The sequence below is a fragment of the Oreochromis niloticus genome, linkage group LG3, assembly GCF_001858045.2.
Source record: "Oreochromis niloticus isolate F11D_XX linkage group LG3, O_niloticus_UMD_NMBU, whole genome shotgun sequence".
Classification (NCBI taxonomy): domain Eukaryota; kingdom Metazoa; phylum Chordata; class Actinopteri; order Cichliformes; family Cichlidae; genus Oreochromis; species Oreochromis niloticus.
This window is the reverse complement of record NC_031967.2, coordinates 55,448,486-55,592,664: the sequence shown is the minus strand read 5'-3', so window position 1 is coordinate 55,592,664 and position 144,179 is coordinate 55,448,486. Positions and strand designations below refer to the sequence as shown.

The following is a 144,179-nucleotide window of genomic DNA, read 5'->3' as shown; positions in this document are numbered from 1 at the left end:
AAACGACTGGAGAACTGGGCAGGTCTTTCAGGAACTGTACTAAACTGGTTCAAAACATACTTAGAAAACAGGAAATACTTTGTATCAATAGGTAACTTCACATCTGAGCAGACAAGTATCAAGTATCACAGACAAGTATTCTTTGCAATGATGGTTAGCATGAAGGTAATGAATGAATTAGAAATTTTTGTGACGTTCCAATAAAAAGACGAATTGTAAAACAGATGATCAAATAGCATCTCAATTACAACAAATATCGTCCTTGTGAAGGACAAAAACACTTGTTCTGAACCACGATGGAGACAAAGAAGAGCAGCTGTACCTCTGCTCTTTGATCTGTTTTCCTTGTCTTTGATGGTGATTTGTTCATAACTGACGTCTCCAGTTTGCTCTAATGAGTAGACTGCAGCTGGATCACACTCTGCACAATAAAACACACAAAGAAGACATCAGTGCAGTTCTACAGTCATACTGGCACTTACCAGTACATTTAATGTGACACAAAAAGTATTTCAATTATTTACACTTCTTTCTTATGTTGCATGAACAGTAATAAGACAGAGAAACATCTGTTTAATGCTGCTGCAGCAAACATCAAACAAAATGTTAAATATTTGTCTGAAACCATTGGAATTTATAGGTATATTATAATTTACATAGTATTTGACCGTTTTTTACTGTCATGAAAGAAGAAAACAGAACAGAAACTGAAGGCTGTGTTTAAAACAAACAACTGATCACAGCACTCTTTTCTTGAAAACATGCTAAAATCATGGGATGCTTGTACGTTACCCTAACTGCAAAATTTTTACCTGAGCTGCACTTCTTCTTTGCAGATATTTACATGTCTTATAACTGTTGGTGCAAATAGTGATTTTCTATGCAAATGGAATAATGTAATGTCTACACCCAAACATGATGAACGATATTAGTCAAGACTTCTGCCATAACTTCACATGATGCATCTTCCATGATGCACAGAAAAGATGAAAAGTCTGAAGGCGATGGCCTTACAAGCATGAACGAACAAATAACTTGGTGTCTCTGCTTCAAGTGTTGCAGGAGCTTTCAGTTCTATAGATGAGAGTGGAAATGTAATTAAAGCCGAGGCATGAATGCACACAGCTTTATGAATCTGATGAAAGAAACGTGTCTGCATCCCGTGAAAAAACTGTGATGATCTCACACTGACTTCAGCCCTGTTTAAATAAAGATGCTTTGCTCAACAGTAATTATTAAACAGTGTCACACTCATGCAGACAGCAATCTCAACACCTCCTGGACTCTCTTTCTCATTTTTTTATCTATGATGAAAACAAAGAAGCGCAGCTGTACCTCTTTTCTTTGATTTTCTTTTCTTCTCTATGATGATAATTTGTCCATAACTGACGTCTTCAGTTCTCACTGCTGAGTAGACTGCAGCAGGTTCAGTCTCTGCACAATAAAACACACACAGAGGACATCACTGCAGACAGTGCAGTCATTTAAGTACTGCTGTTAATATTTTGATTATGATGCAAAATTATTTGATCCCCTTCTTTTGTCTCCAGTATTCAAATTTAAATTGGACATAATGAAAAACTAAATTTCTTATATCAGCAACTAGCAGTGAAACAGCTGCTTTAGGGAGGACCTAACTGTGCAGATGATGCAGGCACCTTACCCCAGGTACAAATAAGACAGGATACAAGAACCGAACAGTTTTTTTCATACAGAAATGTCTTGTTTTGAAACTGAAGACAGAGCTGAACCCCCCGCCCCCCAAAGGATTAAAAGTAGGCCATTTGGGTAGTGCAAGCATGCAGCTTCTGCAATCTATGGCCCACAATCATCAAAACAGGTCTGTGGTCCCTACAATAACCAGAACACTTTGTGATGTTACGCCTCTGGTAATGTTGTGTTGATCTTTGTCTTGTAATAGCAGGTCCTGTCTCCTTATCTCTGCCTTCCTGTCAGTGACCTGAAAAACAATCAGTTTATCATCTAGAAGTATGTCTCAACTCTTTGAAAGCATCTCAAGGACAAATAATGTTGTAGGATAAGCTACTACTGACAAAGCCAGGCAAAAAATGTCTTATTTGGACAGCATAGGCTAGAGTCTTCCACTGAACTGGAGGTTTTATCAATCACTGTTGGCATACGGCTTGATGCCATTCATATAGAAGAGGTAGTTCAGATTTGCTCCTTTCCTTAGTCAGGATCTGTGGCCAGTCTTGTTGATAATCACACAAAGTTATAACAGCAGTGTGGACAGGGCACCTTGGGAAATCCCGCATTTGATGGTGACTGATATTGGCTTGATTTCGGCTCCATTGTTGTTTGTCACTGAAAGTAAAGGGCAGTATATGACTCCAGTTATTGCTATTGCTTGCTCATGTTCAAGGTAGGCTGGGCTTGATTAGCCTGGGGACCCTTACTGGATCTAGACATCCTGGGGGGGAGTCAAACCCCTGACCTGAAGTTCCAAAGGTGAATATGGTATCCAACTGCTATATATGCTTACTCTGTGAATGAAGTAAGACTAAAATTTTAAGCTGAAAAGAGAGAAACCCTGAAATCTCCTCACCTTTAAGTTTCCTGTTAACAAGTCGTCTCACCAGCAGAACCAGTACCACCAGTAAAGTCACAATACAGACTGATCCAACAAATGACAACGCAAATAGAACTGGAGGAGAGAATGATGGAAGAAGAGAAGTAGAAAGAGGAGGAGGTGTGGATGTAGGTGGAGGTGTGGATGTAGGTGGAGGTGTGGTGGTGGGTTTGTCTAAAATAAAGCAAACACAGTCATTAAGTTGTCGTCACATTGTGAATGTTGAAACCTGCAGAAACACAGACAGGTGAGTGTGTCACCTGTGACAGTGATCCAGCTGGATGGAGACTCTCCATGACCGCTGATGTCACACTTGTAGAGGCCTTCATCAGACCTGGAAACATGCTGGATGGTCATGTGACCTGTAGGCTGCTTCCTGATGAGGGAGCCATCTTTATAGAAAGCAGCTGGGAGGTTGGAGGGAGTGGTCTTTGTTTTACAGAGCAGAGTGACGTCATCTCCCTCCATCACAGGGAGGACAGGACTCTGCAGGATCACTGATCCACCTCAACACAGAGACAAACTACAGCATTTCATCCATTTACACACAGCTTCATCAACACTAACTCCACACACTCAGCTTACCAGTGACTGTCAGGTTAACCATGTTACTGATGGGACCCTCTCTGGACTCACACCAGTAAACTCCACTGTCAACTGTGTCAGTGTAACTGATGTTACAGAAAGAACCAGCTGGTTTTCCCCAACCAGGTCCACACTCAGTACTGATGTCTTGACTTGTGTTTCTCCTCAGAGTCCATCCAGCAGAGCTTTGAACGTCTTCACAGCTCAGAGACACAAACCCGTTTTCAAACAACTGAGAGCTGCTGGGACTCACAGTCAGATGAGCTGTGAGAGAATTTATTACACTCACTGTTATTGTATCATGTGTAGAATGTTCACATTCTTGTACTTCGTGTGAATATTTCATTAGTAATATAGCAAAAAAATATAGAAACACACACGCACTGAAAATGTTACTGTTTTCCAAGAGGTTTACTTACCTTGTGTTGATCTGCTGATGAGCAAAGATGTCTGCACTGCAGAGAAATGAGTCTGTTAGTTTTAACTCTGGTTAAGATCAGATACCATATTTTAAAAAGGAAGTAGCTACTATGACAGCTTGTGCAGAACAAATTAGACCATATTTGGCAAATTTGGACAAGCAGGTAGAACCAATGAGTTTTTCTGGGATTTGCTAGGTAGCTCAGTTAACAAGATGCATTCATAATTCACAATAGCTATTTCCCCCTTGGATGTCAGTTAATCGTTTTAATCTTTTTTTTTCCTCCTTTCTGAAATGTGTGGGTTCTGTTATATTTCAGGCGATTCATTTTCCATTAAAGCTGCTTTCTTGTCGGATATTGTTGTGACTAATAAGAATAAGAATAAGAATAAGAACAACTTTATTTATCCAGAGGGAAATTCTTTTGTCATGTACATGCTCAAAGCAGCAGGAGAGACAGAGGAACAGATGAAATAGATATAAGATATACAATATATACAATAAGAATAGTGTACAGTAATATACAGTAGGATAGAGTTATCCGATACTATGTCTTGCACTAACAAAGTAATATACATAACTATATCCTGGTGAATAAATAACTTAACTATCAGTGCAGGCGATTCTAGAAAGTGACAAAGTATTGTGCAATAGAATAAAGGGAGTAGTAGCGTATGATGGGGGATGAAACAAATATTCAATAAGTACTGTTGGGTAATATTACACGGTCTGGGAGGGAACAGAATAACACTGGTAATAGTCTCAGGAGAATCACCTACAGAGTGAGGAAGAGTTAAACAGTCTTATTGCCACCGGTACAAAGGATTTACTGTGGCGGTCAGTTCTGCATTTCGGGGCAATGAGTCTTTTGCTGCGTTTGCTCCAATGGTCCATCATGGGGGCGTGCATGGGGTGGGAGGGGTTGTCCATGATAGAAAGAAGCTTTTTTAGCATTCTCCTCTCGGACACCTCCAGGTTCTCAAGTCTGACACCCAGAACAGAACCAGCCTTTCTAATCAGTGTGTTCAGCCTGTTGGCATCAGCTGTCTTCACCCCACTTCCCCAGCACACAGCTGCAAAGAACACGACGCTCTCCAACACCGAGTGATAGAACATGGTCAGCATTTTCCTACCAACATTGAAGGACCTGAGTCGCCTCAGTAGGAAAAGCCGACTCTGTCCTTTTTTGAAGATAGCATTGGTGTTCTTGGTCCAGTCCAGTTTACAGTCCAGGAGTGTGGGTTAAATAAAATAGATATCAGGCCAATAGCCACAACCCCTGAATCCTGTTCAAAATCTTTAACTCTGTGATCAATCCTTGTCCTGGAATGTCGGTTTTGGCCTCCCCAGCTCTCTATGAGCAAGTTTTAAATCATTTTACAAGAAAAATTTTATTGTCAAGGGCATCACTTTTACACCCTTCTGTGGTGAACCTTCTTCCTACTTTAGGATGAATGTCGACTTTTTATCAGTTTGAGCCAATTTCACTGTCCACCCTCAAGAGAGTAATTGAACAGCTGAGAAGTTCGAATTCTGTACATGACATTCTCCCTTCCTGCATTTTAAGGATGGTTTTGATGGAATTGGGCCTTACATTCTATCTTGGATGAACCTATCATTACTAGTGGGCTATATCCCGACTGCCTTTAAACATGCAATAGTGCAACCTGTTCCAAAAAAGAGCAGCCAGAATGATCCTGCAAACTATAGACTGATCTCCAAACTCCTGTTCTTATCTAAAGTATTAGAGAAAATTGTCTTATTGCAACTACAGGCCTACTTAAGCACAAATAGTATTAGTGACAAATTTCAGTCTGGCTTTAAACCACGCCACAGTACTGAAACGGCTCTGCAGAGGGTCTTTAACGATCTTCTTTTAATTGCTGACTCAGGTCACCCCGCTGTTTTAATTTTATTGGATTTGTCCTCAGCTTTCGATATGGTGGACCATGATATTATTTTAAAGAGGCTGTAACATGCTGTAGGCATTAAGGGTTCTGTCTTTAACTAGTTTAAATCCTCTCTCTCTTTTTCTGTGATGATGGGATGTTACTCGTCCACCGTGGCCCCTCTTTGTTGTGGTGTGCCCCACCTTCTCTGAACAGAGGCCTGATATCTATTTTATTTAACCCACACTCCTGGTTTAATTAGTGCTTCCCATCTGACAGTACGAGTACTAATGCTTGTTTTTGTACTTTGTTAATGTTTTATAACAATCACTATTGCATTACTGTGAAGCACTTTGGTGTGCTTTTGGTTTTAAATGTACTATGTAAATAAAATTGTATTGTATTGTATCTTAACCCAAAGGAAGGCATCTGTGCATCCTGCTTAAATCCATGAAAACATCTCTGTGCAGTTTGGACATCCTCCAAATGTTTCCAGGGTTTGGCTTATAGTTCTTCTACAGATCATCACATTCAAAAGAAAAGTTTTAACCAGTTTAATGTTTAGTGTTTTGTTTTACAGGTGACCTTTTCTGGTCATTTCCACTTTAATTTCATCCTGAGAGCTCTTTTCTTCTTTCTTGAGGTTTATGCCTTTCATACCTCAAATGTGTGAAAAAGATATAATAACAGCAACAAAAAACCCACAAAAGAACATGTTATTCATCTGTAGCTACAAAGTTTATACACCAGCTTTTAAACTACTCAATATTTTCTTTGCACATTTGATCTTAATGTGATGACAGAAACTTTTGGAACTTTTGTTGAGATAAGCTTCTTGCTCAGATTTGTTTCATCAGATTTGGACTTTTGTTTTAACATTGAATTAACAATTAAACTGGTAAAAATGTATTTCCATTCAAGTTTGGTCATCACAATTGTTTTCCTTATGTTGAAACTCACATTTTATAGTTTAATTTGTCTTGCAAAATTAAAGTCTACAACTTTGAAAGTAAAAGGTTACTGTCCTTTTTGTACAACTTCGACATTAGTAATGTAATTTTTATAATATAGACAAAAGTCTGTACTTACAAAGCAGGAAAAGCAGAGTGGTTTGTCCCATCGTATCATTAAGTCACATGAGGTTCAGACTGCTTCTTACAACAGTTTAGCCCACCTCCTTCCTCTTTGAGCGTTACAGTGTAGTGTGGTTTTCTCTCACCACTACTTGAGGTGCACAGCGGAAAAATGATAAGAAAATTGGTACAGTTTTTAAGAATGTCGATAATTTATAGGAAAGACTAAGAATCTGAACCACTGAGAGAAAAGGAGAAAAGAGGGAGATGCAATTAATGAAAGCAAGTAAGTGAAAGTCTAAGTGATTTAGCAGATTCAGCTGTCATTTAGGCCCTTAAGTCGGGTTGTTAGTCAGGCAGCACTTCTTGAAAACCTAGTGGATCCACACTAAGCAATATTCTTGACTACTCTTTGAGTCCTGTATTCCAGTTTCCTGCTTTCAGACTCTGCCTAAACTCGGAACTTAAAAAAGAAAATGTATTTTACATGCTAAAAAACATTTGTTTTAAGGCTCCTTCCTTCAGTTTTACTTCTTGTTTACATCTTTGAAATACCTTTAGTAAAAAGTCTGCCAGAAACAGTTTTATGTACCTTTTGCCACCATGTATGGAACAGTTTAAGATCAAATTGTAGTGCATTTAGGCAAATATATTTGTTATGGCTGTCACGGGGTAACTGTGCCCTCTAGAGGACTAATACTGCACATGGCCCAAAACATGCTAGAATGTCATTTTCTATTTCCATTTTCGTTTTATTGTATTATTTAGCCACCAAAATAGAGTTGTTGATTTAGTTCTGAGAGTCAGGCTAATGCTGCTGTACCTGCACCATTCCTTCATCAGTTTTACAAGTCACAAGCAGGTTAAATAAGTCCATATTTCTGGTCATTCTCCTAAGCACTTTCTAAGTAATCATTTTGACACTCTAAAATAATTAAACTAATGATGGCCGATATGACACAGATACAAGCTTCAAGCTCAAAGTAAAACTTTCCCTGAACCATTCAAACCTTGCTTCAGTGAGAAACACACACACACATGACCAATAACGTCACTTCGGTTCCTCCCCTGCCTGCATGTTGTTGTTATGTAGTGTCAAAGTCTGTTCTCTGTGCCATGGACTTAACATCTCTTCTCTGCTTTTCCTTTACGACATATCTTTTTGGATTTGCTTCTGCTCTCGATGGTAAGCTGAACAGCACAAATATGTAAATAAGTTTAAAAAAATTATATAGAAAGATGTTAAGACCAGTAAAACCAAAGGTCAAATAATTGCTTGAGGAAAAGTCTTTGAATAAGTTATTTGTGCTTCTTTCCTCTCTCCTTTTGTAATGTATCTTTGCTTGATGACGTGAAATGCTTTTTTTTACAGCTGATATTGTTTTCTATTTTATTAAGTGCTAGTAGTGTCTGCCCATTATTGTCATGATTTTTTACCTCTGCTACTTTCGACTTCTTCTACTGGATTGACAGAAATAACAAGTCTTTCCTGTTTGGGTTTCCCCCTTCTGTAAACAAGAAACCTGTGTTTTGTTAGTGCACGCTAAGCAAGCATTTTGATCCGCTCCAAAGTAGACTTGGCAACTGATATGATAATAATGTAATTTTAAAGGATTGTGTCAAAGGCTCAAGTGACAATAATGCACTTTGCATATACTTTTTCTTTCTTTTCTGTTTGACGTAGAACGAAAACAAGTAGTAGAAGCTGGAGATAATGCACTACTGAAGTGTCGTGATTCCAGTATTGGCAAAGTGGAAAAGTTATCATGGATCAGGAGAGATCTGGGAACAAATATGCATGTGTTCTTTTACCGAGAGAATCGCCTCTATGAAAACATCCAGCATCCATCCTTTCGTGGCCGAGTGAAGCTGAGTGACCCACAAATTAAACATGGAAACGTGTCCCTTATTCTCTACAACACCACCACTAATGACACTGGAACATATGAGTGTTATGTGATAGGCAGTCACGCTGAACGCCGTAAGAGAGCAGTTTCTGAAGCCCAGCATGTAGTGCAGCTGAAAGTTAAATCTATAAGTACGTTTGCAGAGTTCTTGATCTTCTTTTTGTATCTCAAAGGCATCTTAAGCCTATGTTAGATAAAATCTACAAAATGAACCTTGTTTAATTTTGTTTGCTTTAAATAAAGCAAAACCCCCAAAATTGTCATATCTTGGAATCCCATTGAGAGAACCCACATTGTAAGAAAAACAGAAGCTTCTGTTTATATGATTTTAAATTGTTCCTTTTTTTTTTAAAGTATCTTGTGAAGTGTTTTTAATGTAAATTCAGTGATAATGTTACAATTTACAAACAAAATAGAAACAAAGTGCAAAGGTATCTAATTATCTTTCACTACTTCTCTTATTAATTGATAATGATAGTAGATAATGTCTGACAGCAGTTTGAAGAGGAAATGGATTCTGTTCTGTTCTTCACTCATCACCTACCTGACAGCTGACACCTCACACCTGTTTCTCACCTGCAGGTCAGACAGGAGGACACACAGAGGATGGATCTGTTGGACTGATCATTGGTGTGGTAGTTGCTGTTGTCCTTATTGTTGTTGGTGTTGTTTTTTTGATCTACAGAAAACGTAAACAAGAAAATGTTGGTTCATACTAGCTTCCACTTGAACTGCAGAATGTTTGAAATGTGAGTCTCCCGCTGTTTCCACTTTTCAGTTTTGGCAATCAGTGCTGGAACAGACACTGAATGGCATTATTATGAAATGTTTCTTCTTTTTTTTTCTTGAAGGACTAAACAAAACTGGAAACATCACAGTGAAGATGACAGAGGAGCAGTTTGAAGAGGAAATGGATTCTGTTCTGTTCTTCACTCATCACCTACCTGACAGCTGACACCTCACACCTGTTTCTCAAGTGTGCTAATGTGCACTGATGTTCTTACAGCCAACTAAGAGGAAAAAGCAAATCTTTATTGTCTCGGTTATCACCAACAGTACTTAGTGGTGGAATAAGTTTCTCCCTGGCTGTCATTCTTCCCCTGATGTGACTGTCTTTCTGCATGATGTGTAAGTAATGTTGTCTTGTAAGCTTTTCATTCTGAGAAATTAAAAGCTAATAACAGTTTTGTACATTGGATTGTGGTGTACTATGACTTTCTTGCTGCTATCAATGAAACAAAAAATGAATCCTGCAACAACCTATTTTATGTGGATTATGTGTTTTTATTGTTTACTAGCCATGGTTATTTTCTACAGAAGTGAATATAAAAGCCTTTGTTCCTCTTGGCTCATTTATTCTCTCTGGTCTGCTGTTGGAGAGTTCATGTTAATGCAGATCTAATTCCACTGGAATCTTGAAGTTCCAGTCCCAGAGAAACCACAAGCACTGAATAGGTTCCTATAATTAAGAATGGGGAAACATCCATTGCTCGAAGAGGTTGGATGTTTCCAATCACTGATTGATTGGAATTTCAAATGCATTTTTAAAAGTTCCACTATTATCTACTTTCATGTCCTCATTCCTTTATGAGTCTTATTGAATGCAAAGTTAAAGTCATTTGTTGGATTGTAACTTTAATTGACAGTGGGTAAATCCAGGGAATATCCTTGGTTACTGTTAACAACTTATTATAAATTAAAAGAAGGAGGGAAAATAAAATGGACAACTTTTATGACATTTTTCTGCTCTTACGTTGAGTTCGATGAGGCAAAAATGTTGACTGACAGGAGGAGTGACAGGGAATGTTGGCAAGTCTAAAGAAAAAAACACAAACATTCATTAGCAGTAAAACAGACACACACACCTGACTATGACTGGAACTTAGTCTTAGTCACATCTTTTACATTACTAAAGGTAAAGTCACCTTTTTTGTCTCTATGTCTTGCAATGGGAATAGAGAGAGTCCAGAGGAGTACAGAGCTGCTCAGATTTACCAGGACTGTTTAACACTTTATAGACATTACATTGCATAAAGAAAACACTTTACTTTGCTTAACCTGTAAAACATGTGCCAAGTCAGATCTATCCATCTTTGATGTTTTTATAGAAGATGTTGAAATGTCAGCACTTCTCATTTATGTCCCTTTATTTGTATGATTTGCGGTGCTCAGACTTAACATGTAATGCGTAGGCGTGCTCCTACTGCCCTCCTCTCTCACTGGGTCAGCAAATATCAGCTGTTATATATATTATAGCAGTAAAGTAACACAGAGATTCAAATGTCACTATCACAGGGGTCACAGGGACACAAAACCAAAACAAAACAACACACAGGGAGCATGAGTCCAAACAGAGTCCAGAAACATAGGAAAATAGTTCAAAACAAAAACGCTGGAGTCCAGGAAAGCAGTCCAAAGAAATCAAAATTCCAGCAGCAGGAGCCCAAAACTCAAACTGAGGAGCTCGGTAAACCATGAGTCCAGAAACAGTTTAGGGGGCGGCATAACAGTCCATAGTTCAATATTTCGGGGGCTGACCACATGAAAAGTAGCAGCGGGGCCGACTCAACAAGTCCAGAAGCCGGACGCGCGCAAGACAGTGGCGGTGACTGACGGGCGCCGGGTGTACTGGTCGAGGCTTGTTGGGTGTAGGACCAGACGGGGCAGGACCAGATGGTGGCGTAGCAGCAGCAGGCGACGCAGCGGATGGTGGAACAGGTGGCGGCTGAATCTCCTGAGCCGTGAGCGGAGACGACCAGGTGCTGGCCGGGCTCGGCAGCGGAGATGAGCAGGTCCAGACACTTTTTTCCCCCCAAGCTACTAAGACCATATGCACAGAGCATGCGCTGGAATTTGAATTTGCAATGCTCCCATGGCCCTCAGTGTATGAACAACAATGAAGAACTTAAAGATAAAAAGATCAAAATAAATGGTTTGGTATGGCTGTGGGGCAGGGGGCTCAGAGGGAAGAGGTGAATGCAGGTCTGGAGTTTGTGTGTGTGTGACAGTCGAGAGGGACAGAGCAGGGATAGCCTAAAGACAGGAGAGGGGAGGTGCACCATAGGCCTTGAACGCAGCTATGGACGTGTGCGCTGGAGAGCAGCAGCATGTGGAGCAACTTTAAAGGTATGAAAAGTGATTACATTTTTTTTAAGTTTCTTATATCTTATGTCTTAAGGTTTTTGTTGAATAGGAAAAGTCCACCAAAAATCTAAGTTTCAGCATTTTCTGTCTGAATGTAAGTTAGTTATTTCACAATGAATGCTAATATTGGTTAGCTAGTTGATAATTTGGAAATATGTTTTAGCCAAGTATAGCCGAATAAGCCAACAACATATAAATTAGACCATTAGAACTGACTTAGCTTAAAAATCAAGGTACGTTTGATCAAACTTGTTCTTTGACAACCAAAGTTTCAATATTTTAGGGGATTTCAACTTTCTATGCTTTTATGATTCTAAAATTAAAAAAACTTTATTAGCAGCCTCAGGTTTTTCATGTGCAAGCTAGGAATGAGGATTAGTTTGTTAATTAAGAGGTGCTAGTCAAACAGAAAAAATTAGCTTGACTTCATATACAGGTCTATTATGATATTTGTTTTATTTATTTATTATGTCACGCATATGTCACAAAAATTTGATCTGCAAAATACAGATTCCTCAAGCGATGAGAGTGAGTCAGCGGCTGTTTAATATGGACATTAAACAATAAGAGATCCAACATGTCCTCTGATCTGGACTGACAGCACTGATCACAGTGAGGATTACAGAGTCTGTTACACGTACTACTCGTTCTGTGGTGAAGGAAATGCGTCTATATTAGAAGGACCAGACCTGATACTTCCATTCTTCTAGTTATCTCCAAACACCTTCTTGTCCCATTTACGTCTCTGTTCTAGTGTCCATGTCCCACCCTCTCTCTCTTTGCTCGTTTGTCACTTCCTCTCATTGTAACCAGGGAGATCTGCCTGACCCAGGATCAGACACTGAACCTCAGCCTGAGGTGTAGATAGTTGATTACCATTCGTTCAATTGAATTTGATTTATAGAGCACCAAATCATCACAGCTGTTGCCTCGTCTTCTATCCATAAAGTTACATTGTATATTCACTCTTGTGTCATTTACTTTTTACATTAGAGCAACTAATCTATTTAAAAATACTGCAAACTTACTGAAGCTGCATGTATGACCATGTGCTTCTGCGCTTGTGCACGATGGTACCTCTCTCTCTCTCTTGCTCTCTCTCACAAACAAGAACACACACACGCACACACAGCGTTTATCTTAAACGGTGCAATATAGTAAATCTAATTATAACATGTTTATTCATTACCACAAACCTTAATTATTTTTTCCTTTAATCGGAGGATCAATCAGCGAAAGAGATGCGCTACCGTAAACCTCAGTGTAGAAGCGCAAGGAAAATTAACCCGCGGCTGCCGTCACCTGACCACATGTCCGGGTAAGTCACGTGTGTGGAGGCTCAAATGCAGCAATGCGTAGCTGTAGTGTCTCTGTGATTTACGAACATATATAAAGAGGATTGGATCCCCGCAAAATGCGCATGTCAGTGTTCGTGTTGAAGTTTAACCTGTGACGTAGAGGAGCTCGTTACCATGGAGCCTGGCGACAGACGAAGGGGTTCCCCTCTATGGCAGCACTTTGAGCTGATCTCTCCCAGTAAGGTACTGCACACAATATACCTCCATCCTTCCTCCATCCTTCATCCATCCTTTATCCATCTATACTCTTTCTATCCTCCATCTGTCTGTTCTGCTGATCTGTATCAGCATGTGATGTGTGACCACAGTCTTCGCTCCATGTTACAAACACTGGAGCAGAGTCACCATAAACTCATTTCCTGCTGGATTTATTTAAATGTTTATTGAAACCATAGTGACACTTTTTTGATCTCAGCATCTCTCACCCTTTAAACACATTACAGTGACTGAATCACACAAAATGACATGTAGCCGTTTCTGTTTCCATGGCAACAGCTGAGCGGCATCACCACCACCAGGTGGAGCACCAGTCTGATCACAGGCTGGAGGAAACATGGTGGATGATCACCTGAGCTGTACTCAGCTTCTCATAAACAATCAAATCAGATACAGAAAACAGGATTAATCTTCATGAATGATAACAAGGGAAGTTATGACATCATAACAGAAACACAAACAAGACGTGCATGAGTATAAAACATGCCAGACTGAAGATGAGATGCCAACAGCATCGCAAACATTAATGTTTAAAGCTTCCATGTGGTTTTACATTTCTTCCATGGAAACAGGAGGTGCCGCTTTTCATTTGAAGACTCACATTTATGGACGTGGACGTGGAAAAGTATAAATCTGGGAGCTTTTTTTGGACATGAAGTTGGTAATGTGTCTTTGTGACAGCTGTGTGGAAGCACGAGAGCAACGTTTGTGGGAAAGTCCACAGACTGTACCACTCTGACATGTTTGAAGGAGGTTTTTCACACTAAAGTCAAAGAATCGGTCTAAATAAAACCTCCTTCACCTTGTAAGGAAACATTTTGTGTACACGATTTCTTTCCATTTAACAAAGTTAGTTCAGTGAGAGATGGCAGGAGGAGCAGAGGTCAGCTCATGGTGACAGAGGTCAAACAGATGTGAGGGGGAACAGCACACACAGCACTGGTGTGTTTCATCTCCACACACAGACAAACCACAGCAACACTGACTCCACTCTCAGCCTCCCAGTGACCATGAGCTTACCTGTGTCACCGGTGCCACCCTCTGTGGACCCCACTGTGTCATGTGATGATGATACAGGATATTTTCCACACCCAGCTCCACACTGAGTCCTGACTTCAGTGGGTGAATCCATCCAGCAGAGACGTGGAGACACAAAGACTGAGAGCTGCTGGACAGTTTCAGGTGTTACATATCAGTTCAGGGCAGGAGAAACGCAGGTACATGGTTGTGCACTAGAACCTGATGTAGAAGTTACAGCATGCAAGCACATGATGATGGGGCAGGGGAGCAGCTCTTTACTGACATCTAGTGGTTCTACGTCTTTTTCCTGCTTAATAAAGTTCAGCTTTCTTCTTCTGCAGATCCTTTGACAAGTCTTTTGCTGCCCCCATGACTCGGGACCGAACAACGTCGGTGCAGCACTGGACCTGCAGCGTCAGTCTGAAGGCCTGAAACTCCTCCCACGCTGATCACAGGTGAGCATGGTGACCTTCAGTGAGGTAAACATGTGATTGTTTCTGTCCAACACAGCTGTTGGACAGTAAAGAACTTCAACCCACCTCCACCAGAGAGAAAGAAAAATGTCTGTATCATGATTCATATTCTGTGAGAGTAATCACAGATCCCTGCAGGGTGAGTGAATACTCGTACACACTTCCAGCTGCACTGTGGAGGTGCAGTGATGGGAGTGTACCCGTGGGGATCTGTGATTTTGAATGCTAGGACGTGTTTCAGCCTCTGCTGGCATTGATGTCACAGAAGAGTTAAATCCTTCCTGTTTCATGGGATCGTCCTCGTCTTCTGACAGTAAGCAGAAATGTGTCTGTGATAGCGTTTGGTCATGTTGATGAACAGTCCTGATGGATTGTGATTGGTGAAACTGGAGACTTGCTCCGCCTCCCACCTCTCCCATCATCTTCCTGTGTGTTATCCCAGTGTGTGTGTGCTATGGTGCGGATATAATGCCAAAGTGTCCTTTAACGATGCAGACACCTCCTGACTGTGTGGCTGCTGCTGCTCTGTCTCTCGTTTCTCTGGATCAGCTTTGTTTTCTCAGTCTGGAGGAAATGGCTGTAATACTCATACCTACTCTAGGCCCCTCCCACAGGGTAGACAGAGAGACTGTGATCATGTGATAAAACCTATTCTGTTAAATTTTTCTGTACTTCCTGTTTAGTGACCTCATCATTTAGCACAGCCTCAATAAATCTGCAGTATTTAGATAGTTTACTCGGTCCTGTCCTCACTGCCAAAGATATTGGTTTGTGTCCTCACACAGTGATGGGTTCTTTATTACAGTCACTGGTCCTATATAGTTCTTTACCAGGTGGTGTTGAAGAGCTCCCACTGACCCTCGGACATGAAGGTGACGTAAGTGGCCCACTTCTGCTGGGAGCCGCTCCACAGTCTGTCTGAGAGCACAGCTGAAGTTAAATATACACAATATAAAAGTTTAAGACGTTTTTGTTTAAGCTCCCTTGTTGGCCTCTGGGACACAGTATCTTTTCACGTGTTCTGTCTTTGCATCCAGCTGTTGGGTCCGTGTCTCGGTGCAGGAGATATCTGATCGTGCTTTCGTCTTTGTTGTTGACTTTGTTGTTGGTCTGTTCGTGCCCCTCTCAGCTTTCTGTCCTTATCTTTTCTAGTTTCTGGATTCTGTGTGGACTGTTGTCCTTTTTCTCTAGAGTTGGGCGTCAAACTGACTTTCCACATATGCAGCCCGTTATGATCCAAAGCTGTGCAGTGAGCCAAATCACAGTCCTTGGCAGGCCGATTCTGGCCCCCGGGCCTTATGTTTGACAGCCCTGCTCTAGAGGATGCTGACACTGTAAAAACATTTAGTGTTGCAGAGTTTTCACTGAAGGCCAGCATATCAGGAATGGAGCTGGGCTTTTGTTGGCTCCTGAGAAGAAGAGCAAAGACAAACACATCTTCTCTTCCTCCTGAATAAATCCCAGACGCAGCAGGAAACAGCTGCTCAACCTGCTCAGGGTCAAAATGTCAGCAGGTGACCAGAGAGCAGTAACCAGATGTGGTCTGGTGTCCTCACATATCACACGTGAGTGTATGTAATAATAAAATAACAGTGTTACAGTTTAATGAGATGATTAAAATCAGCTCCAGTGAGATTGTTGGATCCCACACAGTCTCAGTCAGTTTCTTTTATTTTCAATTTCTTTCTCTTCTACTCGTAGTTTTACGGTAGCTTGTCTCCTTTTGACAGTATTGTTCAGCTCGCTCAGTTCACAGTAGTGACCGTGATGTTAAACCCTATCACATATCACACTTTGATTTATTATGTTGGACATTTTGAGACAAAATTGGTGTGTGTATGCTGCAACACGTTCTCACTCCCAAAGCGTAATATTTGACGCTAGGTGACAAATCGTCAAATTATTACACTTCCGGGCACCCAACATGTCCCTAAATGACGAGATCCCCCCAAAAAATGAAGAAACATGAGAACCGTTTGGAGTCCACAGCCTGACAGCCTGAGTAAATAAGTGTGTTATTGTAAGAGCAGTGATTGGTGTGATTCTGTGGACAGGTGTGCTTCATCCACCAAAGAGCTGAGATCAGGAGTATCTGTACTTGGTTTGACACTGTGGGAGATCCATGCATCTTCTTCTGCTTATCCAGCTCAGGGTTACGGGGGGCTGGAGCCAGAGTACGCCCTGGCCAGGTCACCAGCCTATCACAGGGTAACACTCGCAGTGACACCTGCAGAATCACCGGGTGACCTAACCCCACTAACTGCATGTCTGTGGACTGTGGGAGGAAGCCTCCAAACACAGAAAACCCAGAGAGAACATGCAGACTCCACACAGGAAGGCAGGTGGGGGATTCAAACCCTGCTGTGAGGCAACAGAGCTAACCACTGCACCACCGTGCTGCCTCTGGCTGGGTTGTAGCACATCTAATACTTACCTCACTCAGGGACATGAAAACACTTCATACACAGCCTTCATGCTTTTGTTGATATTCTGTCTCCATTACAATGAAAATACATAAAACAAAAGACTTCATTGTGTGTAACTGATCAGATAATTATTCCCCCTTCTGTAATTTAAGCTGCTACTACTTCTGCTGCTGGTTTTATAAACAAAGCAAATCAGACTTGGAGGAAAAAAACAAAACAGAAGCATAAGTGGGCTACCAGCATTAGTGTCTCCATTAAAACATGAATTCACCATGGCAACAGAGTCATCTTGACTCAGAAGATACTGAAATATTCTTAGTTTTTAATGGATTTATTTCTGGTTTATTTGAGATGGTCTGTGTGTGGGATGGATGATATTTATAAGTGCTTTATGAAAACCGTCATCATCATAGCAATCATACCTTTCCATCATCATGATGGCACGTTGGTTTAGAGCACAGTCAGCACGTGGCCCGTTGGCTCATATTCCACATCATTGTGTGTCGCTGTGATTGTCACATTCATATGATACGACTTCCACCTGCTGGCAGTTAGAACAAATACTCACTGACTTCATAAAGGAAGCAGGTGTCAGATATTGTGTGTAAAACAAGTGAGGTGTTCATGGACAGCCCCTCCCACCTCCTGCAGAAGGCTGTGGAGGCCCTGAGAGCTCCTTCAGCAGAGACTGTTACAGCCACAGGGGAGCTCCTTCATCCCCACAGTCACACTGTGCAGTGCACACACACACAGACACACACACAGACACACACACATACACACACACAGACACACACACATACACACACACAGACATGTGTTTACATGATTACTTAGCCCTTGAGCTCAGCTCATGATCATTAACATGAACTGTCATGATCGCTGATCAAAGACCAGAATCAGAATCAGAATCGTGTTTATTGGACATGTATATGTGCAGACACATACAAGGATGACGGTGACTCTCAAGCACAGCAATGTAAATCTCAACAATATAAGCAACGCAATACACCCACCCTCCCACCCACACACAGACACACACACACACAGACACACACACAGACACACACACATGGATCCTCCATTCAGAGATGGTATTTCCCTTTTTAAATGGCCTTCTTGTTTGTTCTCAGTAAGAGATTTAAACTGTATCCTCTCAAATCCATTAAGGTCTGTAACAATGCTCACACAAAGACCGTCTCAAACAGACCAAAAATAAATCCATTTAAAAAAATGTAAAAAACAAAATATTTCAGTATCTTCTGAGTCAAGAGGACTCTGTTGCCATGGTGAATTCATGTTTTAATGGATGCACTGATGCAGGTAGCTCATATATGCGTCTGTTTTTTGTTTGGGTTTTTTTCTGAATTCCTCCAACGATGATTTGCTTACTAAAGGAGTAACAGCTTAAATTACGGGCTGGGTATGGTCACTGATTTCTAGAATCGATTTGATTCCAATTCACAAGGTCCCGATTTGATTCGATTCAATTCGGGGAAATTTTGCCTCAGACAGTCAGAAATATTATAATTCTGATCATTTGTCAGCACTGACACTTGTGAGACTTCATCGGAGGTTTACACATCACAGCAGATGCCTTTGTGCCAAAGTAACTGAGGATAAAACACAGAAAAACATGAAGGAGATTTTCCTGGCCTGGGATTTTATAGCAGATAACCTTAAAAATATTCTGCAGTAGTTTAAAAACTGAAAAAATCATGAATCAACATATGAACATTACCTGATGCTGCTGAATTGAAGCAGAGCAAAGTTACAGAGATGTTATTAGAAACACAGCTAAGCATTTTGCAATTTGGCATCATTTTAAAAAGTTTCAATTTCTTCAGTATTAAACAGCAGAAATTAGACTTTCTTGTTGGAGGTCATTAAAAAAAACAGTGGCCGACAGCACTCTACACAGCGGTAGAATGGTGCGCAGTAAGCAAGCGAATAATGCAGAAAACAGATTTTTAGATGGGTTCTTAAAGCACACTGAGAGAGAGAGAGCTGTACATGAAGTGTGATTTTATTGTGTTGGAGGCAAAACAGCAAAAGTAAGACGAGGAAATTATTGATGATGTTTATGTGAAGCAAAATGTGAAGCGTAGTTTGGATGGTTTTTTGCTGCTGGTTCAGTCAATTTTGGTTTGAGAGTGATGAAACCTGCAGATTCAGAATCTAGCACAAAAAAAAAAAAAGATAAACACAAAGCGCGGACCCGCCGACACATCAGAAACAGTGAGCTGTCGGCTTTCAGCTGTTGGCATGCAAATCTACTGGTCTGGACGGGATCCCCGGCTGTGTCCTCAAGTCATACACGGCTCAGCTGGCTGGAGTGTTAACACACATCTCCAAACTTTCCCTCTCTCTGTCTGTAGTCCCAGCCTGCTTCAAAATGGCCACCATCATCCCAGTACCCAAATCCTCCACCATCTCATCACTGAATGACTGGTGACCTGTAGCCCTGACCCCCATCGTGAGCAAATGCTTTGAGAGGTCAGAGACTTCATCTGCTCTGCACTACCCAACTCACTGGACCCTCTACAATTTGCATACTGTCACAACAGGTCCACTGATGACACATAGCCCTGACACTCCATACTGCCCTGTCATACCTGGAGAAGAGAGACACATATGTTAGAATGCTGTTTGTAGATTACAGCTCAGCATTCAACACCATCATTCCCTTGAAGCTGGACAGGAAACTGCAGGATCTAGGACTGAGCAGCTCCCTCTGCAGTTAGATCCTTAACTTCATCTCAGAAAGACACCAAATGGTCAGACTGGGCAGCATCACCTCATCCCCCGTCATAAAGAACACTGATATCAGAACTGTCACGTGATATCAAACTGAAGCTGTCAGCTCAGCCGTGCAGAGTGGGCAACCATAATGGTAATATGTAGATTCAAAAGTATGCTCTTCATACTTTTGGCCACCAGATGTCACTGTAGAGGAGCTTCGAGTCAGGAAGCTTTATTTGCACATCACTGCTGAATACTGTTATCATGTTTAGTGCAGGACGACACAGTAAAACCTGCATTTTCTGAGGACACAAAAAACAAACATTTCAACACTTTCCTATTGATGGAAAAAATCTACCATGGTAACCAATCGAAAAATTATATAGCAACATGTGGCATTTGGTTGTTTAGGAAGAGGGGAGAGTTTTAGGAGTGATGACAGAGAGAGAGAGATATTTGTCACATTCAGCATCTTTGGAGTGTGTTGCATTGTGTAGTTAGTGTGTATTTTGTGTAGTTTGTAGTGTTGTGCAGTTTGTAGTCATTTATTTTGTTGTGTGTTTGTTGTGTCAGAAAAAGGAGGGCACCACTGAATGTCACTTGATTTTCAGTAAGATTGTATGGTGGTTGTTGTATGATGAACCGGCAAATCACAGTGCACACACACCTGTGGTGTGCACATTCAGCCCACTAGTTTCTCTGTGTAAACATTTCCTTACATGGGAAGTATTTCCTTATGTGTCACTAGGGCCAGGGAGTAAGTGTATGAAAAGCAATGGACAGTTTCCACATAGTCCAGTTTTGCTGTTACTCCTCTTGCAAGATGGAGTAAACCTTTGCACCTCTGCTTGGTCTGCGGCTGTCACTTGGTATTTCTCCTACAGTCACAGCTGCTGCCAGGAAGCCACCAAAGGCAGAATGCTGTGTAAATGCTGTCTGCAGGTGGGAAACAGGAGGAGTGTTACAGCTCCTGCTGTCAGGCCTGTGATGTTCTCCTCTGTCTTGTGGGGGGCAGGAACTATTTTTTGGCATCTTATTGTGACACCTGACTGTTCTGTAAATACTTTAAATGGTTGTACCAAAAATGCCTGAGGCCTTGACTGCATTACTATACTATAACTGGGTATTCGACTAAAGTTCAAAGAGGTCCAGTTAGAGAAAGACTCTTGTTGCAAAGGTTGAGATGATCATAATGTCCAATACTTTAGTGTGACATAATTATCCATTTATGGATAATTTAGTAATTTATTTGTTTAATTTTATTTATTTAGCTCCAAATCACAACAGCAGTCTCCTCCAGGTGTTTTCTGCTGAAGGTCAAGACTCTACAATGATACAGAGAAATCAGTGGAGCATTGCTGCAGTTAGAACTGCTTCATTTCTGCTCAGGAAGGTCAACAGATGTGGTGATGGAGCAGCTGATTACTGGCTGGATCTATAATAAGCACTGTTTGAATCAGACCCACAGCTGGACTGTGAACACCACACTGCTGAGTGCCTCACATGAACAGTGGGCATTCATTTAAAAGGAGCTCTATGAGCAAATATAAAAGGAGGAAAGCAGGAGTGAGAGTTTGTCAGTGTGGTGTGTGTGTTCTAGTTCACATCACAGTGAGACACTTACTGACAAACTGCTGCTGCTGAAGACGCTGCAGCCCAGATGCTGCACACGAGCTAATGTGCAAGAATAAGGCAGCTTTTTAAAAAGGTTTTCCTAAAGTAAAGAACAGACGATGACTTACACAGAGGGACATCATCATTAGACCTGCTGCTGAATTTTTAAGTTTGTGAGTCTCACCTACAAAGAAGTGAACAGTTTGTCATTTTTATGGTAGTTTCATTTTAATGACAAAATCAGAACCAATAATCCAGATAAATAACATCAAAGTGAGTGTTGTGATGAGGGATCTGGTCTCTTAGTACTTGGTGGAGAAACTCTTGGCCAGCACATGTGTTGTTGTTGGTCACCAGGGTTGTTCACCTCTCTGCAGGGACTTTGGTTCTCTCCTCTTTACAGAAACTCTTTAAATCCTTTCAGATGTTTCTCAGCTGCTGCTGTGCACCTCCCAGCTTCAACTCCCTGCACTGGTTTTCTATGACTGAGGTCTGGAGACTGATCCACGACTCATGTTCAGTGTTCTAGCTGAGAGAACAAGGTTCTTGTCTCAGGTTTCACACTGCATGTTCCTGTCCACTGACCTCTCAGTGCGTGATGCTGGCCTCCACCCTAAACAGAACGACAGCCCAGAGCATCATGTTACCTCCTCCCTGCCTGACTGTGGGGACACTGCTCTGTGGGTCACATCAGCATTTCTCGAGTTGATGTCAGAGATCTTGATTTTGGTTTCATGTGACCACAGTACACTTTGTACTCTGAATGATTTAGATTAGGGTTCTCAAACTCCTTACCCGGGGCCAATTGAGGCCCACGTCACCCCTACTTGGTATATTGATGTGAAGAAATATAATGCATTTTGTTTGTTATTGATTGCAATGTTAAAATAAGTTCTTTATAAAGCAAAACATGCTTTAATAAGAAGACAACATGAGCAGAGAGCACAGACATGTGGAGGGATTGGATGTGTTAGTTCAGTGAGAGAGTCAAAAACTAGCGTGTACACTTATGTCTGCACGTTTATTTTGTTAAATACGAACAAAATGATAGCAGAAGTGGTCCAACATGTCTGGACAGAAACAGAGTACCAATATGTTTATTATGTAGTTCAATGAAAGGCCTCAGTTAAGAGTAAGAAAAAAAATGCGTGCAGTTTTGTTATACAATATTTGAAATGTAAAAAATCAAACACTACATTTTCTGAGTTATTTGTGGGTGTTTTCTTGTTAGTTTTTGTTTTTTTTTTGTAGTACTTGAACACTAAAGTGGCCTTCAATGAGATGACAGAGCCAGCAGTGGCTCACAGCATTTAAGTTTGACACTCCTGCTTTAGATATTCACTGGCAAACTTAAAGGATCTGGAGCCAGAGTACGCCCTGGCCATGTCACCAGCCTATCACAGGGTTACACTGACTGTCACACCTGCAGAATCACCACGTGACCTAACCCCACTAACTGCATGTCTGTGGACTGTGGGAGGAAGCCTCCAAACACAGAGAACCCAGAGAGAACATGCAGACTCCACACAGGAAGGCAGGTGGGGGATTCAAACCCTGCTGTGAAGCAACAGAGCTAACCACTGCACCACCATGCTGCCTCTGGCTGGGTTGTAGTGCATCTAATACTTACCTCACTCAGGGACATGAAAACACTTCATACACAGCCTTCATGCTTTTGTTGATATTCTGTCTCCATTAAAATGAAACAGCATAAAGCAAAATACTTCATTTTTTCTGCTGCTTTTATAAACCAACCAAGTCAGAGTTAGAAAAAAAACTTCTACCAGCATCGGTACATCCATTAAAACACGAATTCACCATGGTAACAGAGTCATCTTCACTCAGAAGATACTGAAATATTTTTTTGCTTTTTTAATGGATTTATTTCTGGTTTATTTGAGACGGTCTGTCTGTGTATGTGTGTTTGTGTGTGTCAGCACTGATACAGACACTAATGGGTTTGAGTGGATACCGTTTAAATCACTTACTGAGAACAAACAGTCTTTTCTTTGAAAGTTTTGAAGCTAAATTCAAACAGAGGGACGGAGGATATTTATAAGTGGTTTATGAAAACCGTCATCATCATAAAAATCAAGTGTATCCATGTTTCATGATGGCACGTTGTTTTAGAGCACAGTCAGCACGTGGCCTGTTGGCTCGTATTCTACATCATTGTGTGTCGCTGTGATTGTCATGTTCATATGACACAACTTTTACCTGCTGGCAGGTAGAACAAATACTCACTGACTTCTTAAAGGAAGCAGGTGTCAGATATGAGTGGGTTTGTTTTTGTTTTGTTTTTTTTCTTTTTTTCACAGAAAGTAGGGAGAAACAAGTCTGGGCATGCATGACGCTGTTTGTGCCTGTTCAGCCATGACTTAGCATCTAAAGCAGGGATGTCCAACATATGGCCAGCGGGCCACATCAGGCCCTGATACACTTTTATATGTCAGTTATTAATGACCTGAGCAAATGTGGGAGCTGAATCTTCAGCTCTGCTGATCTCCATGCAAACAGGGGTGGGACGATACAGCCAATCACATGCAAAGAGCGACTGGGTCATACCATTGTGTCAAATAATAACAGTAAGTGTAATGGTACAGGCCAGGTACACAGACAGAGGGAAGCCGATTTAAATACAAGAGTGTCAGGAAAATGTCAAATGAGCAGCGTTTGAATAATAATTGAATATTAGATCAAATTAAGTGAATACAAAGTGTGTTTGAATGGCAGAGATGCAGAAATGTGAGCATGTAACACAGAGCAACAGCATACATGCCAACCCTCCCGATTTTTCGGGAGAATCCCGAATTTCAGTGCCCCTCCCGAAAATCTCCTGGAGCCACAATTCTCCCGAATGTCTCCTGATATTCTACTCAGACAACAAAAATGAAAAACCATATCCCAGAATTCATAGCGCGCCCCAGCAAATTCCAGTTTCCAACAATGGCGGCAGCTACTTAGTTTTAAGATTACTCTTGCTACTCTTTCTGGGTTGCAAAATAAACTTTTAGCATATTTTCAGGCGAGAATGTGTAAACTTCAAATATCTGAGCCGGCGAGAACAGCGGACTCCCGGCACATCGTTTTCAAACCCCTGTGGTCTTTTGCTACTCAGGTTAAACATGAGATTTAAATAAGTTAGATAACCTAGCTGAGATTAAAGTTATTAGATTAGATGAGATTAAATAAAACTTTATTAATCCCTCGAGAGGATTCCTCCAGGGTTTTGACACAGCTGAAAAAAACGTCAAACAGAAAACTGATTAAACAGAAGTGTGAGATGGTCGAGAATTTACGCCATCGTCCGGTTATATTTAGATAGCAAGGAGCAGACGGCAGAGTTTCACTCCACTGAGAGAGCTCGTGATGTAATTCTGAACGCTGGACCACCACAGTCGCTCACTTACGGCCAACCCGCCTTTTGGAGGACCCGGCCCACTTAGACCACGAAGGCCGGGTCCTTAGGTGGATGCAGCCTCTGAATTTGGACAGTAATAAGAGTGACATTTAACTTACTTTAAATAAAGTATTGTAAATAAATAAACACTGTAAAATTCAATTTTTTGTATATGTGTATGTATTCCTAGCCCCCCCCCCCGTCTTCCTAATTCTGAGGTCTCAAGGTTGGCAAGTGTGAGCAACAGCTCAGTCTGAGTCTAAACAAGTCTCACAGGCTTACTGTGCGTTTAAAGCTGTTTCTAAGAATTACAAATTACAATTATAATTTGTGTCACGGGTTCAAAATATTGGGGATGGATACAGGAGGAAACCCAAAATAACAACACTGGTCCGGCCGGGTCAAGTCAAACGATGATTTTAATGCACACGTGTGGGAGATGGGACACTGTACGCAGACAGCACCAGATCTCTCACCAAAAACCACACAATAATAGTTTTTATGAAAATCAGGGTATTAGAACGCCCCCTCATGTGTAAAGTAGGTACAATACAATCAATGTCGACAACTTTTAACACATTAAAAGAACATCTTCTTCTTCCCGAGGCCAGATCCTTCCCAGTAATCAACTAACTCTGCTTATCCCCTGGAACAAACCGTCTCTCCTGCAAGCATAATCAAACAGCTACAAGGCCTTGCAAACTATTATTTAAATATTTGAACTCTCCCCTCTACATGAGTTTAACTGCTGCTTGTGTGTGTGCGTGTGTGCCTCGACCTCAGCGTTCACTCTGTCTATAAGGACATAGGCCAACTCTGCATGTGTGCAATAACCTAACTGAAACCATACATGTAGTCTGTTGAATAAATGTTCTAATCAAATGCCACTACTCAAAGCTTAATAAAAGAATATAAATGAATAAAGGATCATGATGAATAACATGATATCTGTGTTTTGTAAGCGTGTTCTTTCTATAGCTCAAGATCCTTAACACAATAGATTGTTCAGTCCTCGCGCCGAACAAAGTTTCCGACCCTCCACTGGTTGACCGAGCCCCCCTCATTGGAAAGCACAAAAATACAATGCATGTGTATACAAAAGGATTATCACTGCACCTGTAATAGAAAATGTTAATATGGAATCATGACAATACCTGTAATACAAGTTGTAACATAAGGCCGACAGCCTAAAGAAATTCTCTAATGAAGTAACACTTAATGATGATAATGATGCATAAATGAACTAATGAGTAATTATTGCCAATACACACTACTTAAAGGTTAACCAAAGATATATCTAAATAAAGGATCATAAAATAACATGATGTAAGTGTCTTGTAAGCATGTGCGGCCTTCTACGCTCTACGTCACTTCCCTCAATAGAGCAGCCAGACATCCCGCTGACTGTAGCTTTTAACCCTTACTGACATGAGCACAACTCCATAATAAGCACCAAGCGGCAATATGTATAAAGATGATCATGGTTACACCTGCAATGAAAGATTATATGATTATACCAACACCTGTAAATAGAAGATTAACATGAGGTTATAACAATCACTGTAATACAAATGTTAATGTAATGTCAATAGCTTCAATAAATGCTTTAATGCAATGCTTATTATCTGATTCTGATGCAATGATAAAATAACAGTAAAATATCCCTTCTCATTTGTCATTCTTAACTTGTTTGACCTGCTGGTCACCACAAACAAACACAAGCAGACATTTTGGATTTTTTACTGTATTATCATAGTTTTAAAGCTTTTCCTGCAGATACAAACCTCCCTTATGAACATTTATACTACACAAAGTCATTCAGCAATAAACCATTGAAGACAGAAAGGTTTGCTTTTCACTTTCTACTATAGAAATTTCAGTTTTTTGTGACGACTGACGAGCTATCAGAACTTTTTTTCATAATTTTATTTCTTACAGTTTAAAGAGTCGTGCTGACAGGTTTCTGTTGTTGTCACAGAGCTTTTTCTTCATCATGTAGAAAAACAACAAATATGTGACTCCTTCACAGTGACAGGAAGTTTCAGAGGTGCGGCCCAACTAAAGTCATGTGGTCCCCCATGTAAATTCAGGCCGTTTCTCAATCCTGTCTTAAAGTGATGATGTATGAACCCTGCTTCCGGGTCCAAATTACTCTGCGTTTAATAAGGCTGTTGTGTTTTTAACATTTTTTAATGCTCTGTATCTTGTTCTATTTAATCTCAACAAGTCCCTAAAAACAGTCAGTGACCACTGTCGGCCTCTCTCAGTTTTTATGATCACTACTCATTATAAAGCTTGGTTTTTAAAACCTTACGATGTATCTATATGCAGTAGTATATTAATAACTAATCTCATATCATGGATGCATTATCTCAGTGTTTCTCGTGTACTTGTGATACGTCATCAGTCGCAGACCAAGTACTGTTCCAATTCAAAGTATGCATCAAGCCAAGCCCAAGTACGCTCAAAATTCCCAGATGTGTTCTCGCTCCACTTTATCAAGCATGCATCGGTGGTGACTTGTGTGGACTTGGTGCAGCTAAATATCCCAGACTGCATTTCTTCCAAAACTCAAAAGTGGCAATGGCAATTTTATTTGTTCCTGAGTAAATCGGTTTGGCGAAGATTAAAGTTAAGCTTGAATTCTTACTTGGAGAGTGGTCACTGTATTTTGAGTTACACCCGTCATATCCCCTGATGTAAAATGTTTTGTTCTTATTTAAACAGCTGGATCTGAATTACATCTAAGATGACAAATATTTAAATTCAGGAGGAAACGTTTTGACCGGGAGCAAAAACAGCATGTTAATGCATGGAGATCCTGAAGGCTGCTCCAAAAATGATCCGATTATATTTTAAATATTTGTTCAATTCTCTTCCAAACCCCAGCAGCTGTCTATTGCAAGTTTTTAGTGTCTACTAAAATAAAAACAAGTGTTCTAACATCTCACCTGTTTGTTTTTATTCAGGCATACATGTGTACTATTTTATTAATAGAGAGATTAAGCTTGTTTGTGTCATGTAGTGATTGTGCTGAAGCTTATTAGACATTATGAAACTGATGATATGTAAAAGCGATTTTTGCCAAAGTGCTTAAGATACTTTTTAATTATATATTTTTTAATCTACTACATCATGTGTAATTTCTATTGCAAATATTAATCACAGTTAAATTAAGAGGGGATGGCAGTAAAACCTCTGGAGCTGTGATATCATCAGGTACACTGCCATTGCAATTGTGGAATGATCGTGCTGCTTTCTCTGGAATTCTGGACTTCCGTGTGAACTTACAAAGTCCGTACTCGCGTACTTGAGTATTGAGGAACAGCACAGGCTGGTGGGTGAGGCTGCTGCAGTGACCTCATTCACCCCTTCACTGTTACCTACAAGTTACACATTGAAGGTCTTGGGGGGTGGGGAAAGGAGTTGATCACTTAAGGGTGCCCCCCCTCAATTTTAACAGCATTCCAATTTTGTTCGCATCATATTTTAGTATAGTTCCTGAGTTAAGGAGAATAAAAAGATATTTAAGATTCGATGTAGCCTCATTGTTGTGTAGAAAGCACAGATTAAATAAAGGCGTTTAAATTTAAGAATATCTGAGCAGATGGTACAAACAGCAAACACCTGCTGCTGAAGATGCTGCAGTCCACAGGTTGGAGGAACAGACAGTGACACACAGACAGGTCGGCTGCAGTAACACTTTAATACAGGACACCATCAACAGTAAATCCATCACATGGTCACAGAGTTATCACAGTACAGTCACAGGAACACGGTTACAACATGACAGTAGCTCCTGAGCCAGGCTCCCTGCATCATCTTGAGAAATAAAAGCAAACCATAAAATGATGCTGGGACAGACAGCAGTGCTGATAAATCAGGATGTTTAAGGAGCTGAAGTCAGCGGCAGCAGAAACAGATGGAGCAGCTCGGTCTCACTGCTACAGTCACTTTGTCACAATATTCAACTTTAAGGACACTTTCTGCAGACCTGAGGGAAATCCCAGAGATAACACTGTGTCAGGCTGCACACAAGCGAATGTGCATGAATAAGGCAGCTTTTTAAAAAGGCTTTTTTACAGTAAAGAACAGACGGTGACTCACACAGAGGGACATCATCATTAGACCTGCTCAGTCTGCAGGTTTGCTTACAAACATGTCAACACTTTAGAACTTTCTGGGGTGTTGGTTGATTTTCTTTCTCTCTCTATTAAAACCAAACTGCCATAAAATTAGAGACAGTTTATTTGCTAATACATGATGGTAATTATGTCCTTGTGTGTAGTTTTCAGAGTTGGGAAAATTATGATGCAGTTAGAGAAAAAAAATAAGAGAAAAACGAGGCTAAAAACATCAATTCATGCAGGGATTACCATAGCAACAGAGTTCTTCTTCAGACAACACTCATGTGTTAAGTATCAGCAGTGACACACAGACAGAAAGTATAAACACTTGAGTTTGAAAATACATTCTTTGGTTTGTTTTTTTGTGTATGTGTGCGTGTGTGTTGGTTGTAGAGAGTACTGTTTAAATGACTTACTGAGAACAAACAGTGTTTCTTGGCGAAGCTGCTCAGCAAAAAAGGAGTTGTAAAGTTAAACACAGGGACGGCTAAGTGTTTGAGTGTTTCGTACGGCGCTTGCTGTTTCATGGTTCATCACAGGATAGTTATCGTACAGTCACGACGCTACAAATAGAGACACAAAGCAAAGGAAACATGAAGCAGCTTTCGAGCTATGTCACAAAGAAATATCAGGCACGCTGCTGCTGAGTCAGTGTTAAAGCTGCCTGCTCTGGCTCTGGATCAGCTCTAATGGCACTTTGTTTTAGAGCACAGTCAGCACGTGGCCTGTTGGCTCATATTCTACATTCTGTGTCGCTGTGATTGTAAAGTGCATATGATACGACTTTCACAGATATTGTGTGTATAGCAAGTGAGGTGTTCAATTCTAAAGCTTTATTTGTCCCCCATGATGGACAGCACCTCCACCCCCTACAGGAGGCTGTGGAGGCGCTGAGAGCTCCTTTAGCAGTGACTGTTACAGCCACGGAGCAGCTCCTTCATCCCCACAGTAACACTGTGACACAGATGTACAATCTGAAGCTCATGGGTGGCTTTGTTTGTTTGTTTTCTTTTTCCAAAAAAAAGTAGTGAGAAACAAGTCTGGGCATGCATGACGCTGTTTGTGCCTGTTCAGCCATGACTTAGCGTATAATACAGGAGTGTCCAACATACAGCCAGCGGGCCACATCAGGCCCTTAATACACTTTCATATGTCAGTTATTAATGGCCCGAATGTATGTGGGAGCTGAATCTTCAGTCCTGTTGATCTCCATGCAAACAGGGGTGGGACAATACAGCCAATCACATGCAAAGACAGACTGGGTCATACCATTGTGTCAAAGAATAACAGTAAGTGTAATGGTACCATTTATAGTTATAATTGTGGTTCAACATCTAAAGTCAGTGTGCCACCCCTGCTCTACATGATGAACTACAGGAACTGTTAACGCTCTAGCATAGCATCAGTATATAGCAAGCATGTCCAGTCAATGGTGACACGCACAAGCAGTGCCTTCTTTAGCAGCTAACGTTAGCCATGCTACCTGCCTGTTACTGACAGTGTTCATGTGTAACACGCTGATTGTCGCTGCAGTGATATTTGATGCTCCACAAACAGTGATTTGATTGGCTAACGTTGATTTGTACTGTTAGTGGAGTAAATTCAGTCTGTTCGTCAACGTGTGGAGAGTCTTTTGACAACAGCATCTTTTAGTTTTGGTCATAGTCGATGAGAATCAGTTTCACTGTTTGCTAAAAGAGGTGGACCGTTTGGTGGGAGCAGATCAAACGTGTGCTTTGAACCTACTGCACTTCTGATTGGATCTTGTTCACTGACAGAGGTGTTTAGTTATTGTCTTGTTTTCATCATAAAAGTCAGTGAAACTAATGTGACTCCTGCCTGTGAGTACAAACATGCTAAACAAGTATCTTCCTTAAAGCAATACCCATGAAAACTGTAGATTATAAGAGGAAAACTGCGGTGAAATCAAAACCTGTGATTATCTTTAAAAACAAACCACAAAAAGAATACATACATATGAGTTTCCACCCTTTACATGTAATCTCAGCATTATCATGTAACAGCTGTTATATGAAAAAAACCAAAGCAAAAAAAAAAAAAAAAACCCAAAGAAATGAAAAAAAAGTTTTCTGTTTAAACTCAGAGGCAGGACTTTTAGGTCAGAGGTTTGTGTGAACAGCATCATCAAGATTAAACAGAGAAACAGAAATATGAGAGAAGACCCAAAGTCAAAAGCAGATCACATGTAGGTGGAGCAAACTGCCTTTTGCCAGCATTCAGTGGTGGAGCTGCAGGTGAGAAACAGAAGACAGGTGTGAGACATGATCTACTTCCTGCTTTCTACAAAGTCTCATCAACAATATCTGCATAAAAGGAATGCAGCCTGTTCCAGCTGCTGCTCTGGGCACATTTTCATGGCACACTTTGGACCCCTCAGTACCATCTGAGCATTGTGTGAACATCACAGCATACGTGAGCATTGCTGCTGACCATGTCCATCATATTTTGGTTACAGTGCACCATCTTCCAGCAGGACAACACACTGTGAAACTAATTGGTGAACAGGACAGTGACTCAGTTCTCGGTCCAGTGGAGAATTCTTGGGATGGAACAAGAGATTCACATCGTGGATGTGCAGGAACTGTGCAACGCTTTCATGTTAATATGGAGCAAAATGAGGGTTTCCAGCTCCATGTTGCATTCATGCCTTGAAGGATTAAGGCAGTTCTGAAGGGAAAAGGGGGCCAACCCAGTGCTAACAAGGTATACCTAACAACATGAGCAGTGAGTGTAGATTGATGAAAACAACTTCATCATGTTTATTGTAAGTCATGATTAAACTAATTGTGCTATAACTCCTAGAAACTCGGCCTCATGTGTGCAGACGTTTTATGAAAGGGGCTCAAAGGCTGATCTTGATACTGCTTTAAATTCTCTTTAATATTTATTCCTTACTTCATCTAATTACATAACACAAGGGGCTGTAACTGAAAGAACAATGCTTCGGGTGTCCTGCAGTGCACCCCCACCCACTTAAGCAAGCAGTTTGGTGACAGTGGGAAGGAAAAACTCCCTTTTAACAGGAAGAAATCCTCCAGCAGAACCAGGCGCAGAGAGGGGCAGCTATCTGAGAGCCCGGCTCAGGTGAGCTGACGTGGACAGGAGAAAAGACACGCTGTGGAAGAGAGCCAGAGATTAATAATTACTAATGATTCAGTGTAGAGAGTTGTCTAAACACATAGTGAGTGAATAAGATACACTCAGTGCATCATGGGAATCCCCCCAGCAGCCTAGACTGCAGCGTAACCAAGGCAACCGTAGTTGTGATTTGAGGCTACATAAGGCTCAGAGAGAACAGATTGTTGACGACTCTACAAACTCACCCACTGAAACAATTATCAGCTGGATGGTGTTGATGGTATCAGTGTTCTCAATGTGAGTCTTCCATTGGTGTCTTTCTTTGTCGATGGCCAGACACTCATATGTTCCACTCTCAGCCTGCGTCACATCCTGCAGAGCCAAGGACAAATTTCCACTGTCCATCCATCCATCCATCAGATGCAAGCGGCTACTTGAAGATGGATACTTGTTGGCTTGATGAGACGTCTTGCTCTGGTACAAAAGTACTTTTTCTGGCTTTAGGTCAGTTCTCCTCCACAATACAGCCGCAGTGGGATAATCTTTATGAACTTGACACGGCAGAACGACATCCTGTCCACACCCAGCTCTGATGATTGTCAGGTCTGTAGGAGAGAGGAGACAACACAGGACAGAATCATTGTTTTCAAGAACCTTTCATGGCAAATGCTCACTCTCACACACACATGCACACAAACCCATGCCTGCACACACACACACACTTCCTGTAACGAACCCAGGAAGATAAGAACTGTGTCACCAACTCATCACTCGCATGATCCTGAATCTGAAAATAGAATAACAGTGATTCTACTAACAGGCCCTACTGAGAGCTGTGTGTGTGTGTGTGAGAGAGAGAGAGAGAGAGGGAGAGAGAGAGAGAGAGAGAGAGAGTGTTCACCCTGATGCGTGTTTGTGAGGACCAAAAATTTGATAATTAATATACTTGTGGAGACCAACAGACCTTATGGGGACAAATTCTTGGCACCATGATTTTGAAGACATTTGTTGAGACTCAAAATGTGGAGTTAGTGTCAGAGTTACAGTTAAGTTAGGGTTAGGCATTCAAACTCACATTCGCACCTATGGGCAGTTTATTGTTACCAGTTAATCTGACTGTGTTGGAAACAAACATGGGGAGACAAGCACAGAAAGACCCCAGCCTGATGGTGGAATTAATGAAGGAACTTCAAAGTTTAAATCATGTAAGTCTTAGAGAGAGCGATAAGGTGTGGTTGGACATCAGATGATTAAATATCGACAGCTTGATTGTGACCAAAGTGTGAAGATGTGAAGTCCGGTTCTTCCATTTTGTCTTCTATGTTTTTGGTGGTGTTGTCACTTGTTTTTTGCTCTCTTTGTGGCAGAGTATCACTTCCGGTTCCTGTTACAACACACAAGCTCGTATTGAAAAAGGGTACAGTCCTCTTTGGTGACATCTAGTGGCCAAACATATGAAGGGAGGCTTGAATCTACAACTTATAATGAAGTTCTTCAATATGATTGTCCACTTAACAGAACTGAGCTGACAGCTTCTGTTTAACATCATGTGAAAGTTCTGTCACTGTACATTTCAGACCTGGGGGCAGAATTGCTCATGGCAATAAAAAACTTATAGAAAAACTTATTTCATAGTTTAATCTTGACGTGCTTCTGGAGCACACTCTCTGTGTATTCACTTGCTAATTATTGTCAGTAATGACTTATTGTGTCTTTAGGGTTTCGCTAGCTTAGCATAGCTCTTAGCCAACTCGCTAGCAGCATGGACTCTTCACCTGTCCCTCCTGCACTTTCCTGCTCATTGTGTCAGATGTTTAGTTACTCCTCTGCCTCCTTTAGCAGTAATGATCATTCTATTAAATGTAGCCTATTTGCAGCTCTGGAAGCCGGGATCACTGAATTGTAGACCCAGCTTCGCACTCTTGATACACCCGTAGCTAGCCAGGCCCCTGTAGCTGGTGCAGCCGAAGGTAGTGTAGGCCCCGCTAGCTGTCACCTGACAGACTGTCAAGAGCAGCCGAGGAAACAGGAAGGCTGGGTGACGGTGAGGAGGAAGCATAGTCTTAAACAGAAGCCCCAGGTACACCACCAATCTGTTCATGTCTCTAACCGTTTTTCCCCACTCGGCGACACACCCGCCGGGGATCTAACTCTGGTAATTGCCGATTCTGTTCTGAGACATGTAAATGGACTGGTTCTTATATGGCGCTTTTTCTACTCTATCTGAACATTGATGTGCTTTACTCAACTTTCCTCATTCACCTATTAACACTCTTTCGCACAAGTACTTTTTTCTAAGCTCTTTGTCTATAAGTGCTTTTTATCTAATATATACACACATTCATTCTCCAATAGATGCATCAGAGAGCAACTTGGGGTTACTATCTTGCCCAAGGATATCTGGCACACAGACCAATCTTCTGATTGGTAGGTGACCTGTTCTCCGACCTGAGCTACAGCCGCCGTATGAAGCTAGAGACCTCAGCAACCATAGTCAATTGTCTTCCAGGGACCAGAGCAGGCGTCACTGAGGGAAATTTAAAACTGCTGGCTAAGGGTAAACGTAAATTCAGTAAAATCATAATTCACGTCGGCAGTAATGACACCCGGTTACGCCAATCGGAGGTCACTAAAATCAATATTGAATCGGTGTGCAACTTTGCCAAAACAATGTCGGACTCTGTAGTTTTCTCTGGTCCCCTCCCCAATCAGACCAGGAGTGACATGTTTAGCCGCATGTTCTCCTTAAATTGCTGGCTGTCTGAGTGGTTTCCCAAAAACAATGTGGGCTTCATAGATAATTGGGAAACTTTCTGGAGGAAACCTGGTCTTGTTAGGAGACACGACATCCATCCCACTTTGGATGGAGCAGCTCTCATTTCTAGAAATGTGGCAAAATTTATTAAATCCCCCAAAATATGACTATCCAGAGTTGGGACCAGGAAGCAGAGTTGCAGTCTTACACGCCTCTCTGCAGCTTCTCTCCTCCTGCTACCCCCCCCCCCAAAAAAAAAACAAAAACAAAAATGTGACTCCGTGGTATAATTCTCAAACACGTAGCCTAAAGCAGATAACTCGTAAGCTGGAGAGGAAATGGCGTGTCACAAATTTAGAGGATCATCATTTAGCCTGGAGAAATAGTTTGCTGCTTTATAAGAAAGCCCTCCGCAAAGCCAGAACATCTTACTATTCGTCACTGATTGAAGAAAATAAGAACAACCCCAGGTTTCTCTTCAGCACTGTAGCCAGGCTGACAAAAAGTCAGAGCTCTACTGAGCCAACAATCCCTTTAACGTTAACTAGTAATGACTTCATGAACTTCTTCACAAATAAAATTTTAACCATTAGAGAAAAAATGACTCATAATCATCTCACAGATGTAATATTATCTACAGCTACTTTCAGGATCATTGATATTCATTTAGATTTTTTTTCTCCACTTGATCTTTCTGAGTTAACTTCAATAATTAATTCCTCCAAACCATCAACATGTCTTTTAGACCCCATTCCCACAAAACTGCTCAATAATTAATTCTTCAATCTTAAATATGATCAACCTATCTCTAATAATCGGCCATGTACCACAGGCCTTCAAGCTGGCTGTAGTTAAACCTTTACTCAAAAAGCCATCTCTAGACCCAGCTGTCTTAGTTATTTATAGGCCAATCTCCAACCTTCCTTTCATATCAAAAGTTCTTGAAAGAGTAGTTGTCAAACAGCTAACAGATCATCTGACCATAATATCCTATTAGAGCGATGGATGAAACTCCCGCATTGAAACTGTTTACATCATCAATGTTCCCTCTAAGCTGCGCGCGTGCGCAATCATGCACTGCTGGCACGGTCTCCGCGCACAGAAAATCTGCATTGCTTACAAAAAAAATCTAACCTGAATTGAAATTAAAATAAAAACGTTAACAATTCATTCTGTTTTGCAGTGTGAGTCAGTAAGTGACCGGTGACTGGCTGCTCCAGCCAATTATGCGATTCACATTTGTATATACGCAGCTAATCAACGTCGTTGACTAGTTTAGGAGTGACGGCGTTTGAGACGTTTAGCGTGTTTGGAGTCTAAAGTCAGTGTGTTGTCTTGTGTATTTAGTGTGTAGTGTAGTCAATAGTTTTGTTGGTGTGTCAGAACAATGAGGCGACTGTTGAATGTTACAGGTGTTACAGGAGTGATACATCTCCTGTTGTCAGGCCTGCAGGTATCAGGCTGTGATGTTCTCATTTATCTCATAGTGGACAGAAATTATTTTTTGGAGTGGCACAAATAATTTCTGTGGCATCAGATTTGATGCAGAACAGCTGATTGTTCTGTAAATAGTTTGAAATGTTTATTTAAAAAATGGCCTTGGCTGCATTTTTAGGTAAACAGCTGCAAAAAACTTTGTTTGCATAACTCACACTGTAAAATCTAATTAGTTCCCAGAACTCAAAAAAATTATGGAAACTCGTTGCCTCAAAAAAACTAAGTAAAGCTTACTTAAGATGACTGTTAGGAGAACTTATACATTGCAAGTCTGCAGTATTAACAATAACTTGATATTTCTGACTGTACAATACTAATTGTTTACCTACTGACAAACATTTCAAGTTCAACTAAATGAAAAAACAATTTGTGGTAACCTGAATATGATTAAAAATAATTAACAACAATTTTTGTAATGATGTTAAAATGAGCCCAACTTTTATTTTCAAACACAACAAAGTATAACAGCCAACATACTGGACATGTTCTGGTGAACAACAAACAATTATATTGCCATCACTGTAATAATCTTACAATGAAACAAAGTCTCAGATGTAATTATTCTGAAAATAAGTTTAGGTCTACCACAAGTTTGTTTTGTACTTACATTACTTATATAATCAAAATAAAATATTAATTGTTCTGTCACAAGTGCAGTCTCTAATTTAAACAACATTTGTTTTTCATTCCAACACATGAGCTGGAATGTTGTATTATTTTAAGGATGCTTGTTTCCAGTCCAGGCATTACTGCCTGAATGACTATCATGGATCGAGGTGATCCAAATGTAAGTGCAGAAGAAAGTCTTTAACTTCCCTTAAGTACAGTGGCAGTGGATGTGGGTTGGAGATGGAATGAGCTTGAACCTGCAGGCGACCATCTTCACTGACCACACCATCTGTGACGGAGGACTCATCTCTCCTGGTGTCCTGCAAGCAAACAATCATATTTTTTGGAACATGAACTTAATTGCTTTCTTAAAACATTTTTTTCTGCATTTGGTATAGAACAGACTCCAATTTAGACGATCTCAGGCTCCCTCCCCACCGGAGAGGTGACATTCAATGTCCCAAATTGTCAGTCTGGATAGCCCTGACCACCACCCAACACACAATAATGTCATGAAAGCATCATTTTAAAAAGAGCTATGCAAACATGGCCAATAATTTTCATTCTAATGATGTGCAAAATGATTTGTGGCACAAAACAGATTTTGCTGTTAGAAAACTTGCAGACTTCACTATATACAGTGTAGACCCTCTAAACTAAGTTTGGGGGATGTGATCTTTCAAGAAATGCAGACCAAACTGTTGTTGTTTGTTTACTTACACAGCGTGTCTTGTAGAATTAACTGTGGTCACCAGCAACAGCATAGTGCAGTCATATCTCAAGTCTAATAACAGAAGACAGGAAAAGATCAGTAAAGAAACAACTTCCCCAAACCAAAGCACAAACAAAACAATAAGTAAAACAGGCTGATCTAAAGTATGATTAAAGTTCAGCCTGATTAATATAAATATCACTGACAGTTGCTAATATATTGGAAAACCAAAATACTTACCACTGAGTTGATGTCTTTCTGTCCAACAACAGGAGTGCTGGTCCGAGCCTCAAAGACAGTAAGAAGCAAGCAGAGGGAGAAAAAACAGAACATTTTTCAGAAACTGATTTGATCCTTAATGGCTGTGCAATCATTGTAACATAGAGTTTGCTTTTGTTGTTAAATAAAGGCTAGATTTGACATTAATAGATGCCACAGATGTTCTAAAGCTGCCACAAAGCATGAAAAAAAAAAAAAAAATAGACGTCTCCGAAAACGTCGGAGCATTTTTGCAAATATGTGATGTCTTGATAAATCGAGCAGATACTTGAACTTTACACAGCTACATTCTCGCCTGAAAATATCTTAAAAGTTTATTTTGTGACCCAGAAAAAGTAATAAGTTTCTTAGCCGCGCTCCTCCGCCATTGCCGCGCTTACAAGTACGCACAGGCCGACAAATGCGATCCTCCTTTTCCCCAGACTACCCTTTCTGGGTCACAAAATAACCTTTTAAGATATTTTCAGGCGACAATGTAACTGTCTAATGCTCAGATATCTGCTTAATTTATCAAAATATCACATATTTGCAGAAGTGCTTCCACGTTTTCGGAGAGCTCTGTTATCCACCCCCCACACCTACCCCACCCCTAACGGCTACACCTCCCGAAGAATTTTGTCTGGGCTCTTATCTCACTTATTTATTTCAAACAATCAACAGAAAATTTCACAGACATATTTTTATATAAGGTTTTTAAGGCTGTGCTGTTAATTTTTAAGTAACATGAGCCCAGCGGCAGCAGCAACGCTAGGCTAACACTAACTAGCTAGCAAGATTTTAAACCTGGTGCTAAACTAAGAGAAGCCACAAAATCAGTTTGAATAAGAGTAAACATTTACTCACCAAGTCAGTGTATCAGGTAAAGATCCACAGCAATGACAACAATAATATCTTGAGCTGACGCTTCTCCAGGTTTGCTCAACATATTCCATAAAGAATGCAGCGTGAACATGCGGACTGATCCGGGAGGGAGGAGGACGGTAGTCACGTGGCATTTTCAAAACACATCTTTCATCCTTCCGCACAGAGAAGCAAAACTTCCAGCTTACTTAGTTTTTCTAAGTTAAGACAACTTAAATAAATGGAGTTTATCAGCGTTTTTGCATAAAAAGTACTGGTAACTTATTTAAATTGAGTTCTAATAACAAATTGATAAAAATTGAGTTCAGCCTATTTAATATTTTTAATTAAACACAATATTACATTTTACAGTGCAGTTACTTTTTTGAAGAAGTAACTATATAATTAATTGCCCAACATTGGCCATTATATTCTGTATTTTGCAGACAGAGAGTTACAGGACTCTCTCCCAGACCACAGACTCATAATACAAGTCAGAACTTTATAAAAAAAAAAAAAATAAATAAAAAATGCTGTGTTCTCAAAATTGGAGTTCAAGTTATTTTTACTTCCAATAGTGTTAACACAGGTCATTAACAAGATTTTTTTTTTTTTTAAATTTCCATCGTAAGTGGGCTAAAGCAGTTAATTAAAAGTAGTCTAACATAAATGTAAATGCTGTAATTTGATTATTTTACTTAACCATGTAACTTGGACAGATTTGATGCTGGTGTGCCCACAGTGCACACGTCTGCTGTTGCTCACAGTGGACCAAGGGATCGCTCAGGGAGTTTGTGTGTTCGCTCAGACACATGAAAAATTAGAGGGAACATTGCACATCATCATGAACATTAAACTATAGTGTATATATTGTATAATATGAGTGAAAAGTAAACCATGTGACATGTAAACTTGGGTTACTAGGAAAGACCAAAATAATTTCTGTGATGTTATAATCGATCGAGCATGTTGAATCTGACCAGAAAAGCCCCGAAAATCTCCAGAATTATACAGTGGATTGAGATGAAACTGTGAGCACATGTGGTGTGGGTGTCCCAGAAGAGGAGTCTGTTGAGAAATTCACGTCAACTATCACAGATTATTTTTATTAAATGTTTAACATAACATTATCACATTCCTTTAAAGTTCTTAAGTTGTTTTTAAGTTTAAAGTTTGCTTCGTCCTTTAATTTCTCGGTAGTATGAAAGCAGGTTGAGATGAAACTCGGTACAGGTGTAGAGTAGGTGGAGCAGAGGAAGAATGTGTTGAAAGTTTCACGTCAACTATCAAAGATGATTTTTAATGATTTTTTTAATATACAATCAGGTTGCTTGTACGTGTGCGCGCGCCCGTATGTTTGGTACGTGAGCGCGCGTCCACTTTTGTGATCAGCGCAGGAGAAAAGGCGCTGCCGTAAAGCGTAGTGTAGAAGCGCAAGAAATTTGTGCGGCGGACGAGATGTGGCTGTTTCCACCGCGGCTCACAATGACGGCTCACTGTCCCGCGGTCCCGTGAAGCTGAAGAGACGATGATGAATTAATTTCTTATGCTGATTTGAGCTGTTACGGAAACTGGAACTAGTGTTCTAGTTTGTGTCCAACGCGGACTCTTTATAGCGCTGCACGCTCGCTCTCTCAGCCCGCGGGTTTCGGAACAAGAAGCAAGAAGCGCGAATCGTTAAAAATCCAGTCCGTACAGGGTCAGGGACAGACTTCATCGTTTCATTTTAAGCACTCGTGAAAAATGAAGCTTTCGCTCATAATGAGACAGGAGGACGGCTTTCAGTGTCACAGCTGGGAACAACATCAGCTGACGTGAAAGAAAAACAGACATTCGTTCCCTGTTAACAAGATGAAGATGGAGAGTGTGAGGGAGCCACAGAGAGGATGAGGAGGAGGACACGGGCTGTGAGGGTCACACAGTGGAACAGCCCTCAGACCTCACACTGTGTCTCACACTGCCCTGTGATTACACTCCATACACTCAGTTTCATTAACACTAATGAATAATAATGAAAAGATAAAGTAATGAGTTACTATAGTTCTCAGTTACAGTCTCATGTTTACTCCATATTCATCTCTTTTCAGACATCAGCAGGATCGAGGATGACCCCCCCCCAAGTCTGAGGACGTTCCCCGCCACATGAATGGGGGACAGGAGGCGCAGCTTCCAGCCCAGCTGGTGGGAAAGTCCTCCGTGGGTGGACTTCTCTGTAACTATGGACTCTGCCTGTTGTCATGCGTGCAGACGTTTCAGTCCATAGACATTTCAGCCAGTGCTTTTTAAACATTAACTGTGCACATGTGCGGGATGTGAAATCTTCTGTTTCATTGTTAAATGTTCATTCACTTTGTTTGTGCTCCAAATAAATTCCCTTCATAGATGAAACAGTTCAATTTTGTCCTCTTGGTTTGGTTCAATGCCCCCATGAAAAAACACCCTGAACCCACCCTGGTAAATCTGGTGTGGAACTGCCACTGCTGTTAAACTTCATCTTCATGTATCAAATTTTGTACATAAAAATGCCCCTTCCACTCATTTTCATGTCCTTTTCCTGCACAATGAAACCTGAGGCAATGCTTAAACATGAGTCTGTCAACACCTATAAACACAAGAGCCTTGAATCACTGCTTTTTTTTTTCATGTGCATGAATCAGGGTCTAACATTTAGCACAGAGACTTCAAACACTAGTACAAAACAATCAAGCGGTCATTCCAAAACTCATATTTGAGCGCACGGTACTAAAAACACTTAACATGTAAAAGATAATCAGTGCCCGTGTCTGAATCTTGACAGATGCAAAAATAAACACGTAGAATAGAAAACAAAACAGTAGATTTTTAGTCAGAGAAGTGAAGAAAATTCTGTTTTCATTTTCCTTCCAACATTAGAAGAGTCTAACATGATGCACACGTGTAAAAACAGACACATATACCTGTGCATGAACACTGCTGTGCAGAAAAAACACACGATTTCCATCTTTCTCATGCAAAAACTCACCTACAGATGTTGTAAACAGGCAGAGAAGAATCAAAGCCAGCACAGCTTTCCTGGACATGCTTGTATTCTCAGCAGTGGAGGTGCAATGCTCAGAGCTCCTTCGTCCTCTTGGGTTTGGGGGATGTGAGCGCTCATAGCAAGAGGACTACAAGGGTACAGACCTTTATACACTTGAGTGTGCTGACAGCAGTCATGTGCTCATGTTGCGTCTGGCCCTCACTGCCACACTCACTGTTTCCACCAGCACATCCACCCAGCTGAGCAGCTGCATGCATGTGTCTACACTCATACATGCAGCTGCTCAGAGTGATGTCAGGCTGCAGGTCAGTAACCATGGTTTCAGGCGACGCTCTGAAACTGATGATTCCAGTCAAAGATGTCAGGCTATTGTTTCCATGCAGAATCAAGACTGAAGTCAAATAAATCCACTGTCTGTTTACATAGTGTTTTACTGTCATTTCCATGGTAACACTGACTTATAAAAACAAAGGCGATCCATCAGTCCAGATGAATAATGTGAGCTCATTTAAGCGCACATTTGTGTATTCAGAGCCATGAATGTTGATGTACTCTGTCCACTGATGACTAGTGACAACTAGTGGACATTTGATGACATTACATCAATAGTTTGTGTGAAATGAATAAAATACTGTAAAAATAAAATACTGCAGAACAAAATAGAAAACATTAATTCACACAAGCAGAAGTCATGTGACTGTGACGACAGATGTCATTGGGTGGAAAGATCAGCGCCATCAGAACGCCGACTGATCTGCAGCCTGATGGCATGAAACGGTGCATTCATCATTTAGCTCTCTGTAACCTGATGGAGTCAGTGTGTAAAATAAGGTGAAGCAAAGATCTGGATGGAGTAGATGGAGCAGAGCAGACACAGAGTTTCAAATGCACCATCATGGCTCAATAAGAGCTTATCAAAATAATACAAATACTAAAAAAAAAAAGGACCTCAGGTGGTTCTGATGGTTCTGTTCAGCTTTTGGTTTAATGATTTATATTTATATTACTTTTACTGTGAAATACAATAAATAAGTTTTAAGAGGTGCTGTTATCCAGTGAAACTCCAGAGCCTCAGGGCTGGGCTTGGGCCCCAGTGTTTCAAGATACAAACATACGCATACGTTTGTTCCAACATACACAGAGTGGTGAGAACAAAATAGGCACGTTCAATAAATCTGATGGTAATTTTGTGTCAAAACTCTAAGAAGTTTGAACTTTTCCATACAAACATTATTAAATAAGAAAATAATGTCCATAAATCAAAGAGGGGAAATGCACAAGTGATGACTTCATGCTTGTTGAGCTCTAATCTGGACCTCAACCTGCTCCAGAGCAGATGGGGGAGAAATAAAGAAGAAGAGTTAGACGGAGCCGTGTGTGCAGCGGTGAGACGAGCGCTGTGTGACTGTTTCCTGCCATACCTGCCAAGCTTGTGTGATTTATCTGTGCAGATCTTTAAACTCACACTCTCATGTCTTCTTGTCACACAAGCTGAGTTAAATAAAGTTTTTTTGTCCTCATGTGAACAAAGTGAGTGTGCGTGCTGAAAGCAGCTGGTGTGGACGTGTGTGTCTTTCACTTATTATTGCATACTAAAACACACACTCTCTTTCAGTTCAGTTTAGTGTGTGCAGCCAAACATCACAGCAGACTGCCACAGAAGAGGGTTCAGTTTCCTCATAGTTTCACACCTCGTAAGCCTTCACATCACAGGAAACTCTAAACACAGATGGAGGAGATACTCTGTCTCTCACAGCAAAGAACGGAGCGTTTTGTAATGGGAAAAATTCAAGTTTTCACCTTGTCATACGTTTAGATGTAGAGGATTTTTGTATAACCTTTGCGTGCTTAGATGAAGTATGTGTATGTGTCAGCATGACCTTGTGAAAACTGCTTAGCTTTGCTTAACGATGTTTCACTATGTTATCTGCTAACTGTTAGGGCGTAGAAGTACAAAACTCCCAAGATGACCAGTGCCAGGAGCTTCCTGGGAAAAGATAGTGAAAAATGCTCTCTCCTCAGCCACAGCCCGTGGGACAGAAACCTGTTGTAACTAAAAAATAAAGAGAGTTGTGTTGGGGTATAAAAGAGGAGCTGAGACATCACAAGGGCAAAGCTAGCATGACTGTGAACTGTGATGTTTGATGTGTGTGTCTTTGCGTGCAGTAATAAATAGTTTGACCAAAGGTCACGTGAATGAAGAAATGCTGTTCACACTTTTGTTATTTTTCACTGTCTGAACTGGCAGGAAGTCCTTTGTGAGGAGCAGGAAGTTCCACTTTGTTGTTTTTGGTGACTTTCAGAAATCTTCCAGCCACTATAAAATAAATTTTTATTGCTATGGCAGAGGGAGGGTTCAGCTTTCAGAATAACATGACATCAAATATGAAAAAAAAAGGATGTAAAACATGAATAAAGATCTGCAGGGACCTACTGTTATGTGAATATGTCCAGTTAAGAGGAGCTAATATGGGATAAATGTCCTCTTTCTTTATAGTTCTTGTTAAAAATCTATTGATATTTATTAGTAATTATTTTAAATGATTGAATATTTTAAATAAGAGTACAGTTATGAATCAGTTAAACAGCTAAGAGAGCTGGGTGAAATAAAGGCTTTAAATCTGAGGCACCATGAAAGCGAGTTAATCGAGAAAGTTTAAACTCATGATTAAAGCTGGAGCTGTGTGTTAGCACACCTGCAGGGACGGGGCTGCTTGCTGGAAGTAATTACTGAGGTTGGGTCATAGAGATCAATCAGAGAGACAGTCTGAATAAACATCAGCACTTATTCATTCAGTTTTATTCACATGGCATCAAATCAAATCAACAGTTCATGCACTTCATATTGCAAAGACAATTACATTCTTACAGTTAAAACTGCTGTACCTAATGATCTGTCTGAGTTGTCACTTTTTTGCTATCTGCATGGAAACACATCTATGGAGAGGAAATCCACATGCTGAGAGTCACATCTGTATCATTGTAGCTACACTGGACTGAAGGTGGAGCTTTGTGTGTTTCAGGGTGAGCCCACAGCAGCCGCCTCCAACCGAGGAAAAAGGTTTAGGCTCAGCAGCTCTGAGCTTCATTGGAGTCAGCATAGAGTGTGAAGACACCTAGTGGTACTGGATGAGTACTGGATCCAAATTTGAGGTTCTTTTGTCTGATGAAAGAAATCTGACTTGGAATTTGGGGAAAAATCCAGGAAAGCTGTTTTCCAGCATTAATGATTCTGCTCACACCCTTTGACCTTTGACCCTTTACCCTGAGCTTTGTTTTGAGCTACAAAGTTCATACCCTGCCCCTTTTTCCAGTTAAAAATATTGTGAAAGTTCATTTCTTTCCACAGCAGAATCTGAAACAGTGCTCCACGCCTTCACCTCATCACATTTGTGCTCCCTGACGCCCATCTGCTTCCTAAACTTCCAACTTAAATTCAAAGAAAGGAGATCGTTCCACTGCACTGAATACAGAATTGATTTAAGACTTTAATTAATTACTTCTATCAAATCAAATCAAATCAAAACATATTTTTATATCACATTTAAAAACAGCAATGTCAATCAAAGTGCTTCACAAATTAGGAACAAAATAAAATAAGACAGATTTACCAACAGCAAGACAAGACGAACTTAGAAGCCAGCCAAATGATAGTCAAACTAACTTAGATCTGAGCCAGGTAGACCTGATGTGGCTTTGCTTCCAGCTACATGACAGATTTATTCACACCTTATGAACCAATCAGGAGCCTCCTAACTGTTCTCACACCCGCCTCATTAATAAAAGCAAATCTATGTTTTTGTGAGTAGCTGAGCTGAACTCTTATTTCACGTCTTATTTCTTCCTTTACTTTATTTATTTATTTTACCTTCATACAGTTTATTCAGGTATAACAGTGATTTTATTTCTGTATGTGGATATTTTGTATTCTGTAACTGAAACTGTATCCACGTTTGATCTTTACCTCAAAGTGACACATGGACTCTCTCCATGTCCTCAGTTTCCCAGCATGCCTCAGCTGTGGAGCTGTATGAGGGAGAGCTGTTTGTCCTGCTGCCTTGTGAGTTTCCCACTTTTGAACTGGACAGGCCCACGGTGGTGTGGAGATGCTCCGACCAGTATCAGCTTCAAGGAGACCAACTGAAAGATCAAACCCAGCGTTACAGCAGCCCAACATCCATGACTGACACTCTGGAAACTGGAGACCTCAGCCTGAACCTGACCAACCTCCAACTATCTGACAGCGCCACCTACACCTACTCCATCAGATCATTTAGAGGAGACTGAGAGACGTACCAGTGCAGGTCAAAGGTCAACATCAAACCAAAACCCTGCCTTAGACAATCACACTCACTCAAAATGAACTTCTAATATTGTCCCAATAAGCATGCTTACTTACTTACTTACCGTCTTAAAACTAACAAATTCTTTCATGACTTAATCAGTCAGAGGTCAAGGGTCAAATGCTTCTTTGTCTTTCTTCACAGAACCATTGCCATCCTGGACCACAGCTCTCCTGGTTTTTCCTGTTGTTTCTGGAGGTCTTTTATTTTATTTCTGGCAGTATTTCATGTCAGGTGACTTTACTACACTACCCATAATGCAGGTGATGCAATGTAAGCTGGGTTTTCTGAGCTTTTGTTCCACAATGGCATGTTTAAAAAAGCTGTGAACACTCTAGTCTGAAGAAAAGCATTAAAAAGGTTTACAATCCAAGGACCAATAGAGTCAAAGGCTTTGATAAAAAGCTTTGTGGGGAGAATATCTGAGGGACCTAAGGACGTCTTCTTTTCATCTACCAGGGTGGCCCTGGTAGATATTATCAAATGTCACAGGTGTAAAAGTAGACCAGGAGTGAGATGCCACAACAAGAAAGCTTTGGGGGGATTTGTCATTGATTTGTCATTCTTTCATCTTATCAAAAGAAAACCTTATCAAAAGACTTTTGTTGCTGTCTGCTTTAGAGTGCACATTTATAGGTGAGGCAGCTTGAGACACAACAGCACTGATTTTGTCAAAAAAAACCTTTTTAATATGCTGGCTTAATATGTAAAATGACCTGATGCGCAAAAAATCATTATTAATATTCAAAATGGGTCGCCTGAAGGAATTGTTGAGTCTGGATGTTCTGGATTTCGCACTTCTGAACCTCCGTCCCGAGGGCAGAAGTGTGAACAGTCTGTGTTGGGGGTGTGTGTGTGGTCTTTAAGGATGGAGGCAGCTCTCTTCTGGACTCTGTGATGGTCGATGCTCTGCAGAGAGGGCAGCGGAGTCCTGATGATCTTCTCCACAGTTGTTATTACTCTCTGCAGGTGTTTGCGGTCCATAGCAGTAATGCTGCCATAACATGCAGTGATGCAGCTGGTCAGTGTGCTCTCTACAATGCAGCTGTAGAACCTACTGTAGTCCTTGTGGGTGTTTTTGACCAGTCAAATCTTTGTATTTCACTATCTTCTCATTGTGTTTGCTGTTCTCTCATAGTGTCGGGTGGAGGTGGAGGAGGGGGCGGAGTCTGTCTGGCTGCCCTTTAAAACCACAGCTCAGCTGCCTGAAGACACTCGGGTAGAGTGGTGGCACCATCCTCAGAAGCCTGACAAACAGGAGCGGGATTATAGAGACTGAGTGAAGATGAAAGACGAGCGTCTGAAAAGCAGACGGTTCAGCCTGACCTTTAAACGCTCCACAGAGAGAGACAGTGGCAGATACAGCTGTGTGGCCTGGAGCCACGGACACGTAATCGGATGAAGAATCGTGCTGCTCACAATTACTGGTGTTTGTTCACTTTCACTTGGTTCTCTCTGCTTTCACTTATTATTTTATTGTATTTGTGTGTGTAGGTGTCGTGTCTCCTCTGCAGGGAGAGATCAGCACATCAGGAAAAGAAGCAGCTCCACTGATCTGACTCCTCTGATGGCTGATCGATCAGTTTGATCTGTGTGTTCTTTGATTATTGATCAGTGATGTCAGAGTGGAGTCAGCGTGATGTTATGAATTATACTGTAAACACTTTGTTTTCCTTCATTTTTTCCTACTGATCACTTTATGTCTTCACTCTGTTGTCATGTCCTGTTTAAAGCTTTGTGAGTGTCGGGTAAGCAGTAAGCAATCTGCATGAGTGGGAGACGTGGACGCTGTTGCAGGAACGCCATATTTCATTTATGTGAGTTTAATCCATTAAATTAATAAAGAGCCACTATGATGTTGTTCGTGAGTCTTTCAGGTGATTCTGTTTTCACAGGTATCAACAAGTCTCACTTGTGAGGTGGACTGTTAACACCTCCTCCTCCTCCTAATCTTTCCTGCACCTCCTCCTGGACTTCAAGGAGAAATGGAGAATCCTAATGATCCTACATTACAAAATGATTTTAACAATGAATGCAGTGGTGAATATGTGTTTAACCTTCCTGTCACGAATCTGATTGATTTGCAACTTAAAACACTCATAAATATTGTGTTTTGCATCCGATTGCCTCGAGGCCTTATGACATCCTCCATACTATATGCTATGCACTTGAACACATAAGAGTGATTATCACCTCTTTAATTGAAAGCTTGTAGACAAACAGCTTTTTACAGCTACAGTGTAATTACCTGTTTTGGTTCGGTGAGGGTTAAGGATATGCTCACCTGGTGGTGAGTGAGAGAAACCACAGCAGAGACCTCTGTGTTTAAGAAGTGGACGGTTGTGGTCGCTGATGCTCTCAGCTGGTTCAGTTTCACACACAAGTACAAGAGCATAAGCCTCCACTGTGGAGTAGATACTACAGGGACTACATCTGAATGCCTGTGGAGCAGTGTGTAGTCACAGGAAGCTGCAGGCAGGTCGCAGCACATCACCCCAGCGTCATCCTCCAACTAAAACCTCTGCAGAGACTCTGGCAGGTGTCTGCAGGTTCAAACAGTCAGCAAGTTTTACATAAAAGCTGATTTGTCGTCTGATTCAGAATCAAACTCATCAGGATGCGATAGGATAATAAGATTATTCCTTTATGACATCATAATTAAACGTGACTTAACATAAGAAATGCTTTATTTATCTCACAAGTTTGAAAATTAGGCAAAATAATATGAAAAACATCTCAGTATAAAATAAAATGTCAGAGGAAATGGCTTGGATAATTAAAAATAATTAAAATACTAACAACAAAATCCATTCATCTGTGCATGTGAGTATATCTGCTGGTTCATGTGTCGGTCTGGGTATATTTAGATCACGGTGAATAAATATTGAAAATAAATAAGTGGCATCATATTCAGTACTTACTTTTGACAGTTCACTCTTCGGCCGCTCCCTTCTGCCGTATTTTGCGGCAAAATTATCCAAAACCCACGCGCTATGAATTGTGGGATATATGTGACCACGAAGCGTGCACCGGATCACGCTTGAAATTTGGGGAAATCGACGGCGCATTTGGAGTATGCATTTGCAGTACACTTCGAAATGGGACATCCGTCATCACGTGGCGGTGACGTAGTTGCACTCAAAATGCGTACTTCAAGCGTGAGGTCTCTAAATTGAGACACAGCCAACATGTCTTGCAGTTCTCCAAAGACTTGGTAATGAACTAATCATGTGATTCAGGTGTGTTGACCCAGGGTGAGATCTAAAACCTGCAGGGACACCGGCCCTCGTGGACTGAGATTGGGGACCCCTGGTTTAAAAGACTGGAATGTTCTTTGTTACAACTCTCAGTGCCTCCCAGACTGACGTTACTCCTCATACATGAGACTGAAGCTTTCAGCCCCGACTGTGTCCGTGCCATTGGGAGAGAAAGGCGACATCTCACTGATTCTGATGCGTCGGCGGGTCGCGCTTTGTGTTTACGTGTTTGTGCAGAATCCGTGTACCTGCTCTCATTTACTGTTTTAGCTGTTTTGTGGTTGTTGAAATTTTGTGAGGTTTAACATGAGATTCTGGCATTTAGCAAATAAATGCAAGTGAAACACAGCAGAAAATAAATAAAATCAAAGACTCAGCGTTCCTGTTGCTCTATTTTCACCTGTATAGCAGGAGTGGAGCAGGCTGAGGTTTGCCCTGGTGCAGGTGTGTCATAGCGGTCAGTGGAAGGATACGGCAGTTTCACATTCCCGTGGCAGCGCACTCGGTGCTTGCTCGGAAGTTTAGGGGTTTTTTTCGCTGTAAAAAGAAGTTTTCTTCTCACGCAGTGAACAGCAGACACTAATGTTTTTGTCACTTTTTACGGAATCAGACTTAAAGTAAGGTCAGTACTTCCACGCTTTAAACGCTGCACGCTCATACTCTCTCCCGCACTCGATATATTATCCATTGTTGATCTGCACTCAGCTGTTGCCACGAACGTCGACCTCGTCTACATCATTGTCATGAGACACTCTTGCAAACAAAAATCAAGGTTTTAGTAACACAATAACGCAGCGTGCTCACGGGAAAGTAACAGTAATCTAATTACCTTTTTTGCAATAGTAATCCCTTACTTTACTCGTTACTTGAAAAAAGTAATCGGATAATGCGTTACTGCCCATCTCTGGTTACAACTCACGTGGTCTGCAGGCTTTGCTAGTAAATTTCCACAAACTACCACAGACTGAATGAGGATGGATGGCACAGATGTCCTCACTATGTGTCCTGTTCAAGCACAACCACAGATATCAACAACAAAGTAACTAAGAAGCACATGCGCAAACTCTTATCTACTGATTGAGACGTCTTTAGTTTAAACAGCATCTAAAGTTTCATATATTTCATTTCCTTAAGTCAAAACTCATTAAACACACAGCTTTTTTCTTTTAACAAAAAAAACATCCATACTCTTTGAGTTTTTAGTCGGTCAGCAGGTGTGTAATTGAATTTCATGACAAGATTAAAGAAAATATATACAGATCAGATTCATGATGAATATGCTCAGGTCAGAATGAACAGCAGCTGGATTCCAGCAGTTGGACTGGTAGATACCTTTGGCGAGGACTAGGCGACGAACTCTAAAAAGTTCAAACAGCATGGGACCAGTCACAGTTAAAATAATGCACCAATTCACTACAACTAAATCTACATCATCTGCATCACAACATCCTCCATTTGTTTCATATTAAAAGTCTTACAACCAAACTGTCACAAATAAGCTTTTAATGTGAAAGAGACCAACCAGGAAGTGTTCAGTTTGGAAGTTTTAGCAGAAAAGTCTCATCTATAACATTTCTGGGTCATTTATTCACTGGCTGTTCAATGCAAACTCCAAGAAATTAAATAGAAAAAAAATGAAAATACTTTCAACTGGGCAGCTCAAAAATCTTGAAATGTTACATCGATAAAAAAATTCCGACAGACCAAAGAGTGAAAAAAAGGAGGTAGTGAACTCTGGTCTCCTTCCTGAGCTTTTAGAGTTTCACGCCACTTCCTGTGCTCACACTGTTAACGTTGGCCTAAGATCCCGCTCAGCTTCATTGTGTAACTCAAATGGTATTTACTGGCATACTTTAACATTATCCTTCAGCAAAGTGAATTACCCATTGCCCACAGCAAAAAAGCTCCGTTACTTGTAACGCCGTTATTCCCATCACTGGTTTTAACTGCTCTTAAATTAGCACAAAAAACAGTTTTTTCACCAACAAATTTTTTATTCAACATTCTTTAGCTGTGAACAATGTGTCAAAGTAGTGTTTAACATGAATGAACAGAATTAGACATTAAATAACTGCAGTGAATACACAAATAAGCACTAAAAATTGTATTACAAAATGAACATGCAATGTAAAAATACATGGAAAACCAAAGACCAAACTCAACATGAAGCCTTGTGTGTGTGCGTATCATGCACATGAGTGGCATGTGACAGTCAGGTGAGAGTGGGCCTTGCAAACAGAGGCATCACATTTGCAGCATCTCAGGCTTGTTTTGTTGTCTCTCGGGGCACAGAGCCCGCAGCGCTTCCTTTTCTGCCCGTGTCTTTGTTGGGGGAGAGCAGCCAGGGCAGCGGCTGGGACTGGGGCTTGCACACTCTTCACCAGACTGGCAGAGGCTGGTGTGCGGGGAATGTGTTGGCGCCGTTGAATAAGAGGAGTCACCAAAGCTTTCCCCAGCTCTGCTAGGAAAAGTCTCCTCTTGAAACTCTTCCCCTGATTCCAGGTTGGGTCGATGGCTGTCCACACCACATATGCGTTGAAAGCAGACACATCAAGGATCTTGTGGAACAGTGCCACAGGCCAGCGGGCTGTCATTAGCTTGCAGGTGTATGTGCCAGTAAGCTGCAATAAAAGGAACAATAAATAAGAGATTGGGAACATATTGAATCTGTCGTACACAAAATGCTATGATTCACATAAATGAAAATTAAAAACATGCAGGATCGATGAAACTTTACATTACCTTATCAAGGCAGTCAACACCTCCTTTGTTCTTCTTGTAGTCCTGGATTATAAGGGGCTTCCTGTCCTCTGTGGTGCTGACCGCGGCGTCTTTGTGTAGCGTGCTCATCGGGATGACATTTCTATTCTCCGTGGGAACATTCAACACATGTGTGTGTGCGTCAGTGAATGCACATGTTGATGAGAGTGCCTCTCTTCCTCTGGTTGATACTTGTGCAGGGGAAAGTTCAGGCTTGTTGTCACATGTGGTATTATGCCGTTGGAGACTGGTTGTCTTGTCAACACGCACACCCTGGTTTTCTTCGGCCCCTCCACTACTGGGGTTCCCCGTGTATACCTGCATATTCCAGGCATAGCTGCTCCTGGCATCACATGCTACCCAAACCTTTATTCCACATTTCCCTGGATTGCTTGAAAGGTACACCTTCAAGGGACAGCGACCTCTGAAAGGAAGCAGGCACTCATCAACCGTCACCTCAGGGCCTGGATTGTACATAAGAGGTAGGCGCTCCACCCACCTGTCCCAAATGTTCCTGATGGCAGCCAGCTTGTCATTTTGCCGTGTATCTCTGTTATCAAATCGAATAATTCTTGAAAGGACACAAAATTGTTCTAAGGACATGGTTGCCCGGAATATAGGCCTGCCAGACTCTGCATCCCACAGACCTTTTGTAGCCTCATTGTTTGAGCGATATACTCCTGCTAAAATCAACAGACCTATGTAGGCTTGGAGGTCTACCAGGTCAATTTCTCTCCAGGTGTCTCCAAACACACGCTTCCCCTCCAGGTTTGTCATCTCCAGTATAATTCCCTCAATGGACTCTGGTAAAAAGAGTTGGAAGCTGGATTTGATGTCATCCACATGAGATATGGCATACTGTGTTGGTCCTGGGCTACCTCCTCTGTCCTGGAGGGATGAAGACCAGAGCAAGTATCCACTCTTGGACTGCAATGTTTCCTCAGGCGCCCTTTCTTCGGGAGCCTCTCCCTCTCCAGCTGTTGACTGGTCAGTCTCCTCAAAGTCTGGATCAAAATCTGTGTTGTCTTCCACTTCCGAGACATCCTCGTCTATCTCCTGTTTAATTTCATATCCAGAAACCTGGACCAGAACCTCTTTGACAGAGAACTGCTTGGTCAGTCGCCTCCTCATTGTGCTCGGAGTAAAATGAGTGCAAGGCAAACATCAAGCTATATATATGGGGTCTGTGAGAAGATGATACACTGATTAGTCTGGAAGGTGTGGTTCACGTGGAGGATCGGCACATAAAGAGATTTTTACCAGTGTTTGTTCATTCAGTGGGGGTCGTTAAGTGTATCGTTCAATGGGTCGTTCAATGGGTCGTTCAATGGGTGTTGTTCAGTAGGTCATTCAGTGGGCCATTCAGTGGGTGTAGTTCAGTGGATCATTCACTGTTTTACTGATGTAAAACACAATATTTATGATTGTTTTTATTGTAAATCGGTCAGATGTGACCTGAACGTGACAAGAAGATCTTGTATGTCTTCCATTTTCGAATAATTGCTCCCACAGTTGATTTCTTCACACCAAGCTGCTTACCTATTGTAGATTCAGTCTTCCCAGCCTGGTGAACGTCTACAATTTTCTTTCTGGTGTCCTTTGGCAGCTTTTTGGTCTTGGCCATAGTGGAGTTTGGAGTGTCACTGTTTGAGGTTGTGGATAGCTGGACTGATTACAAGTTCCCCAACGTGCTTGCTCAAAGGGTGATATGATTGTTGGGTTTTTCTCTGTTTCTATTATTGTACGATCTACTGTACATTATAAAGCACCTTGAGACAACTACTGTTGTGATTTGGCGCTATATAAATAAAATTGAATTGAATTGAAGTTCAAACAGGTGCCATTAACACAGGTAACAAGTGGAGGACAGAGGAGTCTCTTACAGAAGAAGTTAAAGGTCTGTGAGAGCCAGAAATCTTGCTTGTTTGTAGGTAACCAAATACTTATTTTCCACCATAACGTGCTAATGAATTCTTTAAAAATCAGACAATCTGACTTTCTGGATTTTTTTTCTCATTTAGTCTCTCATATTTGACATATACCTATGATGAAAATTACAGGCATCTCTCTTCTTTTTAAGTGGGAAAACTTGCACTACTGGTGCCTGACTAAATATTTTTCTTTAGATTAACCAGGAACCCCACTAAAAAGTGAACGACCCCCATGATACATTGGGCATTTTAAATTGTTTGTTTTAAAAGGTGTGTATTTGAACAGTGTTGGAAGTGGTTATGCTCATGCAGGTCTAGTTTTACTGGAAACCTGCTGATCCAGTTCCGGAGAGACAAACATACCACCTGAGATCAGCTTCAGGCATCACCAGGGGAAAAACACTCAGAGAGCAAATACAGCACTTAATAATAATTAAACATATTTCTTTGGTATTTCTTGTTGCAGAGGCTGACACCTAACCTGATCATTGACTTTTTTAACTACAGTAAGCAACAAAATAAAGTGAAATTAAAATGTAACCTGCACAGCTCCCAGTGAGCCTGTGACTGTAAACAGAGGTCAAAATGGGCACATTGGGCTTCAATGTCACCTCCCCCACTGCTGCACAGTTCAAAAGAGAGTGTTTTTTACACAGAACAGATACCATCCTAGTTCTGTCGAAAATAGCTGCAGGATCATTTTATTCCTTGAAAACAAGTTTATCATTCTAATCTTTAACAGCCTTGTCAATAGAAAATTGTACTTAGTAGTCAGTATAAGCTTTTAATTTTATAAGTTTGCATATGATAGAATACTGCATGTTGAACTTTTGATGACTTAGACTGTTGTCCACTACAAGACTTGTTTCTGTTTTATAAATTCTTTCCCACAGCGATAATAGCTGAACAAGCAGTTTCACTCCTACCAGGAAGAGGAGAGCTGGACACTTTTATCTGCGCTCCTGTGGAGTTTAGATAAATATTTTACTACTACTGTTCATTAACATCATCTTTATCATTGCATTAATCATTATTTCATTAAAGCATTTATTGAAGCTGCCGGCATTATGTTACAACTTGTATTACAGGTATTGTCATAATCTCATATTAACATTTTTTATTACAGGTGCAGTGATAACCCTTTTATATACACACCCTGCATTTTTGTGCTTGCTAAAGAGGGAAGCTCAGTCAACTAGTGGAGGGTCGTAAGCTTTGTTTGGCACTACGTCCAGACAATCTATTGTGTTAGGGACTTTGAGCTATGGAAAGAACACGCTTACAAAACACATAGATCAGGTTATCCATTAGTATTTCTTTATTCATTCATATCCTTTTTATTAAGCTTTAAGTAGTGGCATTTTGGTAAAGCATTTATTCAATAGATTACATATGTTCTTAGTTAAGATTATTACACATATTACAGAGAGCTTCTGTCTGGTAAAAGGTCAGAAGCGTTAACGGGCGGGGTGAGACCGAGTGCATTTTGAGGTCGAGACACACACACACACACACACACACACACACAAACAGTAGTTAGACTCATGTTTAGGTAAGAGTTCAAATAATAGTTTGCAAAAGCTTGTGACTGCAAAAATTGTGTCTGCCTAAGGGACAGTTTGTTCCAGGAGATAAGCGAGAGTTAGAAGATTAATAGGAAGCACCTGGCCTCGAGATGGAGAAGATGTCCTTTTAAATGTGTCAAAAGTCGTCAACAGAACATTTATGGTTTTGAAACTTACGCATGTATTGTATCTGCTTTGACGCATGAGGGGGCGTCATAAATAATACCCTGATGTTATAAAAACAACTGCTTGTGTATTATTGGGCGGAGATCAATGCTGGTGTGTGTAGTGTTCATCTCCCCATGCGTGTGATCATTAAAAATCATTGTTTGACCGACTCTTCTGGACCATTGTTGTTTTTGTGCTCATCCTCAATATTTGAACCCGTAACACTCCCTAACAAGAAGAGGGGCCGCGTCCTTCTGAATCTCACAACACACACATACATACGCACTAACATTCCTCTGTCTATGAATAGACGTATTCACTGTTGTATTACTTTTGTATATAAATAAAGACCAGAGCAGTAACAGAGCGCTGATCACAGGGCCCCCACTCTCGTGTGAGCGCTCTGTGACCGCCCTTGCAAGTAAAATCTGCAACGTGTGTGTCTTCACTCTTAGACTCTCAGCTGAAAAAGTGTCTTTTAGAAAAAATCTCTTGACAAGCCTACAGAACATCTAAAGTCTGCAAACTCCGGATGTTAAAAATGTGATCCGTTTAATCAGTGGTGCGTTGTCAGCTTGAACCTGTTTTTTTGTTTGGTCTTTTTTTCTTTTCCTAGTGTTTTACAATTCAGTTCAATTTTATTTATACAGCACCAAATGAGGTGACTGATGTTGTGTTGTGACATTTGTGTCACATTTGGCCCAAACAACAATCATTTTAAACCAACCTCAGCTCATTTCCAGAGTCATCACTGAGCTATAAGGTCCCAAAGTGGGCCAGGTTAGACCCACATGTGCCTGCTGTCTGGCACTCATGTGTCTGGTTAGTCACTCTATAACTGTGAAGGATGAAACATAAATGTTGAAAAAAGCAGTAATAAAAACAAACTCAGATCAAATATTTAATTAATTAAAATAATTGGAAAATAAAATAGTAAATCCCATTTTGAAGCTGATCCACGATATGATTTCAAGCTCGCAAACTACAAACTGAATCAGATTCAGAGTTGTAGTTGTTTCACAACACTGTTGATTATAAATGTAGAACTATACTATGTTGTGTTCTGGTCAAATCTGACCGATTTAAAACTTCACAACAAAAATTCATAAATATTGTGTTTTACATCTAATTGTGTTTTACATCTAATTGTGTTTTACATCTGATTGCCTCACGGCCTAATAATATCCTCCACACTATGGACTTGAACATATGAAAGTGATGATCACCTCTTTCATTGAATTTTGACTGTTTTAATCAACCTTGTTACATCTGTGGTGTTCCCTATCAAAAGTGACCGCCATAGGAAATGAATGGGAATCCACTAGGGGTGGGTTTTTATAATCAATTTATCGATTAAAATCGATTCTGGCTTGGATAACGTAAAATCGATTCATTAAAATCCTGTATCGATTTTTTTAATATAAATTGATTTTGCCCGAAATGCCAGAATCTCAGGTGAAATCTCACAAAATTTCAACAACAACCAAACAGCTAAGATAGTAAATGAGAGCAGGAGCACGCACAAAGACTTAAACACACAGCGTGACCCGCGGATCAGAATCAGTTAGATGTTGCCTTTCTCACGGTCGGGGCTGAAAGCCGACAGCTCGCTGATTCTGATCTGTCGGCGGGTCGGCGCTTTGTGTTCCCTTTATGTGCTGATTCTAAAGCTGTTAGTTTTATCTCTCTCCAAACAATATTGACCGAACCAGCAGCAAAAGAAGATCCAAACTACGCTTCACATAAACAACAACAACTCTGACTTTTACTGTTTTGCTTCCACCACGATGCACAGCTCTCTCTCTGCCTCTCTCTCCCCCCCTCTCTCTCTCACTCTCTCTCTCTCTGTACTTCAAGAACAGTTTCTGTCTAAAAATGTGTTTTCTTCATTATTCGCTTGCTTGTTACGCACAAGTCTATCATTGTTTACTGTCGGCTGCTGTTTTTTTCCCTTTTACATTCTTCCGAAAAGAAAACCTAATTTCTGCTGTTCAATACTGAACAAATTCAAACTTTTTAAAATTATGCAAAACGCTTAGCCGTGTCTCTAATGAAACCACTGTAACATCAGAGGTAACGTTCATATGTTGATTAACGGTTTTCTTTTCTTTTGATGTACTGCAGAATATTTTTATAAAATCCCAGGCCAGGAAAATCACCTTCATGTTGTTCTGTGTTTTATCTTCAGCTACTTTGACACAAAGGCATCTGCTGTGACGCTCACACCTTTGATAAAGTCTTGCGTGTGTCAGCTTCCTTTTTATAGATACAAAAATATGTAAATGTACTGATCTGAATTATAATATCTCTGACTGTCAAAATTTCCCAGATTTAAAGCGAATTGAATTGAATCGAATTAAATCGAATCGTGGATCGAATCGATTCTAGGAATCAGTGACGATACCCAGCCCTAGAATCCACACCCCCCTCCCCATTGACTGAATGATCCACTGAACAGCCTACTGAACGACCCACTGAATGGCCCACTCAAAGAACAATCAACAACCCAATTGAACAACCCACTGACCTGACTCTGGTGGTGAAAAATGTTTGTTCTGCTAATTTTTTTATACTAACTTAAGGGCTGTTAAAACAGACCCGTCAATTTTGACTGTGAACACAACTGGAGGGCTAAGAAAGTGCACAGACCCACACAGACGCCTCCATCTTTTCCTCAACCAGTGGCGGCTCCTGAAAAAAATCTCAGGGGGGGCAATTTTTATGATATCGACTAAAATGACCCATTTAATGAGTACATCAAACAACACAATTTTAATTTTAATTTAAAATGAACAACCATATTCTGGCCATTTGTATAGATTTGTAAAAATGAACATGAACAGATTTTTTTTTTTTGAATGAATGAATGAAAAATAATAACAAAAAAGTGCATTAGCTGTTCCACAGCCTGTCAGCCACGACTTGCGCTGGAACCAACTCCGACAAAAAGTCCTGTTGTATGCTTTTGACTTCTCCTTCGTTGCCTGGGTTAGTTGAATTTCGGGCTTGTCAGGTCCCAACTCTTTAACTTGCAGTTTTTCTGCCATTGTCCTTCTGGCAAAAGGGTAGGTTAGAAGCGATCTAACCGAATTTGGGGGAGGCTGTGCCTCAACCGTTAACAATACCGCTGCCATCGTCTCTCTCTGACCTTATAGCTCACTTAGGCTACTGACTGAGGTAAAATTCTAGAACAGCAAATCTTTGCGCGTTTTCTGCAGGGGCGCAATTTTAAGCGCCCCCAAACCATTTAATTCAGCGACGCTGATAGGTCAAATATTTATTATTTTCCCCTGGCAACCATTTAATGATAGGCTATTTCGCTGCATATCAAGGGCGCTTTGACGAGCGCCCCAGAAGAAGAAAAACACCGTTTGTTGGTTGAACTTTAATGAGTCAGCTGGTGAAAATGTTAAAATACGCCTGGCTGTATATGGGCACACACATAGTAAAACTATCATTGATGAATTTTTTAAAAATATATATTTTTACTCCTCCACATTTGGGGGGGCGGAGCCCGAGCGCCCCCTATGGGCCAGCCGCCACTGTCCTCAACTCAGAGTTCATCTGTTAAAAGAGTCTCAGCTCATGCATGACTCATCTTTGTGCTCGGCCCAGCAGGACAACCTGGTGACACAAGACACAAAACACATTAAGATGAGATTTATGATTTACTTCATAACAACGTTCTGATATTTTGATGTTGAACTTCTGTTATTTGATGTCAGTTCAATGTGACCAAATCACAACAAAACTAACCTTAAGGTACTGTATATTATAAGGTAAAGACTGTATGGCAATACAGCAAGTACCCGGGGTTGTTAGGAAAACTCCCCTTTAGCAGAAAGAAATCTTAGACTCAGGGAGGGGCGGCCATCTGCCGTGAACAATTGTAGGTGAGGAGGATAACAGGATAAGCACTGCGTGTATGAAGACCCTTTTCCATTAGTATCTACTCAGATTGACTGGTTTACATTACAGTCCAATACTAGCTAACGACATAATATGTGACACAAACGCTACTACAAAGGTGGACCAGTATAATTGCCTTATGCTGCTGCTCGGTCTGTGGCTTTTCATCAGACTCTGGGACCATGGTGTTGTTTTTTGTAGCCGTTTCCCTCGTTAACAGTTATGCCAAAAGCGATCATGTGCCAAAAATTGATTTTCAATATTTAATGTAGCTTTTTTATGTGTAATGCCTTTATTTGTAAATAGACATTAATGAAGAGCATTTAAAAAAAATTAAAATTCCTTGTTTACCTACATTATAAACAATCCGGTTCTTTTTGGCCTTTTAAAATATCATTATAGAGGTATTGTTATATTTTTTGTGGGAATTTCTGATGTCCAGATTACTCTTAAAAATACATTTTCTATTTAAATCAGACCAATTAACTGGACAAATAAAGGATACGTCACTTTACCAAAAGCTGATTGCAGCATCTACCTTCTGACAGGAATGTTGTTTGAGGCTCAAGTTGATTTGATATAATTCATTTGGGATACATTTATATCCCTCTGTAATATGTTTCATATATTATAGGTCATTTACATTAGTTTAAATATGGACAATCACTTTTTGGCACATACTGAAAATCTGTTTTTGGCAGATGATCACTTTTTGGCAGAACACCGGATTTCAAAAATGGCGGTTTGGATTTTTGTGACCGAGACGCTCTCATGACTCATCGGTCGATGCTACTGACCAGCCAATCAGTGGCATGCAGTCTGACGATGTCACATTTTAGTACCTGCTGATGTTTTCCTTCAAAGACGAGCAAACATGATGAGCCAAAGACAGAGTTTTAAACCATTTGTTTCTGTCGTCCAGCAGAACAGAGAAGTAACAGACCCAGAAAATCAATGATGGGGAAATCTGCTGTTGCTCTCAAAGGAAATCATTTAAATGTTTAGACTACTCCGAGACTTGACAAGAGAGAGAGATAGAGAAAAGGCAACGCCCAACAGCAGTTTGTTTATCAGTGGAAAGTTTCCAACTTTTATTCTGTGATTTTACCCGTTTGAGACATTTTAATGACATAAAGATCACTGTGCATGACTCAGATAGATTTAAAGAAGCTTCGCTGCAGGTTTTTCTCTCTAATATGCAACGACAACAACAAACTTTATTTATATAGCACATTTAAAAAACGAGAGGGTCAAAGGTAAGTAGTAGAGAAAGATGAAGGACATGGCAAAGTACCAAACATGCTAGCAGGTTGATGGCACTAAAAACACAGAGACAAAAGAAATACATATAAAAACATAACAGAACAATATGTGTAAAAGATCAGAGAGTCAAGAAAAATGTAAAAATAGTTAAAAACATTTTAAAAAAGAACAAAAGTAGCAACAAGCATTAACTGGTAGAAAAGGCTAGGTTAAATAAATAGGTTTTAACTGCAATTTGAAGGATTGAATAGAATTAGACTCGCGGATAGTGATGGGGAGGTTATTCCACAGATCAGGTGCAGCCAAAGCAAACGCGTGGTCGTCTCTAGTCTCCAGCCGGATTCTAGGCTGTATCAAAAGCAACTGGGAAGGTGATCTTAGTACTCTAGCAGGGGTAAATAATCTAAGTAGCTCAGTGAGGTAACTTGGCGCTATATTGTTAATAGTTCTAAAGGTGAGCAGCAGGATTTTGAATTGAATACAATACTTAACGGGGAGCCAGTGCAGGTCAGCAAGGACGGGGGTAATAGAAACACGCCACCCAGTACCAGTAAGGAGACGAGCCGCTACATTCTGAACAATATGCAGTCAAAAGTGAATCCCTCAAAACAAATGAACGAGTTAGAGCTTGGGAGGTCTGATTTAACACTGTGAGGCTGCTCAAATGAACACGCATATTTAATCATGGACCTCAATTTTTTTTTTTTTATTTGTTTGACTGTTTTTGATATTTAGTGTCTGCTGGCTTTCGAGAGAGAACACAGCTCTTTTTTTAAAAATATTCAGTGATTGTTTTACTTCTCTGATGTTTCTCGATCAACTGTAATTGTTAACTATTTGCTCTCTATCAGCTCATATTCATAATTATTCTTATTTTCCCTTGTTAAAGGTCAGAGGAAAATAAGAATAATTATCACCAGCAGCTTCCACCTGCTGGTGATATACTGTCAAAGCACTTTACAGTGGCACTCACACCAGGCACTATAAGCATTTTTTGAACAACATTGCTTTTATTTTCACAGACTGGACACAAAAATGGAACAGACATGAAGGCAAACAAGAACCAAACATTAGAGACATAAGTAACTAAAACTCAGAGGTTCCACAAGGCAAGAACCAATCAGCTGAGTAAAGAGAAGCAACAGACCATCATTACTTTAAGAACTGAAGGTCAGTCAGTCCGGAAAATTGCTAAGATTTTGAATGTGTCCCCACGCATAGTAACAAAAATCATCAAGCTCTACAAGAAAACTGGCTCCTGCTGAGGATAAATCCATCCGAGTCACCAGCCTCAGAAGTCGCAAGTTAACAGCACCTCAGATTAGAGTCCAGATAAATGCCACACAGAGTTCCAGTTGTTATGTTGTTATGTCATTATCAAGCTTTTAGCCTAATAATAAGCAGAGATATTTATGTGATGATCCAGTGCTGGTCTCAAGAGATGAAGACAGTCTGATCACCTTCTCTACAAAACAAGGTGAGTTTAATGTTATGATTGACTTAGTTTTTTGATGTATTTATGTTACTTTATTTATAATGTGCTTGTATTGCAAGTCAATGCTATTATGTGTATGCAACTCTACATATGTTACAAGGAAATTAACAATGACAATCCACAGCAGATCTGATCAAAACCAAAATAGTTTTTTCTTGCTGGCTCTCATGGGTGAAGTATAGATATCCATTTTTTTTTCCAAGACATTTCCCATCTTATCTTTCTCAATATTAAACTTTGTATTTTTTTCCTTTTATTTTTAGCTTAAATGTAAACAACAGCAATAAAAAACAAAATTTAAAATTGTATTTTTTCCTCAGAAGAAATTCTGAACAGGCTCATTGGCAGAGATGGAGGAGCAAAACAGTGACACGCTAACTTTGAAAGCTGAAGTTCCTGAACAAAACAACACTGAAAAGCAGAGGAAAAGCTGAGTTTATATTCCTTAAAGTTCAGATTGAACTTAATGGACTAACATCCAAACTGAAGGCTGCATTAAGGACCTTATGTCAGGGTGAGCAGTGTGGCAGGCAAGCGTAGCACCCTAGTGAAGGACTCCGAGACCAAGAATCAATTTAAAGAGGCAGCTTCATCGGCTGTGAACTTACACTCAAAAATAAAGTCCAACAAAACACTAAAGAAGCAAACAAAAGAGGAACTAGAAGCAAAGACTGGTTTACTGTCTCATTTTATTCGTAGTGTGAACAAGCAGACACAAAAAATTGGATTTGATCAAAAAATCAGAATTGAGCATTAAGACCTGCAGTGAGAACGTAGCCTTAGAAACACATGGCTATACGTAAACGAGAGAACATCAACACTCATTAAACACACAGCTAATGTGGAGCACACAACGACAAACAGAAGAAGACTAAACACTACAATACACCTACAAAATGACAAGAGGATGGGAAACAGGTGGGAGCACAGCTGGGGCTAATCCGACATGACGAGACAGAGAGGAAGCAAAACTGGATACACTGACACAGGACAGCGGACTATCAAAATAAACAAACACTCAACTCAGAAAGTCAGACTCAAGACATGCAAGCTTGACATGTTGATAGGTGAGAATAAACACAGATACAAGACTGACTAACTACAGGATCAGACTCTGAGGGAGGGAGAACTACGATCACTAAGAGCTAGAAACTAAACTAAATGATCTAATAAGAAAACAAAAGTACAAGCAAACCAAACAGAGACTCTAACCTAACTTAGAACATAATTTTAAACCAGTAACACAGTCCAAAACCTAAACCCTGGGTCACTGACCGCAGGGCCCTGACACTTTATCACACTGGTACATGAAGATAGGTACCGAGAACAAGCAATGACTCACTTCATGCTTGCTCTTTTCCTAGCCTCTAATGTAACTTTGTAGTCACTTTCATTGTTATTGTCTTATTTGTTGTCAGTGAGCACAAGGAGAGGGTTTTGCTCATAACTATGACTTTTTTGACATTTAACGGTCGTGAAATATGTCAAACTTTTCTTCTCTACTTAAGGTCAAAGACCTAAGAAAATTTTGAGCATAGTAGAGAAGAAAAATGTGCACTGAGGATTATGACATGTTGTGTGTTTTGTGTTGTCACTGCTGAGAATTTATTCACTTAGCTGCTGTTTACAGTTTAAAGGTCTTCATCGGTACAAGCACTTCTAATTGTACTTTACTCATTATCGTCTTTGAAAAGCAAGAGCTGACAAAACAAATCCAGTAAATTGTTTATTAAATGGGGAAAAGTGCTGTCAGTCCTGTGTTGAGAGGGTCATCCATCTGTCCTGTTCTAATAAACCCACATTTCAGGAACACCTTTAGATCTGTTCAGTTTTATTCATAAAGCACCAGTTAACTGTCAGCAAATCTTGACTCAAGTCATGTTATATTGTAAGGTAAAGACCCTACAATATTAATCTAGGACAAATGTTCAATCTTATTCATTGATGAAGTGAATGCAATTCAGTAATCAAAGGTGAGTGACTATTACTGACTGCATGTCATGGTCCACAGGACGTGTAGGATGTGTTGTGTGTTTCTGTGTTGTGTGTTTCACTACATATGTATACTGTATCATGATTAGACAGATTTAATGTAAACCACAGATTAGTGACATGAACAGGTTGGTGAAGTACTTTCTCTTTGCTCTGATGCTGAAGCTTTTATTGAAGACAAAAAAAAAATCACAGAAACAGGCAGTATATGCAGTATTTTCATCTGATAGATTTAACTTTCTAAGCTATTCAAACATAGATTTTATATTTAGCATAAAGAGCCAGACATTCAGAGGATCATAAACTCCATATTTCAGCCTTTGCTGCTTATCCGCCAGCATTGCTGCTGTTCTGAGGGTTAAAGGTCAGGCTTCCTCCCACCACCAGATAGCCCTGCAATAAAAAAACAGTAACAGGTAGTATTAGGTAGAAACAGGGGACGTGATTGAGTGGCAGCAGCTCATTCATTAATCCCAGAAATCTCAGATTTCTGGATGTTGAATTTTCAGATTTTGTCCAGATGAACAGAATCAACTTTCTGGGATTTCCTGACCTGGATGATTGAGCATGGATCAAGATCATAGTTTATGAAACTGATATTCATCATGGAACAGCAGATAAATAAATAATGACTCAGCATGTTTGTACTGTGAGAGTTTTAAAAATTATCAGTGTGGTGTAGAGGACTGTTAAAAGTTTAGCACATTAGTGTTCAGACAGAAGGAAATCAAGCTCACTCACTTCTTCAAACTGGTTCGTTGCATTAATAAGGCTCAGCTCAGCAGGAAGAGGGATGGGTATTTCTTTAACAAGCGACTCTAAACACACACACATACACATAGATTATAATCCAGTTCAAAGTGTAATAAAATATCATGAGAGTCAGGTGAGTTTTTGTCACTCTGTATGGTAGTGCTTACTGGTTATGCGTTCATGAAAGACATTAACCAAAAAAGCCTGCACAAATAGAGACACACACGTTATTATTATTATTATTATTATTATTATGAAAATCTGCTGGTATAGAGAAATGGATGTAAATCTATTGGAGCACTGTCTTCTTACCAGGAATTTGCCTTTGATCTTTCCAGCTTTTTCCTTACATCTGAAAAAGTTTCACTGCAAATTCTCACAATATGCAACACTAGAGTACTAATGTATACACAGAGTGTACTATACAGCATGTCAGTGTGAATCTGTGTTCTTACTTACTTTGGTTCTTGAATGTTCATAATGAGGAGCCGTTCTTTGAATTCAATATCCATTTTAAATCGACAGGTCTACAGGAAAGAAAGTTTCATCATTTCTGCATATGTGGTTAGTCACTTCCATGTATCTTGCATTTAAACTCTGGTAGTTTCACCCAGCTCAGACAGGAGTATCCATATAGATCAGGGGTGTCCAAACTTTTTTCACTGAGGGCCACATACATAAAAATATAGGAGGGGCTGGGCCACTTACTAGAAATTAGGTATGTAGACTTAACTTTAGTCTATTAAAGTTAGAAAAATCAATTAAAAGTGGTCAAATATGTTATATTGTTGAATATAATTAAAGACAAAACTGCCTTCATAACAGCTTTCCATAAATGGATCTTTATTGATTTATTCTGAAAAAACTTTGGTAGCTTATTCTCAGATTTCTTCTTAGACATAATTTACAAAAAAAAACAATAAAGGAGAAAATGGGACGGGTAAATTTCAAGTTTGTTATTGAAGTTATTAAGCTTAGCAACACACCTAATAACTTGCTCTCATCCACTCCCCGCAATAAAATTAGCAGCTGTGTGGTGTTTGTGGCATCGGTGCTCTCATCGCATGTGATGGAGTAAAAATCAAATGCACAGCTTTATCAGACAGTTGCAGTTAAGTGTTGGCTGACAAGTATTCAATGCGTCTCATGACTGTATTTCTGGACATGCTGACGTTGTTGAAGTCCTGCACTGTTTCCGGGAACATTATTTCAGTGACTTTAATGAGGCCGTGTTTTATGAGGTCTCCATCTGAAAAAGACTTGGCATGTCTTGCGATGAGTTGGGCGACCTCATAGCTGCTATTGGAGCCTTTTCCTGGACAATCTGAGCACGAAAAAAATACTGTTGCTGACCCTGCAGGATAGCTACCCTTTGCTTTAATTTCTGCTCTCGCTCAGCACCAGTGTAGGATGCATAGGCCTGATGTTTGGTTTCATAATGACGTCGTACATTATACTCTTTCATAACTGCCACAGTTTCAGTGCAGATCAAACAGACACACTTCCCCTTGAATTCTTTGAAGAAATATTCACTCTCCCACCGTGTCTGAAATTTTTTGCACTCACTTTCTACCTTTCTCTTCTTTGGTTCTGCCATGTTTAGTAACTTGGGGGTAAATTTCTTCTGTGATTGTCCTTTTTGGTAGAGCAACTGCCTTGATCAACAGTAGCTCCCCCTGGTGTTAAAACTAAGAAGTGCAATACACTCAAGCAAAAGTTGAAGTGCGGGCCATTTTCTATTCTATTTATAAAATTACTTGCGGGCCAATTAAAAATGGACCGCAGGCACCCCTGCTATAGATATTCACAACAGACAGACTCCCACAGTCAGCTGTTACAGTTGTGTGAGTTTTCTATTTTCTATATTTGCTGTTCATTTACTACTCTTTGAAACATCTCTTTGAAGAGCACCGAGTTTTTTAAATGGACTAACAATGAGGTGTAGTACAAAGTTGCCAAAGCGATTGAGAATTAAGTAAATTGAAGAAAAGCTATCTGGAGCATGTACAAACCGATATTAATCTTTAATAGTTGAGTAGTCAAAGTTGAAAGCAAACAAAACAAATGCTGTACAATGCCCTCCACTATCTTAGTTTAATTGTTCACATGACTGCATCATATGACCAAAATGCGTCATCGTTTTCGAAAGTCTATGTTTTCGAGTGTCCACACTGCGACGGGGGAACCCTGTTTTCAAATGTATGCGCTTCAAAACACTGCGTTTTCCTTAAGCTAAAACGCCGTCTCAGTGTGGACCGGAGGCCAAAACGGAGAAAAAATGATGCGTTTTCAAACGAAAACGCATTAGTGTGGACGTAGCCAAAGTCTGATGCGGAGTAAATACCACCACAGAGTTTGCTTATTTGTTAAACACTGCATCTGCACATGTGCTTACCATAAGAAAACCGTTTAGCTTAGCTTTACGTTGTGCTTTGAAATACGCAGTAGCACTCAAATCATCATTACTGATTTCAATGATTGGGGCCTCAATCAGCTCCGCTGTCCATGGACCCTATGAATATTATTAAAAAAGCCATGTTAACAGTTTATTTTCATGTAATGATGTTTGATGATGAATGAAGTTTAAGATGAAACTTATTTGACCCTCTAACATAAACTCTTTGTAGAGTATTCTACCGGTTTAATTTCCATAATCTTCTGGCCAAGACCAACCAGCAGTCCTTCCATCTGTAAAGAAGAAGACAGGTGATGAGAAGACAGTTTGGACCTTTGTTAACATATTTGTGTGGTATTAATACTTTGACTAAAAAAAGAAAAAGAAATCCTGCACAATGTGAATGGGATATTGTCTGTCATGGTCCCCTAGTCCTCTGCCTGTTCCAAGTTTTGTTTTTCTCCCTATCGCTCTCTCTTCTGCATATGTGTATCTGTCTATGGGTGGGACCCACTAGACCTGTCCCAGATCACCTAATCAGGAAGCCACTACATAAGGTAGTGATTGAGACTCGTTCTTTGCTGGATTGTTAAGGTATGTGGTTAGTAGACCCTGGGTCTTGTTACTTGTCAATGCACCTAGTCTGGTTTCCCTCATGACTAACCTCATCCTCCTCCTTCTTGTGTACAGAAGAAGGATGAGTATTTGGGGCGATTGAGTGAGTGGAAAGAATGTTAGATCGTTATATTAATTGTGCTTCTTCATCTGACAACCTGGGGTTTGGTGGTTGCCATTACAATGGCACTTGTCTGAATGTGAGTGAACCAGCACAAACGTATGATACCACTTTTGTTGGATTTGAACAAGGGGGGGCAGATTCACTCACATCTTGTCTAATTGCATTGTGCTAAGTCTAAAGTTTGGTGGAAGGAGGGTTATGGTGTGGGGTTGTTTTTCTGGAGTTGGGCTTAGCCCCTGAGTTCCAGTGAAAGGAACTCTTAATACTTAAGCATACCAAGACATTTTGGACAATTTCATGCTCCCAACTTTGTAGGCATAGTTTAACAACAGCCCCAGAACAACTTTGGGATGAATTGGAGTGGACACTGCGAGCCAGGCCTTCTTATACAACTTCTGACTTTAAAACCACACAATCTATATGCATTTGAAGGCAGATAACCAAATACTTTTGCCAAAACAGTCTGTTATGATAATCACCATAGAAACAATAATGAGAGTTCTTCAGGAAGGAATGCAGTTGTAAGATTCAGGAGTAGGACAGAATTTTAAAATGGGATTCTTTAGTCTGGTCTAATTTATTTCCTTACTATATTAAACAATGGTGGAAGGTGTTATTTCTTTCAGTGAGAGCAGCTCACTGAATTGTTTGTCTTTAAAATTCATTACATGCCGCTGGTCTAGAAAAATGTCAGGTTAGTTCAGGGAACAGAAAGCTTCTATTAGGTGTTCATCAGCTTTTCTCACCTCTGGAACGTTAAATTCAAATGGTCCTGATTTGTAGATTGCCATGGCGGCCCCATTGAAGAAGAACTCAGAGATGCCCACATAGACCATCTTGTTTGTCTCTGTGAAAACTGGTTCTCTGCCTGGCCTTATTGAACCAGGGTCCACAGCCTTCCCGTGTACAGACAGTAAGCCCTGAAACACAAACAGAATGATGATGTTTATTTACAGAGTAGAAAAACCTCCAAGTCATAAAATCATGAAGGACATCTGCCCAAGGATCTCAATGCATGCACTGGTGTGTATTTCATGGTAAAAACAGGATTTCATTAGATCATATTACTATTAACCCAGATGCTAAGACACTTTCCAAAAGGCCTAATGTTGTCCAGCAGGGGCAACAGCTGGCATCAAGAAAACACAACATATCAGTGTCACTACACCTTAGTTTATTTGTGTTGCTGTGCTCTGACTTTTAACAAGGCGTTTGTAAGGTTATATTCAGGAGTCCGGATAATTCAGGGTCCGGATAATTCAATGTGGTTTTTTTTGTTTTTGTTTTTTTTATTACCTTGAAAGATATGTCAAGGCTGCTCGATGTCACTTCGATATCACTGCTCAAGGAGTAGTCCAAGTCTAATTGGTGGTCTTCATAGACTGTGCTCATCATGGGCAAGTCCTTCAGCTTATTATTTATCATAGGTTGAAGAGCAGGACAGATCTACAGACACACAAACACTTCTGAGCCACACAGATGTCATAAGATCTGCAAAAGGCAGATTGATACTATAATATATGTATATATATATATATATATATAAGTCTTGTATGTGGTGACAGTAGTTCAGGAGGTACAGCAGGTCATCTAAGTGGAAGGTTGATGGTTTGATCCACAGCTTCTCCAGTCTGCATGTCAAAATACCCTTGGTCAAGATATTGAAGCCCGAGTTGTCCCCAGTGCATTGCTTGGAGTGTAACTGTGTGAATGTGTTAGCTAAAAAGCATTTAGATATATTAAGAAAGTGCTTACATGAATACGGGTGAATGACGCACGTTGTACAGAGCACTTCATCTGCTTGATTAGAGAGTGCTGTGTGAGAACCCAAGCTTTTTGACATAAAATCACAGTGGCTGTTTAAGTGATTAAATTATTTGTCTCACAATTGTAAACAAAGTATCAAAACTGTTGGCACTTTATTTAGTACTTTTGGGTCATCTGATTGTTGGGATTTCCTCTGTATTATTGAAGAAGTTTACCTTACAATACAAAGCTTGCTCAGGTCATTGTTTTTGTGATAAAGAAAATCTAATTTAATTGATTTATGAAAAATTATGTCTGAAGACACGCAGAATAAAATCTGTGCTTATGCTGCATTACTTTGTTCAGTGCATTGCTACTTAACACGTCTGTTTGTTTTTGCCTCATTAATTTATTCTGTTTCTGGTATATTGTGCCGGTCACTATAGTGTCTTTGCTCATAAATCTGAGCATTGATAGATGATGTTTGACGTTTCCACTGTCTTTGCCTCTTTTATTTTTTTGTGTGTGTGATTGCAGCTTCATGTTAGATGCATTTCTCTCCCAAAAACTCAGGTTGCCTGGCAGAGCTACCCCTCATATCTGTGTAGGTAGTCATACACAGGGTGTTTATCCTAATAGCACACTCCGCGGGTTTCATTGAGCCTGGCTTCAGCTGTGTTGCAGTTGGAACTGACCTTATCGTTGAAGAGATACAGGTACAATCGGAAATACTGGAGTGAGTCCAACAAAAACCTGAAAAACAAACAAAATTCAGAAATCCAATCATTCATCAGCAGGACTTGTCTAACAGACTGTTGATCTAGCACCTGATGGTTCATGTTTCTCTGAGTATGAAGTGGAGAAACTGATCCTAAGACATCTTAGATTTTTGTGGACAAATAGCTGAAATTCCATTTTGGCTTTGTGGATTCTCCTGCAGGACCACTACTGCTCTGAACTAATTAAAAAGATGAACTCAGACGGTGGTCAAGTACAAATGTCTGAGATAACAGTTTACTGGTTACATAGCTCAAATTCCATTCAGCCCCAGCTGCAACAGCTGGATGTTGTGGGGGTGTGACTATGCATGTGTCTTCCTGAAAGGTATCTTAAACCAGTATTCTCTCTAATGTCCAGCAGGGGATGACCTCTCTGGTCTGATTGCATAAATGTCTATGAGAAAATGAGCCTCCTTCCCAGTTCAGTGTTCTGAATAAATAAAACTTTTGTTGAACTATTGTTCAGTTAGAGTCAGAGAGAAGCAGGAAGCCCCTGTTCTCTTAGTCTTGTTACCCTGTAAGGCCACTGGATGTTGTTCTGATGGTATCTGCCTTGATTGTGCAGTTATCTCTTGGTATCTCAACATTCAGGTGTCCTTGTGGGTTTTGGTTCATTCTCACTGTGATTGTGGCAGTCACGCCTTCTGCAGTTAAGGTTGTTGTGCCTTCGATAATCCTGCATAGGAAAAGACAAAGAAAGTGCTGTTTTTGTGTGTGTGTGTGTGTGTGTGTGTGTGTGTTTTGTTTGTTATCTGCACAGACACTGCAGATCACTTGATTATTTTTGTTTGTTTGTTTGTTTGCTTGTTTTTAAATGCTACTGTCACATCTTGAACAAAAAAAACTTTCTGGCCTGTGGATCTAATCTGAGGAGACTGTTCTCAAGAACAGTTAATCTCAGCATGAATGTTCTAGGTTTATTATATCAATCTAGTGCAAGTATCATAAAAGCAAATACACTGTATGTGAAGCTCTGTGTTCATTCTGAGATACTTAAAGATAAAATCTGTATATGAAGATGAAACCTTAGCATGTCTTACAGAAGACCCCATGATCCACTACAAATAAAAAAGCTGATTCTCAGCAAACAATGCTAAAATTATGTATGTTGCTGTAAATATACTGTTGTTATCTTTAGAGATTTTCAAAGAGCACAATTTCCTTGAGCATTAACAATGCTGAAGCTTTTCTGCAGGCAGTGACCTGATTTGCTCTACATTGTCTGAGAACATTTATATTGTTGTAGTTGTACATACTTGATTTGAGTGAAAGGCACTTTTGCTTCTCGTTGAATTTCTAGAGAAAAGTTCATGTCCTTGATTTCAATCTGGACACCAATGTTCTCCTGAAACTTAAAATCCACCTTAGCAGGATCAACTTGTAGGTCAGTAAGGTTCACACTGTGATCAGGATAAAAATATATTGTACTGTAAAAAACGTAATATCATATAAAACCATAAAAACCACATTTTCATTTTCAAATTGAAATGAGGAAACAAAATAACCATGAACCAAAATAACTTATTGTTACCTTTTGATTGGTAAACATATATCATCTATGGGGAACTGCTTGTTAACCAGCCCCTTTAAGTACATCAGACCAAGATCCTTCACTGTAAAACACAGTACATGTACAACAACATATGTTGGTGATACTGCAAAGACAACACAGTAAAATAAAGTCCTTTCTGCGTGTTAAAAAAAATTATGATGCAGAAATTAGAAAGGAAACCTACCAAAGGTTGAAGAGCCAGAACCCAATGACTCCAACACCATAAATTAAAGTACTGAACACAATAATTACTATTATATTTTTTAAAAAATGTAAAAAGCAAAACAATAGCATTCCACTGCTGATGGTCTTTAAGGGTGAGTGGGTGGTCTATGAATCGAAAATTTGGTGGCTCGATCCTTAGCTTGTCCTGTCCATATGTTGACTTATCCTTGAGTAAGATACTGAACCCGATCAATGTTAGATAAAAGCACTTAAGTATAAAAAAAGCAGTCTATGAATGTGTGTTTATATTAGGCTTTGATACTTTAAGTATTATGTTTAAAAAAGTAATTAATATTCTTTCTAAACACAGTTCATAGGTAACTGGTGAAGACCAATCTTCATTAAACCAAGATTTTAACCATTAGTTGATCTTTAAGGCCAAGTGTATTGTATTTGATATGAGTTTTGTGAGTTTTTTTTTAAACTTCTACATCATCAGAGTGAAACACCCACCAAAAATGCACAATGCATTTTCAGCATAAATAAGTAGCAGATATGATACAAATTAAAATTCATATATACAAAATAATATTTAATTCACTTAAAAAATTGTTAAAATGTTCAATAAACTATTTTTTTTTTTTAAAAATACAACTTTTGTGACAATTATTTCATGGTTCAGGCTTTAAAAGACTTAAAGACAAGTGTTAAACGTGTTGGTGCAGCTCTTACAGACATCCTTGGCATTTTCTCTGATTTGCAATTTGATGCCAGGTGGAGGGGGAGCAGTGATGGAGGAAATCGGAGATGCCAAGTAGAAGAAGAAGAAGAAAAGTACACAGGACTTCATCCTGAGCCAAAAACCTGGATCATCAGAAGAAAAGGAGGGTCAGGTTATTCTGACCGAATGACGTACTTAGCACTGAGAATGGCCATAAAAAGTAAGTGAAAGTATTCCTAAAGTCAAATCATGAAGTTAAGCTGTCAGTAAAACGTTACCTAATTAGAACCAACTGAAAACAACAATATTGTCAGATTGTTGTACATTTCATTGCTGAACAGATTTAATATTCTGTTTGAATTAATCATTTGTTTATCACTTTATCTTATAAAGACAAACATGCTTAATAGGTTATGCAGGATGACTGAGCTAGTTCACCTGGTACAAATAATGTCCTGTCCATAAATAAATGACATATTGCTGATTCTTTAGCTAACAGGTATTCAGCTCAAGTGGATGTGTCCTGTTCCACTGTATAAATAGAACACATGAAAATGATTACCTGACATGACTTAAGACTAGGGATGGGTACCGGTATCCGGTGCCATGATGGCACCGGTTCTGACATAAACGGTAGTAACCAGACCGAAAAGCAGCACACATTTCGGTGCTTTATTTTGGTGCTTTTTTTTCCTGAGATGTCATACACTTTGGATTCTAGCCAATCATTTTACCTTTGCAAGCGTAGTAGGCGGGCCCAGGTAGGTACGTTCTTTTAGAGCAGAGCTACAGATTAAAAATGCCCAAGGCGAAGCGGTCAAAGTCTGGCTGTACTTTACAGCAAAAGATGCAAACTCAGCAGCCTGCAACAAGTGCTTTAAGCTGATACTGTGATACTGTCAAAGGAGGTAACACCTCAAATCTGATTAAACACCTGGCGACACATAGCGCTTTAATTAAAAGCCGAGAAATGCGCCGTGTTTGATAGCTTGCTGCGAGACCTCACACCGAGCACATCTACTGCGGGTGTGGCGCCTGTTATCGGACCCGGAGTTAGCAACATCCCCCAAAAACCCGAAGAGTAGAGTGCTGGCCCCTAGCCCTGCCAGTGTAGCAGAAATGATGAGGATGATGATGGCAGCAGAAGCCGTTCTTCTCTGAGTGAGTAGCTTAATGTTGTTGGTGTGTAATTTACGTTGAGTACGCTAACCACGTTATTACATTAATGCATGTAAGGTGAACTAGCAAACACCGTCGTAGTTACATGCGGCTGTCTTCTTGTTTGATGGCAGATACTCCCTTCACCCTGGCCAAAAAGGCTAAAATGACCAAAGAAAAAGTGGAAAACAGCTAATCATGAGAGGTTTTAGGACAAAGTTTGTGTTTTTTCCATTGTTTAAGCACTGCTTCCAGCCAAAAGTGATACCACATATCCCCTATAGCTGCAGAAAAGGCTAACATTGTTATCTTTTTACAAAAAAACAGCTGAACATGAGAGGTTTTTGGACAAAGTTTGTGTTCTCCATTCTAGCACCGGTTCGAGCACCGTTTAAGCACCGGCACCGTTTCAAAAGTACCTAGATTTGAGCAGACAGTATGTCTCTGAACACCTCAGAATTAATTTGGCTGTTTCTGTCCCACATCACAGTCCCACTGGAAACCATGCATGGCCAAGCCATCACACTGTCTCTGCTGTGTTTTGTAGATGATGTGCTATGCTTTGGATCATGAGCTGTTCCACACCTCTTCACCATCATTTCTCTTAATCATAAAAATTATTCTGCAATCATCCCCCACTGTTTTCTTCCATGGACGTCCAGGTCTTTTTGAGTTCTTTTTCTTTTTGTTTTCTTTTTGACACTTCTAATATTATAGCAATTTTCTCTTCTTTTTTTCTTCTTCTGTTTTTACAGCTGAACGGTGTCTTGTTTCACCTGCATGGAGAGCTCCTTTCACTGCATGTTGTCTGTTCACAGCAAAATCTTCCAAACATGAGCAACACACTAAAAATCAACTCCAAGCCTTTTATCTGCTTAACTGATGATGACATAACAAAGAGTTGCTCAAACCTATGGAACCGAAACAGCCTTTAAGTCAATTGTCCTATTACCTCCAAAAGTTGATTCTGTTCTGTTCTGTTCTCTTCTTTTGGACATCTTTATTTTCTATTTTTCATATTCTAAGTTGTCTCTTTTTTAAATATTGAACAAAAATTGATAGCATATTTCAGTGGGAATACTCTTCAAATCCTCAACTCTAACTGCTTCATTCACACCAGTAAAACTAAAAAATGAAGCCAAGACATTGAACAGTTTAAGTTTTGTGCTTTGTTTCTGTCGTTTCAGAGTTTATAATGGCTATCAATAGGATTCTCGCACATTTCAACTCATCTAACCTTATTTAATGTCTCTGTTTTTACCTGTATAGTTTCCCCCCACTAACACACAGTTAGTTTTAAAATAAAACCCACAAAACAGTTTAAGATTACAAAAAAATTACCCTCTAATTTTATGCCTGTTCCCTTCTTTCTCCCTTCTTTACAGAGTCCACTGATCAAAGAAACTTATTACTATGGTGGGATTTCTTTTTTGAAAACACCCTTGCTTTATTGTTAGAAACAAATCTTTTACACAAGTTAAAAATAAAGCCACCTACACTCATTCTTCAAACAGATAAAAGAAAGAGGATCAAGTGTTACCTGTTGCTGTACTTGTTCTGGAAACGTTTGCAGAGACTCCAGCAGCTCCACCAACCCCTCTGATACTTATACCGGCATTTTCCCTATACATACTATAGAAATGCAGCTTTATGATCCTCAACGGTATGACTAAAGAAAGATATGATGCCTGTGAGCTGCATCAGTCCAGTACATTCAAATTCCAGCTGCTGCTAATCTGGCTGTGGTTCAACAATTTACATACTGGATATGCAGTATCTCCAGTGTTGGGGAGTAACGGAATACATGTACCGCTGTTACGTATTTAGAATACAAAATATGAGTAACTGTATTCCGTTACAGTTACCTTTTAAAAAGGTGGTATTCAGAATACAGTTACTTTGTTGAAATAAATGGATTACACGGCGGTACTTCCCTGTTTCATATTGTCGTGGGTCAGGACTGTTTGGGTTTGTTTGACAGCTGTTCTGTTGTTCCAGACGGCAGCGTTAGCGTTGCCATGGTTACAGGGTGACGCGCTCTCTCTCTCTGTGTTTCCTGGGTGAGAGAGCGCTTTTTTGGTGTTGTTGTTGTGCTAAGCTAAAAGGCAGAATGCTACAGGCATGGCCCTAAAGAATGTAGCCTCATGGGCAGTGTAGTCCGTGCTGCAGGGAGAATGGACTACCATACTCGTTATGTGTGGGAGGGAGAGAAAGGAAAAGTCCGAGCTGCCACAGAGCAAAAACGGGAGCTGGAAGCATGTAAATATAATAAAAACCACAGCAGCCAAGAAGAGTGCCTGACGAGCCCATTTATAAGTAAGCTATTAAGACTCGACTGTACACTGTGTTCGTGTTTTCCTCCGGAAAAAATAAGTTCCGTTGGAGCAGCCTTTCAACGCCTTTCTCTGTCTCTGGCAAGCAAAGTTGACCCAGACAACAAAGTAAAGCTAGTTTTCGGCTATGAGTCCGACACGAACCCGAGGTATTAGCCAGAGGTCCCTTTACTACGGTTCGGAGCCGCGGACCTTCAGTAACAGTAATAAATCACAGCAATAGGACATTCACGTAGTTGTAAACAGCACGATAATATATTAAGTAATCCAAAGTATTCAGAATACGTTACTCTCATTGAGTAACGTAACGGAATACGTTACAGAATACATTTTGGGGGCATGTATTCAGTATTCTGTAATGGAATACATTTTAAAAGTAACCTTCCCAACACTGAGTATCTCTTACCTTAACTGTTTGGTTTCACACCTGGTGTTAGCTAACTAACACTAATAAGTTTATCCATACCAGAGACCACAACCATTCTGCTTAGAGACATAAAACACTTTTATTTTAAGCAATTAATGAGTAATGTATGTAATGAAGTATGGTAATCTAAAATAACACATGGACCCATGCATTTCCATTTCATACAGCCGAAATGTGACAGTTGCAGGTATAGTACTTTTTGTGGTAAAGCTGTTAGCAGTAATTGTGGTAGTCTAAGATGTTTCAGCTCTCATCCAATGAGAAGTCCAGGCGGTTTTCTTTCCAAGCTCCTTAGACTACAATGACATGGATGACTGAGAACTTTTACAGACATAGTAATTGTAGTAGCTTCCTTGAAGGTATCGCCAGTCTCCTGCACTAGTATTCAAATAAAAACGGAAGCTTATCTTATGCTGAAATGCCAGTAAGTTAATGTAGGAGTTGCCATATATTTGCCTGTTCAAATGGCTGTAGCCAACAGTTACAGCACCAATGTAAAACAGTCTATTCAATAATCTTTTTTTTTTAAATGTCCGTGTGGGCAAAAACTAGCTTTGGAGGGGGTGGGGGATTTTCATACAGGAAAATAAACCTTTACAATTTGTATTTTAACACAAATCATGATCTTTTTCCATCTATACAAAAATAAATATTAATATAAATAATAAGAATAAGAATAAATAAATGAAATAAATTTCTAATCAATAACAAAAAAATGTATGTGTAAGTTTGATATGATCCTCCCTTCCTCCACTTCTATATGAAGGCTTTCTGCCTTGTGAATTTGGACACAGTTTACTGTAACATGTTGAGCTATGTTTGCATCAGCCACTAGATGGCACTGTGTTGCTGCAATGGGTGTATTCTACTGGCGAGCAAGAAGCTCGAGGAAAAAATGATAATAGGAAAATAAAGTGGAATCGGAGCAGAGATCGGTGTGTGCGTGCATTTAATAAGAAGCTCGGTATACAGACAAAGATAATACATGGTGTCAGAGTAGCGGTTTTCTACGCAATCCCTCGCTGTCGGACAGCGCAGACATGGAGGCTTACGGCGTTCCCACACCGCGCATGGATTGGGACTCTAGCAACCTGCCCGAGGCATGGCGGCGTTTTAAGCAGCACGCCGAGCTAATGTTCGCTGGTCCTCTTCGGGGAAGGAGGAGGCAGACAAATGCAGCTACCTTCTTCTATGGGTCGGTGAGAAAGGACGGGACGTCTACAACACGTGGACGCTCACTGCAGACGACTCCCGAAAGCTTCAGACGTACTACGATAAGTACACTGATTACATCACACCGAAAGCTAACCCAATCTACGCCAGATATAAGTTCCATGAAAAGATGCAGGGTGAAAATGAGGCGTTTGAACAGTTTATTACAGAGCTGAAACTGCTTGCTAAAGACTGTGGGTACCCAAATACAGATGAAATGGTCAGGGATCGCATCGTATTTGCCACTAACTCGCCACACGTCCGAGAAAAGCTACTCAGCCAAGGCGCAGAGCTCACGCTAGAGAAAGCTATAGATATAGCACGATCACACGAGCTAGCAAAGCAACAGCTAAGAGCTATGGGCCACTCCAGGGGCCAAGAAACTGTGCACGCCATCGGCAGGAAACCGCACAGACAAGAAAATGAAACAAGAAGCGTGAAACCAAAAGGACACGCTAATGTAACGCTAAAAACGTGCAGCTATTGTGCCGGACAACACAGTAATAAAGACATCTGCCCAGCAAAAGGGAAGCAATGTGCAAAATGCAAGAAAATGAACCATTTTGCAAGAGCATGCAGGTCAAAACTCCCTTCGCAGACAAAAGCCCACCTCAAATCAGTACACACTGTGAGAGAGAACATAGAAGTGACAACTGAGGACACAGATGAGGAGCAAGACTGTTTCTACATTGATAGCATCACCATAGAAAATGAAGGAAGAAATGATGAGCAAGCATATGCAGACATGCAACTTGGTTTCCCCCCACAGGCAGTGAGGTTTAAAGTTGACACTGGGGCACAAGCAAACACAATTCCAGCCAACATGTTCCACACACTCTTCCCACATGTGGCACTGAAGCCTGTCACACACAAGCTCACAGATTACGGGGGACACTCACTCAGCGTGGAAGGGAAATGCCAGCTAAAATGCAAACACAAAGACAAAACCCGCACGTTGGAATTCCATGTTGTTAACACAAGCGCCCCACCTGTATTAGCAATGAAAGCTTGCCGTGACCTTAACCTGGTCAGGATCGTGATGGCAGTGACGGAGGAAAGAAACAAGACAACCAACAGTTCGCAGGCAATACTAGACGAGTATGCTGATGTATTTAAAGGGATAGGAGAATTTCCTGGTGAATGCAGTTTCCATGTAAACCCAGACGTCGCACCCACAGTCAGCCCACCTCGTCGGATTCCCATCGCTCTGCGAGCCCGACTCAAAGACGAGCTTGACAGCATGGAAAGGAATCAAATCATATGCAAGGTCACAGATCCTACGGACTGGGTGAATGCACTTGTTGTCGTGGAAAAACCCAAGACAGGCAGACTCAGAGTATGTCTGGACCCCAGACCCCTCAACAAGGCTATACAAAGACCCCATTACCCTCTACCCACCTTGGAGGATGTCACCACAAAACTTGCTGGGGCCAAGTATTTTAGTGTTTTGGACGCCAGATCAGGCTATTGGGCCATTAAGCTAAGCCACGAATCATCTCTGTTAACCACATTTAATACTGTGTTTGGCAGGTACCGCTTCCTCAGGCTGCCTTTCGGCATAATCTCAGCCCAGGATGAATTCCAGCGACGTGTGGATGAGACCTACGAGGGCCTGAGGGGCGTGGCAGCCATTGTGGACGATGTGTTGGTCTTCGGAGCAACCAAACAGGAGCATGACGACAACTTGAGGGCCATGCTGCAGCGCAGCAGGGAGAGAGGTGTAAAACTGAACCCTGACAAGTGCACCATCTGCGTCAAAGAGGTCAGTTACTTCGGTCACACATTGTCACACGAAGGACTAAAACCAGATCCACAAAAAGTAAAAGCAGTCCAAGACATGGCGCCCCCACAGAACAGGGCAGAACTGGAAACAGTGCTGGGGATGGTTAATTATTTAGCAAGATTTGCCCCACACCTGTCAGAGATAAACGCGCCGCTCCGCCAGCTGTTAAAGCAGGACAGCGAGTTTGTATGGGACAAGAACCATGACAGATCCTTTCAACAAATGAAGGAGCTGATCACTAGAGAACCAGGCCCAGTTCTCTCCTTCTTCAACCCCAAGAAAGCGCTACGACTCCAGGTTGACGCATCCAAAAGTGGCCTCGGTGCTGTGATGCTGCAGGACGGCAAGCCAATCGCCTACGCATCCAAGTCACTTAACAGCACTGAGCAGAACTATGCCCAAATAGAAAAGGAGCTGTATGCTGTTCTCTTCGGCTGCAAGCGGTTCCACGAGTACATGTATGGTCGACATGTGACCATTGAATCGGACCACAAGCCACTAGAGTCCATACTCAAAAAACCACTAGCATCAGCACCACCACGGCTACAGAGGATGATACTACAGCTGCAAAAGTACAACATCAGCATCATCCACAAGCCAGGGAAAGACATCCCGGTAGCCGACACGCTCTCCCGGAAATCCATAGAGTTCCACGATAAATCACTATGTGACGGGATGGATGCGCAGATCCACTCAGTCCTCAGCAACATGCCTGTCAGCGATCAGAGACTCTCAGAGATAAGAAACGAAACAGCCCAGGACCCTCAGCTCAACACTCTGAGAAGGACCACATTGAGTGGGTGGCCGGATAAAAGGTCTCAATGTCCGCCTGACATCCAGGAGTTTTGGAACCACAGGGATGAGATCTCACTGATAGACAGGATCATGTTTAAAGGTGAGAAAATGATCATCCCAAAAAGGCTCAGAAAGGACATGATAGATCGGATTCATTCCAGCCATATGGGCATAGAAAAGAGTAAAAACAGAGCCAGAGACCTTCTGTTTTGGCCAGGCATGGGAAAGCAGATTGAGGAAGCAGTCGGAGCCTGCAGCACATGCCAGGAGAGACAAACTGCTAACCCCAAGGAACCCCTTCTGTCACATGCAATACCAGAACGACCGTGGCAGGTCATAGCCACCGATCTGTTCACTTGGAACTCGGAAGACTACATCATCATCGTAGATTACTACAGTAGATTCTTCGAGTTGGAAAGACTGCACAGCTGCACTGCGGAAGCAGTGATCCACAAACTAAAGTCAGCCATGGCCAGGCATGGTATTCCAGAGTCAGTGATTAGTGACAACGGCCCGTGCTATGCTTCAAGTAAGTTCCAACAGTTCGCAAAGTCATGGAGTTTCACCCACACCACTACTAGCCCCCATTACCCACAGAGCAACGGCCTAGCCGAAAAGACGGTCCAGACAGCAAAAAAACTACTGGACAAGGCCAAAGCTGAACATAAGGATCCCTACTTGAGCCTATTAGAATACCGGAACACCCCTGTGGACAACTTAAAGTCGCCTGCACAACTACTCATGAGCCGGAGACTCCGCTCCATCCTCCCTGCAACACCAAAACAGCTGGAACCCAAGTAGTTTGCCAGCAAACAGTGCATGAGAGGAGAGAAGTCTGCCAGCAGCGCCAGCAGACTTATTTCAACAGAGCAGCCCGACCTCTGCCTCAACTATATCCTGGCACACCGGTCCGGTTCCGGCAACAAGATGGTTCCTGGAAACCAGCTGTGGTCACACGTTGTGCTGACACGTCCAGAAGCTACAACATAACCACAGATACAGGACAAGTTTATCGCCGTAACCGCCGACACCTCCGCGAAAGCAGAAACAGCGTAGGAAGTGAGGAGTTCATTCAACCGACAGTCAACAGTAATGACAGCGCTGTGGTTTCCCAGCCCCCGCCTGTGGACCCCCCTGATAAAGACATTACAACACCCGGATACACAACTCGATATTGGCGTGTTACTAAACCAAGACAGGTTCTGGACCTGTAATATTGTAAAGGGTGCAGGCGGATCGCTGCCCTAAAAAGGAAAAAAGGCTGTTCACATGTTTGTTGTTTCAATGATGTCACTAAATGCATCTGTTTATTATGGTAATGATGTAGCCAGTATTGAGCCGAATGCTATGTTATTAATGGATGTTACTCAGGATGTTATTCCCGTAATTTCAGTTGCCTTACAAATTTTGCAAGCCTGAGTTGCTTTGTTGTTTTTTTAAGAAGGGAGATGTAACATGTTGAGCTATGTTTGCATCAGCCACTAGATGGCACTGTGTTGCTGCAATGGGTGTATTCTACTGGCGAGCAAGAAGCTCGAGGAAAAAATGATAATAGGAAAATAAAGTGGAATCGGAGCAGAGATCGGTGTGTGCGTGCATTTAATAAGAAGCTCGGTATACAGACAAAGATAATACATTTACTACACATGACTGATGCAGAAGTACAGAAACATGTATCAACACATGAAAAGTCATGACTATTTCACAAAATACTATGAAACTGGTTTGCTTTCTGACTTTGCATTTTATTCAAACTGACCAGCCAGACTGAAAGAGTCTTTGAAAGAGGCAGCAGCTAAAAAAAATGTTTGAATCCAGGCAGTACACAGGTTGGTCAGTCTGGTCTTACATTCTCGGTCAACTGCTCCATCTACCAGTAGCTGGTGTTTCACTTGTCTGGTATTCCTGCCAATTCCTTTCTGTGCCCCGCTCATGTATTGAGCCATATTGCATGTTCATCTTAGCTGTTATGATGCCTGACAGGAGCCCGGTCACCTCTCGACTTCAGTCGAGACGTAGGATGTGCTAGGAGCATCTGATTGGACGATCTAAGTGCTCTATTGACCCTGTGCACGAGAAAATGCTAACTTCCTGGTTTGAGACCGGATGTGGGGTTGTACATTTCCGGTAGCTTTACTTTGCGGTCAATCACTACTGCGAAGATATACTCCAAAATCATGTTCAAAACTCGAAAACGGAAAGATCGCATTAAGTTACAAAGAGGAGAAGGTGGGAACACTCACCACTGTTGTGTCATAAAAAAATCTAATGATCAATTTTGACGTTTAAAGAGTTTAGATCGATCAGTTGTTTACATCACTCAACACAAGCAGAACTGCATTACAGAATCAGAAGACTCATCGTCCACATTCAGAAGCACATCTCTGTATAGTGACTGTTCTTATGATTAAACAGGCAAATGTTTAGCATTCAAACTACAGGTGAACAATAGTCAAACCAGATGTTTCCCGTTATGTCGATATCAGCTAGTCAAGTACACACCTACACAGCATGTTAACAAACCATGCTTATTTTTACGTCACATTGTGTCCTGCGTTCTGATCGCTGCAGACGATCTCCTCCGTGACGTCTCTCCTGTACAGTACAGAATCGCTGCATCAACCGCTCGCAGTGTGGCTCTGAAGTGCAGTACTGTATGTCCACGATGTCCACGAAACATTTTGCACCGTCAAAAAATAAAATTGGCTACTTGATTTCACCGATCGCTGGTTATTTTTTAGAACATAACACCCGCGATAAACGAGGGACAGCTGAGAAATATAACATTTGAATCCCTTTTCTCTTTTGCTCTGAGGTGTGGGGGAAAATATCGACAAGTCGATGAACATCATTTACAGATATATTGGGTAAATGCCCAAGACATCTATAGAAATGTAAATCGCCGCTTGATTCATTCATTTGCTTAACTTGTTTTGGACCGTAAAAAAGGCGCGAATAGGACACCGGAAACAAAGCTCCCCACAGGAGTTTCCGCACCGGAAGTAGCATATGCTAACGTGCACATATTATAATTGGGATTGTGCAAGTGGAGGAGTTCGGAGAGATAGCTGGGCACTAAATTATTTAGAATTTTAAAGGTGAACAAAAGAATTTTAAAATCTATACGATATTTAACATGGAACCAATATAAGTTGGAGTGATGTGATCATAGATTCTAGTACCTGTTAAGAAACGTGCAGCTGCATTCTGAACTAACTGAAGCTGGTAAAGAGAAGAGTGTCGGAGGCCCAAGTAGAGGGAGTTACAGTAGTCCAGTCTGGATGTGATAAATGCGTGGATAAGCTTTTCAAGGTCCTTTAATGACCTTTAAGGCTTTGCTTTGGATATCTGACGCAACTGGTAAAAGCTGTTTTTTTTACCACAGTGGAGACCTGTTTCTCAAGTTTAAACAGCTATCCAGGAACACTCCGAGGTTCTTACAGTGAGCGAGAGATGGCTAGCAAGAGGGCCAAGGGCATCAGCTAACTGGTCTGGCGGAATGTGACTATCAGAAACTATGATTTCGGTCTTATTCTCGATTCAGTGTAAGAAAATTTTGTGATAACAAAATTTTAACTTCTTGCAGACAGTTGAACAGAGGTTGCAAAGACGCAGACAGATCGGATTTCAAAGGTGAATAAATCTGGATATCATCGACATAACAGTGAAAGGAGATGTTGTATTTTTTTTAAAAATTAATCCCAACAGCAACATGTACAAAGAGAAAAGAGCAGGACCGAGCACAGATCCTTGAGGCACACCACAACAAATAGGTTCAGAGGCCGAGAAGTGTTGCCCCATAACAACAGAGAACGACCTCTCCGAGAGGTAAGATTTAAACCAGGATAAAACCGTACCTTTAAGACCAACAACATGTTCCAGTCTTGATAGAAGAATGTTGTGGTTAACTGTGTCAAAAGCAGCAGTCAAGTCTAGTAAAACTAAAACCACGGAATAGCCAGAGTCCGCAGTTAAAAGAAGATCATTAAAAACTCATTTGTCGCAACATGTGAATTTAAATAGGCCTTGATACGAACAGAGGCAGTCATTTGATACACCCGGGGCTTAGCCCTAAAGGGTAATATGCATGTGGGATGGGGGGGTTAGAAATGACTGAAAGATTAATAGGCTCTGTTTTGAGTTTTGTTCAAAAAAGAATGACTTCATATAGGGAAAAATATATATAACACATGCAGGACACCTTAAACTAGTTTTTTAATTAAGCAGCAAGGCAGAACAAAGTCGGGCTGTATCAAGACATGAGGACTAAACCCCAATTCAACCAGACCCAGAACTGATCCGGAATTAAAACAGGACTACAACAGTTCAAAATCAGGACTACTTAGGACTTAACCAAGACAGAACCAGAATCAGAACTAGATGATAGTAGCACTAAAAATCATCATAGACCTGCACTACACTTATTTTTTAATTCTACCAAAGTCCACTATTTAGATTCAGAAAAGTTTATATAATTATTTAGCCTTGTTGTGCAAACAAGCCTGCATAACTTAATAAATATATAACTTGAAAAATAACAAACCTAAAAAGAAACACTAGCTACGAGATACATGAGTACCTATGATACTGTGATACTTTTGGTAAACAACCATTTGACTAACATGTCTGTCTCACCTGCTCTCTCTCCCTCTCTGTTCCTCTCTCTCCCTCTCTGTTCCTCTCTCTCTCCCTCTCTGCTCCTCTCTCTCCCTCTCTGTTCCTCTCTCTCCCTCTCTGCTCCTCTCTCTCCCTCTCTGCTCCTCTCTCTCCCTCTCTGTTCCTCTCTCTCCCTCTCTGCTCCTCTCTCTCCCTCTTTGTGCTGACAATAAAGCCAAACACCAACATCATCAAATATACAGTTGAAACCAGATATTTACATACTCTTCAGATAAAAACACAAACACTTTTTTAATTGTAACATCAAATCAGACTAAATGTTTATTTTTTTAGATTAATAAATATAAAAACATATTTGTTAACTTTAAGAGTAAAGAGAAAAACTATATGTATTTCTTAATTGTAAATGGCACCAAATTGTATCCAAAATTGAGCCACACTTATGGAGCACCACAATTCTGTTCCTGGTGTTTTGGTTGACATCTCTTGATTTTCACATGTCAAAGAAACAGGCTCTGTGTTTTGCCTTATATGCATCCACAGGTGTGCCACCAATTTACTCACATGGACTCTACTAACCTATCAGAAGCTTCTTCAGCTCAGAATGGAATTGTCTGCAGTTTTCTTATTAATTAACAATAAACTTAGTGTATATGTACTCCTAAATTTGATGAAAGTGATAAAAAATAGACAGCTCTGTCTCTCTTTACTCTGACATTTAACCAATTCAAAAGATATTTCAATATTTATTTATCCAAAACAAAACAAGTTTACTCTAAATTGATGTTGTACAGTAAAAAATTGTTCTTGTGTTTTCCATAAAGTGTATGTAAATATCTGGTTTAAACTGTGAATATACTGCTGTGTATTGAAATTCCTCTTGTTTTGCATAGAAATATACTGAAAAACATACAAAGCATAATATATAAAATAACATCTACCAGAGTTTTTTCTTTGAAAGAACCCCCTTATGTCCATTCTTGCATATCAGTACATTACTGAAACCGATTTATTTAGCCGTGGAGGGAAACAACTGAAAATATGAAATAAACACACATGTAAGCTAAGACTCTAAAGAAACAGCTTTGTTGTTGTTCTGCTTTTCATTTCGCCATTTGTTGATTCACTTGAAGAGCAAGTAACGTAATATGGGTCAAGTGATCAGTTTGATATCAATCTTTCATGATACACCGTCATATTTACATTATTTGTACAGTACGAATGATTTGCTTTGGTACCTGGTCAAACTTCAGTTCTCCTCTGTCTGTCCGTTTCTCCAACAGCGCACTCGCAGGCAGCAGCTGCCCCCGCCCCCTTGCTCAGTCTGAGCTCGGATCATACCAATATTAGGGGGGATTTACGCACAGTCGTAAATTCCCACAGTGTGCACTATGTGCTTCAAATATTGTGTGTAGTTTTTGTTTTATACAGTTGTCAGTCAGGCATCCAACTATGAAAAAATTACACTCCAAAAGACCCCGGGCTTCTGAAAGAACAACCCGGGCTTAAGCCCAGTAAGCTCCCCCCCGCTCCACCACTGGATACGAACACAGATGCCACCACATTTACCCCGTGTACGTGAACGTTTCCTTTGAGGAAATCTTAAAATCTTGCGTCTGGTAGTCCAAAGGCCGGAGATTCAAAAGAGTTTGGTGATCATATGCAAGTAACGTGAAGACATCAGGGCAGCACATAGAGAGAAGGATGACAAACAGCAAACAGCGGAGGAGACAGCTTGCCACAAACACTGGCACCATCTTTGATAACTAAGTATGTAGTATACATACATGTAAGTATTTAGGGAGTATGATGTGCAATGGACTTCGCTAAATCAGCTGAAACTACTGTTTCCATAACATGTCAAGAATCATGTATCACCCCGTGTGTTTGCCTATGTTCTGCGATCACTGCACATCCTACTTGGTTTTAACTGGGAGCTTGGTTGCATGATGCCAAATCATCCACAAAGACCCTCAGACTAGAATTAGTCAGTGGTGCTTCCTGTGGGTCAGGTCTGGATGAAGAGATTTCAGAAATGGCTGCTATATAATCATGTCGTTCACCTTCTGCTGCTGTGAGAGAAGTGATGCTGGGTTTAACCCAGTACATCTTTTAACTGTAGCATTTGACATTATTCAGTAATACAATGTGATACCATAACAAACATTCAGCTAGTAAATACATAGTTTTTCCTGTAGAAGGATCAGTGACACAAAATGTGGAAACTAAAGGGTTACGTCTGGACTGTCCACAAACTCATGTGAACCTAAAACGTCTTTCCAGCTGCTGCTACTGCTCGCAGGTAAGGGGAAGCCTGCTGGTCTCTGTTATTCCCCACAATCCAAAATATCTATCCAACCTAATGTCTCCTGATCATCCTTTTTGCCTTTTTTTTCTCCTTAATTTTCCTCTACCGCAATGACATTTTTTTTAATGTAAGTTAATTACATTTCTGATTTCATAAATTAAAGAATTTGTACTTGGAAAACTATAATACAACCAGAAACTGAAGTTGGTCTCAAATGCTCTTCACTCTGGATTCTTTATCAATTGAGATTTCAGCAGTGACCCCCTCTGGTCTCTGTTGTCATGCACGCACCTCCACAATAATTTTTTCATAGATAAGAACTTTTTTAGATTTATTCATCTACCTGCGGGTTTTCCTGAACTGAAATGAGAGCAGAGAAAAAATCGCTTGATAAATCCCATCCTCATCGCTACAATTGTTGTGGAAAAATAATATGAGCACCAAAACCCAACAGATTTTCTGAAATTTATGAAAGAAAGTTAAAACATTTTGCAAAGGGATCAAAACAGCACAAACAGGGTTTGTACCAACATCAATAAAAGGCAAAATTATAACAGCTTGTGATGTAGCATAACATGAGCAGCATGGAAGATGATAGGAAGACAGCATCTGCAGACTGTTCAAGTTTCTTTTAAGTGTTCTTTATTTTCTGGCGTTGCCTCTCAACAATTGTTTCACAAAACATAAGAACCTGTGAGTCAAAATCTCACCTGCTTTATATAGAATTACACTCACACCTGGATCTCATTAACCTCTACCATTGGGAAAACAGGGTAGACTAAATAACACAGTCTAGACAAAGAAAGAAGAATAAAATCATTTTCCCACTTAACAAACTCATTCACCCAACTAAACAGTTTGAAAAGTCAATCTCTTCACCTAATCTGACTCATGAGGTTATTTTAAATTAAATACACAATTTTACACAAAAGAAACAACCCTTCATTTGGTTACACCCAATTGACATGATCAATGACATCATATCCTATAAAATCAGGAAGTACTGGGGCGGCCCTTCCCACATACCTGTTTTACACATAGGACCTGCTCAAAGGAACACACAATGGTAAGTATAACCAAACTACATAAACAAATGAAAGATTCAAATCAATTAATGATGAAGTGACATTTAGCTTTAAGTACATTTGCGCAGATGAAATGAATATAACCAATGCTACCACAAACAGACCCGGGATAGTATGTAGAGCCAAGGCTACATGTGCTGTGTTTACATTAAAGCGTTATGATAGACTATAGGATAACAGAACACAAAATAACAATATATGCAAGTGACAAATGGCAAATGAATTCTGTCCTAGCCACTTTGTCACACAGCTCCTTTATAGCCCTCGTGTGGATACAATCTTTCTGTAATGAACCGCTGATCTGTACCATAAGTCATCCTTGGGTTGTCGGAACTGTATGCGCAGTCGCACTAAGGACAGATGTGCTCAGAGGCATGCCCCGTAACATGTATGAGCGGTCTGTCGTGCGGCAGGAATAAGTTGTCCAAAGTTCATGTGAGTTACAATAATACTTTGATAACTATGATGTGTGTTTCTAATGTAAGGTATGTTGCTGCGTTTGTATTGTGAGCTATCTGAAAACCTTTTTGTTCTGTACTTACATTACTTACATCCATGTGCTATTTTTTAGCTTAGACATGTGTGTCATGCAAGCTAGCAGCATCCCATGAGAAACGGGCTGAAGTGTTTAAGTGTTCACCGGAGTTTGCACCCTTGACAAGCGGACTGAGGTATGTGATGAGAGGTGATCTGTTGTTATATTTTATTTAACTGAACTGTGTAACCCCTTGATGCTGTTTGAAGTAACCCCTTTTTGTTTTATTCAATCTGTGACTGTATATCTCAGAATTACTTGTTTGAATTTACCTGAATTAACTTGAGCTCATTGTTGTTATTGCTCATTGTTATACTTCAAAAGGACTGTACGGGTATCAATTTTTTCTTATTTTATAGTTTTCATGGTGCTCAGTGTCCAGAGAATGAGGCGTGTGTGGTGAGGAAATAAATGGCTGCACCCGTTAGAGACTCTTCTGTCGTTCTTGATGCCAAGGGCTGCTACACTTTCTCTGTTCAGCAGTTAGTAAGAAATTCACACTATCATATAGGCACCAGCTTGATAATGTATTATGTCATGTCAAGCTTACGGTCAGTTGTTTTCTCTCTTCATACACTGTCTTTGTACAAAACAGTTACAATTACATATTAATGGTGCACAGAGGTTAGATGAGATGAAACACAAATTTTCCATCACAGAGGTAACACTAAAAGCCTGCTGTTGGCCTGACTGAATCTCCTGTGCTGCCACCTGCTGGTGTTTTGCTGTCACAGTGCTTAACAGTGGTGACGTTCACACAGTAGACACTGTAAGCACTTTTTGACTAACATTACCTTTATTTGATTATAGAAATAAGATGATGTAAACTACACACACAAACGAAGTGTAAACATGAATATGAACATAAAGACGTCTAAAAAATGTCAACGACTCAGACACTAACTTAGAAACTAGTTTTAATAAGAAAAGGCTTAAAAAGTTTAGAAAAATAATCAGTTTCAGTTCAGTTCATTCAATTCATTTTTTAATGGATGGAAAATTATTAATATTGATATAATTTTGGTAGAATATGAAGCTCAGTGATGTGTTTTGTTTATGTTTGACCTATTCATGGATTATAAGTCATAAAAAAATTTCAAAATCAAAATATTTCAGCAACATAACATGGCAGCTCTGTGAAGCACTAGTGGCATCTACCATCAGCACTTTAAATTAGCAATTGGTAGTCCTTCACACCCATCTGCTGATTAGCACGCCCTCCTCGTTAAATGCCAGGGGTGTTTCCACACTTTCCAAAAAAGACCAGTAACCATAAACATGTATATATTATATTTATAATTAAAACTATCATCCAAATCTATCTATGACCCTAAATATAAAACATAAAACTCTACAATGAGACTTAGAAAAACCCCAAGCATCTCTCCGTCTCAACTTCCTCCTTTGTCTCTCCTGGAACCTTTAAATAGTTCAGAGGCCCAGTGACAAAAACTACAGTTCAATAAAGCATTTGCATTTTAACCAATGCCCCCTGGTGGCCACATTTTTTGATGACCCAGCAACACTACTCCTTAAATTCACTATAACACAGGTGAAGCAGAATTGAACATGATGCACACAGGCTAAGTGACTATCAAAATAAAACTGAAAGTCAAGAACACACACTGACTGACAAAATACAGGGAAGAGTAGGAAGGAGACAGACAAGACTAGGAAGACACAGAATGAGGGTGAGAGAGCCAGAGACAAAGACTAGGGAATTTGAAAGGCAAATAAACATGGAGACAAGACTGACTAGGGAACGCAGGGAGAACACTATGACACACCGCATAAGAAAGGGAGCTGATTAAACTAAAACAGTAGAAGAAGTAGAAACTTAAATAACAAAAACTCAATGGCTCTCTAAACATCAGAATCCCAAAAACAAACAACAAGTGTAACAAACTTTTTGTTTGTTGCAACCAAGGGTCAAAATTCCCCTAGGATAGTCCCTATGATTCCTGGGAAACACAAACCCCTCCACCAGGATAAGGTAACGTTCACGGAGGACTTTAAACTAACATTTGATACAAAAATGTGTATATATAAATTTACATCAGTTTATGGTGAACATGATTCAAATCATGATCCTGTCCAGGATGTGTACCAGGGTTTTAATAGTTTTGCAATTTTCAGTAGTTTTTATTTTTATTTCGTTTTGACTTCAGATTTTCAATTTTATATTAGTTTTAATTAGTTTTTACCAATTGTTTGCTAGTTTAGTTTAGTTTTTATTTTTTGAAAATCCTTAGTTTCAGTTTAGTTTTGATTAGTTTCAGTTATAGTTTTAGTTGTGTTTGCAATAAATAAGTGTAACAAAATCCCAGTTTCATCATATCAGTCATTCTCTTCTGCTTATCCTTGGGTATGTTGCTATTCCAGCTACCATACCCTGCACCCTGCACAGGTCGCCTGTCTGTCGCAGGGCTAACATGCAGAGACAGACAACTCACATTCCCACCTATGGGTTCTTTAAATAAATAAATAAAGGCAGATGAACAACCATTGATACCAGGCAACTATAAAATGTATATCTTGGCCCCAATAAGACTATTAACTCTTGCAGCACCGGGTGTTAAGGCAATTGACTCACACAGTTATGTAGATATCCCAGTCCTGTTGTCTCGGGATGCATCACGCTGCCTTGCCTGGTGTTAGCTTCTGTTTCTGGGGGTGAGGGTTGAGTGTGCTCCCTTACCTTCTCCAGGTAAGCTAGGTTAGCCTTCTTGTGTGAGCTTTTCAAGTGCACTTTAAGGTTTGTGGGATTTTTTTCCCTTTAGAAATGTCCCTCATAATTTGTCTCGTTCCACCACAAGACACTTGCTTTATCCAAAACAGTCATATTCAAAGTAATCCCAAATTGGACTCGTGGACGGAGCGGCAACACAGACGACCCGACTGAGGTACTTGCTACCTGCAGGCATAATAAGGCACAGCAAGAACATAACCTGGAAAATACACTTCATTCTCACCCTAGACTAACGTATGACACATACACATCAACGAAAACTAAACACATTTTCTCTATAAATTCAGTTAATTTTAGTTAGTTTTGTGAACGGTCATTTCAGTTTTAGTTATTTTTCCTTTTATTGCAAAGTCTCGTTTTTATTTTTATTTCCGTTAACGAAAATGTTTTTTATTCGTTATTTCGTTAGTTTTCGTTAACGATAATAACCTTGATGTGCACATCCTCATAATTGAAAGAGTGTCCACTGGCCTGTAGGTGTAAAAAGACTGCAGAGTCCTGGCCTGATGAGGTAGCTCTTCAGCGTTGTGCCATCCACTTTGCCAGAGGTTGTTTGGTTTCCCCGATGTATAAATCCTGGCAATCCTCCTGGCACTTAACAGCGTACACTATATCATAAAATATGCAAAAATTGGTCCACTTCTAGGATCCAGTACCCCAGATTTCACCTCAGATGGCTGCACTCACCTCCTTTAAACATGTATTATAAACAGGAAAGTGTTTTCTTTAATCACCGAAGCAAACTTCTGTGTATGTGCTAAAACAGCCCAGCATGTGTGGAGTGGAGTAGGTGGAGCTGGATAACATGCAGCGACTGTTTTCAAAGATGAACTCTGCAGGCATTGAACTGCACGCTCCGGTCCGTTAATTCGGCTTCATGTTTCCAATGATTGGCCAAATGGAAAAAGAAAAAAATCCACTTCACCGTAAACTGTACATTCAAGTCATTTATTTCAGTGCAGCTGTAAAACTGCAAACACACACAGCATGTAATTAAATAAATAACATATGCTGCACAGAGGTGTACAGGACTGTATTTGGCAGCCAGCCGTCATCTCTGGTCAGACTGGATCAGCTGTTTGGAAGGCGTCATTGTTGACTTCAGTGAGGAGTAGATGACCCCAGGCTCTGGTGAAGGATCTGAACACAAACACACAGATTAAAGAAACTTTTAAATTTCAGGTGATAAAAACTTCTGGGACACATCAAAAAATAACTGCACATGCAACATTTTCCACAAAGAAAACATCCACTGACCCAAGTGTAACAGAGCCGGGACACTTTTAGTCTTTCTGTAGATGTACTCACATAAATCCTCACAAAGATCAAGACAGTATATTCATTTTTTCACTGACTTTGAATTTTATATTGTAGATCAAATTATTCCTTTAAAGAGACTGTTTTCACAGGCCTGGGCTGCTGGGGGTTTCCCATGATGCATTCACTCACTATTTGTTTATAAACCTGTTTGCACTAAATTATCAATTGTTAATCTCTGACTTTCTTCCACAGCGTGTCTTTTTTCCTGTCTCCCTCCCCTCTCCTCCAACCAGTCACCAGAGACAGCCGCCCCTCCCAGAGCCTGGTTCTCGTGGAGGTTACTTCCTGTTAAAAGGGAGTTTTTGCCTTCCCACTGTCTAAAAATGCTTATTTATAGAGGTTGTTTGATTGTTGCTGTTTCCTCTGTGTTACCCCAGTTTTTTTTTTTTACCTTGCAATGTAAAATAATCTTGAGGCGACTGTTTTTGTGATTCAGCACTATATAGATAAAACTTAAGATAAAACATTATAGAGCTCACAGTTGAAGTATGAATCTGACAGGACAGTAAACTGGTTTAAATAATGGAGGAATCTCATCACTTTGTACATTTCACACTCTGTTGTTAGAGCACACACGCACACACATACACTTACACTGATAAGCATACACTGATCCCCCTCCCTTTCCAAACGCCTTCGATGCTTGTTTCCTGCGGGGGAACACAGCGGGTCTATGTGCCACGCTGGAATGATAGAGCTGTGCAGGGCGGCTGCTGTGTTCGCTTCGGATGACTCCTCACCCCCTACCCAACCTTGTGGCTTGTCATGTCCTTCATAATGTTGTGCTGTGGGCATTCATGTGCTTTTTTGTGCAGAGGAGTTTTTTTGTTTCCTGTTCTCATGCTGTCCTACCATGGAAGCACAGCATGAGTAGGGGTCTCTTTTTTTCCTCTTGTACTTTCCCATTGTAATGTACATTTCAATGTTTTTTTTCTCTAATGCTACCAATCTCCGACCTGTATCCCCATGTAATGTCTGTGTTGTATGTGTAAGGTCGGGGGGGGGTCCCATTTCACTGCAGGGCAACCTGCATGTGACGAATAAAGCTTTGATTGAGAATGTCAATAATAAACTGCTGCTTATTTCTAAGATTCATTTTCAGTCTAAGAATATAAAACTATTACAGTTACTATTACACTCCGTGTCATAAATGCAGTTCTAACATCTGTACCAAATCAAACCCTTGAAAATTCAGTGGAGCACTTTAGGGATGTGTTGGATTCACATCATCAATGTACAGCAGCTGTGTGATGCTTTCATCTCTATATGGATGAAAACCTCAGAGGAATGTTGTCGAGCACCATGCTGAGTCTATGCCATGAAGGATTAAGACAGTTCTGACGGCAAAAGTGGGACTAATCCAGTAATAGCAAAGCGTACCTAATAAAGTGGCCAGTATGTGCAGTGCATAAAAATAAATGAGTCACAAAATGATATGAGCCAGTAGGTGGCAGCAGAGGAACTCAAGTTTGCTCAACAAAAGACTTTTTTCATCTGACCTTTGACCTTTTTCCTGATACTAATAATGAGTCTGGCCCAAGCTCGGCCCCCTTCAGCAGGTCTCATTTAAGAGATTTCTGGCTCCTCAGGCTTGTTCCCTTTAGGACATTTGTTCTTGCAGGATTCTTATCCTTTAATAAAGCATCTAGTCAGGCCTGGATCAGGTGACCCTGAACTCTGCCTCAGTTATGTCGTAATTAGTCTAGGCTGCTGCGGGGCTTCCCATGGTGCACTGGGGATTTCTTCTTAATCACTCACCTCTCTGTATTTAATCATTAGTTATTATTAATTAATTACTTCTATGAAATCAAATTGAAATGTATTTTTATATCACATTTAAAAACAGCAATGTCGATCAAAGTGCTCCACAAATTAGGAACAAAATAAAATAAGACAGATTTACCAACAGCAAGACAAGACAAACTTAGAAGCCAGCCAAATGACAATCAAACTAATTTAAATCCAAGCCAGGTAGACCTGATGTGGCTTTGCTTCCAGCTACATGGCAGATTTATTCACACCTTATGAACCAATCAGGAGCCTCCTACCTGTTCCCACAGCCGCCTCATTAATAAAAGCAGATCTGTGTTTTTGTGAGTAGCTGAGCTGAACTCTTTTTTTCACTTATACCACGTCTTATTTCTTCCTTTACTGTATTTATTTGTTTTACCTTCATACAGTTTCTTCAGGTATAACAGTGATTTTATTTCTGTATGTGGATATTTTGTATTCTGTAACTGAAACTGTATCCACGTTTGAGCTTTACCTGAAAGTGACACATGGACTCTCTCTGTGTCCTCAGTTTCCCAGCATGCCTCAGCTGTGGAGCTGTATGAGGGAGAGCTGTTTGTCCTGCTGCCTTGTGAGTTTCCCACTTTTGACCTGGACAGGCACACGGTGGTGTGGAGTCGCTCCGACCAGTATCAGCTTCAAGGAGACCAACTGAAAGATCAAAACCAACGTTACAGCGGCCGAACATCCATGACTGACACTCTGGAAACTGTAGACCTCAGCCTGAACCTGACCAACCTCCAACTATCTGACAGCACCACCTACACCTGCTCAATCATATCATTTAGAGGAGACTGGAGACTGGAGACTGAGAGACGTGCCACTGCAGGTCAAAGGTCAACATCAAACCAAAACCCTGCCTTAGACACTCACAGTCACTCAAATTGATTGGTTTTTCTTGTTGTTTCTGGAGGTCTTTTATTCTATTTCTGGCAGTATTTCATGTCAGGTGAGTGTCTCCTACTACACTACCCAAAATGCAGATGGTTAACAGGTGATGCAATGTTGCATGTAAGCTGGGTTTTCTGAGCTTTTGTTCCACGATGGCATGTTTAAAAAAGCTGTGAACGCTCTAGTCTGAAGAAAAGCATTAAAAAGGTTTACAATCCAAGGACCAATAGTGTCAAAGGCTTTGATAAAAAGCTTTGTGGGGAGAATATCTGAGGGACCTGGAGACATCTTCTTTTAGATATTATTAAATGTCACAGGTGTAAAAGTAGACTAGGAGTGAGATGCCACAACAAGGCAGCTTGAGACACAACAGCAGTGATTTTGTTAAAAAAAACAACAATTGGTATTTCTCCTGTTTTCTGATATGAATCTAGAAAAATCAGATCTGGCATTGTCACTGTTTTGTTTAAGGAGAGCATGAGATCTCTGAGAGAGCCTGTGCACTTCAACTTTCGTCTTCTTCCATAGTTGTTCAGCTTTGTTCCTTAAGTTTAAAATAGACTCATTTATCCAATGGCATGTCTTCAAGTGAAGACATCCTCAAGTGAAGACAACAAACTGAGACACACAAGTTTTACAGAGACTGAATGAAGATGAATTAAGACCTGCTGAAAACTGGAGACATCAGTCTGACCCTGTAAAACCCCACAGATGGAGACACAAACACCTGCACCGTCTACACCAGGGAGGGAAACATCCTGCTGAAGAAATAAGTGCTGCTCACTGTCAGAGGTCAGTGCTGTAAATACAGGTCAAAGGTCAGAGGTCATGATGATATTGGGACCAGTATCAGTTTACTCCATTCATTTAATCTATTCTGCCTGTCTGCCTTTTTTTTTTTTGTAATAATGACAAACTGGAAACAGAACTTTAAAATTGTTTTTTTAATATAATATTTACTGAATTATTCAGACACTTACTTGAAGCACCTTCAGCAGGAATCACAGTATCAGGTGTTTTGGGTATGATACAACAAGCTTTGTCCTCACCTGGATTTTCTGTCATTCTTCTTTCCAAATACTCACAGGCTCACGCGGTGGGGGTCACACAGAGGTGGGCTCTGAGCTCTTTATCGTTTGCAGTGCAGATGAACAGGTTGCACTCTGATGTTTGCAGACGACATTATGATCTGTAGGGAGAGTAAGGAGTAGAGAGTCTGGAGAGAAGACCAGTGAAAGAAGAAACAAGGAGAGAATACCTGTGAAGATGAAGGTCAGGGATGGTTTATGACAGGAGGAGAGCATTAAGGGCAAACGGGGGAGTTTTAAAGATTACAGTGAGACCTGCTGTGATGGTTTGGAGACGGTGGCACTGATACACAGACAGGAAGAGCTGCAGGTGGCAGAGCTGAAGATGCTTCGGGTTTGGTTGGAGGTGAGCAGGATGGACAGGATTAGAAAAAAGAACATCAGAGGGATCGAAGTTTGGAGACCTGCAGTCTGACTGTGTGCTGGATGCTTTGAGGATGGAGCGCTGCTATACTCCAGAAAGTGGCTCAATGAGTGTGTCAGGTTTACGGATCCAGGAGAGCAGCTGGGAGGGAAGAGATGAGCTCCTGAACATTTGCCAACGCTGCTACAGAAACAAAGTTATTCATTATTAGTTTTATTATTAACAGAACTTTAACAACATAGTTGTCTGAAACATGCTAACACTGAACCCTCACACAGAAAGTTTATGGCCTTTTTTATCTAATAATGACAAAACAACGTCTGAGACGTAGATATTCAAGAATTCAATGTGTTTATTGTCATGTGTCACGAGAGAAAAAGGCATTTCTCTGAGCAATTAAATTCTTTCTTTGCTGTCCACCCACAGATGCCGATTAACATATACAATAAAAATAGAACATATAATACAAACAGTACAAATAAATAAATGAAGACAGAAAAGGAGACAAAATATGGAGATTTTAAACAGAGATGTGTGAAAAAGAGCTATAGCTTAATATGCTGGATGACCTCATGTGCAAAAAATCATTATTAGTATTCAAAGTGGGTCAGCTGTTCAAGAGTCTGATAGCAGTGGGGAAGAAGGAGTTGTTGAGTCTGGATTTCACACTTCTAAACCTTTGTCTCGAGGGCAGAAGTGTGAACAGTCCGTGTTGGGGGTGTGTGGGGTCTATGAGGATGGAGGCAGCTCTCCTCTGGACTCTGTGATGGTCGATGCTCTGCAGAGAGGGCAGCGCAGTTCTGATGATCTTCTCCGCAGTTGTTATCACTCTCTGCAGGTCCATAGCAGTAGTGCTGCCGTACCATGCAGTGATGCAGCTGGTCACTGTGCTCTCTACAATGCAGCTGTAGAACCTGCTGTAGTCCTTGTGGGTGTTTTCGACCAGTTAAATCTTTGTATTTCACTCTCTTCTCATTGTGTTTGCTGTTCTCTCAGAGTGTCGGGTGGAGGTGGAGGAGGAGGCGGAGTCTGTCTGGCTGCCCTTTAAAACCACAGCTCAGCTGCCTGAAGACACTCGGGTAGAGTGGTGGCACCGTCCTCAGAAGCCTGACAAACAGGAGCAGGATTATAGAGACCGAGTGAAGATGAAAGACGAGCGTCTGAAAAGCAGACAGTTCAGCCTGACCTTTAAACGCTCCAAGGAGAGACAGTGGCAGATACAGCTGGAGCCACAGACACATAATCGGATGAAGAATCGTGCTGGTCACAATTACAGGTGTCTGTTCACTTTCACTTGGTTCTCTCTGCTTTCACTTATTATTTGATTGTATTTGTGTGTGAAGGTGTCGTGTCTCCTCTGCAGGGAGAGATCAGCACATCAGGAAAAGAAGCAGCTCCACTGATCCAACTCCTCTGATGGCTGATCGATCAGTTTGATCTGTGTGTTCTTTGATTATTGATCAGTGATGTCAGAGTGGAGTCAGCGTGATGATATGAATTATACTGTAAACACTTTGTTTTCCTTCATTTTCTCCTACTGATCACTTTATATCTTTACTCTGTTGTCATGTCCTGTTTAAAGCTTTGTGAGTGTCGGGTAAGCAGTGAGCAATCTGCATGAGTGGGAGACGTGGACGCTGTTGCAGGAAGGTCATATTTTATTTATTTCAAATTAATAAAGAGCCACTTTGATGTTCTTTGTGAATCTTTCGGGTGATTCTGTTTTCACATGCAGCTCAGCTGTTACTATGACTACGGCATGAAGAAGATAAAAGGAGGATTAGACATCAGTTGGTAGTTAACTAACACAGCTAACACACAAAGTCCTGCAGCTTCCTCACCAGCTGGTATCAACAAGTCTCACCTGTGAGGTGGACTATTAACACCTCCTCCTCCTCATCTTTCTTGCGCCTCCTCCTGGACTTCAGGGAGAAACAGAGGACTCCCCTCAGTTATTACATTCATTCATTATTACGTCGTAACTGATCCTACATTACAAAATGATTTTAACAATGAATGCAGTGGTGAATATGTGTTTAACCTTCCTGTCATGTTCGGCTCAAATCTGATCGATTTGCAACTTGAAACACTCATAAATATTGTGTTTTGCATCCGATTGCCTCGAGGCCTTATGACATCCTCCATACTATGCACTTGAACATATAACAGTGATTATCGCCTCTTTAATTGAAAGCTTGTAGACAAACAGCTTTTTACAGCTACAGTGTAGTTTTGATCCGGTGAGGGTTAATGACAGGATATCCTCACCTGGTGGTGAGCGAAACCACAGCAGAGACCTCTGTGTTTAAGAAGTGGACGGTTGTGGTCGCTGATGCTCTCAGCTGGCTCAGTTTCACACACAGATACAAGAGCACAAGCCTCCACTGTGGAGTAGATACTACAGGGACTACATCTGAATGCCTGTAGAGCAGTGTGTAGTCACAGGAAGCTGCAGGCAGGTCGCAGCACATCATCCCAGCATCACCCTCCAACTAAAACCTCTGCAGAGACTCTGACAGGTGTCTGCAGGTTCAAACAGTCAGCAAGTTTTACATAAAAGCTGATTTGTCGTCTGATTCAGAATCAAACTCATCAGGATGCGATAGGATAATAAGATTATTCCTTTATGACATCATAATTAAACGTGACTTAATATAAGAAATGCTTTATTTATCTCACAAGTTTGAAAAATAGGCAAAATAATATGAAAAACATATCAGTATAAAATAAAATTTCAGAGGAAATGGCTTGGATAATTAAAAATAATTAAAATACTAACAACAAAATCCATTCATTTGTGCATGTGAGTATATCTGCTGGTTCATGTGTCAGTCTGGGTATATGTAGATGACGGTGAATAAATATTGAAAATAAATAAGTGACATCATATTCAGTACTTACTTTTGACAGTTCACTCTTCGGCCGCTCCCTTCTGCCGTATTTTGCGGCAAAATTATCCAAAACCCACGCGCTATGAATTGTGGGATATATGTGACCACGAAGCGTGCACCGGACCACGCTTGAAATTTGGGGAAATCGACGGCGCATTTGGAGTAGCATTTGCAGTACACTTCAAAATGGGACACCCGTCGTCACGTGGCGGTGACGTAGTTGCACTCAAAATGCGTACTTCAAGCGTGAGGTCTCTAAATTGGGACACAGCCAACATGTCTTGCAGTTCTCCAAAGGCCTGGTAATGAACTAATCATGTGATTCAGGTGTGTTGACCCAAGGTGAGATCTAAAACCTGCAGGGACACCTGCCCTCGAGGACTGAGATTGGGGACCCCTGGTTTAAAAGACTGGAATGTTCTTTGTTACAACTCTCAGTGCCTCCCAGACTGACGTTACTCCTCATACATGAGATTGAAGCTTTCAGCCCTGACCGTGTCCGTGCCATTGGGAGAGAAAGGCGACATCTCACTGATTCTGATGCGTCGGCGGGTCGCGCTTTGTGTTTACGTGTTTGTGCAGAATCCGTGTACCTGCTCTCATTTACTGTTTTAGCTGTTTTGTGGTTGTTGAAATTTTGTGAGGTTTAACATGAGATTCTGGCATTTAGCAAATAAATGCAAGTGAAACACAGCAGAAAATAAATAAAATCAAAGACTCAGCGTTCCTGTTGCTCTATTTTCACCTGTATAGCAGGAGTGGAGCAGGCTGAGGTTTGCCCTGGTGCAGGTGTGTCATAGCGGTCAGTGGAAGGATACGGCAGTTTCACATTCCCGTGGCAGCGCACTCGGTGCTTGCTCGGAAGTTTAGGGGTTTTTTTCGCTGTAAAAAGAAGTTTTCTTCTCACGCAGTGAACAGCAGACACTAATGTTTTTGTCACTTTTTACGGAATCAGACTTAAAGTAAGGTCAGTACTTCCACGCTTTAAACGCTGCACGCTCATACTCTCTCCCGCACTCGATATATTATCCATTGTTGATCTGCACTCAGCTGTTGCCACGAACGTCGACCTCGTCTACATCATTGTCATGAGACACTCTTGCAAACAAAAATCAAGGTTTTAGTAACACAATAACGCAGCGTGCTCACGGGAAAGTAACAGTAATCTAATTACCTTTTTTGCAATAGTAATCCCTTACTTTACTCGTTACTTGAAAAAAGTAATCGGATAATGCGTTACTGCCCATCTCTGGTTACAACTCACGTGGTCTGCAGGCTTTGCTAGTAAATTTCCACAAACTACCACAGACTGAATGAGGATGGATGGCACAGATGTCCTCACTATGTGTCCTGTTCAAGCACAACCACAGATATCAACAACAAAGTAACTAAGAAGCACATGCGCAAACTCTTATCTACTGATTGAGACGTCTTTAGTTTAAACAGCATCTAAAGTTTCATATATTTCATTTCCTTAAGTCAAAACTCATTAAACACACAGCTTTTTTCTTTTAACAAAAAAAACATCCATACTCTTTGAGTTTTTAGTCGGTCAGCAGGTGTGTAATTGAATTTCATGACAAGATTAAAGAAAATATATACAGATCAGATTCATGATGAATATGCTCAGGTCAGAATGAACAGCAGCTGGATTCCAGCAGTTGGACTGGTAGATACCTTTGGCGAGGACTAGGCGATGAACTCTAAAAAGTTCAAACAGCATGGGACCAGTCACAGTTAAAATAATGCACCAATTCACTACAACTAAATCTACATCATCTGCATCACAACATCCTCCATTTGTTTCATATTAAAAGTCTTACAACCAAACTGTCACAAATAAGCTTTTAATGTGAAAGAGACCAACCAGGAAGTGTTCAGTTTGGAAGTTTTAGCAGAAAAGTCTCATCTATAACATTTCTGGGTCATTTATTCACTGGCTGTTCAATGCAAACTCCAAGAAATTAAATAGAAAAAAAATGAAAATACTTTCAACTGGGCAGCTCAAAAATCTTGAAATGTTACATCGATAAAAAAATTCCGACAGACCAAAGAGTGAAAAAAAGGAGGTAGTGAACTCTGGTCTCCTTCCTGAGCTTTTAGAGTTTCACGCCACTTCCTGTGCTCACACTGTTAACGTTGGCCTAAGATCCCGCTCAGCTTCATTGTGTAACTCAAATGGTATTTACTGGCATACTTTAACATTATCCTTCAGCAAAGTGAATTACCCATTGCCCACAGCAAAAAAGCTCCGTTACTTGTAACGCCGTTATTCCCATCACTGGTTTTAACTGCTCTTAAATTAGCACAAAAAACAGTTTTTTCACCAACAAATTTTTTATTCAACATTCTTTAGCTGTGAACAATGTGTCAAAGTAGTGTTTAACATGAATGAACAGAATTAGACATTGTTACGGGTTCGAAATTGAGGACGAGAGTAAAACAATGATGGTCCAGAAGAGGTCAATCAAACAATTGATTTTAATGAATACACGCAGCGTGGAGAGGTGCAAACTGCAAAACAGTTGTACATCTCTACCCAAAATACACTCTAGATTGCTTTTATAACATCAGGGTATTGTGACGCCCCTTCTTGCGTTTACAAGCACATAATTTGCATGTACAGAACATTCATGTATTTTAAGAATTAAATGCAACATAGAGGTTCCTCCTTGTGGCATACTCTTTCGAATATGGTGATGACCTAAGGCCTTTGAGGTCACCATGGACTGGACATCCTTCCGTCACCTGTAACTAAGCAAACTCAAATACCACAAGAAGCTGAATACATTCAGGCCTTTGCTCAGCTACTATTTTACTGTAACAATATACTCAGCATATGAGTTATGATACATATATATTTAACTCAATCATTTTAAAGTAGTTATAACTGCACCTGTAATAAAAATGTTAATATTTGATTATGATAACCCCTATAATGTAAATTATAACATAATGCCAGCAGCTTCAATAAACACTTCGATGAAATGATAATTAATGCAATGATAAAGATGATGGTTATGAACAGTAACCATAAAATAATTCCTATAATTCTACAACATTAAATAACTGCAGTGAATACACAAATAAGCACTAAAAATTGTATTACAAAATGAACATGCAATGTAAAAATACATGGAAAACCAAAGACCAAACTCAACATGAAGCCTTGTGTGTGTGTGTATCATGCACATGAGTGGCATGTGACAGTCAGGTGAGAGTGGGCCTTGCAAACAGAGGCATCACATTTGCAGCATCTCAGGCTTGTTTTGTTGTCTCTCGGGGCACAGAGCTCGCAGCGCTTCCTTTTCTGCCCGTGTCTTTGTTGGGGGAGAGCAGCCAGGGCAGCGGCTGGGACTGGGGCTTGCACACTCTTCACCAGACTGGCAGAGGCTGGTGTGCGGGGAATGTGTTGGCGCCGTTGAATAAGAGGAGTCACCAAAGCTTTCCCCAGCTCTGCTAGGAAATGTCTCCTCTTGAAACTCTTCCCCTGATTCCAGGTTGGGTCGATGGCTGTCCACACCACATATGCGTTGAAAGCAGACACATCAAGGATCTTGTGGAACAGTGCCACAGGCCAGCGGGCTGTCATTAGCTTGCAGGTGTATGTGCCAGTAAGCTGCAATAAAAGGAACAATAAATAAGAGATTGGGAACATATTGAATCTGTCGTACACAAAATGCTATGATTCACATAAATGGAAATGAAATACATGCAGGATCGTTGAAACTTTACATTACCTTAAGGCAGTCAACACCTCTTTTGTTCTTCTTGTAGTCCTGGATTATAAGGGGCTTCCTGTCCTCTGTGGTGCTGACCGCGGCGTCGTTGTGTAGCGTACTCATCGGGATGACATTTCTATTCTCCGTGGGAACATTCAACACACGTGTGTGTGTGTCAGTGAAAGCACATGTTGATGAGAGTGCCTCTCTTCCTCTGGTTGATACTTGTGCAGGGGAAAGTTCAGGCTTGTTGTCACATGTGGTATTATGCCGTTGGAAACTGGTTGTCTTGTCAACACGAACGCCCTGGTTTTCTTCGGCCCCTCCACTACTGGGGTTCCCCGTGTATACCTGCATATTCCAGGCATAGCTGCTCCTGGCATCACATGCTACCCAAACCTTTATTCCACATTTCCCTGGATTGCTTGAAAGGTACACCTTGAAGGGACAGCGACCTCTGAAAGGAACCAGGCACTCATCAACTGTCACCTCAGGGCCTGGATTGTACATCAGTGGCAGGCGCTCCACCCACCTGTCCCAAATGTTCCTGATGGCAGCCAGCTTGTCATTTTGCCGTGTATCTCTGTTATCAAATTGAATAATTCTTGAAAGGACACGAAATTGTTCCAAGGACATGGTTGCCTGGAATATAGGCCTGCCAGACTCTGCATCCCACAGACCTTTTGTAGCCTCATCGTTTGAGCGATATACTCCTGCTAAAATCAACAGACCTATGTAGGCTTGGAGGTCTACCAGGTCGATTTCTCTCCAGGTGTCTCCAAACACACGCTTCCCCTCCAGGTTTGTCATCTCCAGTATAATTCCCTCAATGGACTCTGGTAAAAAGAGTTGGAAGCTGGATTTGATGTCATCCACATGAGATATGGCATACTGTGTTGGTCCAGGGCTACCTCCTCTGTCCTGGAGGGATGAAGACCAGAGCAAGTATCCACTCTTGGACTGCAATGTTTCCTCAGGCGCCCTTTCTTCGGGCACCTCTCCCTCTCCAGCTGTTGACTGGTCAGTCTCCTCAAAGTCTGGATCAAAATCTGTGTTGTCTTCCACTTCCGAGACATCCTCGTCTATCTCCTGTTTAATTTCAGTGCCATCTTTATATCCAGAAACCTGGACCAGAACCTCTTTGACAGAGAACTGCTTGGTCAGTCGCCTACTCATTGTGCTCGGAGTAAAATGAGTGCAAGGCAAACATCAAGCTATATATATGGGGTCTGTGAGAAGATGATACACTGATTAGTCTGGAAGGTGTGGTTCACGTGGAGGATAGGCACATAAAGAGATTTTTACCAGTGTTTGTTCATTCAGGGGGGGTCGTTCAGTGGATTGTTCAGTGGGCCTTTCACTGGGGTCGTTCAATGGGTGTTGTTCAGTAGGTCATTCAGTGGGCCATTCAGTGGGTGTAGTTCAGTGGATCGTTCACTGGGTGTCATTCAGTGGGTCGTTCAGTCAGTGAGTGGGGGGATTCCCATTCATTTCCTATGGGGGTCACTTTTGACCGGGAACACCACAGATGTAACATGATTGATTAAAACACTCAAAGTTCAACGAAAGAGGTGATCATCACTTTCATATGTTTAAGTTCATGCTGTGGAGGATATCATTAGGCCTTGAGGCAGATGTAAAACACAATATTTATGATTGTTTTTATTGTAAATCTGTCAGATGTGACCTGAACGTGACAAGAAGATCTTGTATGTCTTCCATTTTCGAATAATTGCTCCCACATTTGATTTCCTCACATCAAGCTGCTTACCTATTGCAGATTCAGTCTTCCCTGCCTGGTGAACGTCTACAATTTTCTTTCTGGTGTCCTTTAACAGCTCTTTGGTCTTGGCCATAGTGGAGTTTGGAGTGTCACTGTTTGAGGTTGTGGATAGCTGGACTGATTACAAGTTCCCCAACGTGCTTGCTCAAAGGGTGATATGATTGTTGGGTTTTTCTCTGTTTCTATTATTGTACGATCTACTGTACATTATAAAGCACGTTGAGACAGCTGCTGTTGTGATTTGGCGCTATATAAATAAAATTGAATTGAATTGACATTCAAACAGGTGCCATTAACACAGGTAGCAAGTAGAGGACAGAAGAGTCTCTTACAGAAGAAGTTAAAGGTCTGTGAGAGCCAGAAATCTTGCTAAATACTTATTTTCCACCATAATGTGCTAATGAATGCTTTAAAAATGAGACAATGTGACTTTCTGGATTTTTTTCTCATTTTGTCTCTCATATTTGACATATACCCATGATGAAAATGACAGGCCTCTCTATTTTTTTAAGTGGGAGAACTTGCACTATTAGTGCCTGACTAAATAGTTTTCTTTAGATTAACCAGGAACCCCACTAAAAAGTGAACGACCTTCATGATACACTGGGCATTTTAAATTCTTTATTTTAAAAGGTGGGTATTTGAACAGTGTTGGAAGTGGTTGTGTTCATGCAGGTCTAGTTTTAGTGGAAACCTGCTGATCCAGTTCCAGAGAGACAAACATACCACCTCAGGCATCACGAGGGGAAAAACACTCAGAGAGCAAATGCAGCACTTAATAATAATTAAACATATTTCTTTGATATATCTTGTTGCAGAGGCTGACACCTAACCTGATCATTGACTTTTTTAACTATGGTATGCAACAAAGTAAACTGAAATTAAAACGTAACCTGGTCAGCTCCCAATGAGCCTGTGACTGTAAACAGAGGTCAAAATGGGCACATTGGGCTTCAATGTCACCTCCCCCACTGCTGCACAGTTCAAAAGAGAGTGTTTTTTACACAGAACAGATACCATCCTAGTTCTGTCGAAAATAACTGCAGGATCATTTTATTCCTTGAAAACAAGTTCATCATTCTAATCTTTAACAGCCTACAGAACATCTAAAGTCTGCAAACTCTGGATGTTAAAAATGTGATCCGATCAGTTTAATCAGTGGTGCGTTGTCAGCTTGAACCTGTTTTTTTGTTGGGTCTTTTTTTTTTCCTAGTGTTTTACAATTCAGTTCAATTTTATTTATACAGCACCAAATGAGGTGACTGATGTTGTGTTGTGACATTTGTGTCACATTTGGCCCAAACAACAATCATTTTAGACCAACCTCAGCTCATTTCCAGAGTCATCACCAGTGTTGGGAAGGTTACTTTTAAAATGTATTCCACTACAGAATACTGAATACATGCCCCAAAATGTATTCTGTAACGTATTCCGTTACGTTACTCAATGAGGGTAACGTATTCTGAATACTTTGGAATACTTAATATATTATCATGCTGTTTACAACTACGTGAATGTACTATTGCTGTGATTTATTACTGTTACTGAAGGTCCGAAACGTAGTAAAGGGACCTCTGGCTAATACCTCGGGTTAGTGTCGGGCTGGTAGCCGAAAACTAGCTTTACTTTGTTGTCTGGGTCAACTTTGCTTGTGGGAGACAGAGAGAGGCGTTGAAAGGCTGCTCCAACGGAACTTATTGTTTCCGGAGGAAAACACGAACACAGTGTACAGTTGAGTCTTAATAGCTTACTTACAAATGGGCTCCTCAGGCACTCTTCTTGGCTGCTGTGGTTATTATTATATTTACATGCTTCCAGCTCCCGTTTTTGCTCCGTGACAGCTCGGACTTTTCCTTTTTCTCCCTCCCTCGCTCACAGACACATAACGTGTATGGCAGTCCATTCTTCCTGCAGCACGGACTACACTGCCCATCAGGCTACATGCTTTAGAGCTATGCCTGTAGCATTCTGTCTATTAGCTTAGCACAACAACAACAACAAAAAAGCGCTCTCTCACCCAGGAAACACGCAGAGAGAGAGAGCGCGTCACCCTGTAACCATGGCAACCGTAACGCTGCCGCCTGGAACAACAGAACGTAGCTGTCAAACAAACCCAAACAGTCCTGACCCGCGACAATATGAAACAGGGAAGTACCGCCGTGTATTCCATTTATTTCACCAAAGTAACTGTATTCTGAATACCACCTTTTTAAACGGTAACTGTAACGGAATACAGTTACTCATATTTTGTATTCTGAATACGTAACGGCGGTACATGTATTCCGTTACTCCCCAACAATGGTCATCACTGAGCTATAAGGTCTCAAAGTGGGCCAGGTTAGACCCACATGTGCTTGCTGTCTGGCTCACTGAACAACCCACCGAATGGCCTGTTGAAAGAACAATGAACAACCTAATTGAACAACCCACTGAACTGAATTTGATAGTGACAAGTCTTTGTTAAGCTAATTTAAGGGCTCTTAAAACAGACCGGTCAATTTTCACTGTAACTTATTAACAGACCCTCACAAACGCCTTTGGTTCAATACCATCCCATTTGTTTGTGTTTAGTTGGACCATCTTCATTTTTCAATGACACCAAACACACCCCCAGGCTGTTGGGGTGTACAGGTCCTTCTCAAAAAATGAGCATATTGTGATAAAGTTCATTATTTCCTGTAATGTACTGATAAACATTAGACTTTAATATGTTTTAGATTCATTACACACAACTGAAGTAGTCCAAGCCTTTCATTGTTTTAATATTGATGATTTTGGCATACATAACTCATGAAAACCCAAAATTCCTGTCTCAAAAAATTAGCATATTTCATCCGACCAATAAAAGAAAAGTGTTTTTAATACAAAAAAAGTCAACCTTCAAATAATTATGTTCAGTTATGCACTCAATACTTGGTCGGGAATCCTTTTGCAGAAATGACTGCTTCAATGCGGCGTGGCATGGAGGCAATCAGCCTGTGGCACTGCTGAGGTGTTATGGAGGCCCAGGATGCTTCGATAGCGGCCTTAAGCTCATCCAGAGTGTTGGGTCTTGCGTCTCTCAACTTTCTCTTCACAGTATCCCACAGATTCTCTATGGGGTTCAGGTCAGGAGAGTTGGCAGGCCAATTGAGCACAGTAATACCATGGTCAGTAAAGCATTTACCAGTGGTTTTGGCACTGTGAGCAGGTGCCAGGTCGTGCTGAAAAATGAAATCTTCATCTCCATAAAGCTTTTAAGCAGATGGAAGCATGAAGTGCTCCAAAATCTCCTGATAGCTAGCTGCATTGACCCTGCCCTTGATAAAACGCAGTGGACCAACACCAGCAGCTGACATGGCACCCCAGACCATCACTGACTGTGGGTACTTGACACTGGACTTCAGGCATTTTGGCATTTCCCTCTCCCCAGTCTTCCTCCAGACTCTGGCACCTTGATTTCCGAGTGACATGCAAAAGTTGCTTTTATCTGAAAAAAGTACTTTGGACCACTGAGCAACAGTCCAGTGCTGCTTTTTCTGTAGTCCAGGTCAGGCGCTTCTGCCGCTGTTTCTGGTTCAAAAGTGGCTTGACCTGGGGAACGCGGCACCTGTAGCCCATTTCCTGCACACGCCTGTACACGGTGGCTCTGGATGTTTCTACTCCAGACTCAGTCCACTTCTTCCGCAGGTCCCCCAAGGTCTGGAATCGGTCCTTCTCCACAATCTTCCTCAGGCTCCGGTCACCTCTTCTTGTTGTGTTGCATTTTCTGCCACACTTTTTCCTTCCCACAGACTTCCCACTGAGGTGCCTTGATACAGCACTCTGGGAACAGCCTATTCGTTCAGAAATTTCTTTCTGTGTCTTACCCTCTTGCTTGAGGGTGTCAATGATGGCCTTCTGGACAGCAGTCAGGTCGGCAGTCTTACCCATGATTGCGGTTTTGAGTAATGGACCAGGCTGGGAGTTTTTAACCCTTTAAAACCGGTCGGAGCGGGCACGCTCTGTTTTGCGTAACTATTTTTAAATCCCGGTAGCTCTGCAACCACTTAAGCTAGCGCAATAATTTTTTTTGCATATGAAACCGCAGGATTTGTGCTTACATCTCATGTCATCACCTTGTCCTAGGTCACAGTTTCCTTCCACATATAACTTTGCAAAAACTGCATAAAAAGCGCTTGCAGCAACAAAAACATAATATTCCAGAAACTCGCTTTGCCGATCCAATCAGCTGTTCATAACACTTCCTAGGTTGGAATAGATGTCAGCGCGAACTTTCACATGTCCGCCATGACCTGCCCGAAACTGGAAGTGACGTCATTTTCGCGGAAATGTAGTCTTTTTACCATCAGGGCCTCATGAGCCTGTACTGGTGTTTTTAAAAGTTATCTTTGACTTTATGACTTTCTGTGTCATTTCTGGGATGCTTTGGACTTATATTGCACTGTTGGAAATAATTTATTTTGATGCATATGCTGCTTTTTTGCAAATTTGCACTATGATATTTATTTTTTCTTTCCTGCAGTATATAAAAATTGGTGTATCTCAAAAATAAAACTATGAAGACACTTAAAATAAATTTCCTGTGGTGTGAAACTATTTTGTGCAACTTTTTTGTATTTACAGTTTTGAGGGATAAGCCTCTTACATTTCTCTAACTAGAAATATATGTTTAAAAAAACCAAAAACGATTTTCAATTTTTTTGTAGTTTTGCAATTTATGAAATTACTATGCACTTAATCCATACATATTATTAAAATTTGGGCTATAACGGTTGTATTGATTTATAGCAACTTGAAATGCTCCCAAAAATGGCACTGCAGCATGTAAAAATATAATATAAGCTCTGGTGGACTTGGTTCTATGGTAGGTCTTAAAGGGTTAAAAGCCTCAGGAATCTTTTGCAGGTGTTTAGAGTTAATTCATTGATTCAGATGGTTAGGTTAATAGCTCGTTTAGAGAACCTTTTCATGATATGCTAATTTTTTGAGACAGGAATTTTGGGTTTTCATTAGTTATGTATGCCAAAATCATCAATATTAAAACAATGAAAGGCTTGAACTACTTCAGTTGTGTGTAATGAATCTTAAATATATGAAATTCTAATGTTTATCAGTACATTACAGGAAATAATAAACCTCATCACAATATGCTAATTTTTTGAGAAGGACTTGTATTTGACCAAGAAGTATCAGATGGCCTGGGCTCCACAGTCACCTGACCTAAACCCAATCAAGATGGTTTGGACTGAGATGGACCGCAGAGTGAAGGCGAAGAGCCACCAAGTGCTTAGTATCTCTGGGAACTTCTTCAAGACTGTTGGAAAACCATTTCAGGTGACGACCTCATGAAGCTCATCGAGAGAGTGCCAAGAGCGTGCAATGAAGTAATCAAAGCGAACAGTTGCTATTGCCAAGAATCTAAAATATGAAACATGTTTTGAGTTATTTCACAGTTTCTTTTGTTTAATACTTATGTGTTAGTTCATAGTTTTGATGCCTTCAGCGAGAATCTGCAATGTACATAGTCATGAAATTAAGAAAAAAACATTAAATGAGAAGTTGTGTTTTATAAACTGTTATGTCATTATCAAGCTTTTAGCCCAATAATAAGCAGAGATATTTGTGTAATGATCCAGTGCGGATCCAGTGCTGATCTCTTTCAAGACATTTCCCAACTTATCTTTCAATATTAGACTTTGCATTTTTTATTCCTTTTATTCTTAGCTTAAATGTAAACAACAGCAACTGTCCCGATTCGTGTTTGAGGTGAGAGACAAACGACTACAGTCCAAGTGGGTCAAAACAATGATTTTATTAAACACACGCGCGTGTGGGGAAGATGAGCACCGTCACACAATCAGCGTCGATCTCCCCAGAACAATAAATGAGCAGTTGTGTTTATAACATGGTTGATGACGAGCGTCATGTGTCAAAGCAGATAGATAACATGCATCAGTTCCAGTAATCCCAACCTTGGACACATTCAAAAAGAACAGTTCCTTCCTCTGTTCCTCCGCCACTTTACTTGTTTCTGGGATTCAACTGTCACTTATGCAGGTACAACATCAATGCAGTTTCGAGCAAAACAAGTCTATATACTGTGTATGTGTTTGTGCAGGCAAACTATGTGTGTCTTGACCTCAGTGCATGACCTCACTCGACAAACACTTTAGAAGCATACTTCCTGACTTTCTCTGAGTCATCTGTTACCAGGCAAACTCCAATGCAGCAGGCTGCTGAACACACACAGGCCTCTATTCTGTTTCTAAATTATACGTGGTGTATTGTAAGCATGTATGCAATGTGTATAACATGATTACAGTTGCACCTGCAATGAAAGATCATTATGTGATTATTACACCCACCTGAAATACAGACTTTAATGTAATATCAACAGCTTCAATAAATGCTTTGATGAAATGATAATTAATGCAATATGAATAGTAACAGCAAAATAATTTCTACTCTCCACACAACCAAAACACAAACTTTAAAATTTTTTCCTCAGAATAAATTCTGACTAGGCTCATTGGAGGAGCAAAACAGTGACACATTAACTTTGACTGCTGAAGTTGCTGAACAAAACAATTCAGAAAATCCAAATAAAAGCTAATTTATTTTCCTTAAAGCTCAGATGGAACTTAATGGACTAACATGCAAACTGAAGGCCTCATTAAGGACTTTATGTCAGGGTGAGCTGTGTGGCAGGCAAGGGTAGAACCCTAGCTTGACACGTTGATAGGTGAGACAAGAGTAAACAGATACAAGACTGACTAACTACAGGAGAAGATCAGACTCTGAGGCAGGGAGAACTATGATCATAACAGCTAGAAACTAAATTAAATCCAATAATAAAATAAAAGTACAAGTGTAGCTGTCACATTGAAATGTAATTATTATGTGATTGCAATGTTTAAAATTTGGTGTTTAATCTGGTGTCATGTTGTTGTCACCACCTACTGGTAGACCTGAGTATGGCGCTTTGTGGTGTGCATGGGGGTGATGTACAATTAAGCGCACATGTCGCCAGAGACTGAGGGCTCGAGACAGAAGGAGCAGGCTGGCTTGTGTACAAGGTGAAAATATGGACAATACGGACTGCAATTGCTCATGAATGTTCAATAGAAAGGCGCAAGCGGTAGGTTTGTGCATTTACTTTGTGTCTACGTTTTATTTGAGTTGTCTTTTTTTTTTGCTGACATAAAATCTGTGTTTTTCATTGCTCATTTCACTATAGTTTGTCACAGTGTTTGCTGGTGAAAATAAAATAAAAATACAGTACTAGTTAAACATCAGTTGGAGCATGGCCCTTTATACTACTTCGAACCTTCAGGAGCAGTTATAACAAGCAAACCAAACATAAACAACCCAGAGAATCTAAAGAATATAATTTTAAATCAGTAACACAGTCCAAAACCTAAACCCTGGGTCACTGTGCGCAGGGCCCTGACACTTTATCACACTGGTATATGAAGATAAGTACAAAGAACAAACAATGATTCATTTCATGCTTGCTCTTTTCCTAGCCTCTGATGTAACTTCGTAGTCACTTGCATTGTTATTGTCTTATTTGTTGCGATTTAGGGTCGGTGAGCACAAGCAGAGGTTTTTGCTCATAAACGTGACGTCATGTTCAGAGGCTTCTTTAACATTTAATGGTCGTGAAATATGTCAAACTTTTCTCCTCTACGTAAACAGCTGAGAGCATTTTGAGCACAATGGAGAAGAAAATGTGCACTGAGGATTTTGAAATGTTGTGTTGTCACTGCTGAGAATTTATTCACTTAGCTGCTTTTTACAGTTAAAGTCTTCGTGAGAACAAACACTTATAATTGTACTTTGCTCCTTATCGTCTTTGAAAAGCACAAGCTGACGAAACAAATCCAGCAAAATCACTTTCATGTTTAAGTTTGGTGTAGTAATCTGTCTTAAAATATTATATGTTTCATTTAGTAAATATGGAAAAGTGCCGTCAGTCCTGTGCTGAGAGGGCTGTGGTCATCCATCTGTCCTGTTCTAATAAACCCACATTTCTGAAACACCTTTAGATCTGTTCAGTTTTATTCAAATCTTTTCTCAATTCACTTTATATTGTAAGGTAAAGACACTAAAAAGTTAATCTAGGACAAATGTTCTCTTATTCATTGATGAAGTGAATGCGAGTGACTACATTTCACGGTCCTCAGGATCTGTATGTGTTGTGTTTTCTGTGTTGTGTGTTTCACTACATATGTATACTGTGTCATGATAAGACAGACATAAATGTAAACCACACATGAACATTTTTGCTGATGCAAAACAACCACAGCAAGGATTCTGACTTTCTATGTTACTAATAACAGAAATGTACAGAAAATCTACTGTGATTTTGATACTGTGTGTGTACTTTCACATGTCTCAAAACAACAAACCAATTGCCAGCATTTGTTCCTCAGTGGTTGTGCTTCAAAATGAAAAAAAAAAAATGATTAGAGACATGAACAGGTTGGTGAAGTACTTTCTGTTTACTGTGATGCTGAAACCTTTATTGCAGACACACACAAAAATCTGCACTATATGCAGTATATCCAGTATTTGCATCTGATAGATTTAACTTCCTAAAATATTTAAACACAGATTTTATATTTAGCATAAAGAACCAGACATTCAGAGGATAATAAACTCCATATTTCAGTCTTTGCTGCTTATCTGCCAGCATTGCTGCTGCTCTGAGGGTTAAAGGTCAGGCTTCCTCCCACCACCAGATAGCCCTGCAATAAAAGGCAGTAACATGTAGGTAGGTAGAGACAGGGTACATGTGACTGAGTGGCAGCAGCTTATTCAATAATCCCAGAAGTTTCTGGATGTTGAATTTTCAGATTTTTCCAGATTTTGTCCAGATGAACAGAATCAACTTTCTGGGATTTCTTTACCTGGATGATTGAGCATGGATCACGATCATATTTAATCAAACTGATATTCATCATGGAACAGCAGATGAATAAATGACTCTGCATGTTTTTACTGTGATAGTTTTAGAACTTATCAGTGTGGTGTAGAGGACTGTAGAAAGTTTAGCACATTAGTGTTCAGACAGAAGGAAATCAAGCTCACTTACTTCCTCAAACTGGGTCTTTGCATCAATGATGCTCAGCTCAGCAAGAAGAGGGATGGGTATGTCTGGAACAAACCTCTCTAAACACACACAGAGAGATTACAATCCAGTTCAAAGTGTAATAAAAAATCATGAGAGTCAGGTGAGGTTGTATCATTCTGTGTGGTAGTGCTTACTGGTTATGGGTTTATGAAAGACATTAACAACACCAGCCTGCACAGATAGAGAAACACAGTTAATATCATTATTATTATTATGATGATGATGATGATGATGATAATGATAATGTTAAAAATCTGCTGGTATAGAGAAAATGATGTAAATCTATTGGAGCACTGTCTTCTTACCAGGATTTCGGCGTTGGTCTTTCCAGTTTTGTCCTTACATCTGAAAAAGTTTCACTTCAAATTCTCACAATGTACAACACTAGAGTAGTAATGTATACACAGAGTGTACTATACAGCATGTCAGTGTGAATTTGTGTTCTTACTTACTTTGGTTTTTGAATGTTCATAATGAGGAGCCGTTCTTTGAATCCAATATCCATATTAAATTGACAGATCTACAGGAAAGAAAGTTTGATCATTTCTGCATGTGTGGTTAGTCATTTCCATGTATCTTGCATTCAAACTCTAGTAGTTTCACACAGCTAACACAGGAGTGTCCATATAGATATTCACAACATAAAGACTTCCACAGTCAGCTGTTACAATTGCGTGAGTTTTCTGTTGTCTATATTTGGCCAAAACTTTAGCCAAAACTTTTACAAAAAAGCATCAGAACTCTCTTTGAGCTGCTCTTTTCTGCAGAACATCATGGACGTTCAGAAACATGTCACAGAGTCAAACTGAAGAAAGCTTGAAGTCCAATTCTCAGGCAGCCTATCAATTAGATTGTGATTTATGTGTGTTCTCATTACACAACACGTAAGCTGAAAGTACATCTTTTTCTTAATATAATATGCAGTAACATCAGGCTGCAGTGAGTGATAAAGTTGTGTCAAGGATAGCTAACATACATACTTTATTGTAGGGCTGGGCGATATGGCCTAAAATTCATATCGCGATATCATTTGAAGCATGTGCAGTAACGATATACATCGCGATATATTCTTTTCTTCTGTATAGCGTATTTTCCACACTATAAGGCACACTTAAAATATTTAAATTTTCTCAAAAATCGAGTGTGCCTTATGTATGAATTCTGGTTGTGCTTACTGACCTCGAACCGATTTGGGCGAGCAGAAATCTGTTCAAAAATGTTTTAGTACAACTTTGGTAAGCCGCACTGCTTGATGGACTGTCAGAGCATTACAGCTGCCGTAGTGAGGAGCTTCACAGAGTAATCTGGGTCCAAAACTCCGTCCCTTCAGGTCCCAAAGTCAAACGAACACTGAGAGTTAAAAAGGGTCTGAATTCCTTAATCTTTAATAAAATCATCAGCGTTGCTGCTTTACCAGGTGTAACAATTAAGTTAACATCCAGGCATCCATGAAAACAGAAGTTACGGAGTTAGAAGTTAACAGGAAGTTAGCTCTCTAGTTTACATCAAAACATGACATACCATGTTCTGACTGAGAGATTTTTGAAACTAATTAAAACGTACAGCTCTGCTACCACTTCTGACATAAATTAAGACAGAAAACTAAAGAGCAGTGGCGTTTGAGGGGTTGCTGAAGTTGGACTACCTGGTATATAATGTTGTGCTACGTGATTGCTAGCGACACAGCTATGTTAGCATAACATTAGTACAGTTAAGCAAGAGGATGAACGCCAACTTTTCTTCCACTCGATAAAAGTTAACGTGAGGGATTCTGGTGGTTAGTGACAAATGCAATCGCATGGCAGGATGCTATACACGGGCCAAACTTCGGTCAGGAAAACAACTGAGATTATTCATCCACAATACGAGGTTAGTTATTAATATACTGCAACAACATGGGACTAGAACAGCTGCAAGAGAATTCAACATTAATGAATCATGTTACAAGAGTGGAGGAAGCGCAGTTTTTGGCTCTCCCCATATTTCAAAAGTGCTTCATCTCTTTGCTATGACTGTCGCCCGGCCTAATTTGCAGATGATAATGGTTGTAGCCACTGCTATGCTTTCGACCAAAACAGGTGCAGCTTGATGACATCATCAACATGCGCTATCGCGATAGAGCGGTATAGTCAAAATCTCTATCGTTGGCCAAATTTATATTGTTTCTATCGTATATCGTTTATATCACCCACCCCTACTTTATTGTACCCAGCTCTCACAGTAAACATGCAGATAAAGTCTGTTGCGGACTAAATACCAGCACAAACTTTGCTCATTTATTAAACACTGCATCTGCACATGTGCTTACCATAAGAAATTTTATTTGGTGAGCTTCATTTTGTGCTTTGAAATTCACAGTGGCAGAGGGTCCAGCCTTACTGATTTCAATGATTGGAGCCTCAGTCAGCTCCACTGTCCAAATACCCTATGAATATTATTTAAAAAAGACATGTTAACAGTTTATTCTCATGATTTGATGATGAATGAAGTTTAAGGTGAAACTTATTTGACTCTCTGACATAAACTCTTTGTAGAGTTTAGTACCGGTTTAATTCCCAGAGCTTTCAGGCCAGGATTTAACCCACTTTTCCATCCTTCAAGCTGTAGAGAAGAAGATAAGTGATGAGAAGAGAGTTTAAACCATTGTTAAAATATTTGTGTGGTATTACTACTTTGACTAAAGAAATGGATCCTTTAAAAAAAGGGGGGGGGGGAATTGTGTGTCATGGTCCCCTAGTCCTCTGCCTGCTCCAAGTTGTGTTTTTCTCCCTATTGCTCTCTCTTCTGCATATGTGCGTCTGTCTATGTGCGAGACCCACTAGGGCAGGGGTCAGCAACCTTTAACACCCAAAGACCCATTTGGACCCGGTTTCCACGTAAAAGAAAATACTGGGAGCCAAAAATACTTTTTGACATCTAAAATGAAGATAACACTGTATATGTTGTTTTTTACCTTTATGCTTTGTGTGAACAACTAAGGTGTGTTGCTTATGAAATCCATGAAGTGCTACAGAGAAAATTACATTTTATTAATGTAATTAACACATTTTGAACTCTTAAAGAAATATAACAAAAGGAAAAACACCCAGCTGAACTAAAATGATCCATATAGCAAACAAAAGCTGTTGTGAGCTGCTACCCTTATATCACCTTTGGGCTTTTGGAGCCTTAGATTGGCTTTTAAAAAATACTTGGAAAAAAGTGCCATGCTGCTAAAAAAAAAGAAAAAGAAAAATAGATATTTGCAAAATTCTGCCTAAATGTGTATTTTACCTGTAAGAAGTCACTTTCATCTTTAAGCAGGACTGTAAGCTGTCATCTGTGAGGCGTGAGCGGTGTTTGTTTTTAACGTAGTTCATGGTGGAGAACAGCTGCTGACATAATGTGGATCCGAAGATCCATAATTGGCCTACCTGGGGTTGAAAGTCTCGATAAATGCATGGCGTTTCGGTGGGTACACCGGTTTCCGCGAGTGTGACGCTTATTTTGAGGGATGAAAACATAATAAAATATAATTTTATTTTTATATTTCAATATCACAATAGTCTTCCAATTTAGAACTACAAGTTAAAAAAAGAACTAACATAAACAAAATACACTTCAGCTAAATACTTATAATTTATTTTCCCAAACCACGCAGAGCCGTACTATAAGGACTAAAGAGCCGTAGGTTGCCGACCCCTGGTCTAGGGAGTCCCGCCTTTGGCTGAACACACCTGCAGTAATCCACCATCTGTCCCAGATCACCTAATCAGGAAGCCACTACATAAGGTGGTGATTGTGACTCATTCTTTGCTGTATTGTTAAGCTATGTGGTTAGTAGAGCCTGGGTCCTGTAACTTGTCAATGTGCCTAGTCTGTTTTCCCCTCCTAACTAACAACATCATCGTCCTTCTACTTCTGTACAGACATTCTCTGGAATATTTGGGGTGACTGCCTGAGTTGAGTGAGTGGAAAGCGTGTTAGATCGTTATTTTAATTAATGCTTCTTCATCGACACCCTGGGGTTTGGTGGTTGCCATTAAAACGGCACTTGTCTGAGTGCACTCAGAAGTTTGGTGGAAGGAGGGTTATGGTGTGGGGTTGTTTTTCTGGAGCTGGGCTTAGCCTCCTAGTTCCAGTGATAGGAATTCTTAATACTTAAGCATACCAAGACATTTTGGACAATTTCATGCTCCCAACTTTGTAGGAATAGTTTAACAATGGCCCCAGAACAACTCTGGGATGAATTGGGGTGGGCACTGTGAGCCAGGCCTTCTTATACAACTTCTGACCTTAAAATCACACTTAAATTCATATGCATGTGAAAGCAGATAAGCAAATACTTTTGCCAAAACAGTCTGTTATGATGATCACCATAGAAGCAATAATGAGAGTTCTTCAGCTAGGAAGGAATGCAGCAGTAAGATGCAGGAATGGCACTGAATTTTCAAATGGCATTCTTTAATTTATTTCCTTATCATATTAAACAGTGGTGGAAGATCTGGTGTTGTTTCTTTCAGTGAGAGGTGTTCATCTACTTTTCTCACCTCTGGAACATTAAACTCAAATGGTCCTGAGTTGTAGATTGCCATGGCGGCCCCATTGAAGAAGAACTCAGAGATGCCCACATAGATCATCTTGTTAGTCTCTGTGAAAACTGGTTCTCTTCCTGGCCTTATTGAATCAGTGTCCACAGCCTGCCCATGCACAGACATTAAGCCCTGAAACACACACAAAATGATGATTTTTATTTACACAGTAGAAATGGCAACAAGGGCAGCAAAATCAAACTTCCAAGTCATAAAATCATGAAGGAGACATGCCCAAGAATCGCAATGCATGCACTGGTGTGTATTTCATGGTAAAAACATGATTTCATTAGATCACATTACTATTAACCTATATGCTAAGTGTGTGAATGGTTGGATGACTGAATGTAGTGTAAAGCGCTTTGGGGTCCTTAGGGACTAAGTAAAGCGCTATACAAATACAGGCCATTTACCATTTAACTCAGATGTTAAGACACTTTCCAAAAGGCCTAATGTTGTCCAGCTGGGACAACAGCTGGCTTCAAGAAAACACCAGTGTCACTACACCTTACAGTTTATTTGTGTTGCTGTGCTCTGACTTTTAACCAGGGGCCTGTTCTTCGTACCTCGCTTACTACATCCAAGATCAAATGACACATCCAAGATCAAATCATCGCGCTAACCGTGAGCTCGCTAATCCGGTTCTCCGAACGCACCTGTTGTTGACGATTAGTACAGCTGGATGAAGTAATCTGAGATCACTGGGTGGCTTAAAAGGGGCTACGCATCGATAGTAGAAACATTGATCGGCAACCCTGTGATTGGTCGGCGAAGATGTGGAAGGAGCGCACTCAGTGTATTACGGCAGCAGAGCAAGAACTCTTGATTTTGGGATATCAGGAGTTTCAGAGTTTAATTAAAACGCAGGAGAACACTGCAAAGGCTGCAAAAGCAAGGAGAGAGGGCTGGCAGAAAGTTGCTGACAAATTAAACTCGTAAGTGATCCGTGATATTACATTATATCATGTGATATTATATTATACCACATTATATTACACCATATCCTCTTCCACATTAGAGCCACAACAGGACCCACTAGAACATGGGAACAAGTAAAAGTGAAATATAGGAATATTCTACAGAATGGTAATATTTATCACTTATATTGCTTTTAGTCTATGACAAGAGACCCTGGAATAATCTGTTTGTTTGTTCATAACAGCAACCCAGAAAAGGGCAGAGCAAATAAAGACAGGTGGTGGTCCTGCACCCCCTCGTCACACCCCTTTTTGTACTGTGCCATTTATTGACATTGTGGGTTTTTTTGTGTGTAGTTTGACATAACACTCCATCACTTTTACCTGTTCCCATGCAAGGGGTGACTGAAGCATGCACAGTAAGTTGGGAGATATATATATATCGAGAGAGAGAGAGAGAGAGAGAAAAGTAAATAATACCCTCACGGGAGAATCGATATCTCTCTATGAGCACACTGTCGCGCTGAGCTAAAGGATCCCGTCTATCCCGCAATCTACGCTGAATTCTGTAAACCCTCCTTATCAATCTTGCACCTTCCGCAATGGGTTGCTCGCGTACAAACGGACAGGACATGGCTGCAACAGACTTCCCAAATCCACCTTCGCTTTTATAGCCGTGGTCTCTCATCTTGATTGCACGTAGTAATTTACTATTACTACTCTAAAATATGAATTACATCTGGAATGATCAAATACATGTAATAGAATGATTAATAATACATTTCCCTTTTTTTCTGAAATGACCTGTATGTATCTGTATGAAATCAATAAAGCATCAAATACTGCATTATCTTTAGTTACATTGATAATATTTATTTATGGTAAAACAGTGGAGAAATATCGCTGTTCCTTTCGTATAAATGCAGCGGACATACCTGAGTGGCCGCGATCTAATCCTGTTTACATAAAGTAAACCTGCTCCCGAGCAGGTTTACGCTTACGGATCTGTTGCTATGACAGCAAGTCCCAGATGAGCTTCGGAGAACCGAACGATCCAAGATCACGCGAAATCGTCAACATTCAAATCCGGCTAACTTACATAGCGAGGTATGAAGAACAGGCCCCCGGTGTTTAATGTCTGTAAGGTTATGTTCAGGGTCAGGATAATTCAGTGTTTTTTCTTTTCTTTATTACCTTGAAAGATATGTCAAGGCTCCTCGATGTCACTCCAATATCACTGCTCAAGGAGTAGTCCAAGTCTAATTGGCGGTCTTCATGGACTGTCCTCATCATGGGCAAGTCCTTCAGGTTATAATTTATGATAGGCCGCAGAACAAGGCAGAACTAAAGACACACAAACACTTCTGAGCTACACAGATGTCATAAGATCTGCAAAAGGCAGATTAATACTATCAAAGATTATCATTTTATTTTATTTTTTTTTTAAAAAACATGTCTCATATGTGGTGTGTGGTCATCTACTAATTGGAAGGTTGATGGTTTGATCCACAGCTTCTCCAGTCTGCATGTGAAAATACCCTTGGGCAAGATATTGAAGCCTGAGTTGGCCCCAGTGCATTGCTTGGCGTGTAGCTGTGTGTGAATACTAGCTAAAAAGCATTTGGGTATATAAAACAAGTGCTTGAATACGAGTGAATGATGCACATTATACAGAGCACTTTAAGTGCTTGATTAGAGAGTGCTGTGTGGGAAACAAATTTTTTTGACATCACAGTTGCTGTTTAAGTGATTAAATTAAATCACAATTGTAAACAAAGTATCAAAACTGTTGGCACTTTATTTAGTACTTTTGGGTCATCTGACTGTTGGGATTTCCTCTGTATTATTGAAGAATGTTTACCTTTGTGGAATTACAGGGATTATTTTACATAACCATCATCTTATCATTGCATTAATTATCATTTCATCAAAGTGTTTATTGAAGCTGCTGGCATTATGTTATAATTTATATTATAGGGGTTATCATAATCAAATATTAACATGTTTATTACAGGTGCAGTTATAACTACTTTAAAATGATTGAGTTAAATATATATGTATCATAACTCATATGCTGAGTATATTGGTATAGTAAAATAGTAGCTGAGCAAAGGCCTGAATGTATTCAGCTTCTTGTGGTATTTGAGTTTGCTTAGTTACAGGTGACGGAAGGATGTCCAGTCCATGGTGACCTCAAAGGCCTTAGATCATCACCATATTCTTAAGAGTATGCCACAAGGAGGAACTTCTGTGTTTGCATTTAATTCTTTAAATACATGAATGTTCTGTACATGCAAATTATGTGCTTGTAAACGCAAGAAGGGGCGTTACAATACCCTGATGTTATAAAAGCAATCTAGAGTGTATTTTGGGTAGAGATGTACAACTGTTTTGCAGTTTACACCTCTCCACGCTGCGTGCATTAAAATCAATTGTTTGAACGACCTTTTCTGGACTATCATTGTTTTACTCTCATCCTCAATTTCGAACCCGTAACATTTGGTGCATTGGCCGAGGTAGAGGGAGATAAGTTGGAGAATGAGACTAAGAGGGTCCAAGGTGCTCAAACAGGCAGACACGAGTCAGTGGTCGAAGTGAGTGGACATAAGCCGGCTTATTCAAAGGTAAGGCACTACCTGTTGAATTATTTCCAAACAGTGCTGAATTGGTTCTGACAAAATTGACAGTCTACTCACTGAAAATTACTGGTAAAGGTCTGTTTTGATTTTGGTGAAAATCTCATGAGAAGTTGAAGTTGAAGTAATGATAAGTTATAAGTAAAAGTGAGTTAGAGTCTCACTAAAGGTACCGGGTTAAAGTCCCAAAGGAATAAGAAAAAGAGTAAAAGTGAGTTAGAGTCTCACTAAAGGTACCGGGTTAAAGTCCCAAAGGAAGATTTAGAATAAAGAGGATTTAGAATAAAGAGAATTTAGAATAATAGGTAATTGGTGAAGTTTGTGACATTAAAGTCTCAATTGATTATAAAGCCGGGCTTGGACACCGATATGGTGGGTTTGTGATTTTTGGGGTGTCTTCAAAATAATTAAATTGTATAGAACGGGACTCTGGGAGTCTAACAAGTGCATTTCTCGGAGGTGACGCTCCCAACTTCCTGAGGACGCTCAGGATTTTCCGTTGGACGGGATAGTCCGATTGGCGATCGTGGAGAACTTGGGAACCTCCAAAATAGCTACTGACTGGGTCAGTTTACCGTCCGGGACGGTGGTTTGCACTTTTTTGGTCAGTAGAAACCGGGTTTCGGGCGTGTAACTTTTAACTTAAAACTTCGGGGAAGCCTGGGATGTGAAATGTCCCCAAAACAGAGCTTTTCGGCAGGGGTTGAGTTGGTTGACGCTTTTAAATTGTGATAGAACATTAGATATGTGACCACGGCCCGGGGCCGAGACTGGTTAAATTGATCACAAAAAACTCAGGGAGTTTGTCCCTTGGAGGGTTAAGTTAAAATTAAGTCTAAATTCTGTAGGTTGTGCAATTTAAGGCCTTGTAAATATTATTTAATTTATCAGACGTCTCTGTGTTATAATTTCTATGTTTGTATATAGGCTCTGTCTGCCACGGGCACTGCAGCAGGCTGGTTATTTTGAGATTGTGTGTCTGTGTCTATGTAAATGAGATGCCTGTGACTTATTTAGAGTGACATTTCCTGTTTACTAATGAGTGGCTAATGACTGACTGCAGAGCCTGGGTGAAGGACGACGTATATTGGTGTTTTAAGGGAAGAATTGCTTTTATTTCTACTTTGTTGGCATTACGGTTGTTAAATACGATGATTACTTTATGATACATGTCTGTCTCATTTTGCATGTGTGCGATTGGCTTTCAAATGTAGTTTTGTAATGTAACCTGTACACTCCATGGAGGAAACAGACCATGGAGTTTTGGAAGAAGATAGCAGAGATATGACTGGCTTTACGTTTAGTCTTGTGTTGACTCCAATAACGGATGGTCAGACAGGGCTGGTTGAAACAGAGGTGCGTGTTTGCTGTGAAATAGGGGCCACTGACCATGACTCAAAACACAAAGGCTGTGAGAGTAAAAATTACTGTGAGTAACGGTTTGACTTTTGAATAGGGAAATAATATGCTTACTTTGGGGTCTATGAAGATATTTGACCTTGAGTGATGTTATGAGAGGTTGAGTTTATTTTTCTGTTTAAAAAACACATAAGTATATGCACTTAGTACACCCACTCAAGAAATGATTGTGTGACTGATGCTACAAAACTGACCTAAAGAATGGTGATGTGTGTGGAGAAGTGTTAGTTGTCCTGATGTGTGAAAGAGCGCTATTAAAATGTGTGTGAGTGAAATGAAGGCATATTGTTTTTAGATAAAGATTTAGTAGAATTACTGATTATTTGTAGACTGTGAAATTAAAAGGAAGTCTCTGCAGAAACTGTAGAAACAGGAAACCGTGTGTGTGTCTGGGACAGGAAATGCATGCCCATAAAAGGGAAGCTCACGGTGACAAGTGTGCACCCAGAGTAGAGAGAGAGATTTAACTCTGGGCAGATGAAGCAAAAGGGAGGTTTTAAGATAAAAATGAATATGATACTAATTATATGCTTTAGTGTGCCAATACAGGTGGACTCTCTCAACTTTGCAACCTTGAGTTCAGCAGCAGAAAAGTAGATTAAAAGAATTGGGAGAAAATAAGCCAGTCTTTGGCTCGAAATTGTGCAGCTTGAGCTCTCACTTTGTCCTTGACCCCGAGAAGAAACGCAAAGGACAGCCAATTTCCTGATGAAGACCGATAGAACATCGTGGACGTGAAGAAGTAACGGAAGCTAAAAGACAGTGCAGGCGAAAGCAGTAACACTGACAACGACTGATGAGTCCAGCAGCATGGAAGACAGCACGAGATGCAACATGCATGCTGGTGAAGAACAGCGTGATATGTCTGCTTGAAGGCACTGACTGTCATATTTGCCAAGCTTGGAGCAATCTTGGAAGAAAAGACTGAAAAGATGAATGGAGAAGAAAACAGAGCAAATGAAAATAAGACTGAAGGAAGAGGAAATACTGAAAGATCAAAACAGAGAAGAAACACACTGTGTTTGCGGGGGCTCTGAAGCCCGAACAGGACACTGTGAATGGAAAAGGACCAGTGAGAGATGAAGCTGGACGAGTTAGACTGCGAGAAGATAGGAGATGATTGGATTGAAAATGAACCCTGAACTCGGGATCGTTTAGGGATGTCCACCACATCACAACAAAGAGGTAAACAATACAAAAGGTAAAGATAATCAAAATAACTGACAATTATATTAATGAATAGAAAACACACATATACAAATTGTTACATGTGAGATTATTTTTGAAACGAATCAGAAGTGAGATAGTTTGAATCTAGAGCTCAGTGAAAAGATGCATAAATTAAATATGAATACATGAAAATGCAATGAATACATAAGGATGCAATGAAGAAGCAGCTTACACTCATGCAATGAAGAAACTGCTTACACTTAATTAAGATGATCACCTGGCATGCAATGAAGAAAACAGCTTACACTGCATATTACATGACCACATAACGCAAGGAAGAACACGCTTACATACATGACATAATTGGTATTTTTGACTAGAAAAAGAGAAATGGGTCGTTTAGGCGTCCGTGATAATAATGAAAATGTTTTAGTTTGTTATTTTCAGGAGTAAAGCAGACCCAGACCAATTCTCCAGATGCAGGAGTCTGAAGAAATTACAGGTTAACATGAATGGATATGTTAAGGCAAGTTTCTGGTTGAATTGTTTACAGTGTCCAGGAACCTGACAGCAAGCCCTAACTGGTGGCGGAAGACCAGCAGGGCTGTTATTTAAGGTGGGAAAGTAAAGTTTGGGTTAGTGATTCGGGGACGGAGAAAACTGACTCTTTAACTGGAGAATGGGAAAGTGTCTGTGAGACTGTGAAGCCATATATGCAAAATAGCACACACAAACATACGCAATGAAGATCGGCTTGCTACTTGTATGAGTGATAGAATGGTGTGAATGTTGAATAAACTGATTAAACTAGTTTAAAAGTGTGACTTAGCAGTGCTTTTGCACTGATTGATCAAAACAAGTGATTAGTATAGGAAGAAAATGAAAATAATTAAATAATGTGATGAAGTGTAATCATGTATTTCTCTTGCCAAGTTAAATTGTTGAGATATGGCTGAGTATGCAAAAAGTTTGAGAGCTCGTGTGAATGTGGACAGAGGAGCTTGCTGTGTGTGTGTGATTGAGGCCTTAAAGGAGGGGTAGATTGTTCAGAGGTGCAAATTTGGTTAAGAGGTTTATAAATTAGTGTTGACATATTGTGAGAACGTGCTTATATGTTAAGGATGAATGTGAGTTTGGTAAAGTGCTTAAAGGGGGATGTTGTGTACAAAACGGTGAAGCTTTTTACGTTTTGGGTGTGTTCTATGGGTGAAATTTAAGATTGTTGAAGATTTTTGTGGTTGTTGTTTTATTTTAAAGAGGGAGTTTTAATAAACATGGACATGTTTAAGGGGTTTTGTAACAGTGCACTTATAAAGAAAAACCTGTCAGGTGATTTTGTTTTGTACTTTGATGAGCTAATACTCAGCTCTCTTTTTTCTCATTTTTGTTCTAAGCAGGCCTGCAAAAGAAAATAATGAATAACGGCGCTGACAATAGTCTCAGGAGAACAAAAAGTAAGGTGACCTTTTCCGAATTACAATGGGACAGATTGTGGGTCCCTGTCTAAAAGGATTGCAGCGAGCCAATCCAGTCCAAAAGTATCAAGAAATATTTTCCTAGACACAACTAAAAAGAAAATAAATGATTATATAAATAAACTGAGTTTGCAGAGAGTGGAAAATGTGATTATTTGTGTGGACGTTTACCACTACCGGATGTTGATGCGTGTGAGTGAATGTGTGGGAATGGACAGGTGAATGGACGGACCAGGCAGACCATAGGTTGGACCGACTGGACCCTGATAAAAGACTGGACTCAGGTTGAACACATGACTGATAATTGTTCTGTTTTAACTTTTGTTTTATAACACAGGTTGGATCATAAGTGGAGAAAGTGAGTATAACAGGTGATGTTCTGGTTAACACACAGGTTTTTGGTTCTAGGACGTTTCAAGGATGCAGGCTGTGGATGGAGCCAAGAAAGGATTTGACATGATGATTAATTTGATTTCATTCCTTAAAAACAGGTTTGAAGCTGCGGAGAATTTATACATAATATGATAGGACTAAACTTTTCTTTTAATTGCCTAACCTGAGTGAAGGATTTTGAGTTTGTAACACATGAGATGTGTCACAAAAAGGGGGGTGTTAATATATGCGATTAGCTACATGAAATGTGCTCTTTTAGGGCTACTAAGCAAATGTCTACGTGACCTTTACCTAACAACCTTTGTGATGATAAACTTGTTTACCGACTTGCTCTCTTGTAGAACATACAGACTTAGAAAAGGGGAACTTCAGCTCTGAGTTTTGAGAATAACTCTGTTAAGTTGACAGGAAACACGTCGAGACAGCAATATAGGGCAAATGTATTAGAGCTTGTAATTAAATGTGGGACTTGAAAAGAGGAAGCAAATTTGGTACAGGACGTACTTGAGATGATCAGACGAGAGAAGGAGAAGGTCAGGAATAGTTTAAACTAAGATTGAGAAATTAAATGGGGTAAAAGGGGGTGTAGCTTCAGGGCAGCTCACAGCCTGGCGTAAACGCAAGGTGCTGTCACACAGCTTAAGTTATTTGGTTGATTTATTTTATGACAAAATAATAAGGAAATATTAAAAATATACAACACGTTGAGAAGATCTCTTATGTTATATTTTAGTGTTTAACATGGAAGATGCCTCTCTGGAGCTTCTCTCCTGATGCTACTCCACCAAAAGAAGTTCATTTATAGAGACTATGTCAGCTCCCAAACAGACAATAACAAACCAAGACTAGCAAAAAAAACAATCTGAATATAAATGATAACAAATAAAGAACAATACAGAATCCAAATCTGAACCAAAGAACAAAATAGTGAAATGTAGATTATTGGGTTTTTCTCTGTATATATGAAGCATTTGTAATGTGTATCTGCTATGAAGGCTTGTAGAGGCCAGTTTATACTCACAAACAAGTGCTCAGCCAGACTGAAAAACAGGAAGCTTTAGTGCACAAGGCATATTAATAAATATAGACACAAAAAGAGGAACTCCCCATATAAACAACGTTCAAAAATGTGTGAAGTATAAAGTACCGAAATAACACTATAGAAGTCACAGTTGATGATTCTAATGTTAGAGAGCTCTTGCAACTGGCGTCTGAGCTGTGCAGAGGTCGATGTTGGTCATAACAGTGATGTCTCTATTTACAGGTTGAGTTCATTTTATACACAATGCATAACTGTGCTTGTTTAGAGTTAATGTTCCGTCCAAAAGGGTTTTAAGCTTCACTGGTGAGAGTGTCCAGGTGATACATGTTGAGGGAAGATGAGAACATAGCAGGTGAATTGCATGCACGCTTACAAACACACATGATTTATATATAGGCCAGGCCAGAGGCCTGGACTTGATGCAGCTTTCAACTTTACAGCTCCTAACTTGCAGGAATGGCGGGGAGTGTAAAGAATGAATGCAAAACATGCTTACAGACACAAACATGACAGGAGTTTATTTTACAGGGTAAAGGTGGACCACAGGTTGCTTTGTTTCTGCTTAGCAACTACTGAGCTAAAAGGTCTTAAAGATAAATATGCAATAAGTGAACAGGAAACGTGTGAGGGTGAGCCGGGTGAAACAAAATGTTGTAGATAATGGAAACTTGTCTAACGGGCATTAACAGTAACCTTTGCATGTTATGTATATGCTTGAGGCCAAAAGAGGCGTAAATCCAGATAGAAAACTTTGAAGTGTGCTTTTTAGCGGAGAGTCAGGCTGACATGGGGATGGTGTGTATCTTACTGGGGTTGTGTTTAATAAAACTACAAGCGTTGCTCACACACATAAAGAGTATTGAGATTGAATAAAGTTAATATAATGGATAGAGCCCAGAACATGATAATATATAAGTGAAATCAAATGCAATGTGGGATTTCACTTTTATTGGGAAAATAATTAGCCAAGAAATGTGTATTGAACTCTCCACATACATTGACACTGCGCAACTATGAGTGGGCCATGGAATCAAGAAACTGTTACATATCTGCATTAAACTAGCCAACATGGACTCACCACCACATGATGTTGCCCTGCAGCGGGGGCAGAAAATAATTTGCAAATCAGGGATGTTATGTTGATTATAATATGCTTACCTATGTAGACACACACACAGAAGGGAAGAATTTCAAAACAAAACAAAAAACAACTTGGCTTATCCTGTCAAGCACAGGAGTAAAATAAAAATCTCTATGGGCTAAGAAACTTATTAAAATGTTCCTTACCACTACATGTTTATTGTATGCAATGATATTAACCATGGCTGTGTTGTATACTGTTTATATTTTGCAGGGTACTCCAGACCCCTTGTCTGAACACGGAGGCCAGTCCAGTCCAGCACTTCCTGAGACTGTAGTTGCTAAAACGGGATCGGTAAAAAGACAAAAGCGCGAGGTGTCAGGTAAAGGTGATGAGTGTCTCAGCAGCAATAATGGCATAGAGTTGAATTATGTTAAAGGGTCTACCAGCTCATTCACGTTTGATTTGTGTAACGTCATTAATGTACAGGAGCTAATAGTAGTTGGAGAGCGTATGATGTACAGGTCTGCAATCACCCCATGATATGCTTAGGTAAATGTAGTTGATCCAAAGTCTAAGCCGCTCGCAGAAAGTTCTATCACCATTCTGACTGATCAGATGCTAACTTTGAGAGCAGTAGCTCAAAAGCAACAGGAACCAAAAGGGAGAGTACTTCTGACCACAGATTACTCTAGACTGAGGCTTAAGGATTTAATTGAGCGTGTCACTGGTTTCAAGGACAGTAACCTCTGGCTTGATTGGGTGGCTCAAAATGCTAGAGAACAACATGTATCTGATTATGTTGCCTGTGCTTTAGCCAGGCCACGTTTGTCTACAGAGCGACTGGGAGCTCCACTCATGCTGATTAGAAACCAGGTAAAGACTATTCCATAACACAACTTGCGAACTTTAGCTGCCAGACATAAGAGACAGATTTTGGCCAAAAGAGGGACCTAGGGTACACATGTTTATGATCCTCGCCTGGACTCACCGACCTGGGTAGACTCCATAGGAGTGCCTAGGGGAGTTCCAGACGAGTACAAGCTGGTAAATCTGATAGCTGCAGGATTTGAGAGTATATTTCTTTGGGTAACGCCTAATCAAAATTTTGACCGCATTATGTTCACTAAAACCTGCTGAGACTCTCTAACCTCACCAGGGACGCAATGATGGGGTTGGAAGAACAATTGGGTCCAAGGTTGCTGATGGGAGTGCAAAATCAAAATGGCCCTTGACGTAAGAGGGGAGGCGTATGCGCCATGTTTGGAGACATGTGCTGCACTTTTATCCCTATTAATACAGCCCGAGATGGCTCAGTAACCTGAGCTCTGGAGGGTCTGAAGATTTTGTCTAAAATAATGCATGAGCACTCAGGTATCGAAAATCCGCTGGAGTCCTGGATGACATCTGTGTTTGGACAATGGAAAGGTGTGGCTATGTCAGTGATATGTTCATTGGCTGCATTTTTGGGAATGTTGGTCATCGCTGGTAGTTGTATCATTCCTTGTGTAAGAGGACTGTTGGTAAAGGTAATGGGTTGTGAACCCTGGCTGGGTTGAGGGCATCTATAGGATGAACTTAGAACCCATAGAGCCGAGCAGGGAGTGATGCAACACGAAGTGTGGTGACATTCCTGATTGGAATGTCAAAAGAGGGAATTGTGGAATTACAGGGATTATTTTACATAACCATCATCTTATCATTGCATTAATTATCATTTCATCAAAGTGTTTATTGAAGCTGCTGGCATTATGTTATAATTTATATTATAGGGGTTATCATAATCAAATATTAACATGTTTATTACAGGTGCAGTTATAACTACTTTAAAATGATTGAGTTAAATATATATGTATCATAACTCATATGCTGAGTATATTGGTATAGTAAAATAGTAGCTGAGCAAAGGCCTGAATGTATTCAGCTTCTTGTGGTATTTGAGTTTGCTTAGTTACAGGTGACGGAAGGATGTCCAGTCCATGGTGACCTCAAAGGCCTTAGATCATCACCATATTCTTAAGAGTATGCCACAAGGAGGAACTTCTGTGTTTGCATTTAATTCTTTAAATACATGAATGTTCTGTACATGCAAATTATGTGCTTGTAAACGCAAGAAGGGGCGTTACAATACCCTGATGTTATAAAAGCAATCTAGAGTGTATTTTGGGTAGAGATGTACAACTGTTTTGCAGTTTACACCTCTCCACGCAGCGTGCATTAAAATCAATTGTTTGAACGACCTTTTCTGGACTATCATTGTTTTACTCTCATCCTCAATTTTGAACCCGTAACACCTTACAATACAAAGCTTGCTCAGGTCATTGTTTTTGTTATAAAGAAAATCTAATTTAATTTATGGAAAATTATGTCTGAAGACACACAGAATAAAATCTGTGCTTATGCTGATTACTACTTAACAGGTATACTTGTTTTTGCCTCATTTATTTAATATTGTTCATTTATTCGATTTCTGGTATATTGTGCCGGTCACTACATTGTCTTTGCTCAGAAATCTGAGCACTGATAGATGAAGTTTCCACTGTCTTTGCCTTGTTTATTTGTGTGTGATTGCAGCTTCATTTTGGATGGATTTCTCTACCAGTATCTCAGGTTGCCTGGCAGAGCTACCATTCATTTCCAGTGTTGGGTAAGTTACTTTAAATTAGTAACTTAGTTACATTACTAGTTACTTCTATCAAAAGTAACTCAGTCACTTCAAGTCACTCGTTACATTCAAAGTAACTAGTTACTAGGGAAAGTAACTTTGGTTTTACTCAGAATTCTCCTGTTAATGTGTTGCTTCCCTAACTGGATACCCAGCAAGATTGACAGTCTTCTAGCTTGCTTACATGTTAGCTGTGTCCTACCACAAGTGTACTGTGCCACCTACAAACAGAAAAAAATAATGTGCATTTTTCCATGAGAGAAATCCCATGCCTGGACCGTCGTCGACTGCCGCCACGATCCTAGCTTTAGTCACAGCGTCATGTGCACTTTTTACGTCCAACACGGAAACTGCAGTCATGGTGCTTTCGATTGTACTCAGAACTCTGAGTAGGAAGATGTAGGTAACTGCAGATGAGCTGCATACAGCGCTGGACTGGGACAAAATATCTACATGGGCATTTTGACTAGAAACTGGCCCGCCATCATAGGAAAACCTTCAAGCCTTTGAATGAATATGTGTCAATCTAATAAACTTAAACCTACACCATCCTCCCTATTCTGTTATTCTCTACAGTACTGGTACATAATCTAGAAAATGTGGGAAAATACTGGCATCATATACAGTACTTACTTCTGAAGAAATTATGATGAGACCCATGGATTTCTATACATTTTACACCAGATAAAAACTTTGGTTGTAAGCTTCAGATAATTATTTATTAAAAGCGAGACATTTTAAATGAGAATACGAATGAAAAGTATTTCCTTGTGCCCTCTCCCTGTTAATGCCCTACCTGGCCCCCCTGGCAAAACTTTGCTAGACCCTCCCCTGCACAGTTACCAGCGGTCAGCTACATAGCTAACAGCTATGTGTTATTTGTCTCTTAGAAACAGTTCATAACTTCCCTTCAACTCCTTCATGTAGGGCTGGGCCATATCATACTTTTCACGGTAATACCGGTGTAATGTTGGGCAACGATAACAAAATGAAATATCGCGATAGAATATCGGTAAAACGCACATGCGCAGTGCCTTTGTTTTCATACGCAGATGGCGGAAAAAGTAGGGCGGCGACGGAGAATGAGAAGGGCGAAAGCGGATCGTTGAATGAAACGGATGAACCAGAAGTGGTTTGTAAAAGTGCTGCAACTTCAGTGGTGTGGAACTGGTTTCGCTTTCGTCCGTCAGATACACAACAAAGCACTATTTTTGTTAGAGCATGCTAGCGGGCCGTCGTTATTACCGTGTTTTTTGGAAAATACGGCACACTTAAAATCAATCCTTTGATTTTTCTGAAAATCGACAGTGCCCCTTATAATCCCGTGTGCCTTATGTATGAATTCTGGTTGTGTTTACTGACCTCGAAACAATTTTATGTGGTACACGGCGCTCGAAAATCTGTCAAATGTTTTAGTACGACTTTGCTAAACTACAAAGCCGCACCGCTTGATGGATTGTCGGAGCATTACGGCTATCGTAGGCTGGAGCCTCACGGAGTGATACGGGCTGTGCTTCAAAATAATATTACCGTATTGTTTGTGTATAACCTCTTTTTAAGTTTTGTGGATATTATACATGATTATGCTCAGGATATGTGGGCCAATTTCCACTGGAAATGCCTTTTAGTTAAACCGTCAGCAAGGAATTTGCATTTGCACTGTTACATTTTTATATAACTTTAATGCACATAAAAAACTGCTTGTTTAAGTGAAAATACATTGATTTTTGTTTGTTTGTTGTTTTTTTTTTACACTAATAAAGTTGTGGAGTTGCAAAGTATTTTGTTTAGTGTCAATTATATCGTCAGTTATATCGTTATCACAAATTTTCAAATGTATATCGTGATAAATATTTTTTGTCATATCGCCCTGCTCTACATTCATGTCGTCCAAAAGGTAAACCTGTTTCTCCATTACAAGTTCAGCTCTGATGATTCAGTAAGGACATCTCCTGGTTTCATCTTCATGTTTCCCTCTCACCAGATAACCAAACCGATATCATGACCAGCAGCTTTTACAGCTGTGGCTCCAGCAAACATCAGCTGATACTAGAAATTAATATCAAATAAATTTCTGACAACAGCTGATCAAGCTTAAACATGCTGCTGTTGTTTAGTGCGACATCTGCTGGTTTCCTCCTTCTGGCGCAAAGTGGGCGATAAACAAACAAGAGAGAAAAGCCGATCAGCTGATCATTGATCAGTTTTGAGTCATGACTGAAGTACCAACAGGAGAGGGAGGAGAAGAGAAGAAGAGGCCGCTGTGTAGCGTAAAGACATAGAATAACTCCAGCTTTGTGTCTTTTTTCATTCTAGCTGAAGTACGGGACAAACTGTGTTCCTTTTCAGCTCAATACGAAAAGCGTAATATTTTCTCTGAATACAAGACGATTCCGATTTTTGGGGACAGTTGACAACTGTACTAACTAACCTTATGTATAAAATAAAGTTCACTATCAGTAACATAATAGCACCTGCCCAGTATAGAAATGCCGTCATGCTAGCTAACACGCAGTACGAGTTATTGTAACTGACGGTAAAAAGTCAGCATAACGAAAATAAACTACACCTAAGCTTGGTTTATATCTGACCCAGATAGACTGCAGGTCATAATTTCTTACCTGCAGTTCAGTTCACCTGAGACTCAGACCGCCTCACCTTTCCCTCATCCACCTGCTGGCCTCCACCACTTGGAATATTACTGAAACAGTTGAAGCTCCGCCATAGCCACCACCAAACAACTTGAGTTATTTTTACACATCTACCAGCATCTGGTGAATCCACCACCTTTCATTTTTTTATACTGTTAAAGAAAAAAAGAAGAAAAAAAAAAAGATCGGCCCACCGAGTCCAGCTATCCGGTTGTTCAGTCTGACGTCACTAGCCGTGTCTGGGCCTAAACTCTGCTGCAGGTCCATATATCAAATGATCACTGTGGCATTACTGAGAGTTAAAACACTGTCTAAAGTCTTTCATCTTTAATAAAATGATCAGCGTTCTGCTCTACCAGGTGTAACAATTGAGTTTAACATCCAGGCATCCATGAAAACAGAATTTATGACATTTAACGAAGTTAGAAGTTAGCAGGAAGTTAGCTCGCTAGCTTCCATCTAAATACAATATAGCATGTCCTGACTGCGGGGGTTTAGAAACAAATTAAAACGTACAGCTCTGCTATCACTTCCAACATAAATGAAGACAGAAAACTAAACAGCAGTGACGTTTGTAGGGTTACTGAAGTTTGGCTAGCTGGTATATAATGATGTGCTACGTGACCGCTAGCGACACAGCTATGTTAGCATAATATAAACAAGCTAACTTTTTTTCCACTCGATAAAAGTTAACGTGAGTGTTCTCGGTGGTCAGGAACACATGTAATCGCATGGCAGGATGCTGTAAACGGACCAAACTTCAGCCAGGAGAACAACTGAGATAATCCATCCACAATACGAGGTTAGTTATTCATATACTGCTGCATGGGCTGTGCTGTAGTTACAGCTTAAGGTTTTAAAAACTGAGCTTAAATAAATGATTAGCGGTAATAAAAGCCGAGGGAGGTCAACGGTGATCACTGACTGTTTTTAGGAGCTTTTTGAGATTAAATAGAAGAAAATACAAAGCATTAAACATGTTAACAACACAAAACCCATATTAAACGCAGACTACTTTAGGCCCGGAAGTAGGATTCGTCGCGTCATGACTGAACAACCGGATGGCTGCATATGTGTTTAGTAGCAATTTGTTTTTGTTGAGGGCTAGCAAAACAAACGTTTTCGACAGCATTGCCATATTGGAATCCCAGCTTCTCTGACGAGGCTAACCAGAACGCTGTTTACTCGAGTGTGACATCATTCCCAGGTCCGTGTTCCGATTTCCGAGGTAAGTCGAGCGCAACTAACGAAGTAACGAATAACGAGCCTATCTAAATCCCAGTAACGATTAACGTGTTCCTGATTTTGGCATAATAACTAGTTACCATGCTCGTTACCACAATAATGTAGTTACTGTAACACATTACTTAATAACGCGTTAGTCCCCACACTGCTCATATCTGTGTAGTTGTACACAAGGTGTTTATCCTAAGCAGCACACTCCACGGGTTTCATTCAGACAGGCTTCAGCTGTGTTTATGTTGGAACTGACCTGATTGAAGAGAAACTGGTAAAATAAGTTCCACGCAAACCTGAAAAACAAACAAAATTCAGAAATCCTTTCATTCATCAGCAGGACTGGTGTGACAGACTGTTGATCTACCAGCTGATGGTTCATGTTTTTCTGAGGATGAAGTGGAGAAACTGATCCTGAGACATCTTTAATTTGTGGACAAATAGTGGCTTTGTGGATGCTCCTGCAGGACCATTACTACTCTGAACTAATAAAAAGATGAACTCACCCAGTGGCCAACGATACATTTCTGATATAACAGTTTACTGGTTACATAGTTAAAATTCCAAACAGCCCCAGCTGGATGTTGTGGGTGTGTGTGTGTGGGGGGGGGGGGGGGGGTGTCACTGTACATGTGTCTTCCAGTACCGAAAAGTATCTTTATCCAGAATTATCTCTAATGTCCAGCAGGGGGCGACCTCTCTGATTGCATAGAGGTCTATGAGACAATGAGCCTCCTTCCCAGTTCAGTGTTCTGAAGAAATAAAACTTTTGTTGAACTATTGTTTAGTTAGAGTCAGAGAGAAGCAGGAAGCCCCTGTTCTTACCCTGTACGGCCAGTGGACGTTGTTCTGCTGGTATCAGTGTTGATTATGCAGTTATCTCTTGGTATGTCAACATTTAGGTGTCCTTGTGGGTTTCGGTTCATTCTCACTATTAACGTGGCTCTCGTGCCTTCTGCAATTAAGGTTGTCATACCTTCAAAAATGCTGCATAGGAAAAGACAATGAAAGTGCTGGAGGTTTTTTTTTTTTGTCACGTTTTATCTGCACAGACACTGTAGATGTATTGATTATTGTTGTTTTTTTTTAATGCTACTGTCACATCTTGAACAAAAAAAACTTTCTGGACTGTCGATCTAATCTGAGGAGACTGTTCTCAAGAACAATTAATCTCAGCATGGATGTTCTAGGTTTATTAGATCAATCTAGTGCACGTATCGTAAAAGCAGTATGTGAAGCTCTGTGTTCACTCAGAGATACTTAAAGATAAAATCTGTATATGAAGATGAAACCTGAGATTGTCCAGCTTACAGAAGACCCCCTGATTCTCAGCAAACCATGCTAAAATTATGTATGTTGCTGTAAATACACGGTTGTTATCTTTAGAGATTTTCAAAAAGCATAATTTTCTTGAGTATCAACAATAGTGAAGCTTTTCTGCAGGCAGTGATCTTAGTTGCTCTACATTGTCTGAGAACATTTATAATGTTGTAGTTGTACATACTTGATTTGAGTGAAAGGCACTTTTGCTTCTCGTTGAATTTCTATAGAAAGTTTCATGTCCTTGATTTCAATCTGGAGACCAATGTTGTCCTGAAACTTAAAATCCACCTTAGCAGGATCAACTTGTAGTTCAGTAAGTTTCACACTGTGATCAGGATAAAAATATATCGTACTGTAAAAAACTTAATATCATATAAAACCATTAAAAAAAAAATTTTCATTTTCAAAGTGAAATAAGGAAACAAAATAACCATGAACCATAAACAAAATAACTTATTGTTACCTTCTGATTGGTAAATATATTTTATCTATCGAGAACTGCTTGTTAACCAGCTCCTTTAAATACATCACACCAACATCCTTCACTGTAAAACACAGTACACGTTCAACAACATATGCTGGTGATACTGCAAAGACAACACAGTAAAATAAAGTCCTTTCTGCATGTTAAAAATTTATGATGCAGAAATTACAAAGAACACCGATCAAAGGTTGAAGAACCCAATGAATCTAACACCATAAATTAAAGTACTGAACGCAAAAAGTGCTATTATATTTTTTAAAAATTTGTAAAGAGCAATGGATAAACAATGGCATTCCACTGCTGATGGTCTTTAAGTGTAACTGGGTCGTCTATGAATCGAAAATTTGGTGGCTCAATCCCTAGTTATCTATCATGTTACACAAAAGTACTTAAGTATAGAAAAAGCAATCTATGAATGTGTGTTGGAATTTGACTTTGATGCTTTGAAGTATTTCATTTTAATCAAAGAATTAATATTCTTTCTAAACACAGTTCAGGTAACTGGTAAAGACAAATATTCATTAAACCAAGATTTTAACAGTTAGTTGATCATTAAGGCCAAGTGTATTGTGTTTGTTATGAGTTTTGTGAGCTTTTTTAAACTTCTACATCATCAGTGTGAAACACAGCCCCAAAAATGAACAATACATTTTTTAGCAATAAATTGTATTTTAAAAAATTGGATGTAGCAGATATGATACACATTAAAATTCATATATACCAAATAATATTTAATTAATTAAAGATGTTTTTTAATGTTCAATAAACTCTTAAAGACATAAGTGTTTAATGAGTTTATTGTGTTAGTGCAGCTCTTACTGGTATTCGATTCTGTGATTCGCACTTTGACGCCGGGGGGAGGGGCAGCAGTGTTGGAGGAAATTAGAGACACCAGGAAGAAGAAAACCACACAGGACGTCATCCTGAACCAAAAACCTAAATCATCAGAAGAAATGGGGGGTTGGGTTATTCTGACAGAATGACATGCTCAGCACTGAGAGCGGTCATAAAAAGTATGCTAAAGTATCCCCAAAGTCAAGTCATGTTGTTAATCTTTCAGTAAAACTTTATCTAATTAGAACTAACTGAAAACAACAATATCTTCAGATTGTTATACATTTATTGCAGAAAAGATTTAATATTCCACTTGAATGGACCATTTGTTTATCACTTTATCTAAACAGCCACAAACATAACGTCTTCAGGTCAGGACATTATGTTTGATCTGCCAGACCTTTACTGCAGCGGCATTCAGTTGTTTGTCTGTGGGCCTTTCTGTGTGAAGTTTAGTCTTCAATAAGTGAAATGCTCAGTTGGTTTTAGATCCGGCGACTGACTTGTCCTTTCAAGAATATTCCCCTTTTTTGCTCTAATAAACTCCTGGGTTGCTTTGCCTATATGTTCTGGGTCATTCCAAATCTGTATTGCGAAACACAATCAAATTACTTTGACTGCATTTTGCTGGATTTGAGCAGAGAGTCTCTGAAGACCTCAGAACTCATTCGGCTGCTAACACTAATGTCTCAGTGCCGCTGACAGCCATGCATCGCCAAGCCACAGTGACCTGTTACGTCACTGTGACATAACAGGTCTCAAAATGCGTACTCCGAAGTGTGCAATCACTGGATTGGGACACGGCCTCAGACAAACCAGCAACCAGCACACAAGCAGATGTGACTTAAATACACACAGAAGAACACAGGGAGATTACACACAGGTGGAAGTAATTGACAAGACAGGGGAAGCAAAACTGAATACACTCACGTAAGACACAGACCTTCACAATAAAACAGGAAACAAGAAGCAATTCACAAGGACGCAGACTTGACACTGAACTAAACTTAAACACAAGGGCAAAGACAAAGAAACCTACAAACAAAAGTCTAAACTAGAATAAACTGAAACATAGCATTGTAATAATGATAATAAACAAAGCATAACAAGAGAATGAGAATATAAACCATAATATAGAAGAATATAAGAAAATGAAAATGCTGGGACAAAATGACCCAGAACCACAACAGACTGCTTAGGGAATCTCACACATTTCAACTCATCTAACATAATTGAATGTCTCTGCTTTTAGTCTGTATAGTCCATCACCCCACTACAATAAAACCCACTAAACAGTTAACGATTAAAAATAATTTTGCCTTCTCGTTTTATTTGTTTGTGTCTGTCCACATCAGGTTTTAAAACCTCATCTGATTTAGTTTTCCAATGTGCATTGATCAGTGAAACTCATTACTATGATGGGATTTCTTTTTTGAAAACACCTTTGCTTTCTTTTTAGAGACAACCCTTTTAAACAAGTTAAAAATAATGCCACCTGCATTCATTCTTCAAACAGAAAAAAGTAAAAAGGAAGAAGTGTTACCAACAGAGTCTCCAGCAGCCGATCAGAAATTCCCCAAAACCCTCTGACACTTATAAAGGCATTTCCCCATTTATACTAGAGTATTGCAGCTTTATGACCCTCAACAGCATGACTAAAGAAAGATTTGATGTCTGTGAGTTTATAGCATCAGTCCAGTACATTCAAATTCCAGCTGCTGCTACTTTGGCTGTGGTTCATAATTTACATACTGGATATACAATATCTCTTACTGTTTTAACTGTTCAGTTTCACAGCTGCTGTTAGCTAACTAACACTAATAAGGAAGTTTCTCCATACCAATGAGCACATAGTTAGAGACATTAAACACTTTGATTTTAAGCAATTAATGAGTAATGTATCTAATGAAGTATGGTCATCTAAAATAAGACATGGACCTATGCACTTTAATTTCATACAGCCGTAATATGACAGGTATTTTCAATGGTTTTGTCCTTTGTAATTCTAGTTTCTTAGTAATTCTTTATTACCTTTGTGATTTCCCTGCCCTTAGGTTTTGTCACTGTGCCTCCCTTATGTTCCTTGTGTTGTGTCTAGTGTTGACAGTACGATCTAGCCCAATTATGGACACAGCAGACCTCAAGCTGGATGTTCAGAGAGAGACAGCCCAGCTGGAGAAGGAGCTCCGGTGGAAGCTCCATGGTGCACTCCTGACTTTAACCACATTTTCCGTGGAACTCGCTTAGCTCTTGCAGGTTCCCAGAGACGCCATGTGGCTCAAACCTGCTTTTTGAGTAAAGGTTTAACTACGGCCAGCTTGAAGGCCTGTGGTACATAGCCGATTATTAGAGACAGGTTCATCAGATTTAAGATTGAAGCATTAATTAATGGCAGGACTTCTTTGAGCAGTTTTGCAGGAATGGGGTCTAAAAGACACGTTGATGGTTTGGAGGAAGTAATTATTGTCCCTGGGGGGATCATGCTCCTCCCATGCAGGTTTCGGACCAATACGTAATATTGGATCGGTCCATCTCTACTCAACATGTCAACTCTTTTTATTTGAACACAGATCTTTTTCTCAATCCATCTGTACAAAATAAATCAATAAATAATAGGAATAAATAAATGATATACATTTCTAATCAATAACATTTGAAATTAATTAAAAAAATGTATATGTGTAAGTCTGATGTGGTCCGCCCCTCCTCCACTTCTCTATGGAGACACAGTTTACTACACATGATACACATGAAGTCATTACTATTTCACAAAATACTATGAAACTGCTTTTCTTTCTTACTCTATATTTTATTCAAACTGACCAGCTAGCTGCTGTGGAAGAGTCACAGCTGCACAAATCACCAACAACAGCATCAGAGAAAGCACAGACTTTTATTTTGGCAAACTGTGATTGCAGATGCTATGCAGGTGAGCCCATCTCCCCTGCAGTAGCACCGTAGACCATGAATGCCCCACCCCCCGTGAGTGGGAGAGAGAATAATTATACAGTACAAATAAAATGTTCACGTTTCTCCAACTTTGTCTTCCCAACAGTTTCACTAACATCTACACTGGATGGCCAGGAAGCGTTCACGATGTCTTCTCCAGCGCTGATAATTGGCGTCGGTCTTGTGTCACTGTTGTAAAAGACAGATTTAATGCGACATGACCATTCACACGTACAGCAGTCGCTTTCTAAAACATCGGATATGTATCGGATTCAGTACCACATACGAAAGTGACCCAGATCGGATTTGAAAATATCGGATTTGTGCCGTTCACACTGTCATACCATGATCGGATATGGGTCGCATAGGGTCAGAAAAATTGGATTTGATGCGCTTTCGCCTGCTGTACTGTATAATCTGCAGATTCTGACAGTAACCTGCAACTATCCTTTGAAGCACCGCTCCTCTAAAACAGCAATAAGGATCATTATTAGGTTATTTACATTATTGTGCAAATAACAAAATAACTTAAAGCAAAAATTGGGAAATGTAAAGTCCGAAGTCTTTATATTAAGGGCCATCAGTCAAACAATACTGCTTGCTCTGGGTCTAAACAGAGCGCGTTGTGTGTGACGTCTTCTTTTGTGCATGCGGGCCGCTGTGAAGGTTCACACTAGAGCGCGTTTGCTGTCGCATTTTATTTGTAGTGTGAACAAGCAGACAAAAAAAATCGGATTTGATCAAAAAATCATCAAGCATCAAGACCTGCAGTGTGAACAGTGCCTAAGACTTTTCACCTTCTGTTCAGATCTGAAGAAGCTTCCTGGATGAAACGTCTTCCAGAAACTTGATGGTGTGCAGAGGGTTTTCTTTCCAAACTCCCCAGGCCACGATGGCCTAGATGACTGAGAACCTTCAGATATAGTAATTGTAGTAGCTCGCTTTAAGATATCACCAGTCTCCTGCACTAGTATTCAAATTAAAAACTGTAGCATGCTTGGTGAGAAGCTTATCTTCAAGCTGAAATGCCAGTAAGTTATTGCAGGAGATGTCATATACTTGTATATTCAAATGTGAAGATAGCTGCAGCTTACACATACAGCACCAATGTAAAACAGTCTATTAAGTAATGTATTTTTTATGACCATGTGCACAAAAACCCGAGCTTTTTGTTGATGCAAGAATTAGTGGGTCATTTCTTTCAGTACAAGGTATTTCACATAGACACGTGTGTTTTGTCCAAAGAAAGTTGAAAGATGTCACCATTAGAGATGGCATGATACCACTTTTTTATGTCCGATACTGATATGAAAAATTTGGATATCTGCCAATACCGATATGAATCCGATAGTGTTTTTTTAATCAATAAAACTTTTTTTAATATCTTGCTGCTTTTTGTATAAGTTCAAATTCAAGTTTAAAACAAAACACTAAAGCTATTCTGTTAAACCTGTATGTAAAACCTACTCTATCCTTCCTATTCTGGTATTTTAAAGAGTACTTAGTGGAAATATTAAGCAACCTAACTAATAGGGTTGCAAACTCCCAGCAAAAAAAAAAACGAAAAAGAAAAATAGGGAACCACCCCCCACCCTCCACCTCATGATGCTTAATCGACGTAATCAACTTTAATTTGATGCAGTGTGAAAAAAATGCACAGAAATCAATTATTTTACAAGAATAGTTAAATAGATTCAACATCTTTCTTCAACAGAATTGCAGACTGCACAGCCTTCCCAAAGGAAGAAGCAGTATACCTTACTAGGTTATATTGACTTAACAGTTACTATATACAGTAATGGACTTCTATTCATTTTACATCAGATTAAAACTTTGGGTGTAAGATTCAGATAATTATTTAATAAAAGCTAGACATTTTAAATGAGAATAAGAAAGAAAAGTATGTCTTTGTGCCCCCCTTTTCCCTGTTAATGCCCTATCGGCCCCCCTGGCTAAACTGTGCTAGATCCGCCCCTGCACAGTTAACAGCCGTCAGCTAAGTAGAAAAGGATCCTGGTGTAGAAAGTAATATTAA

The 144,179-nt window shown here is 40.2% G+C and overlaps 4 protein-coding genes and 5 long non-coding RNA genes across 13 annotated transcripts in view; 2 read left to right on the top strand and 7 right to left on the bottom strand.

The window, feature by feature from the left end:
* Positions 1–2,751, bottom strand: part of LOC109201190 (uncharacterized) — a 6,201-nt gene extending 3,450 nt beyond the window's left edge. The window contains exons 1-3 of the long non-coding RNA XR_002061214.2: positions 2,567–2,751; positions 1,336–1,960; positions 323–421 (exon numbers count right to left, since the gene is read on the bottom strand). This is a non-coding gene — a long non-coding RNA (uncharacterized LOC109201190). The remainder of the gene's footprint in view (positions 1–322; positions 422–1,335; positions 1,961–2,566) is intronic.
* Positions 2,752–7,629: 4,878 nt separating this feature from the next.
* Positions 7,630–9,728, top strand: LOC102081046 (myelin-oligodendrocyte glycoprotein). Of its 2 annotated transcripts, XR_001223187.2 has the most exons (4): positions 7,630–7,744; positions 8,243–8,596; positions 9,048–9,214; positions 9,317–9,728. It is a non-coding gene; the product is annotated as a myelin-oligodendrocyte glycoprotein (long non-coding RNA). The 2 variants fall into 2 exon arrangements; XR_002061215.1 differs by lacking the exon at positions 9,317–9,728 and having other exon boundaries at positions 9,048–9,215.
* A 3,151-nt stretch (positions 9,729–12,879) lies between these two features.
* On the top strand, positions 12,880–41,164 carry LOC102079601 (uncharacterized). Its single transcript, XR_001223188.3, has 3 exons — positions 12,880–13,150; positions 14,545–14,658; positions 40,864–41,164. It is a non-coding gene; the product is annotated as an uncharacterized LOC102079601 (long non-coding RNA).
* On the bottom strand, positions 27,337–43,582 carry LOC112844222 (uncharacterized). Its single transcript, XR_003216954.1, has 3 exons — positions 41,778–43,582; positions 32,330–32,689; positions 27,337–31,234 (listed from the first exon to the last, which is right to left on the bottom strand). It is a non-coding gene; the product is annotated as an uncharacterized LOC112844222 (long non-coding RNA).
* A 7,999-nt stretch (positions 43,583–51,581) lies between these two features.
* On the bottom strand, positions 51,582–53,286 carry LOC109196916 (piggyBac transposable element-derived protein 4-like). The gene is made up of 2 exons (XM_019351466.1): positions 52,138–53,286; positions 51,582–52,016 (listed from the first exon to the last, which is right to left on the bottom strand). Exons 1-2 carry the CDS (start codon positions 53,284–53,286, stop codon positions 51,582–51,584), a joined length of 1,584 nt encoding a protein of 527 aa, XP_019207011.1.
* Positions 53,287–64,238: 10,952 nt separating this feature from the next.
* LOC102079774 (phospholipid transfer protein) lies at positions 64,239–76,281 on the bottom strand. The gene is made up of 15 exons (XM_005462606.4): positions 76,027–76,281; positions 73,340–73,471; positions 72,422–72,503; positions 72,147–72,290; positions 71,405–71,566; positions 70,807–70,864; positions 69,662–69,811; positions 69,112–69,285; positions 67,869–67,919; positions 67,627–67,743; positions 65,691–65,758; positions 65,544–65,583; positions 65,399–65,435; positions 65,220–65,296; positions 64,239–64,871 (listed from the first exon to the last, which is right to left on the bottom strand). Exons 1-15 carry the CDS (start codon positions 76,115–76,117, stop codon positions 64,806–64,808), a joined length of 1,449 nt encoding a protein of 482 aa, XP_005462663.1. The 5' UTR covers positions 76,118–76,281; the 3' UTR covers positions 64,239–64,805.
* A 16,981-nt stretch (positions 76,282–93,262) lies between these two features.
* LOC112844341 (uncharacterized) lies at positions 93,263–96,248 on the bottom strand. The gene is made up of 2 exons (XR_003217066.1): positions 95,917–96,248; positions 93,263–93,470 (listed from the first exon to the last, which is right to left on the bottom strand). It is a non-coding gene; the product is annotated as an uncharacterized LOC112844341 (long non-coding RNA).
* A 7,442-nt stretch (positions 96,249–103,690) lies between these two features.
* Positions 103,691–107,985, bottom strand: LOC102079677 (uncharacterized). 4 transcript variants are annotated; one of them, XM_025903457.1, is made up of 3 exons: positions 107,932–107,985; positions 104,416–105,903; positions 103,691–104,294 (listed from the first exon to the last, which is right to left on the bottom strand). In XM_025903457.1, the coding sequence occupies exons 2-3, from the start codon at positions 105,571–105,573 to the stop codon at positions 103,860–103,862; spliced, it is 1,593 nt and encodes a 530-aa protein (XP_025759242.1). In that variant the 5' UTR covers positions 105,574–105,903; positions 107,932–107,985; the 3' UTR covers positions 103,691–103,859. The 4 variants fall into 4 exon arrangements, with proteins under 4 accessions (XP_025759242.1, XP_019212308.1, XP_013121169.2 ...); XM_019356763.1 differs by having other exon boundaries at positions 107,936–107,968; XM_013265715.3 differs by lacking the exon at positions 107,932–107,985 and adding an exon at positions 106,169–106,543.
* Positions 107,986–114,846: 6,861 nt separating this feature from the next.
* Positions 114,847–139,283, bottom strand: LOC102081132 (phospholipid transfer protein-like). The gene is made up of 14 exons (XM_005462616.3): positions 139,181–139,283; positions 138,341–138,422; positions 138,059–138,202; positions 137,380–137,541; positions 136,811–136,850; positions 121,981–122,130; positions 119,828–120,001; positions 117,843–117,899; positions 117,607–117,723; positions 115,751–115,818; positions 115,604–115,643; positions 115,433–115,469; positions 115,260–115,336; positions 114,847–114,912 (listed from the first exon to the last, which is right to left on the bottom strand). Exons 1-14 carry the CDS (start codon positions 139,281–139,283, stop codon positions 114,847–114,849), a joined length of 1,317 nt encoding a protein of 438 aa, XP_005462673.2.
* Between the last annotated feature and the right edge of the window lie 4,896 nt (positions 139,284–144,179).

Coding starts and splice junctions, on each gene's coding strand:
- LOC102081132 (XM_005462616.3), bottom strand. CDS start 139,283: ATGACGTCCTGTGTGGTTTTCTTCTTCCTGGTGTCTCTAATTTCCTCC. Junction 120,002..121,980: donor GCCTTGACATATCTTTCAAG/GTAATAAAGAAA, acceptor TGTGTGTTTCAG/GGCTTAATGTCTGTGCATGG. Junction 117,900..119,827: donor TTGAGTTTAATGTTCCAGAG/GTGAGAAAAGTA, acceptor TCTTCTCTACAG/CTTGAAGGATGGAAAAGTGG.
- LOC102079677 (XM_025903457.1), bottom strand. CDS start 105,573: ATGAGTAGGCGACTGACCAAGCAGTTCTCTGTCAAAGAGGTTCTGGTC. Junction 104,295..104,415: donor GAGGTGTTGACTGCCTTAAG/GTAATGTAAAGT, acceptor CTTTTATTGCAG/CTTACTGGCACATACACCTG.
- LOC102079774 (XM_005462606.4), bottom strand. CDS start 76,117: ATGTATAGGGAAAATGCCGGTATAAGTATCAGAGGGGTTGGTGGAGCT. Junction 72,504..73,339: donor AGAAAATGCCAAGGATGTCT/GTAAGAGCTGCA, acceptor TGTGTTTTACAG/TGAAGGATCTTGGTCTGATG. Junction 67,744..67,868: donor AGATTATGGAAATTAAACCG/GTAGAATACTCT, acceptor TAATATTCATAG/GGTCCATGGACAGCGGAGCT.
- LOC109196916 (XM_019351466.1), bottom strand. CDS start 53,286: ATGAGGAGGCGACTGACCAAGCAGTTCTCTGTCAAAGAGGTTCTGGTC. Junction 52,017..52,137: donor GTGTTGACTGCCTTGATAAG/GTAATGTAAAGT, acceptor CTTTTATTGCAG/CTTACTGGCACATACACCTG.